This window comes from Muscardinus avellanarius (assembly GCF_963383645.1).
Source record: "Muscardinus avellanarius genome assembly, chromosome: 3".
Lineage (NCBI taxonomy): Eukaryota > Metazoa > Chordata > Mammalia > Rodentia > Gliridae > Muscardinus > Muscardinus avellanarius.
The window spans coordinates 61,909,668-62,053,846 of NC_137788.1; the positions used below are offsets into that span (position 1 = coordinate 61,909,668).

General features: G+C 37.2%; 2 protein-coding genes across 9 annotated transcripts; both read right to left on the reverse strand.

Annotated features, from left to right (window-relative positions):
* Positions 1–20,262: 20,262 nt before the first annotated feature.
* PTGER3 (prostaglandin E receptor 3) lies at positions 20,263–99,010 on the reverse strand (the record flags this gene model as incomplete). Its single annotated transcript, XM_080690702.1, has 3 exons — positions 20,263–20,358; positions 59,467–59,646; positions 98,126–99,010. The coding sequence occupies 3 exons, from the start codon at positions 99,008–99,010 to the stop codon at positions 20,263–20,265; spliced, it is 1,161 nt and encodes a 386-aa protein (XP_080546828.1).
* A 14,263-nt stretch (positions 99,011–113,273) lies between these two features.
* On the reverse strand, positions 113,274–129,101 carry ZRANB2 (zinc finger RANBP2-type containing 2; the record flags this gene model as incomplete). 8 transcript variants are annotated; one of them, XM_080690830.1, is made up of 10 exons in its annotated part: positions 113,274–113,337; positions 114,917–115,075; positions 116,939–117,025; positions 118,396–118,517; positions 122,339–122,473; positions 122,702–122,778; positions 126,199–126,281; positions 127,347–127,455; positions 127,543–127,595; positions 129,046–129,101. In XM_080690830.1, the coding sequence occupies 10 exons, from the start codon at positions 129,099–129,101 to the stop codon at positions 113,274–113,276; spliced, it is 945 nt and encodes a 314-aa protein (XP_080546956.1). The 8 variants fall into 8 exon arrangements, with proteins under 8 accessions (XP_080546956.1, XP_080546954.1, XP_080546953.1 ...); XM_080690828.1 differs by having other exon boundaries at positions 118,354–118,517; XM_080690827.1 differs by having other exon boundaries at positions 118,354–118,517; positions 127,543–127,616.
* Positions 129,102–144,179: the final 15,078 nt, after the last annotated feature.

Genomic DNA, 144,179 nt, shown 5'->3' on the forward strand with positions numbered 1-144,179 from the left:
TGTTTTGAAGCAGTGTCTTACTGAGTTGCAAAAGGCCTCACTAAGTAGTAGCTGAGGCTGTCCTTGAACCACAATCTTCTTATCTCAGCCTCCCAAATGCTGGGAATAACAAGCGTGCACCACCATGCCTGGCTGCAAATTTTAGTAACTTTTTTTTTTTTTACCTGAGCCATATCAGGTTGTATTAAGTTTGGGGGCCCCACCCCAACTGTATGAAGGGAGCTGTTTTTTGTCTTCTATCTACCTTCACTTAAAATAAAATTTTATATTTTTTAAAATGGAAAAAATAAATGATCAGGGCCATTTAATCTGAACTGTAAATAATTCTCAATTGGATCTACCTCCTTAGCTTGATGAAGATAAGTCTTTGGTAAAATACCTGAAAATTACAGTGATTTTTTTTTTTTTTGAGGGTCTGGGGATGGAACCCAGGGACATTCTACCTCTGAGCTACACCCCCTGCTCTATTTTTTGTTTTTTATTTTGAAACCGGATCTCACTGAGTTGCAGAGGACCTCCGTAAGTAGCTGAGGCTGTCTGTGAACCGCGATCCTCCAGGTCTCAGCCTTCCGAATGCTGGGATTACAAGTGTGCGCCACCACGCCCGGCTGATTTTTTTTTTTTTTTCTTAGTCAAATTGGGACCTATCAAACAGAATGGATGAAATATTTGTCACAGTGATTACATCTTCAAAATGATGTTGCAACTGTAGAGATATTTTAAAAATCTCATAAATTTTCTAATTATTTTTTATTAAACAGCTATATATATATATACATATATATATATATCAGGTTCTACTTTGAAGTCTTGCATAAAAATGTTTAAAGAGCTTCTAGTATTTTTTGTCACAAAATAAACATGCTTCTTGCCGAACTCTCTATCCTTAGTCCCTACTTTTCAATTGTAGACTCAGAAAGACCAAAAAAATGCAGTGAAGAAACTATGAAGGTGAGGTGCTAGCCACTGTTTCATTTAAATACATGAGTCTAAGATATAATTTTAATTTCTTTTAAGTATCACCAATGATGTGTACCTTAACTCTTTGGCATTCTTTGTTAAAACAGCCTGGTTTCTCTAAATGCTACTAACCAGAAAGGAGTGAGGTGTGGCCCTAAAAAAAAGACCTGTACTGCTCCTGACAATTCCACGCTTGGTATTGGTGGGTTTTCTCTTCAAATGTCCCCTCTAGATAGATACCATAAGGGAAAAAAGGGGGTCAATTAGAACACGCTTCTCAGGGGGCATAGCTCCCTATGACCTATATTACTTTCTGGTGTTGAGTGATATAAATAGTTAAGCAATATTAAATAAACCCCACATCGCTAAGTTGTCCAAAGGGATTAAACAGCTTCTCTTAAAATGTCCCCAAACACCAGAGAACACTTGAGACATAGAAAGAAAATGGGAGACCATTCCAGACAAAAGAAATAGTAAGTTAAAAATTGGAGTCAAGAAATGTAAAGTGGTTCAGAAAAGCCAGTTAAAGGGAAAGAGGAATAATGAAGCCAGACATGATAAAGGTCATGGAGGATTTTTAAAGTCTTGTGAAAGAGTTTAGGAAACAGTGATATGCCTCATTAACTGAAAAAAAAATGTCAAGGACATTTGTACCAAGACCTACTAAAAAGTTTTTGTAAGCATAATGCATTCTAACATGGGCTGATGAAATTTGGGGCAGGTTGTCATCTGAAGAGAGAGAGAGACACTGGTGGCATAGATAGTGAAAGTCTAGACACTCCAGAGGAACATTGTTCAGTATAACTTTCTATGTTGTCTAATATGGTAGCCACTAGTCATCAGTGGCTATTGCGACTTGAAATGTGGCTAGTTCAATTAGGACAGTAATGTATTAAAGGTAGTAGATAAAGAAGGAAAAGAGAAATATGTTTGTTAGGGATTGAGAACATGGGCAGAACTCCAAAACTCCTGCAAATACAGAGCAACATTAAGAACATGGCCAACTTCAGCCACTGTAGGACATTGCAAATCTAAAGAGTGAATTGCCAAAATCTAGAGGCAAATTCTACCAGGAACTGGCAGGACTTAAGAAGCAAGGGCAGGCACATAGAGGACTGAGAAAAAAATCTTTTGGACTTGATTCATTAGAGTTGTTTCAGAAGGTACACGGTGTGGCCCCAATGTGTTGGCTTTGGTTTTAAAAGGATTAGAGATAGAAGCGAAAACCCCATTGCCTATGGAGGAAGTAACTAAGCAGGAAGAAAACCAGGCAGAAGATACCTTAAGGGTTTTTCTTCCTGTTTATCTATTACTGTTGATATCTTCTAGGTAATACTTCTTACTGTGAACTAGACACAATTTATGGGGATGAATTTTTGTGTAGAACTATGTGGAATTTAAAAAAAAATAAACACTCTTTCCTGCACCCACAGATTTAGGTACAGGAAATAATTCAGGTAATTGATCAAAAAGAATTGATCAGGGCTTTAGGACTAATTCCATCACCTCTCTGAATAACAAGTTATTTATAATTAAATGGATGAAGTAGGTTTTTCCACCTTTTGGGTGGGGGGAGGAACATGTTCTATTAGTGAATCAATACTTTCAAACAGAATCAAACTAAAAACAAATAAGAAAGTAAAATGTGAAAAAGAGAACATATTTTAAAGTGGGATTCTGTTCCATGGAGAGATAAAACTGAATTTCATAATTATGTATCACCTTTAGATATAGTATTTGATGATAAATACTAATAATTGATAATTAATTAACAATTCTAAATTCTTTACATTTATTTTTGTAAATTATACCACTATTTAGTTTAATTCTGATGTGTCCAATAGAAACTAAATGTTAGACATCTCATTGCAAGCTTAATTATTTTAAATTATGTCTTAATTACATTGATCTTTTCTTGACTTTTTATCACTAGACTCTGAATTTTATATCTTTTTTGTATGGTCATTTTGTGTGTGTGTGTGGGGGGGGGTCTGGGAATGGAACCCAAGGCCATTCAACCTCCGAGCTACACCCCCTGCCCTATTTTTTATTCTTTATTTTGAAATAGGGTCTCACTAAGTTGTGGAGGCCCCTCACTAAGTACCTGAGGCTATCTGCGAACTGCAATCCTCCAGTCTCAGCTTCCCGAATGCTGAAATTACAAGTGTGTGCCACCATCCCCGGCTTTCTGGTCATTTTTAATTATTCAAGACAAACTTAGAGATACTGAATATCCAAAGGTTTGTTAACTGGTTATAGAAATCCAAGTTTGGTTTTGAAAGTCATGTAAGGGTGTGAGTGTATAAGTCACAAAACCATAGTTATATTGGAATATATATATATATATATATATATATATATATATATATTTTTTTTTTTTTTCAGGAGAAAGCTCTTCTATTACCTTTTATTATCTGTTGTCTTTTAGTTTAGTTTATTAGGATGTTTGCTTGTGAGGGGAAACCTGCTATTATATCTTAAACAGAGGAATGTGTGGGTTAGAAGAAATAGAGACTGATTGGGTATCAGTGTGAAATAAAAGGGAAAGAATACTAATATTTACCAACCACCACCTAGTACTAAAAGATGCACTCAATTGATTCATTTTTACAACTCTTTTACTACTACACAAATACTTCTTAATGTGCCAGGCACTGTGAAATATAAATACAAGAGTAGACAAGTAAAAGCAAATCCCTGACTTCATGAAACTAATATTCTAGTTCAAAACACAGAGACATAGGCATATGACCAAAAACAAATTACAAATCAGAATAGGCATCATGAAGGAAACGAATGAGCTCATCTACAAATGATAGGAGGAGCATACACTACAAGTAGAAAATCAAAAAAGACTGTCTTGATCAAGCTTTTACACTGTTAACCAAAGGAAGAAACAGATCCATAGCATGTAGGATACAGAGGAAAGAGGAATCATAGGGCAGCAGCTGCAAAAGGCGTGCCATGGGGGAAAGATCTCTCTCTGCCTGTTGAGTAATGAATGGGGAGGTGAAAGTAGAAGTCTTAGGAGTCTTGGTGGTGATCTAGCAAAGAGATGAGTTGTGCATGAATTAGAATGTTAGAGATGAAAAGAAGTGAGCAGTATCAAGGCACATTTTGGAACTACAGTGGACAAAACTTGCCACATTCACTTAACAAAATCCTTAAATAACAGATGATACCTAGTCTGAAAGACATTAAGAAATGAACCGAAAGTCTTGGAGTAACTTCAAGATAAAGTTATGAACTCCACCTTTCTTAAAGCTCTTGCTATATCACAATCTCTTATTAATTCAATTAATATTAATGTAGGTTTTCTAAAGTCCTGGAAGCACAAATTTTTTCCAGTCTAATGCTTTTTGAACTAGTGTATGTATTAATAACCTAAACAACACATAGGTTTCCAGTTCACAAGCTCATAGCCTCATTTTATTGAGGGGACGCCAAATCCCACAAGAATATGAGATGCTTTTCTTCTACATCAAATGTCAAAATCCTCTTGCATTTCCTCTAGAAATGGCTGCATAACTGTCTTGCACACAGAAAGTTTCCCTATTGACGAAAGCAGCAGTTTTAGTAATTCTGAGCCATTTGCTGCTCCAGCCATAAATCTAAATTGGGTAGTTCAAGTGACCAACCAGTTTTTTCAGCTTTGCTAAAAATATGCCTGTTTCTGCTCATATTTAAAATGACCCTAGTTGCTGATAATTTCCCACCTTGCCAAGTCAGTCACTTCTGCATTTTTATTCTATCTTTACTACTGAGAGTCTGGTAATAAAGATTAGTACCACTTATCAGCATCCATTTCTCCTCTTTCTCGAAATGTAATGGGATTTTGCTTCCTCACAGTGTACCTTCTCTTCCAGTTAGCATGGCAACAGTGATCACTCTGTAAGTACTTGACCTGCTAGACAATTATCTTTCCCCAGCTGTAGAGTCTAATGACCACTGGAACCTCTTGTAGACTGAATCTCTGTGAGGATGGTGTGTAGCAGAATCATCCCCGCCTGTGCCCAACAGACAAGGGCCAGGAAGGCAAAAGAACGTTTGTCATTTAAAAATACTGAGATTTTTTTTTCATATTGTTGTTGTGCTTGTTTTTGCTGCTGCTGCTATATAACCTGATCTTCTTGCCTGGTACAGATTCCTTCAGTCTGGATATGAAGGATAACACAGAATTCCAAATTAGAGAAACATAACAAACCATATAGATGGCAGAAAGTGAGGAGGTTAGCATTCAAATGTATTTTCTGTTACTGTTTTAGGTATTGGGAACTTAATCCAGGGGCATTCTACCTCCAAGCTATACCCCTATTTTTATTTTATATTAATTTAATAATTAATTGTTTTTGTGGTGCTGGAGATAGAACCTGGGGGCATTCTACCTTCAAGCTATAACTTTATAACTTCAGCCATATTTAATTTTTTGTTCGGAAACAGGGTCTCACTAAGTTGCTGAGAACCTCACTGAGTGCTGAGGCTGGCTTCAAACCTGGGATCCTCCTGTCTCAGCTTCCCAAGTACTGGGATTATAGGCATGTGCCATCCTGCCTGGCCTGCACCTGGTTTTAATATGGTGTTCGTACCTCACTTGTTCCTGAGGCATTATTTTCTCATCTGTAAAAGTTTTTAGGTAGCCGGGTGTGGTGGCACACACACTTGGAAGGTGGAGAGAGGAGGACTGTGCTGGTTCGAAGCCAGCAAAGAGACTCTGTTTCCAAATAAAATATAAAATAGGTCTGGGAGTGTAGCCCGGAGGTGGAAGGGTTCCATCCCCAGTACCAACAAAAAAAGAAAAAAATAAAGTTTGTTGGGTACACTAAGCTGGGTAGGTCTCCAGGGCAGTCTTGAATGAAGATTTTTATGAACTTTCCATTAATGAGGCTGGCTGAGTCTGCTGCAAAAAGAACCATGATATTGTGGCAGGGTGTTCCAGGCCAAGGGGTGCGGACCGGCAGTACTAGTGCTGTGTGGCTGCATCACTCTTAAATTTGCAAAGGAAAACACACAAGTGCTGTGCGCATGTGTATTTATATCTCACTGAACCCTATTGTGATGGATAATTACAATGCATCAATAAAAAATATTTTAAGTGAATATAAATGTAACATTTATTTATTATTTATTTATTTATTATTTACTCTTGAAATTATCCTGCCATTGTTTTTTTTTTCCCGGCAGAGATAAGAAAGATAAATATTTTATACTTTTGATAATATCAGTAGTAATTAGTAATTAGTTCTAAAAGTAAAATTTCTTGCTTGAAAAATTGAAGCCCTGCTTGTTTTCATTACTTATTCAAACAAGAGATTGGTATAGAAACATATTTTGGAAGCAGTAATCGTTTTATTATTTATTTATTTTTTACTATGAAACAGTGTCTCACTAAACTACCATGCACTGCTAGCCTTGAACCTGCACTCCTTCTGTCTCAGCCTCCTGAATCCTGGGATTACAAGTGTGTACCACCACACCTGACTAGGACCACTAATATTATAACTATGCTATACATTTGTTTTTTAAGATAACTGACCAGATGTCTACTGTAAATCTGAGATACAAAAGAATTTCCCAATGTTCAGTCTAGGATTGTTCTTAATTTAAACTTTTGCTGTTTATGATGTCTCCAATATCTATTTCCATACACACTGGGCCTTTCTAAAGGCTTGGAAACGACCTTCACTAAGGGAAAGGATTGATTTCTTATATGTTTTTGAAGTCTGAGTAAAGTGTAAAGTTATTCCAAGACACAGTGGATGCTGTTAAGTGGCTCATACCAGTGCATTCCCTCTATTTTCTACAATTGTTAGTGTGTAGAAATATACTTTAAGTAACTGTAGGCATTTCTAATTAGGCATTATTGGGAAACTACTTCAAGAAAATTATTTTTTCTGATTTGTACCAAATACATCAGCTGGGTGTTAGGCAAATATCACTATAATTGGGAAAACATAGCAAGAACTGTTGAAACAAAAAACTATTTTAGAAACATGCTTAAAGTTTCACATTTTTCCAAAAATAGTTGCATAAATTCCTAGAACACAATTACATGTCTTTCCAATCACAACTTTTCCTTTTTCAACAATGAGGATGGGGAGGTACATAAATAGAGTGATGAAATAAAAAAGTACAGTCAGTGAAATTTTATTGGCACAACATGCATGTCAAGATCAGATTAATCATATCTGCACTAGAAATAAACATTGGATGATGTTCTGTGTGATTGCGAATAGCCTTCAGAGGTCTCTGGTGAACCAACATAAATTGATGCCAAAGAGATGGACTTTGAAAACAGAGGGACTAGAACAGGCAATTGACCCAGAATTCAAGATGAAAATTTTATTTGTGGATAAAAAAGAAATAGAATTGTTATGCTCCTTTGAAAGTTTGTCTGTGAGCTGAATTTTACCAGATTTTTTTCTCATTTTTGGTGGCACTGTGGATTAAAACCTGGGAGAGAAATCTACCATTGAGCTGCATCTCCCTGAATTGTATCAGATCTTTAAAGAATAACTAATATCAATGTTCCTTAAATTAATTCATGAAATGGAAATGGAGGGAACACTTCCAATCTCATTTTACAAAAACAGTATCACCCTGATACCAAAACTATATAAGGACTCATCAAGGAAAGAAAATTACAAACCGATATCCTTGATGGGCATAGATGAAAAAATTTCTAATAAAACACTAGACAACCGAGTTCAACAACACATTAAAAATATCATACAGCATGATCAAGTTGTTTTCATTCCGAAAATACAAGGATGGTTCACTATATGCAAATTGATAAATGTAATACACTACATAAATTAAATAAACTATTGATGAAAATCATATGATCATGTCAATAGATGAAGGAAAAAGTCATTGAAAAAAATTCAACATCTCTTTATGATAAATACTCTGAAAAAAACAAGGGGCAGAAGGAATTTACCTCAACATAATAAAGGCTATATGTGACAAACCTAAAGCCAAAATCATATGGAATAGGGAAAATGAAAAGCATTTTCTCTAAAATCAGGAACAAAACAAGGATGCCCATTTTCATCATTCAACCTAATATAGCAATGAAATTTTAGCCAGAGCAATAAGGCAAAATAAATAAATAAATAAATGGGATACAAATAGGAAAGGGAGAAGTTAAAGCATCTCTATTTGCAGATAAAATGATAATATACATAGATGATCCTAAAGATTCTATTGTAAGACTTCAAGATCTAATCCATCAAAGTAACAGGATACAAAATCAATATAAAATAGCTTTCATGTATGTCAATAATAAATCCACAGAAAAGCTAGGCATGGTAGCACATGCTTGTATCCCAGCATTCGGGTGGCTGAGACCTGAGGATCGTGGTTCATGGACAGTCTCAGCTAATTAGTGAGGCCCTCTGCAACTCAGTGAGAACTTGTTTGGAAATAAATAATAAAAAAATAGGGCAGGGGGTGTAGCTCAGAGGTCAAATGCCCCTGGGTTCCATCCCCACACCCACTAAATAAATAAATAAATAAATAAATAAATAAATAAATAAGTAAATCCACTAGAAAAAATAGAAAAAAGATTTCTATTCACAGTAGCCTCAAAAAATAAACTGAAAAACAAAAAAATTTAGAAATAAATCTATCCAAGAAGGTGAGAGATCTCTACAATGAAAATTATAAACATAAAGAAGATACTAGAAGATGAAAAACTTCTAATATTCATTGATAGGCAGAATTCCTATTATTAAAATTGCCAGAAACAATCTACAGATTCAATGTATTCCTCATAAAAATACAAAAAATAATTCTTCAAAGGACTAAGAAAAACAATCCTAAAATTTGTATTGAAGAACCGAAGACCAAGAATAGCCCAAAAAATCCTGAACAAAAAGAATAGTGCTAGAGCATCACAATGTCTGATTTAAAATTATAATAGATATTTTAACAAAAATAGCCTGGTACTGGGGTAAAAACCGATCATAGATTAATGAGATTAAATAGAAAACACAAAAATAATTCACACATCTAGTCATCTAGTTCTTGACAAAAGTGCTAAAAAATATGTTGAAGGAAAGACTACCTCTTTAATAATGGTGCTGGGAAAACTGAATATCTCTATGTAGAAGAATTAAATCATATCCCTATCTCTCACTATGTACAAAAGTCAACTCAAAATGGATCAAGTTCCAAGGATAAGACCAGAAACTGTTTTGCAACTGTTAAAATAAGAAACAGAGAAAGATTTCAGCATAATGGCAGAGGCAAAGACTTCCCGAACAGAATTCCTATATATAGTTCAGGAAATAAGAGCAAGAATCAACAAAGGAATGACATCAAATTAAAAATCTCTGCACAGCAAAGGGATCAATTAACAGAGTGAAGAGACAGCCTAAAATATGAAAGAAAATTGTTACCACCTATGAGAGGATTAGTATGTACAATATATAAAGAACTAAAGAAACTCAACACTAAAAAAATAAATAACCAAATCAATAAGTAGGCAACTGAACTGAACAGACACTTCACAAAAGATGAAGTACAAAAGGCCAATAATTGTATAAGAACATTTTCAATATCTTTACCCATTAGGGAAATGTGAGTAAAAACTACACTGAGATTCTATCTTATTCCATAGAGAATAGCAATCATTAATAGAAATAAGCCAGGTGTGGTAGCGCACGCTTGTAATTCCCGCGCTTGGGAGGCTGAGACAAGAGGATCGCACGGGTTCGAAGCCAGCCTCAGCTACTTAGTGAGGCTCTCAGCAACTTAGTGAGACCCTGTTTCAAAATAAAATATAAAAAAGGTCTGGGAGTATAGCCTGGAGGTAGAAAGCCTCTGGGTTCCACCCCCACTACCACCAAAAAAAAAAAAAAAATAGAAATAACAAGTCAGTCACACGCACACAAAAAAACTACTCTCCCTAATATGTGGAAGCTAGGGAGAAAAGGGGTCATAGGAGGAACTCCAGATGAAGAAGGAGATTCTATAGATGAGAAAATAAGGTGACCTAACTGAGGGGATGGGAGGAGGGAAGAGGGAAATCCTCCAATGCATATGATGTCCTTTAACAAACATATCAATGTCGATCACTAAGCCAAACATGGGAAGGAGGGAGGCGGAGGAAATGGGGTGGGAATTGGGTAAGGGCTAATCGGATGATGCGTACATGTATGTCTCCACTATCTTGTATTCCATTAAGATGTATGACTACAATGCACCAATAAAAAAAAGTACAATAAAAAAAGAAGTCACAAGAAGTGGTGATGAGGATGTAGGTAAAAGGAACTCTTATACACTATTGGTGGGAATATAAATTAGTGAAGTCATTATGGAAATCAGTGTGGAGTTTCCTCTAAAAGCTATAAATAGTACTACCATTTGATCTAGCTGTACTACAGTTTGATTTTTATCTAAAATAATCACAATAAGCATAATTTAGTGACACATGCATACCCATGACTATCATAGCACAATTCTCAATAGCAAAGTTATATAATCAGCCTAGGCGTCTGTCAACAGATAGACAAATAAAGAAAATGTGCAATGTATACACAATGGAGTTTTACTCAGCTTGAAGAAAATGAAATTATGTCATTTTCAGAATACTGGATGAAACTAAAAAATAGATTGAACAAAATAAGTCAGATTCAGAGAAAAGTATAATGTTTTTTCTCATAAGTCAATGGTGGGAGGAAACAAAAACAAGAGGCATCATAAAAGTAGAAGGAAAAAAGAAAGTCATTAGGTCATTAAGGTAGAGGAGATGTGGTAGGGGAGGTAAGGGGAATTACTATGGAGTGAAATTGACCAAATAATATTTATGCATGTACCAACATACCACAGTGAAACCCACCATTCTATATAATTAATATGTATCATTTAAAAAGAAAGTTTGTTTGAACAGGTATAGAATTATAAATTAAAATCTCAAATAAGCTAATCTGACTCAAGAAGGTAAATGTGTGACCATCATTACCCATTGTGTACTAGAGAGAAATCTGTTTAAAGCAGTGAAATTAACCCAAATTGAGAACCCAATTATAGGAATTTCTAAACTCTCCCATCCTTCCCAACATAGAGTAATTTGACTTTACTCTAATTTGGTCATTTGAAATATGATATATATGATATAAATATCTTCTCTACTACATGCTTTATAAATTTGCACTAATTTTTATCGGAAAAACTTTCAACTATTCTAGAGTCAGAAATACAATCACTTTTGAATTATTTTTCCTAATTGCAGCTAGGACCAGGATGCGTCATTGAGATTTTTTCTTTTCAATTTCTGAACCCAATAAATCCCACAAGCAACACCATTTTGGGTCTTTTGATTTGTGAGTTTATATTTGGCTTCTTACCTAAACCAACAAATCCTTTACTTGTGATCTGGGTTTTCCCTAAAAATTCTTATGCTGAAGTCCTACCTCCCAGTACCTCAAGTTGTGACCTTATTTGGAAATAAGGTCATTGTAGATGTAATTATTTGAGATGAAATAGAGTAGGCCCAAATTCAATATGACCTATGTCCTTATGAAAAGGGGAAATTTAGACAAAGACACATATTTTGGGAGAACACTGTGCGAACATGAAGCCAGAGACAGGATGGTATGTGTATGAGCCAAAGAACTCCACAGTTTTCCCACAGACCATCAGAGGCTATGAGAGAACCTTTCTCACAGCCCATAAGAGAAGACAACCCTGCCAACCTCTTCTTTTGTTCTTAGACTTCTAGCCTTCAAAACTGTGAAACGGTAAGTTTTTGTTGTTTAAACAACCTAGTAATGCCGGGAGTGGTGGTACACGCTTGTAATCCCCACACTTGGGAGGCTGAGACAAGAGGATCACACGGGTTCGAAGTCAGCCTCAGCTACTTAGTGAAGCTCTCAGCAACGTAGTGAGACCCTGTTTCCAAATAAAATATAAAAAAGGTCTGGGAGTATAGCCCGGAGGTAGAAAGCCTCTGGGTTCCACCCCCAGTACCACCAAAAATAAATAAATAAATAAATAAATAAATAACCTAGTATGTGATATGTTGCTATAGCAACCATAGGAAACTAATACTAAAACATTTTTGTAATCTTTTTTACTATTATGTCAGAAAACATCCTCACTGGATGATTAGAGTTTCCCTTTTTAGCTTTACTCCCTTTTTAGCTTTACTCCTATATACTAAATGAGAATATTTGCATGTTAGTGAGCCCAGGTATTCGCATTCAAAATGATGGCCATTTTTAAAGTGGACAATATTTTTAAGCATTTTCTTGGCCTTCCGATAGATGAAAAAGGATGGAACTTTGTGAAGAGGATGAGGCAGCTTGTCCTGTGGTAAAAAATCCATTGTAGCAGATTTCTGATGTTAGCCTCAATCATAAATAATTTGAGTGGGAATTCAGCCAGTCTCTTTAAGGAAGAGGTTAAAGAGCAGGAGGAAACAGGCAAGAAAATAAACAACAAAGTCTTGTGATTGTCAGGAAAAGAAAGGGGAATGGAACTTGAACTGAAAAGTGGGTTGAGGTCAGTCATATGGTAAAAAGGGAAAAGGGAGTATATAGTGTAGAAGGAAAAGTGTGTGCAAAGCACAGAGGCATGAGATGGCAGCTTGGCAGTGCTAGTGTTTCAGTCAGTATTCTCACTGCTTTTATCCAAAACACCTGATGACAACAATTTAGAGAAAGGGAGATTTATTTGCTCACAGTTTTGGAGATTTCAGGGATTCAGTCCATATTAGAGTGGGTGAATTTTATAGAGCTCAGAGAATGGTAAAAGGAGCAGAGAGAGCATTTGCAAGGGCTCTGCTCTCACATCATGGAGAAAGGAAGTAAAAGAGAAAGAGCAAAGAGAAGAGGGAACCATTCCTCAGCAACCAGGCCTTGCTTCTAACATGGCTACCTTGTTTCCGTAAAGTCTAGGAGGACATTCTAAGTCCAAACTATAGCATTTAGAAAACAAGATCAAGGTGAAAGAGATCAGAGGCGTAACAGAGATCAGATTGTAGAGGTTTTATGGACAGGATTTTTCCCCCTTCAGTGCATAAAAATATAGCAGGTATTAAGAAGAAAAATAACAAATAAATGTTTGTTTTAGTAAAACTTATTGCTCTACAGCAGGTGTAGGTGATCCTGGTGCCCAAAATCAAAAGCAGGACACTTGTTATTGAGGTAATTCACATGGGAAATGATGAAAGTTTAGATTTATATTTATACCCAAGAAGTAAATATGAAGGGAATTGAGAGAAATTTGTAGAATTAAATATATCCAGATACATAAAAAAGAGATATTCTATTTGTGTATACTTTCCCCCACCTTTTAATGAATATATTACTAATTTTTCCCTTTCCCTTCATATTTTATTAATAGTATGACATTTACCTAATTTTGCTTGAAAAACTCTCTTACTCTTTACTGCCAATCTCTTAAATTTAGTATTGCCTGCTCTCTTACCTATCCCAGTTTTAAGGTATTAGCAGGGGTTGGCATGTCTTTTTCATCACCCAGGTGGCACCTCTTTGGGGAGCACCACCGCTGGCTTTTGCTTATTTGTTCTCTTTCATGTTGGGCAGTGGGAGTGTTGAGTAGAAGCAGTGGGGCTGCAATATGATGAAGGTTGGAGTACGCTGGAGTTCTTTTCTTTCAGTGCAAGATCATAGGTCTAAAATCATACAGAATACATTACACATATGCATAGTCAGGAGCCATCTCTACATAGCCCACTTATAAAGTATAGCAGTGTTACATAATTGTTTTGCCTGTGTGTCTCATAGACCTTAACAGTAGTTCCTATAATTATATTAAAATGTTGAATCAACCACCATTTTTCTTATGTAACATTTTTTGGGGCAGAGTTCCTAAGGAAATTATTTTGAGAATAAGTTCTATTCTCATTATAACATTACTACATAATGATGATAATCTGTGTTTACTAAAAATAATAATGAAGATGCAGATGAAGGCACTTATAAAGAACCAGTATGTGTGTTGCTGCTGAATTGTGACTTGGAATATTTGAGTTCATGTATAACAAAACTCATTTGAAGGTGAAGTTAGTGTGCACCAGATATATTTCTTCAAATTACAAACAAAAGTATTCTTTTGTACTTCCATTTAATTTTGCCTTGAACTTAAAACTGCTTTAAACATAAATTCTAAAAATAGAATTTTAGGATAAAATCCTTAAAAAAAGCATTAGGAGTATTTTATACTGGCATATACTTTTTATACATCTGACTTTAAACTAATTGGACAAAGATCATTCTAATGTATGCGGAATATCTGCCAACTCATCATTATTTTAAAAATTTTTTCAATTATTATATTACTTATTACTTTATACAAAAAGCTTTAGTAAACATTATTATATTTAATTTAATGTTACTTTTCTGCTGGGATGTAAACATTTCTAAGTCAGGAAAGTTTAACATGAAATTTCCCAAGTTGTAAAAAATATGGAAAGAGCCTTCTATCATATTCATTTGAATTTTAAACTGTTAATTTTGTATATAAATGTTACCTTTGCTAATAATTTTCTAAGTAAATAGCATCTTTCTAGATGCCAAACACTATACTAGTGCTGAGATATCTATAGAGAAAATATAAAAAATTAGTCTCTAATCCACATGACTTAGAATTTTGTCAAGGGTAAAGATGTGACAGGTGAAATAATTAAGGAATAATACAATAATCATCCATGAGTACTATGTAACTTCAGAGTTACTGAAATTGTTCAAATCTTAAGAACAAAGTAAGATTTGAACATGTGGGGTGTGGGTAAATTTTGCATTGGCAAAAATAATCATGGGGTATTATAAACAAGAATAGTTATCTAGGGATTTGAAGTAGAATCTGCCCATGTCATTTAAACCTACACAGTCAGGAAGCCAGTCTTTAGTTGAAGCTGAGAACTCATTAAACAGTTGGAGATAAGTCTAGATAAATAGTTAATCATGGTTAATACTTAACTGAGTATCTATTGTGTTACATGTACTTTATATACATTATCACAATAACCCTAGAGATAAGTATTATTATCTTCAATTCATGGATTAGTTGACTAAAACTCAGTGAGAATAATCAACTTTCTCAAGGTCACAGAGTTTGAGTGGCGTAACCAAGTTTAAACCCAAGTTTGATTCCCAAACCAAACTTCTACTGTCACATCACATTGTCTTATAAACAGGATAGCTTTGTAAAAAATTTTATATCCCACTGTGCTGTAGAAATTATAGTATCCCTGGAATTTAAAAATCTAAACCTGAATCTGAATTTTTATATTAGTTACATAATACCAGGTAAGCATTCTATTAACTGTATCATTTTTATAAAAATAAAATAATAATAGATGACAGCCAAATAATCACATAGATGGATAATGAAACAATAGAAGTAAGAGAAATGTTACATGGGTTGGATCTTAAATGTCCCCCAAAGGCCTGTGTGTTGAAGGCACAGTCACTAGACTGTGACACTGTTGAGAAGTTAGGAGATGGGGCCAATAGAATGTCTTTAGGTTATTGGGGTCATTCCCTTGAATACATTATTAGGGCCCTGGCCCCCTTTTCTCACACATTTTGCTTCCTGACCACTACAAGATGACGAGCTTTGCTCCATCCTCCATTTCCCACCATGCTGTTCTGCTTTGGAACAGGCCAAAAGCAGCGGGCCAAGTGATCATGGACTGAAACCTTTGAAACCATGAGCCAAAATAAACTTTTTTCCCTGTAAGTTGACTTTCTCAGGTAGCATGTAAGGGCACATCAGCTGAAAGCTATTAGATCACTCAAAGTGCTTTTAAAAACTCCACATAATTTTGGCTATTACGAATTGTGCTGCTATGAACATGGGTATGCATTTGTTACTGTAGTTCTCTGATTTCAAGCCCTTTGGAAAGATACCCAGGAGTGGTATAGATGAATCAATCATATGGTGGATCTATTCCTAGTTTTCTAAGGAATCTCCACACTGATCTCCATAGCAGCTGGACTAGTTTGCACTCCCACCAACAGTGTACAAGAGTTCCTCTTTCCCCACATCCTCGCCAGAATTTGTTGTTATTTGATTTCTTTATGCTTGCCACTCTGATTGAAGTTGGATGGAATCTTAGCGTAGTTTTGATTTGCATCTCCCTGATGGCTAGTGATGGTGAACATTTTTTTCATGTATCTATTGGCCATTTGTATCTCTTCTTTTGTGAAGTGTCTATTCAGTTCAGTTGCCCATTTCTTGATTGGGTTATGCAAAATTATGGGAAATACACACAGTGGAATTCTATTTAGCTATAAAGAAAAATAAAATCATAGCATTCACAAGATGATGGAAAGACCTGGTGAGCATTATGTTAAGTGAGATTAATCAAGCACAGAAAGAGAAGGGACATATGTTTTCTTTAATATGTCCAAACTAGGGAGCATTAGGGATACCAGAGGGACTCCAGATGATGGAGGGGAAATCCCAGCAAAACTAGAATGGAAGGATAGGAGAGGAAGAAGGCTGAGGCTGATTAATGGAGGAGCTACATCCAAATATGTGTAAAAGTATGAATATAGCATGGTTAACCTGGAGACTCATTGTTGGGAGGGGCGAAAGGGAACCGAGGGAGGGGAGAGGGTACCAAACACAGTCTAAATATATACCATTTTCAATGTTCCACATATAAATAAAATATGAAAAAAAACTCCACATATTTTTATTTCAATACAGACCAGACAGATCTTTTTACTGCCACTTATTAATTTTGTCTTTTTAAATGCTGTCTGAGAAGAAACAACAAGAAATCTTGAGAGTGATTCAAAAATAAGAAATAATTAGGCGGCTGCATCTGAATGTTTTTATTGCTGTAACTGAATAATTAATCAACTGGCCTCATATTTGTTCATGACACTTCAAGAGTGTCCTTAGCTGCCTCATTCTTTTGTCTTTACAAAGCAAAGAAATAACAATTGAGCATATTCCTTAATTACCAAATGACCCATAACCAGAAATCAAACTTAAAAACTTTTATTTCCAAACTTAGTCCAGAGAGATACAACACTCCTCATTAATCACACATTTGGCATAATTATCCTCATACCATTCTGCCTTCATCAGGCATGTTTTCTGTTTCAGTGAATTCATGTCCTTTCATTGAATTCTTGCTCTCATTGTGTTGATTCTTCCCTGTCAAAAACTTAGAATGATTTTCAAGTCCATATTGTAAAATCAAAACTATTGTAAAATGTAAAATGGTCCACACTGATGAAGATTCAGGTAAGGTTTGAAGTTGAGGAAACTCCTAGAACATGAGTCTTTCTTTGGCTCATTTTTCCCACTGATCCTCAGCTGTGGAATCCTGCCCAGCTTCTTAAATATGTATCCAGAATCTTCAAAAAAGCCAATCCAATGTTTGGAGGTTTAGATTATAATAAAACTGGTCATGGTGTATATTACTATTAAAAAAACATTATCGTAAAAAGTAAGACAAAAAATATCCAGTCCAAAACATGTAAAATTCTTCTTCTTAGCTGGGAAGAAATACACAAACTCAGGGAAGCAGGAACTGCAACAAAAAGTCAAGCTCCATTTTTTTCATTATCTGTTAGGATAAAGAGAGAAAGATGCAATAAGCACTGAGAAGGATATATATATATATATGTATATATATATCCAAATATATATATACACACATATATATATCCAAATATATATATATATATTAATTTTGTGTATAGTATGAGATATAGATATAAGTAAGAAATATATAGCCAAAACATTCTTGTTTAAAGTAATTATGTACATTTTATAAATGAAAGCAATTACAGGTATATCAAATGGGCAAATCATTTTGTCAAAAATTAAGTTTTATAGTCTAAAAACATATATGGAAATGTATCAAGTGAAGAAGCCATAAAGTGCAATCTTTCTCCTATCATTCCAATAAAGTATTTTGTTTTTTTTTTTAAGATAATACAGTTGGCAAGGGTGAAGGAAAGTAGAAATTTTCATACATTGTAATGAAATTTCACATCTCTGTAATTCTTTTGGAAAACAATCTGATTCCATGGATCTTTAAGGAACATTAAAAATTCCATATTAATAGCAAGGTATGGTGGCGCAGGCTTGTAATACCAGCATTCGGGAGACGGAAACCAGAGCATTGCAGTTCACAGACATGGAAGAGACACTGAGTGAGGCGCTTCGCAACTCAGACCCTATAGAGGAGCAAATAAGTCAATCTAACTGAGGGGATTGGGGGCGGGGAGAAGGAAGCTCTAAAGCACAGGACGTACTTATTCATATTGTAGTCAACCACTAAGCCAAGCATGGGAGGGAGGGATGGGGAAGGAGTGGGGTGGGATTGGGTAGGGGCTAAGTGTGTGATGTGTGCATGAATGTCTACACAAGTTTTTTTTACTCCATTATGATGTATAAATACAATGCACCAAAATTTTTTTAAAAAAAGAATAAAAAGACTAAAAAATAGAGCTGAGGGTATAGCTCAGAGGTACAGTGCCTCTGGGCTTCATCCTCAGTACCTCAAAAAAATTCATTATTATTTATTTCTTAAATTGTTTTTGTAGCAAAAAACCTCACAGATATTAAGAAAATCCTTGCATTTTAGTTTTTGGGTAGTTGTATAGTACTATTTATCATAGTGTCAGTTGTGACCACAGATTATGGCTAGGTAAAATATACTATTTTGATAGACATATTAATATTAAATAACTTTACAAATATTTAAAAATAGTCTGAGGAATGTTTATTTTATATTAAATGAAATAATAAAATTCAAAATATATATAATATCACATGTATGTAAAATAAAATCAAGAAAAGTACAGGCCAAAAGAATAAAAAAAATAACATGATAGGTTTTTCCTGAGTAGTAGAACTAAAGTTTAGTAAGCTGCATTTCTTTCTATTTATTTTTTCAATTTTTTAACATTTCTATATACAGCATGCCTTTTTTAAAATAATGGGTAAAGTGCAACAAGATTCACTTTTAAAACAGCATTAAAATGAATCTACCAAAACAACAACAACAAAAAGATACAGGAACAAGGTATCTCTTTTTTTTTTCTTCACTCCCCTCCCCTGAGAATCTATGCATTTATTTATTTATATTTTTATTTATTTATTTTTGCGGTCCTGGGGATGGAACCCAGGGGCCTTCTACCTCTGAGCTACACCCCCAGCCCTATTTTTTATTATTTATTTTGAAACCGGGTATCACTGAGTTGCAAGGGGGCCTCACTAAGTAGCTGAGACTGGCCGCGAACCGTGATCCTCCGGTCTCAGCTTCCCAAATTCTGGAATTACAAGTGTGTGCCCCTACACCCAGCTCTGTTATATGTATTTATATCTCACAGTTATTTAAAGAAGTGTACAGTATTATAAAGGTCCACTGAGTAGAAACTGTAGTGGCCTCATGATGTTTAATCTATTTTCCAAAATTTACCAGCTTATTTTTATCTTGTAGGCAAGATATCTTCATTGAAAAACACATTCAGTTCTTCTGAAAAACAGAGTTATTGTATCTCCGTTACCTCAACTGTGGGAGGACAAATGTTCAAAGGAATTAAGCCGATTGAATGTCCACATTCATAATAACAGCTTGAACTGAATACAGGAGTTATTATACCTGACAATAATCAGAAAATAAAATGTGTTGACTTTCCAGTAAAATGAAGATATCAACTTATTTGATGAATCATGTTTACTATTTTTGAAAAAATAAATGTTTTAATTCACATTCTTTCTTAAAATAATAGATCACATTTAGTAGATTTTTTTATTCAATTACCTTTATATCCCTGTAGTCCTTAACAAAAATATTGGAAATAGGTATTCAACTAATGATTGAAATTTAATGTAGCCCATCATGTTTCCTCACACTTTGGCATTAAGTTCTGCTTTCTAAAGTGTCCATTCATTGAAATACACATTTTATAGAAAATAAACCTAATCAGAAAGTCAACCAGAGTGTGCTAGCCATATGTTGAGCACATTGGATTCAGATGTCTAATCAATAAAGTAGTTTAGCCTTAAAATTCTCCTGGAGACTGTCTTTGTTATGAAAACCCAGTGACATGCAGGCTCTTTCAGGGGAGGAGAATTGATTTTCTAGGAAACCAGACTAGATCCTATCGCAGAGAGCTCTGTGATGGAGGAAATTTAAGTGGAGTTTAAAAAAAAATAGCTCCTCGAAGAAATCTGGTACTCCTTAATTACATGTGTATGCTCAAATTTACATTTTAATTCTTAGAGATATTCTGCTTCGTAGCAAGAACTCAGAGGAAGATGGGAGTAGGTGACACAGTAGATGCTGGCAGCTTCTAAAGCTCACCTTTCCAAATGGTCACTCCACATCAAGGTTGAGGAACACTGGTGGGGTAGGGAGGTGGAGCTGGATGCATAGTTGTTTGTGTGGTACCTGATCTGTGAACAGACAGAAGGTTTTGAGGGACAGAATTATTGATCATGAATCCTTTAGTCAGATGACACTTACTTGATTATTTTAAAGAAAACCAAAACTCACATGTTTACTCACATTGGTTAGGCAGGTGTAAATAAAGGTGCTTTAGTTTTTATCTTCCAAAGGCCATCTCATTCCCACCTCCGTGTTTTGACTCACGCTCTCAATCCTCATACACTTCCACATTAACAACTGAGAATAGGGAACGTCTCGGATAAGACTCCTTAAGTTTCCAGAGTAGTTATCTCAGCACTTGTTAAATACTGAATACAAATTCATTGAGTCTAAATGATTTTTTGTAGGTGAATCCGATTCTACCACTCTCCAAATTACTATTTTCCACAGCTTCCTATATTGTTCATGGGGTAAAGACCAGAATCTTAACTTGACCTCAAAGGCCCCGTTTGATCTGGCCTCTAACTGAAACCTTAGCCTCATTTCAAACTTTTTGCCCTTTTGGTCTTGTGGGTTCAGACCACACTAACCATCCTTGTACATTATAAAGTATCGGTCTCCTTTCTGCCTCAGGGCCATTGCAGTGGCAATTTCTCCTGCCTGGAGTGCTGTTTTATTCCTTCATTATCTGGCTAACTCTGACTCATCTTTCATATTTTAAATTTTAAAACTCACCTCTTCAAAGAACATCTTGATGACTAGCACAGGTTCCCCAGGATATGATACTTGCTATTTTCTTCTTAGAAACGGAATGTAGTTTCAATCTAGGTATGTTTTGATTATTTGCTTAATGTTTGTCATTATATCTTGGCTATAACTTCATGAGATCAGGAACCATGGCGTGGCTGATTATGCTTACCACTGTCTCCTGCAGCAGACACAGAACCTGGTGCATAGGTCATGGCCAATACATATTTGTGGCATGAATAAGTGATGCTGAAATTGGTCCTGCAGCCAGCTCTCAGCAGCATTCTCTAAATTATAGCTTAAATTTATTTGATGCAATAGATAAGTTCTAAGAAAACATTTTGTCATAACCAAAAATATTCGATTTATATATTTCTCAGTAATTCTCTTATAAGAAAAAAATACCTGAATGAAATGAACTTTTTCTTTTGCGGTACTGGGGATGAAATCCAGGGGCATTCTACCTCTGAACTATATCCCCAACCCTATTTTTATTATTCTTTATTTTAAAATAGGGTGTCAATGAGTTGCAAAGGGCCTCACTAAGTTGCTGAGGCTGTCCACGAATCGCGATCCTCCTGTCACAGCTTTCTGAATGCTGGGATTACAAGTATGCACCACTATGCCCAGCTTGAAATGAAATTCTTATAAGAAATTGTTACAAGCCGTGCATGGTGGCGCACGCTTGTAATCCCAGCATTTAGGAGGCTGAGACCAGAGGATCATGGTTCGCAGACAGCCTCAGCTACTTAGTGAGGCCCTCTGCAACTCAGTGAGACCCGGTTTCAAAATAAAGAACAAAAATAGGGCAGGAGGTGTGGCTCGGAGGTCGAATCTCCCTGGGTTCCATCCCCAGACCCGCAAAAGAAAGAAAGAAATTGTTACAAGAAAGAAATGACCACCAATATTTCCTCATCAGTATTTTTATTGGCTTCCTGGAGTGTTTTTCTTTCAAATATGTTGTTAAGATAGTTTTATTATTTATTTATTCATTTTTGTGTGTGTGGTACTGGGATGGAACCCAGGGGCATTCTACCTCTGAGATACACCCCCAGCCCTATTTTTCATTCTTTATTCTGAAACAGGGTCTCACTCAGTTGCAAAGGGCCTCACTAAGTGGTAGCTGAGGTTGTCCAGGAACCACGCCCCTCCAACCTCAGCCTTCCAAATACTGGGATTACAAACATGCACCACCACGCCTGGTAAAAATGTAATAAAGATAGTTTTAGATCACATACCTATTCTAATTGGGATGACATTACATAAATTGTCTAAATAGATGTTGTGTGTGTGTGTGGGGGGGTGTAGTATTGGGGATTTAACTACTCAGGGGAATTCTACTTCTGAGCTAAACTTCAAGTCTTTTTTTGAAGCAGGGTCTTGCTAAGTTGCTGCAAGTTTCACTAAGTTTCCAAGGCTGGCCTTGAATCTGTGATCCTTCTGACTCAGCCTTTCAAGTATTGGGATTACAGGCGTATGCCATCAAGCCCCACTATAGTTTTTCAACTTTTGAGTGTGTTACACAAATGGATGGTTTCTGTTTTAGGAAGGTAGTGTTTGAAAAGTCATAAAATGATATGTCTTCTTTGCAGCAAAAATTGTGTTTATCCAAAGTCTATTTCAGAGCAAATAGAAAATGTTTAGCACTTTTCACTAAAATATTATGGCTCTGGGAAAATGATCTGACTTGAGGGAGAAAAATAACAGGTTTTCTGTTACTGTTTCTTTGCTTTGCTCAGTAAGACAATTAGAGCCCCTTTTGGACTCCTATGTGAAAAGACTCTCCATATACCACAGAATAATCTGAATAGCAGAGGTTTCTGCCTTAGCTGGCCAGTAAATTTCTCCCCCAGCTAATATACTCTTGGTTCTTTTTTAGAGGCCTGTTTAACTAAGCAAACACACTTGATGTATTTGTCAGATGTATTTTAGTAGTAGATGCAACTTCAGAAATTTAGATATCGTATGCCTGTCCAATGTCAAATAGTGGAAAACAAATACAGCAAGGAGGGGCTGTAAGGTTATTTGAGAGGGTGCAGGGGCTCTGAAGCAGTGTGCTTCCCTGTTGCAAGAGTGCACTGCTCCTCCAGTGGATCTAATTTCCCTTAAGGACCCTCCCCACCATTCTCAACAGAAACCTTCACTTTGCTGTCACACTCCCTTCTGCAGCCACAGCTGGCAATTATTCATTTCAGGCTGTCAAGTTTTCGTTTTTTTGTTTTGTTTGTTTGCTTAACTCTTTCATTCAAATCCTTTTTTATTAATCTTTGTGCCACTCTTCAGAGTCTCACTCTCATTCTTGGCTAGAGTTACCAGCTTGAACCATATGAAATTGTTAATTTTTGCTGGGTCAAAACTATCTGGGAGCCGGGCGTGGTGGCACATGCTTGTAATCCCAGCATTCGGGAGGCTGAGACTGAAGGATCGTGGTTCGCAGACAGCCTCAGCTACTTAGTGAGGCCCTCCGCAACTCAGTGAGACCCTGTTTCAAAATAAAGAATAAAAAATCGGGCAGGGGCTGTAGCTAGGAGATCAAATGCCTCTGGGTTCCAGCCCCAGACCCACAAAAAACAAACAAAAATACTACCTGGGGAGTTTTATTGCCCCTGAAGACTATTTGTGCTCTACAGCCCCTGAAAGCCATCTGAGTTCTATGTACAGAAACTACATTGTGTGATATGAAGGATACCTGTCATTATACATTTCTTAGAATTCACAGCATGGATAACACCAAGAGTGAACCTGCTGTAATCTGTGGCCTCTGGGTGATGATGTGTGAGTGGAGGTTTAACAGTCATAACAAATGCACCACTCAGGTGGAGGATACTGAAAAGGAAGGAGGCTATGTATGTGTGGGGGTAGGAATCATACAGGGGATTCCTGTGCCTCCCATTTTATTCTGCTGTGAACTACTCTAACAATAAATTATATTATGCCAGGTATGGTGGCACATGCCTATAATCACAGTACTTGGAAGGCTGAGACAGGAGGATCAAGGTTCAAGGACAGTCTCAGCAACTTGGCAAGCTTCTATTGCAAAATAAAAATTTAAAAGAGCCAGGTGTGTAGCTCGGAGGTAGAATGCCCCTGGGTTTAAGTCCCAGTATATTCATACATACATACATACATACAGGAAGCAAGATTGTGTATCAGAAACTGTATATGATTTAACCTAATAATAGACTTCTGACTACTATTTCCAAAACAACCTTCTCTTTTCTTAAACACATTCTTCATATTGTTTCCAAGAGAAATGCCAGTAAATCCTAAGTATCTTGGAAAATTTCCCATTGTTACAGGATAAACCCCTGAGTTACGTACGGTTTGCCGCTGAGTGGCTCAGCCTATGGCCCTGGATTGGTCTGCTGCTCATCTCCATGCACACCCTGCTTCAGTCCCTAAGGCGTTCACTTTTCCAGAGCACTGTCACTGCTCTTTCACACCTAACCCCTATGGACTGTGCCATTCTCTATTTCCAAAATGCCTCTTTCCACCTCCCTCCAGAATTAATTTTACTTATTCTGCAAGGCCCAGCTTTCCATATTTTTAGAAAGGTACTATTCTTTCTATTATATTTCCACAGCCTTTTATATATTACTCAAGGTGTACTTATCATTTTGTATCTATTTCATCTATACAACAGTTTCTCATACTCTGGTTAATAAGTATTGACTCAAATAGAATTCTAGACAATTTATTGACTCTTCCTCAATGGCTAACATCATGAGGTCAAGGACTGACCTACTGTATCTATGGTATGATGGCATTATCCGGCTTTAAAAGTATCCTTTAGCTCTAAAGTGTGTAGTCGCTTGGGAGCATGAATGATACGTCAACATTTGTGTTATTCCAGAGAAGGGGTCTGGGCTTTTCTTCTCCCACATCCATCAATTATTCATGCTTTGGGTGAAAAAAACAAAACAAAACTAAGTCTTCTAGCTGTACGGAGTGGTGGGCCTCTGAAGGTCACAAGGAGAGCAATTAGCAGTGAAGTAAGTGGAGATTGGCTGTGGGCACACAGATCTAGTATACAGATGCCGAGGGGCTCTAGGAAGGAGTCTGACAGTGCAGGACACACCATCTGACAGGTGTAGCTGGAAGAAGTGTGAGGCGGGGGGCTCTGGGAGGAGTACCCTGCTGAAGATCATCTCCTCCCTTGCACTACTGATATCTGTGAGCCCTTTGCCAGAGGTTAAAACTTTTAACACATGTGGAGAAGCAGTATTGAAAAAGTGTGTGAGTGGAAAGCTGACAGGCAGAAACATTTATTTTGAAACCTACCATATGCCAGGTGAAAGTAAACTCTTGCTTTTAATCGCATTTAATGTTTATGCCTTCCCATCACTCTTCTTTTTTTCCCTAGCCCCCTGAGTACTGGGGATAGAACTCAGGGCAATCTGCCTCTGAATTATACTCCAGGCCCTATTTTGATTTTATTATGAAATAGGGTCTTGCTAAGTTGCTGATGCTCTTGCTGAGCTTCTGAGGCTGTTCTCAAACCTGAGAAAGGCTGGGATCACAGGCATGCAATGCCTTACCCCTTAACACATTGATTTTTTTTTTTCCCGGTACTAGGGATGGAACTCAGGGGCATTCTACCCCTGAGCTACACCCCCAGCCCTATTTTTTATTCTTTATTCTGAAACAGGGTCTCATCTCACTGAGCTGCAAAGGGCTTCACTAAGTAGCTGAGGCTGTTCTTGAACCGTGATCCTCCTGTCTCAGCCTCCCAAATGCTGGAATTACAAGCGTGCGCCACCAGACTTTCATCCACTGCAAAGTACGGGCCTGTCCTGAGAACTTAGGCAAGCAGCTGCTAACGGGCCTCACATAGACACCTTCGCTCTTGCCTACATGAAGATTTGCCTTTATGCTGCCCAAGGTCTTCCTGCCTAAATAAACCCCCATTCCTCTTGTTTCAGGTAAGCGCATAGATTTGCTCACAGATTGCCAAATGTATATGATATACAACTTGGCAGCAAAACTGCTCTTCTGTCTGGACTATGAGAGTCCAAGAATTTTAGTTAAAACAGTGTTATTACTAAGGTATATTACAGGACAGTTTTTAAAGACTTCAGTTATGGTACTACAAAGAAAAGAAGAGGGAAGAGGAGGAAGAGGAAGAGGAGACTGACTCTTGGATGAATTCTTTTTATGTGGAAATTATGGTAAAAGGGTTGACATATGAGTGGTCCCTCACAGATACCTGAACACAGCCCAGGTTTTGGTGTTCTGCCAGGGATAATTTGCAGGCCCTGTGGCTATTGGTGTTTTGGCTGACAATGCCTAGTGCCTGTGTTCACAGAGGCTCTGTGTGTTCAACGCTGTGTTAGTCTGTCTGCAAGTTTTATTCGAGGGTGACATAGCTTTACCACAGGGCTCTGGTTTCTTTACAGAATGTCATTAGAAAATCCCCTCGGCTTGCCCACATCAGCTCACTCATTTATCCCCACCCACTCCCTGATCCTGGATAGCGCAGGGCTAAGACAGTCTGCACTATCACCTTCTGAATTTTTATGTCAGGTTTTTAGCATACTATAAAGACCAGCTTAATTTTTTTTTTTTTTTTTTTTGCAGTAATGGAGATGGAACCCAGGGACCTTTTACCTTTAGCCACACCTCCAGCCCTATTTTTTATTCTTTATTTTGAAACAAGTTCTCACTGAGTTGCAAAGGGCCTCACTAAGTAGCTGAGGCTGGCTTTGAACCTATGAAATTCTCCTGTCTTAGCCTCCCAAATGCTGGGATTACAAGTGTGCGCCACCATGCCCGGATGACCAGCTTGATTTTTATGAAAAGCATAGAAAAAGCTACTCTAGAGTTCTCTCCTGTCACCTCTAAACTCCTGTGTCCTTGTCACAGATCTCCGTGTTCTCACAGCTGTCCCTGCCCTCCTCTGTCTTCCTGGCCACTCAGCCTTTCCCATCCACTTTCAAATACACACTGGCTTTCCTTATCTTGGGAAACCAAATACACATGAACACCTGTGCTTGAGTGTTTGCCTCTCCCCCTTCCTGCAAGCACAGTCCAATTTCCCATTCCCTTTACCACAGGTTCCTGTAAGCAATCTGCTTCCTTCCCATCTGCTTTCCCTTCGACTCTCTCCTAAGCAGTCTGCTGAAATTATAAACCATGTTCTCTGTCAGGCACTGTTCTAAATGGTTTTCTAATATTAATTCATTTAATTGTTATCATCTGTATTTGACATATGAGGAAACTGAGATCCAAAGAAGTAACTTGTCCAGGTCACCCATGGCTAAGAAGCAGCTGGGGTTAATCTCCTATAATTCAGTTGCATCCAAATGCTAATAAAACTAGTCACCTGATAATGTTTGGCATTTTCCATCATTTCTTGTACTGTAGCACGCAAGTTAGACTTGTACTGTACATTAAGTGCTAATATTTGCAGACTCATCTCTTTCTTTTTAATGTAAGTATAATGAAACCTTATTAATCTGATATGCACATGTCATTGTGATGAGGGATAAACTAAATTTTATATTTTGATGATATATAAAAAGGAAACAATTAAATTAACTAATTGATCAATTAATAAATAAAACATATAAGTTCATAAGTACAGAATTGGACCTATTTGAGGAAAAAACATTTAGATAATTTTAGAATGTTGAAATGCAAATCCAAGCTTCTCATTGCAAGTGGGTTTTTCCCAATTCAGACAATAAAGTGTATAATTATGTCTTCATTTTTTTCTTGAAGAATGTATAATCTAGTAGGGAATATTGAAATAACAAGAAATAATAGAAAATGGCACATGATCATGGGCTAGAGTGAAGTCTGGTGATGTTTGTCTTCATCTGATTTGTTGGAATTTGCAAAGCTGATCAGTTCATTTTAGGCACTATGCCAGCTACCCCTGAGAGAGGGTGGCCATCCCTGTGGGAGAAAACAAAACTGAACATTTTAATGCTAAAAGGAGACTTGGAGATCCTATAACCCAACTGTCTTATTTACAGATGAAGATATGAAGCCAAGTAGTTTTTGCAGTCAAAAAGCTAGTTTTCGGAAAAGTCCATCTGGGACAAGCTTCCTTTTTCTGTTTTATCACCAGGTTCAACAATAGATTTTTAGATTTGGTCCACTTATAAACACCCTAGAGCATGTGTTATTCAGCAATTGCTTGTTCCATGACTGATGGAAAGAAGGAAGAAAGGAAGAAAAGAAAAAAGAAAGGAGAGAAAGGAAGAGAAAAAAGAGACGGAAAAGCCCAGGTCTGGTGGCACACACCACTATTTGAAAGGTGGAGACAGGTAGATTGCAGGTTCAAGGCCAACCTGGCCAACTTAGCAAGACTGTTTCAAGTATGTAAATAAATAAATAAAAACATAAAAAGGGCTGGAGATAGCTTAGAGATGGAGTGAGAGAGAGAAGAAGAAGAAGGAGAAGGAGAAGAAGAAGGAGAAGAAGAAGAAGAAGAAGAAGAAGAAGAAGAAGAAGAAGAAGGAGGAGGAGGAGGAGGAGGAGGAGGAGGAGGAGGAGGAGGAGGAGGAAGAGGAGGAAGAGGAGGAGGAGGAGGAGGAGGAGGAGGAGGAGGGGAAGGGAAGGGAGGGGAGGGGAGAGGAGAAGAAAGCAAGAAAGCAGAGGTGAGGAGAGGAGGGGAGGGGAAGGGAGAGAAAGAAGAAAGAAGAAAATGGGAGCAGAATACAAACAGAAAGGTGTGACCTGGCCAAATATGCTATACTTTGAGCCCCACAGGGGCAGAGATTTTTATCTTTTTCTTTGACATCCCCAGAGTGACTAGACCGGAGGCTGTCATGGTGCCACTTAATTTCTGTGGGGTGTTTGAATGAAAAGATTTCAAGTGTTTCTTTATGTGGTATTTGTAAGTGGGTAATATTATTTCTGCTTCATAGATGGGAAAAAAAAAACACCTAAAGCTTAATGCAGTTTAGCTACATGCTTAAGTATAGATCTGGATGAAGTAAAACTATTGCTTTTTTTTTAAAAATGAATTAGTGAATTATTTGGAGAGGGGGTAAAGAAAGATATGTAGCTTCAACAAAACTCTCAGGAAATGTGTGCAGTGGACACATTATCTTCCATCAGTATTCATTTGCTGGTCTTTTGAGGGAGGCATTATTTCTACTCTGGTCTTCTATATCACACAAACAGCAAGAAGAAACCATTTCCCTTCCTTGGTTTCCAAATTTCCTTCCATTCTTATCTCTCTTCCAGAGTTCAAACTGCCTAGAGAAACAGAAGGGATGGGAAGGGCCTCTCCTGAGGTACTCCTCATGGCTCTCTGGGAGACTTGAAGTAGCTTTAGCTATATTAAGGCTCTCACATCTGACAATCTTCTTTTCACCCTAAATACAAATATCCGTGGGGCTTAAAGCCTCACCTCACTGTCCAAAAAAATTTACTGTTACTAGGCTTTGTGGCATCCAGTCATTTGTTTGAATCTTGATCTTTTAAAGGAGATTTTTCCCCTCTTCTAAAACACTAAAATACATTAGACTTTAAGCACAATAGACTTTAAGTACAGTTCTGTTAGTTTCTTCAAATAGTACAGATTTATGGTGCCTCAAGAATTCAGGGAAAGAGGAAATGGGAAAGCAATTCAGGGAGTTTGAGTTTTTATAAGGAGGTATAGGATATGAAAAGAAGAACTGGGAAAATGAGGAGGAAGGCTAACCAAAAAAAGGGATCTGAATGAGCAAGAGTCAAAGGAAGTGAGCAAGTACAGCCAGCAACACAGATGCTTTATTTTTGGACCCAGATTGGGTAGGGATGTGCAGCAGTTGGAGAAGCGGAACTGCTACCCAAGTGTAAGACCTTGACATAATTTTTGAGGATTAGACATGTTGGTTGAGTGTCAAAACCTAATGCAAGAAAAAAGGACAGATTTTTTTTTAAATCCCCTTGTCTGAGGGGTCTCCTGGACTTCTCAAGCGGAAATGCTCACACTTCAGGGTCTCATGACACTACTGTCTGCATCTCTCCCATCTCTGTGACAGTGCCTGGTACATCTGCTCTCAAGCCTGGTTCCTTGTGAGATTATTAGAAACATGCCTGTCAATAGTGAAGATGAATTTCATCCCAGGAATGTTTTGTTTCATACTACTAAGTAAGGGGTATCTCTTCTTCCTTTAAACACTCTGCATCTTTTTCAGCTCCTGCTTTATTATCTCCCCACTGTGTGGATACAACTTCCTTTAGAAAGTGACTTTTCTGCATCTGGTGTATGCTATCATCCATTCATCATGAAATCCCACATCTGGCCACATGGCACAGAAGTCAATGGACTCTAGAACTTCTATCTAACTAAAAACCCGACTCTTGTCGGGCGTGGTGGCACATGCTTGTGATCCTCGGAGACAGGAGGATCGCGCAGGTTCAAAGCCAGCCATGCTGGCTTAAGAGACCCTGTTTCCAAATAAAAGTATAAAAATAGGTCTGGGAGTGTAGCCCAGAAGTAGAAGGGTTTCCAGGAACCCCAGTACCATCAAAAAAATAAAATAAAATAAGAACCTGACTCTACTATTGATGTGATCTTGAGTAAGTTTCCTGAACTTGATGGGCCTCAGTTTTTTCCTCAGTAAAATAGAAATAATGGAGACAATGCTTCATAATTCATAATATAATGTTGATAGAATTAAAAGAGCTAATGTACATGAAGTGCTTAGAACAAAACCTGACACTGTGACATAAAGTAAGCACTCAAGAAGTATTACATATTCCTACGTTAGCCACATTAGACATGATATGTATTATGTCAGCCTCTCCTACAGGTACTTGTAAAGGGAAAGTGCCTGGCTCACAACCTCTGCTGAAGGACAATCATAGGCCTCCATATTTTGTACAAAGATTCTGTATAACCCAGGCATACTTGATTGTACATGGTATGCAAACCCAAGCCACAGATGGCCATAGGTGCGACACTGACCTATGCCCTTGCAGTCAAGAAACAATGAACAAACAAGGCAGAGAGATGTAGTCTCTTGAGAATTTGACTTTGGAAATATGGGGGAAATGAAAATGGACAAAAGCTATAAAGGAACAGACTATGAAGTGAAAGAATTTTGTTGAAAATAAAGAGAAAGAACATGCAGTTGGTAATGGAAGACCTATTAAACAGGTAGAAAACAGTTTTGTCCAATAATAGATGGCAGGCATAACATTTCATTGAGTCCATTTATTGGTTCTTGGGAGTCCATTTGACCTTCCTGCTTCAGCCTATGTACTCCAAGCTATGATGTCCTATTGGTTTGAACTAACCCAAGTGGTGGTCTATTTCTTACATCCTAAGGAACCTAACTGACTAAACAATGCAAGCACTTCAATGATGTGTTGGAAACTCTAATTCTTTCTGCAGTGACCCTAGTGTTCATCTGTCAATCCACCTGCTATCCTCCCATGTACCTATACATGCTCCCCACAGTTATCCTATCTGGAACAAGAGCCTATTTCTTTAGGCATATGCAAAGTCTAATTTTCTTGCAAGAGCTACTTCAAAACCCATGTTCTCCATGAATATCTGATTACCATGCAAGACAGAGGTGGGTGCAGATTTTGTGGGATCAGAAACCTATGCATCCTTCTTTAATAAAAGAAATATAAAACCAGGTCCTGGGCCCAAAAAGCCCTGTGAAAGTGAAGGATTTTGAAACTTGAGCTTCAGCAGCTTTACTGTGTACCTGCCTCCATGAAGATATTCTACCAGGTACACTTACAGCAGTGTCTATAATTGCATGTACCGACTATATGATTCATCTCAGTCTTGCACTTGCTGCCTCCCTTTTGGGAGCATCATTTACAATTGGACTGTGGGATTCCTCCCTCCTGGGGCCTTGGGAAGGAATTTCTGATGTTTGACACTTGTACATTAGGGCGGGAAGTCATCGGCACATACCACTGCTCCTGTTCATTCAGTATCTGGTATGTGCCACCTGATATTGTTAACTGAGCCATTCTCTACATAGTTGTCTTTAAAGAAAACCTGATCATTATACATATATGTACACAAACACCCCCACATAAATTTTTTCATAAAATTTCTCCTTACTTTTCTATTATCCTTAGAATAAAACCCCAAATCTTATGACACACGAAGCTCCTATCCCTTTATCCAACCTTACTCTCCCCTCACCATATATCAGCAGAGCTCATAGAGATATTGTCCATTAGTGGCCATCTATGAAAGGCAACAGTCAATAAACGAGGAGTAGTTATCTCTGGTTTTAAAGTCCACTCTGTTTACTTCCTCCTTCCTATTCAAGCTTGCCCCAGGTGTTCCTCAGTAAAGAGTTATAGGGAGAGGTGGTGGGCTTGTTGCTCAGCTTGCTTTAATCATTCCAACAAGTAAACAGACATGATAACATCAGTATATAATATATACAATTATTATTTGTGAATTGAAAATAAAATACTTTTTAATTAGAAAATAAATAAGGCAGTTTAGTTGCTGGAAACTTGGCTAGAGAAGACAGAGGCCCGCAGGCAGGCCAGGGATCAGAATCCCTGAGGGAAACAAGCAGACAGTATCTAGAGACACAGGCCAGAGTGTGGCAGAGTGAAGGCCAAGTGAGACCTGCTAAGTGACAGAGAGGCATCAATAACTCTTTGGAATCATTAGAGGATCCAAGAGGGATAGAATTTCCTAAAGTAACCCGGGATGTTCTTGAATTCTTTTATTCAGTCTTTCAGGAAAAGAACTCCTTACAGCTAGAGTTGGAGAATATTTGGCAACAGCCAGAGTCGCTTACCGAGTAACAATATTACCTGACTATAAGTTCCATGGAGGTGGTATTCATATCTATCTTTTTTCTGCCCTATGCTACACATCATGGTGCCTGACACAAAATTTGCTTCAATATGTAGTTGATGAATAAAAGAATGAATGACTTTTCAACAGAACTCTAGCTCTTTGAAATCTGGGATTGAGTTGTGAATATCCTATTAATCCAATGAACCCAGCATGACATAGAGTGACACTAGTTACTCATAAGTTGGGTCCCTCCTGCACGTGATCTCAGCAGCGGAAACAGAAGGCGGAACCCCAGAAGCCAGAAGCAGAGATATTGTGAGAATCCAGGTGCCTCAAGACTCCAAACATCGAGAGACTACAGATGTCATGAGAGAATCAGCATGCCTATAAAACATTGGTGCCTTTGATCCGCCATGTGACTCAGCCGGCCGATCAGGACTATGCGCAACTCTCCAGAGGCATGGCCCATTGGTCCCTTCCCCCATGGCCGGCTGACTCCTCGGAGGGTACTGGGGTTGGAGCCAAATAAAGCAGCAGTCTCTGATGACCCAGTTGGTGTTTATACCTCCCTCCTAAATTTCTTAACTCTATTTTCAACCTTTCAGTTACTATTTGCTAGCTGGATTTAGAATAAGCTTTATGTAGAGAAGGAATTTTTTTTCTTTAACCACACACACCTGGTCACATTCACATCCTGCCTTATCTTTTAAGTGCTCTCCAGCTCTGTGAAGGTAAGTCATGCAAAAAGAACCATTACTGGTAGCAACAGCACAAGACTCCAGAGATCAGCTCCATCTCTTTCAATCTGCAATTCATCTAACTTGGTTGATTTGTTCTACAGTTGGACTTTCTTGTTGCTCAAAACCAGGGGGATGCATCCACATCCTAGAAAGTAGACTTTTAATCACAACTGGTTTCTGAAAGATTCTAGGCCCCCGGATTTATTGTCATGAAAAAAAAAAAAAAAGTAAGCTGTCCGGAGACCTGCTAGTGCATATAATCATTGGGTTGAGTACTAAAAATTGCCATTACAAGATATGCAACGTTGTATGGTTAGCTATTTTAATGATCTGTTGTATTGCCAATTGATTTAAATAAAGAAATTATAAATTATAATAAAATTATTAACTTCACAATAGCTGGATCAATAAAACAATAGAGGACTCTAAGGAACTCATGTCCTAGTTATCAACTTAAAGAAAAATGTAAGAAAAAATGTGTTTTGTTTTTTTTAAAAGACAGTTAAGAATGAAGTTATGCAGTTTGGAAAATTCAGAAAGGTATCCTCGTATTCTCACTGAAAATTTTTCTGGGATTGGCAATAATCCTGTTCTTGTGCTTCCTCTCCCTCAATGAAACCCTCCTATGTGTATCACCACATAAGAGCCTGCACGCCCACAGGTATACAGGAGGACACCTTTCCCTGGAGCAGCTTTTGCAGGCAAAATTCCTTCTCAATCTAGGACGAGGGGATGATGTCATAAAAGAAGCAGAAGATGATGTCCTTAGTTCTCTAGCACAACTGCTTTGGCATCAAACCCCAGGAGTGGGGGAAGAATAGAAACCCCAACTAGAAAGAAGGAATGGCCACAAACAATCAAGGAACCAGCCACATGAGAGGGATGGACACGAGAGGGATGGCCTGAGATGATTCCTTGCACCCCCTTCAGCCTCCCTGAACTCCCTCTCCCCACCCCCAGTACAGGAAGGGACTGGGGAGCTTAAGGCTAGAGCAGCCACCACAGAGCTGCTTTGGTTGGGGAGGGTAAGGCTGCCGTCCTGGCAGAGAGAGCGCAGTTCCTATAGGGTGAAAGGTCCAAGGAAGTGTTTCAAGGAAGGAAGAGGTTGAGCCAGGGAATCTTCTGTGCCAGAGAGAAGGCCAAGTCAAAGGGCTCTCAACAAGGCCCGACGATGGGGCTCAAATTGTCTGAGGGCATTTATCTCAAAGACACCAAGTTAAACACAAACTAGACAAAAAGAAATGGACAAACTACCTTTATCTGCAAAGACGAAACTCTACCCTGCTACTTTCTACGCCCTAGGCCCTGGAAGCCGAGAACAATGATTTGTGATTATGTTCTGTATAAAAAAATTTTTAAATACATAAAATTGCATTATTTTACAACTTATTTTTTGTAGTAATATTATAGCCCAAGTTGCACCTAGCTGTTAACAAAAGTAGAGACTCTAAGGGCCAAACAGATACCAGTAACACTAATATGGTGATTATAGATTCCCCTTCATAAATCTGTGATTAAGAGCCTTTTCTTTTTTAGATTTGATGCATTAGAAAGATGATCAGGAAGGAAAATGAAAAAGTGCCCAAGGTGACTAATTTTTTAAAAGGCCCTCCTAATTTCAAACAAGTTAGGAGTATATGTCTAAAAACAAATCAAGTCTGACAAAAAGGTGTTCTATGTTCTTTGTATAACTTGTAATAAAAGAGAAACTTTCATTCATAAATTTCACTACAATATTATCTACAATTTTTACAAGGAAAATCACAGGAAATATACATCAGATAAAGAAACCAACCAAATGTACTCTTAGAGTATATTACTAAATCAATAGTTGAGAAGTATTAAATAAGATTAAAAGCTCTTATAAATATGGAAACTGTAGTGGGTGATGGATTCCACTAAAAAATCAATCCTTCTTCTCTAGGTCAGAGCTGAGTTGATTCCTTTCTATGCATTTCTGTATTCTGGAGGATTTTCCAGTGTCACTGTTTAGGACAAAACACTTACATGGTTGAGAAATGATTCCCTGTGGCCCCCACTATGCATAGCAACAACCCACAATCATTCAATAGAATCAAACGAAAGCGGAGCCAGGATAACACTGTCCTGAGAATAATGACTGCATGCTAACAGAAGCTATCAAGGGTCTTTTCTGTATCAGGCAAATAAATTGAACTTAGTAGTGAAGATTAATTTAGCATTCATTGGTTACATATATTTTATGAATAAGATACTCCCTTTAGGCATTAAAGTGAAATCTCTACTTGAAAGCAATAAAAACATTGTAAACTGTAGATGATTAAAAGTACTCATTATGTGGCATGAGTTATATGCATTTAATGGTTAGGATGAGTCTAAATTCTCAGTGCATTCTCCTTTCTCTAAATGATGAGAGTATCCAAAGGAAAAAAAAATCACCAAAGCTCCATTAGTTACAATATAGCTATTTGGAATCTAGATCTTACATAAGAAAAGAAGTTAAAGAGCAGATGGTTAACTTCAAATACAAAACAATACAGTAGATTATTTATTACCCGGCATCACTTGTTTATAAAAGAATTAAGCAGAACCTTGATAGACTCACTGCTATAAAATAACTCATGCAGAAGAAACACATTATAAAACACTAATGCAACACACATAAAATAAATAAGGAACCATTCTTTGACTGTGGTTGAGAATACCAGTTGCTTTCTAATATCCACTTTCCTCTTCTTTATATCAAAGCCCTGATTATTAAGTACCAACTAAGACATTGTGTTTCCAACATTCTCCCAGTTAGATGTGGTCATGTGACCACATTCTGGCCAGTAATCTGTAAGCAGAAGTGATGAGACTTCCAGGAAGTCTTAAAGGGAAGAGGCACACCCTTCTTTTTTTTTCCCTTCTTCTTGCTGCTGACTAAAAGTAGGCTAATGGCTGGAGCTTAAGCATCTGTATTGGATCATGGAGTACTACTATAAGAATAACAGCTAGAAACAGCTTTAATCTCATATGATCTGGAAGTAGCTAGAACAGCCCTGAACAGCCTACATTCAGAATCTATATATCTATATATAGCAGTGAAATACCCTTCTATATCCTTTGAGCCACTGTTATTTTGGTTTTCTCTGAAGCTAAAGCCTAACACACTGATAAAGCCATCTCATCAATCAAAATAAATTTCAAGTGGTTGTCAAGAAAAAAAAACTAAAATAATGCAAAGAGAAACTACATTAATAAAATTAAACTAACAGTTTTCATTCTATCTAGCCTAAAATGAAGTAAGTTACTTCAAATGAGCTGTCCTCCAGGCTTAAAGAACTGAAAGATGTGTCATGCCCAGAAGTTCAAAGATGATTTCAAACTGTCTGCATGTAATTTTTCCAAAGTTTGTATATTTTCTCATTTTTAAAAAGGACAGTTGGCACAACCCCATACCACTAAGTGGTATAAATATTACCTCCACATATTGGGTTTATAATGCATATGGTCGTAAATTAAAATCAGAAAACTAAATTTGAATCTGAACTCACTTGGAATCTTGCTTACATCTCATGAAGCTTGGTTTCCTTATCTATAAAATTCAGATGAGTTGACATCAGCCCCATTTCCCTTTGAGGGAAGGTAGAATTATCAAATAATATAATGTCTGTCAAAGAATTATCATTGCTATTAAAATCATGTGGTGTTCATTTATACTTCACTGGAAAAGCCACTTTATTTTGGAGGGATAATTTCTTTTGAAAAGTTATTCTTTTTGCCTACACTAACTTCTTATGGCTCCCTTCCCACTTTTATTTTATTTATTATTTATTTATTTAGGTGGTACTTGGGTTCCTGGAAGCCCTTCTAACTCCGCGCTACACTCCCAGACCTATTTTTATACTTTTTATTTGGAAACAGGTTCTCTTAAGCCACTGCGGCTGACTTCGAACCTGCACCATCCTCCTGTCTGGCCTCCCAAGTGCGGGGATTACAAGCGTGCGCCACCACGCTCGGCTCCCTTCCCACTTTTATTTTTCTATAGAAGTGTTTTGTTTTTACAGTGAATGAATTTTTATGAGCTATGTGTATGTAAATGTTTTGGCTAAAAGAATATTATTGGGAATAGGTGTTTAACTCACAACTGTTTGTTTTGAAATTAGAACATAAGAAACATCTGGACAGACCCTGAAAACAAAAAATAAATGATTACCTGGTTAAAGAAGACTGCTCAGTACTAGATATGGTGATGCATGCCTGTAATCCCAGTATTTGGGAGGCTGAGATAAGAAGAGTGCAGTTCTGAGGCCAGTCTCAGCAACCTATCGAGAGCCTCAGCAACTTAGTGAGACCCTGTTTCAAAATAAAAAATAAAATAGAGCTAGGGCCATACCTCAGAGGTAGAGTGCCTGTGGGTTCAATCCCTAGTACACACACACACACACACACACACACACACACACACACACACACACTATTCAGTTCATGTCTTCTATTGATTGGAATTTTTTATACTATGTGCAGAAAATTCTTTTTAATCCAAAGTTAAATATCCAAATACGTCATGTATGTAGCAGAGTTGATTTTCATGGTATTGAATAATAATCATAAAAATAATCCTAGATCAACAGAACATTATGTTATGAATTATCAAAGAAATATTACCCAATGGGACCAAAATATTTGATTGATGTGTACCACTCTGCAATTATATTTAAAACAGGGAAATTAATAACAAAAACACACTAGATTTTCTCTGAACAGAATAAAAAATGTTACAATTTCTTTTCACAGAGAGTAAAGGTAAAGCTAAAATTCTTACTCAAAAGGAAATTGGTTATTTAAATTTCATTGTTGAAAGCTGCCTCCTGAATTGTCATTCACTTGATAGGCTCCTTTCCAACATGGGTCTAAGGGACCTGGAGCTCCCATTTTATTAACTGACCCTAAACTCTACTCTATCCCCTTATACCCCCAAACACATGTGCTTACCATTAGAAATTCTTTCTTCCATACTACCTAGAAAAATGAAACATTCTACAAGGACATGAATTCATAATTCCCATACATAAGGCTCAGTTGAACACAATTGAAATCTTCTTAACACAGTGATCTCTGCCACCTCTTCTAACCCTAGGAGTCTATGTATCCAAAAGTATAGGCACACCCAGCTGTAAAATCTCAAAATGTGCCCTTCTCTCTACCATGTACTTAAGTGGAAACAGCCCAGTGTTAGTCAGAAAAGAGAAACACCTGAGCAAGGAAGGAACTTGCTCTATTACTGCACTCGATTTCCTTTAGGGCTCAATTATACAGAAAGAATAATTTAAAGGCCCACCCTACGCTATGACTGTTAGAGCAACAAGGACAAGAAATTCAAGTTCTAAGCACTTAGCATAGTAACCAGCATCTAAGAAGCACGTAATAAATGATCATCAGTGCTGACTTGAATGCTAGAACAAAATCATGTCTAAGATACACAACATAAATAACCACAATACTATTCTTAGCAGAACTCTTTGAGATTAATTCCATCTAATATTTGAAAAGAAGTTCCATTAGCCTTATTTTTTCATAATTTAATTAAATATGTGCTCTCTCAATATTTAATTCCTCTTCTAACACTGAATGTAGATATTAGATCTGGATGTACTTACTTTTTTCCAACACTAAATATTCTCTCAAGCACCCTTTCTGCATAGTGGAAAACATTCATCTTCAATTCATCTGTTTTTCAGAATCTTTGCGTTACCTTTGTTATGTCCCCATCCCCCAAACAGCAGGACACAGTTAATGTCCCTGTTGAATGGAAAACTCCAAGACAGAACAAGAAAACCTCCGGTCTTCTGATCCTAAGAAAAGTGTATGTATACACAAGAAATTCTGATGAATACGACTCTGTAATGGGGACTTAGGCACTTAAGAACCATGAGGATCTTGTGCTGTACTTATTTTAAGAGAAATTCACAAAGCCAAAAAGTGAACTAATCTTCACAGAAATTCAAACTTTGTGCAGTTAAGCTAAGATTTCTCTCCATGTTACACTCCCCTGTGGCTGCAGTCCGTTTGTAAACTTGAGATGCAGTTAAGAAGTAGTGGGAGAAAGCTCAGTCGTTTTTGAAGGGCTCAGAGGAGAAACTTTCAGGCTTCTCAGGTGTATTGGCTTTTTTTCAGTCTCTGAGATGTGTTACTGGCATGTTTTGCACCTCAAGAGAAATCTATAACCTTGCAGGAGCCCACCATAGTCCTAGGCAGACCACAGAAGCTGAATGAATACAAATTAGCTAAATGAGTGAAGGAAAGACTGAGTGAGTGATAACTAGAATTAATAAGGAAACTGGAGTCTAGTGATACGGGCACAAGACAAGTAGCAGAAAAGAGTTCCCAAGTATTGGAGGTCTGCCTCTGTTTGCATTCTTGCACATTAAAAGGAGGTGGTGAGAGTTTGTGTCTCTTTAGAAGCTCTTCGTTCTTGGAAGGAAAGTGTTTTTTCGCTCTCACCTCTGACTTCATAGCTCTGTTGCTGAATGGGCTGAGCGCAAGAATGTGGGATCTAGAACTTGGTCAGTTTAGACGCGTGGCCAAATGCTGCTCTGCCCCTTCTTGGCTCTGCCCTTGTTACCATAGCTGTCCTGGTCTCTCCTAGAGAGGACAATCACCCTTCAGCCTGAGTATTCCTTAGCTAAGGCCATTGCATGAATACCTGAGCCAATGCAAATAGTTTTTCCTTCACATTTCAGAATGTTAGAAATTGTTGTAATCACTGAGACTAGGGTCCATTCAATTTAATACTCGTTGATGATGGCACCAAGAGAGCTTTTCTGAGAACACAGAGAAGGCATTCTGAGTGATACCCATGTAAACATTTGATGTCATCATCTCTAATATCAGTTCCTAATTGTCATGTTATGGAAACACAAACCATATATCTACCTAGCACTGTAGTCAGGTCAATAAACTTTATTTCCACTAGAACTCTTTTTGGACACCCTTGCACTTTTTGATGCATACTACTTTGTGTGGTTATTTAATTCCATTTAAAAAGTATTTCTCTGCCTACGAAGTGTCTATACCTCAAAGTCTACACTGACTTGGAGGCTGGAGGTCTGGAGAGGAGAGGAAATGAAACAGGCCAGAGCAGGAAGACTAAAAAGATGTAGTTTCTCATTCAAAGAGCCAACAGTCCAATGGGGAGCTAGAAGCATGCACAGCTGACTATAATACATGTGGAACAGTGAGAAGCAATTATGGAGGGAGAAATGAGCCAAGATGGGTGCATAAAGGAAGGAGTCATTAATTCTGAATCAGGCATAAGGAAAAATTCCCGTGGTAACAGTAAGGCCTTAATAAATTGGTAAAATGTTCTTATTAAGAGGAACATTTAAGAAAAAAAAACACACACACAAAAAAACAAGGAACAGAGTTGTGAAAGTGCATCATGTGCTCAAGGAAGAGTCAAGAAAGGCCGGAATCAGTGTTGCTAGACACACCTGGAATGGTAGATTGGGATCAGCCTCCAGAAAGCTTCAAATGAGTTAAAGCATTCTGGTTTTGTATAGTGGGCACTGGGAAAATAGTTTTTAAAAAGTGTTTTTTTGAGGATAGTAATATTATCTCCACTCTCCAAATGAGAAAACTGAGGCTTAGGAGGGATAAGAAACTTATTATAAAGAAAATATGGAGAAGGTATTTGACCTAAAGTCTTCCTCTAGAACCTTAACACTAAGCCTAATCTTGGACTTTATATTTCTTTTTAGTTAGTTTTTTGGACAATAATTTTAGACATTTATGGTGTGTAACATGATGTTTTGATATACTAGTCTTAGTCTTAATTTAGTCATTTATAAAAGTGGCAGTAATAATGATGCTCCCTGTCTACCTAAAATGTTTCATTAGATAAAAGTAAAGATGTAAAATTTTTTTAGACACTATGAAAGAGTTCTATGAATTTCAGTTATTAGAACACTATGATTTTACGCCGGGCGTGGTGGCGCACGCTTGTAATCCCCGCGCTTGGGAGGCGGAGACAGGAGGATCGCGGAGGTTCGAAGCCAGCCGCGCTGGCGTAAGAGACCCTGTTTCAAAAATATAAAATAGGTCTGGGAGCGTAGCCCGGAGGTAGAAGGGCTTCCAGGAACCCCAGTACCACAAAAAAATAATAAATAAATAAATAAATAAATAAATAAATAAATAAATAAATATAAAAAAATAAAAATGTTAGAACACTATGATTTTATTGTTATCACAGCTAAAATTAATATTACTCCTGAAGTTACCATCAATATGTTTCTGCAAAGGCTATTGGGATTATTTAATGTTAATACTGACTGTAGATGATTGAGATCCTACCATGCTTTGTATGTATATTATATCATTTCCTTTCAGCACCTTGTGAGGTATTATTATCTCCAATTTATAGACAAATAAACAAAGGTTGAAAGAGATAAAAAAAATCACCCTGTCACATAGCTTGTAAGTAAAAAAAACTAGGTTTCAAAAATTTTTTTCTAGCCCTTTCCATAATGTCATAATCTCTTAGGTTGCAGTGGCACATTGAGATGATGTCTTTAGGGAACAATAGTGATGCCAGAAGTGTCAACAGTTCCAAGGTGGATGTCATATCTGATTCTGTGCTTTAAAGAGATGCAACTGTTTCTAACCCTGCTAAGGAACATGTCTTTAGGCTTGCTTAGCTGGAAACCATGAACCATTTTTGTCCCAATCTTGAGATAATAATGTCTTCATGATTTTTTAATATTCTTATAGGAAATATATTTCATATATTTTCATATTACTGATAAAAAGACAAAAAATTTTCTACTTATGTAAAGATATTGGCTCCTTATAATTATTTCAAACTTTAAGAGCTTCACTGCATATCTACAGAATGATTTTTTTCTATATTTTAAAGTATATATCTGTTTTCTCTTATTTATGAAACCTAAAAAATACACTAAGTAGACTTTAAAAAACACTAAGTAGCCAAAAATTTGGTGAATGACATTCTTCTGATATGTTTTTTAAAATAGTTTAAAAATGATCAGAGTAGATATCTGAGTATGCTGAATTTGACGGAATTCATAATTTTGGTAGCCTTTCAGATTTAGTGGAAAGAATCAGATAATCCAACTGTAACTGAAACTAATACCAGATCTTTTAACTACTTGAAAACAATTTTCATGGCTATTTTCTTTAAGTTACATTTTTTGCTGTTTTTATGAGCAAAGTTTTCAAAGTTGTAAAGTGGTACAATGAACACAGAAACCTTGAAAGGCCAGCATTGAAATCAGGCGTAACCAGAGTTACTCTCTTTTGGAGGCCCCTCCCCCCTGTGCATTAGGAGCTTTGCTGTTTTCTATCTCTCTTGGCTTAAAAATAAATTTTCATACTCTCCTCCCCAAAAAATAGAAAATAAATGATGCCCAACCAGAATGCACTTAGTGTCACAGAAGGCAGAATACAAGCCGCATGAGAAGTTTGAAGTAGTGCACTAAGCTAAACAGCTAAATTCTGACAAATCTTTTTCTCTCACATCAATTCAAATTTGTGGCCATCTTATGATTAGTGCACAGAATGATGGAGTACCAATTGAAAGCTTTAAAGGAGATGTGTATTCCTTCCTTCTATGGCCAACTCCCTAGTGGTTTCCTAGTGAACCTTGGTAATTCGGTGATAATTTTGCATATGAAATTATGGTCATGACATTTATGATGATGATAAGTATTGTATGAAGAACCTGGCATGTATACTAGATGGCATATCTATATTTTAGTTTCAAATATTTACAGTCTCCCTATAAACTAGAAATTATTAATACAATAGCCCTTCACAGATTAGGAAATTGAGATAATAGGCACACATTACACTGGTCTATATTTGATAGTGGTGAGAAAACATTATTCAGTGTGATTAGATCACATTTATGTGCTTTTCTGGCAGGAACTGACATGCAGGGATTTGTAGCTTTCCCCATATGCTTACTACTTAAATTTTCTCAAGTTCCACTTAAGGAAAAATTTACAGGGATATTTCATTTTATTGAAAATGCTTTTATCGGTGCATTATTGTCTCACATAATTACAGAAATTTTTCAAAATACCTCTTTTATGCTACTAAAACCATTTCCTTATTTCACAAAACAGGTAAAAAACAAATTTATTTTGATCTTTCTATACTATTTCTTTGACTTTTTATGGGGTTCATCAATCTCTTTACTTTCTTATTTTAAGCCATAAGAATATTGGATTAAATTGTATGCTTATTAAAATCTTAAGCCTCAGATGGAAACTGAGCAATTTGTGTCTTCTGGGCTTGAATTGAATATTAATAAATTGTGAAAGCATAATAATAATAATAATCACTTATTGAATGCTCACTATGGGCCAGGCACTGGATAAGCATCTGGATGTATAATGTCATTGGATGACTACAATAAATGTGTTATTAGGTAAAATTATTATCTTCATCACAGCTAAAATCTGGGGTTTTCAATAGATTAAGATAACTTGACTAAGGTTAGTCAACTCATAAATTAACAAAACTAGAATGTGTCATCAAATTTAGTCTGATTTTAGGTTTACATCTCATACCCTCACACACAATGTCTTATGTTTAGGACTCCCAAAGTGTGTGTGTGTGGGGCTGGGTATTAAATCCAGGGTCATTCTACCTCCAAGCTACAACCCCAGAATTATTTATTTTTTTATTTTGAAACAGAGTCTTTCTAAATTGCTAAGGCTGACCTCCAACCTGCAATCCTCCTGGCCTAGCCTCTCAAGAACTGGATTTATAAGCATGCACCATTATGCCTGGCCCGGAAATAATATTGAGGAATGAATACAGGGTTCAAATGTCGTAAACTGGGCGTGGTGGCGCACGCTCGTAATCCCCGCGCTTGGGAGGCTGAGACAGGAGGATCGCATAGGTTCAAAGCCAGCCTCAGCTACTTAGTGAGGCTCTCAGCAACTTAGTGAGACCCTGTTTCCAAATAAAATATAAAATAGGTCTGGGAGTATAGCCCGGAAAAAGCCTCTGGGTTCCACCTCCAGTACCACCAAAACAAACAAACAAACAAATGTCTTTTACCACACTACCAATATGGTTTATGGATTCTTTGAGTAATTATTATTGCTGTTGCAGCTACTTTTACCATTACTAATGCAACCACAACAAGAACAATGCTTCCTCCATATTTATTATACCCATAACTCTTCTGAAAGATTTACATATATTCTTTCATCTAATTCTCAGAGTTACCCTTTAAGGTAACAAAATCCAATTCCTTATATAAGGATGAAAATATCTTAGAATATTTAATAGTTTCAAGTTCCACAGCTATTAACCCAAAGTTGGATTCCAGATATGAGTTCAAAATACAGACGCTTATGGCCCCGACCATAACATTTCTTATACAAAAATAAATCTTACATATCTAGCTGGCATCCTAGTTGCCTTTCTCCAAGGACATCCCTCCTTCTTTTTCAAATAATTGTATTTGGCAAATAAGAACAATCTCTGTGGTTGGGTGGACCAATGAGAATGGTGAAGAATAGAGAATGGTTTTTCCCACTAAGAAATTTTAGGCAATGTAACCATTCGTTGCTATTTTAACCCACTCTTTTATTAAAACCTCCTCTCACAAAATGAAGTCCATAGATTGCTATATTGTTTTTAAATTATAATGTTATTAATAAGAGACCACTGTGGAAATTTGCAGTCTACATATCTAAAGCAAATTAAATAAAAGTTGGAAGGGAGAAGGGAATCTATTCCTCAATTACTTTCCCTAAGCAATGATTCATTTGATTTGATTTAATTAAACTCTGAGCTAGTAAATTTTCTAAAAAATAAAGATTTATAGGAGCCAGGTGTTGTGGCTTACTTTTGTAATCCCAGTACTTGGGAGGCTAAGACAGTAGGATTGCAGGTTTGTGGCCAGCCTCAGGTACTGAGTGAGGCCCTCTGCAACTTAGTGAGACTCTGTTTCAAAAGAAAAATAATAAAAAATGGGGCTGGGAGTGTATCTCAGAGGTAGAAAGCCCCTAGGTTCAATTCCCAGATCTTCCAAAAAAATTATAGATAATCAAGTTGAATAATTTCTGAATAAATGTCCATTGACTCCTGAGATGTTTGAGAACTTTTGATTAATATTGCATTTATATTGAAATAGTCAAATGATAATGTATAAAATTAAAACCAAGATAAATTCCAATATATATCGAATTTTCAAGCAAATAAAGCCATGAGTGGATTGCCTTTGGAAATCATTTAGAAGTACAATAGAATTTGAGTTTGGGAGGTGTTGTGATTTTATTTCCTTGAGAAAAAGTTCTTGACTGTTCTACTCAGTCTAACTATTGGAAATCAGAGAGCAGCTTGTTGAAGAGAAAACCAGGGAGTGACTAAAATCTTAAATGCACCAAAGAGATTTTTCCTGTTAGCAACAAGAAAAAAGAAGATGGAAGCAGAAGGCGGCAGGAGTTCTTTCTCTTTCTCAAAGGTGAAATATGCTTCACTAAACTGCGTGTTGCAGAAAGAAGATAGAGCAAATTTCAAAATTAAGCAGACCAAAAAAAAGAACAATTTCATTGCCAACAAAGGGCCTGTTTTCCTCTCTCCTGTCCTAAATTTTACAAATTTCTGTGATTAGGAAGCACATGTACCCTTTACTTTTCAGCTTTTCAGCAAGACTGTTCCTGGTTACAAGTAAGAGAGGCGATGTAAAAAGAAACAAAAATAAAAAAGACTAGAAGAGATGTAATCTTTAGTAATCAAAATTGCAAGCTCTTAGCTTCCTCAAAACCTGCAGGCCGGGCAGGAAGTGGAAATGTAGATTTTCTACTCAACCATCTGCTTCCAGGAAGCCAGTATTGTCTCTGCCATAGAAGTGGTTCTGCATCTAACAAGGAAGGGCCTGAATGTTTGCAATAGAGTACATGTGCACAGATTGGACATATGGACATTCACATTTTTGCTGAGAATCTTGTTTGCTGAATCTAATCAGTACTGTTGGAAAAGCTGACTCTCTCCTGCTGCCCAGGATGGTTTCCGGCTTATGAAACTGCCCAGGCATCAGTCACAGAGCTCAGAGGAGCCTTACGAGATACTCTCGAAGCTCCAGAGAATAATCACAGTAATTTTTGTTCAGGGACAGCATAATTATATTTAACTGGAAATCAGGCATGAATCCCAGCTTCAATTCTCACTATCTCTGAGCAATTCACCCTGCATAAGCCTCAGTTTCTTCAAATGGAAAATACCAACAACAAGATCTATTCTCTGGCATTGGCATAAGAATTTCATAACAAATATTAATAAAGTTTGTCATGAAATGATGTCTGCCACTATTACTCTCATTGGTATTGTCATTTTTCATTCTTATTTGAAAGCATTCTATTTCTGTTTTATGTTAAGTTAAATTCTAAAGCAAGTATGGAGAAAATGAGGGACTAATTTAAGAAATAGGAAGATATGGGATCTAGAGACTAGGATATCCAATTAATGAGAGATAAAGGGACATGTTCTAAATACAGTGGGAAAATGAGTGAGGAGAAAGCTAAGTTCAGCAAAATAGAAAATCAACATATAACGTCTAAAGTTGATGAAGCAAGAGACAGCAGCATAACTATATTATGTATAAATAAGGTGATATATGCCAGAAGAAAGGTTAAAATAAAAGAAGTTGAGAGTGGAGTCTCTGAAGAGCAGAGCGGTAGGGTAGGGTCAGAATGAGGAGTGTGGGCTTTATAATAATAAATATTTTAGCACTGTTTTGTTTTTTTTTTAAGGAGACATACATGTTTTACTAAAATCTTAAGAAAACTTAGTTTAGAAAAAATATAGACTTGAAATGCAACAGTATTTATACACCCTTTGTGCACGCGTGTGCGTGCACACACACACACACACACATACACACACACACATACACACTACTAACTTCAAGTTTATCAAAATTCCCATGGCCTAATCTTTGTAGCAATATTTCCTGAATAATAAATAAATAGGCCTCATCATCTAACAACTGAAAATGCAGGACTGGGTAGCCTGGATGTGGAGTAAAGAGAAAGCATCTTGTGATTTGATTGAGAAAAAGATAAATTCTTTTTTTTTTTTTTTTTTTTTTGCGAGTCTGGGGGTGGAACCCAGGGGCATTCGACCTCCAAGCTACACCCCCCTGCCCTATTTTTTATTCTTTTTTATTTTGAAACCAGGTCTCACTGAGTTGCAGAGGGCCTCACTAAGCAGCTGAGGCTGGCCGCGAACCGTGATCCTCTGGTCTCAGCCTCCTGAATGCTGAGATTATAAGCATGTGCTACCACGCCTGGCATAGAAATTCTTTTAGAAAAAAACAATAAAAACCAAAAAGAACAAAAACTTTACATGAACCTTGCTGTCTTTATCTTCTAGAGGTTTCCTGTGATCTATTTTCTAAGACTCAGGAGAAGCAGCCTGTCTGTGTTAAGATGGCAAGACAAGCTTTGTGACATTTACAGAGAGACAGGAGAAGCATGAGTTTTCAGTTAGAGAATGTCACATAGAAATATCATTCCATTTATATATATAGCAATTAATATCAATACAATATAATATTGATAATATATGAATAATAGAATATATAAATATCATTTATTTAATAGTATAATATATTTATAATAATATAAATATCAATCCATATATATGTATATCAATAAGCCTCCAAGAAGCTAAGTATCTTTCCCAAGTTCACATGACTGGTCTGGAACCCGAATCATTTTAATTAATTATTTTAATTAATTAATTTATGTTTTTATTTATTTATTTATTTATTTTGTAGTACTGGGGATTGATCCCAAGTACACTCTACTTTCAAACTACATCCTCAGCCCTTTTTAGGTTGCTGAGAGTCTTGCTATTGATGAGGCTGGTCTCGAAACTGCCAACTTCCTGTTTTAGGGCCCCAAGTACTGGGATTATAGGCTTGTACCACCGTACCCAGCTCAGAACCCCGGTTGTGCATTCTGGAGAATGTGTGATTGTCCAATACAGAATTAGGAAGGTGATACTAAACCTGTTTGATATGAGAACACTCACAATTGGTTTTCTAATGTTGTTCCATTAATGAAATATGGATAATAAAATATTAACCACTTATATAGCATTTTCATAATGTCTTTAAGCTGAGCGTGGTGGCACACACTTGTAATCCCAGAATTCAGGAGGCTGAGACAGGAAGATCATGGTTTGAGGACAGCCTCCCTCAGCTACTTACATTCGCAACTCAGTAAGACCCTGTTTCAAAATAAAGAAGAAAAATTAGGGCTGGGGGTATAGCCCAGCATTAGAATGCCCCTGAGTTTCATCCCCAGCACTGCAAAAAAAAAAGTGTCTTTAACTTATTATCCCATTTAATCCTAATAATATTATGCTGATGAGAAAATTCCAGTTCAGAGAGGTTTATTGAATTGTCAAGTGCAAATAACCAGTGAATTGGAAATCAGATAATTGAACCTAGATATTCTAACTCCTTTTCCATTGTGGAAATTTCTCTCTTCCATTTTTACACAAAAACTTGGAAAGCATTTTGGCAAAATGACTTTACTTAAAAAATGCTTTAAACCAGGCATGGTGGCACATGCTTGTAGTCTCAATACTTGGGAGGCTAAGACAGGAGGATGGTGAGTTTGTGGCCAGCCTCAGCTATTTAGTGAGGCTCCCCAACTTAGTGAGACCCTATTTCATAATTAGGAATTTTTTAAATGCCTTAAATTTACAATTTTTAGTAGTGGTAAAAGTGAATGGATTATTTCAGTATTAAATTGTTAATTACCTGGATGGAAATGGCCATAATAAGAGAAAATCTGGGATAAGAGCCATCTGTAGCTAATGTTACACAACATTGAAGGCAGTGGTTTCTGTTGGCAATATAATTTGTAAAAATTACTTTTGTCATTAAAATTCTTTGTAAGGATGTTAGGCAAAAGAAATTAAAGGAGCAAGAAAGAATGGAAATAGACAAAATCCAGTTTATTTTCTCTATAATGGACTTTCAGGGATCTTCTTAGAAGAGTCAAAACCTATGACTAATGAAAATCAACTTGTGATGTCAGCATCATGCACACCCGTCTACAGCAGTCCATCCATGCACACAGATCCAGAATGCAAGATTCTTTGCTACCAGAGAGCTCGTTTCTTTCCTTCTCTCTCTCTCTCTCTCTCTCTCTCTCTCTCTCTCTCTCTCTCTCTCTCTCTCTTTCCTTCTCTTTCTTTCTCTTTCTTTCTTTCCTTCTTTCTTTCTTGTACTGGGGATGGAACGGAACCCAGGGGCATTTTACCTCTGAGCACACCCCCAGCTCTATTTTTTATTCTTTGATTTTGGAACATGGTCTTACTGAGTTGCACTGGGCCTCACTAAGTAGCTGAGACTGTCCATGAACCATGATCCTCCTGTCTCAGCCTCCCAAATGTGGAGATTACAAGCGTGCACCACCACACCTGGCTCAGGAGTTATTTCTAATTGACAAATACTTGGATGCTCTAAGATCTCACTTCTAATCTTCCTCAACAAAAAACGAGAAATGTGAAGATAAATGTCATTAATTGTTCTACACTTTTCCCTATAGAAAAACAGAAACTATAAACAGCAGTTCAGCATTCTACTAATAGTTTTAAAAGATTGTGTGTACATGTATATCTCCATCTTTTTTTTTTTTTTTTTTTGGTGGTACTGGAGTTCCTGGAAACCCTTTTACCTCCAGGCTACACTCCCAGACCTGTTTTATACTTTTTTTATTTGGAAACAGGGTCTCTTAAGCCAGCGCGGCTGGCTTCGAACTTGTGCGATCCTCCTGCTCCACCTCCCAAGCACGGGGATTACAAGCGTGCACCACCATGCCCAGCATTATCTCCATCTTTTATCCCATTAAGATGTATGACTACAATGCACCAATAAAAAATTATAAAAAACGGTTGGCTTAAAACATTATTAACTTTACATTTGTAAGAAGGTCTGTGGATGTATGCCTTACATTCCTATTCAAATGTTCCATCATTAAAGTCATTCTTGCTGTTTTTATCCTAAATAGCAATTTACAGATGGCATGCGTACAGAAGTATAATTAGAAATGTGTCTATATACATATTCTAGTAACATGAACTTATATTCTAACCAGGTGGTTTGTTTGTGTACAAACTGTATTTTTCAGGGAAGGTATTAAATTTTGAATAACAACATTTTGAATTATTTTTGTTAGGCCAGGACAAGGCAAAACTAAAACAAGCTCTTTGCTGTAATGCAAATGAGTCATTGAATAACTTGTAATTTTTTTTTTTTGGTATGTGTTTGTGGTACTGGGGATTGAACTTAGAGATATTCGACTTCTAAGATACTGAGGAATACCTTTAGCCCTATTTAAATTTTGCTTTTGACACAGGTTCTCACTAGGTTGCCGAGAGTCTTAATTGTCAAAGCTGTTTTTAAGCATGTGATCTTCCTGTCTCAGCCTCCCAAGTCCTGGAATAATATGCAAGCACCACCAAGTCCAGCTAACTTGTAATTTTTTTTAACAAAAATAATCCTTTTACTTTTCAACTTGTTTGGGTGTGAGGAATGTGTATTTCTCCTCTTTTCAATTGTGTTGTTTCCTACCAACACATGATGCTAATTTTTAAAAATTATTGCAATGACTTGTCATGATCCTACTCATGGTTATGTTGATTTACTGTTATATATATATTGTAAGATGTCAAGGAACTTTGGCATTTACAGGGAATAGTTATATTGCCTTGGTTCCAGTTTTAGTTTTCAACTTTCTGACCAAAAATGGAAACTAATTTGGGTCCTTGGATCATAAAGATTCTCACAGTGAGAGTTCTTGTGTCCATAAATTCCCAAGAGGTCTGCGGACAGACTTCTGGAGGTCTGCACAACTTGAGACACTGTACAAAATCCCCTGCATTCTCTGTGGGGAGAGAGTCCAAATCTTTTCTCTTGGGTTTCATAGGGGCCTCTGATGCCCAAGTAATTAAAAACCAGTGAGATATAGGACTCTTTAAATTAAAAAAAAATCTCAGCTGTTCATAATTTAAAAATCAATTCAATCCAGTGTTCAAAATCAGATCCAAATAATTTGTATGTTATATTCAAAGGCTTCATTTTTAAAAATTGCAAAAATGTATTAACATTGCTTATTTATAGTATTTTCTTAGTTGGCCTCAGAAATTTATAGTTGACTAATGAGTGCTCTTGTTCTAATTATATTATTTTGGTTATATTGGGGGATTAAGTTTTTTAGACAAGTTCTTCTTCCCATTTTACACAAACAAGAGGTTTAAATAGTGTCAGTTACTGAGCTTACAACTTGAACTCTGTTATCAAAATGCAGGCTAATGACTCTGTAGCCAAGGAATCACAGACTGGCATGAACTCAGAAAGGCACAGGCTCACCAAGAGATATGTGCCTAATATTTCATCACCCTTTGATAAAAATCATCTTTTAGATGAAATGAAGCTTCTACAGTATTATCACATAATCATAATATGCGAAGCCCAGTTAAGAAAGAGTTTGATAAACTAGCTCTCTGCTACTAAGGCAATTGCCTGGAAATGAGTACTTAATAACAGACAATTATCATAGAGTGTTAAAAGTCCTGTGAGAAACGGACTCGTTTTAGATATCCCTTGGAGAGACATACAACCCCTAGGGCCTCTTATCGAAAATAGAATAGGGATTGGAGGCATCAATAGAAAGAGGATACTTTCTGAGAAACTGTACCTGCTGGTCTGTGAATAGGTTTATGTGATTACGGAAGTGGATCAGGGACTGTGCTGATTTGGGCATTGTTGTAGTGGTATTGCCACATTTTTGTGCAGTCAGACCCAAATTGGTATTCTAGTGCCTCTACTTCAAGAAATATCATAGTAGCGCCTGTCAGGACCAAGGTCCCTCAGACGGCTGCATCCTGAAAACCCTCTAGTACACAGCACCAAGTTGGTGGCATGCCTTTTGCTCTAAGGCAGAGGTTCCAACTGGGGCCAAGTGCATCTCCCATGGCAATGTCTGGAGACATTTTTTGTTGTAACAATTAGGAACTTATTACTGGCATCTAGTGAACAGAAGCCAGAGATGTTGCTAAACAACCTACAGTGTGTCAGACACTCCAACAAAGAGCTATGTGGTCCACTGTGTCTGTAGTGCCCGGGTTGGGAAGCCTGGCCTAAGGCCTGGCCACTTTCCCCTACCCTGCCTTTTCCTCAGACCCACACTTCTCATGGTCCTGTGAGAAGTTAGTCCATTTAAACACTTTGGAAATTTTAAGGCTTTATAGGGAATGAAATAAAATTTATCCTAAAATGTCCTTCCCTTTCAGGTCAACAGCTCCTCCTTTCTTTAAATGTAGATTAAATGCCTCCTTCTGCAGAAGACCGTTTCCCTTGTCAGAATGATAGCCTTCACGTCCTCTCAGAACCACAGGCTTACACTAACCGTAGCTCTGAATAAATGATCTCCTCTTCCCCTCCTACACTATAAACGTGTGGAAAGCTTGAAGTTTCTATTAATCCTTGTGTTTTAGCACCTACCAGAACTTGAAAAATAACAGGTACACAAAAATACACACTGATGGGAAGAACAAACCTGAGGAACATCCAGACTGGATTTACCAGGAATCAGCTCATCAATACCTACTTATTGTCTGCTAAAGGATCTATGAGCAAGGATCGTGCATTTCTTGGCTGCCTGTAGCTTAGGAATCCACAAGAAAGAACAACTAAGTTTAGAATAATTTACAATGTGCTTTCGTGTCAAATGCAAGAATCTGGGAATTGTACCATGAAGACTTATCAAGTTGAAATTCTGAACATTTTAGATCTGTGGAAAATTAATGATACCTTATTCTGTACATGATTATGGAAAATAAAACAAAATAATCTAATTATGGCAGGTGACAGGGGGATGTTGCATTACATTGTGTTTTTATTTGACAAAGCATGTCAAATAGGATTTCAGCAAAAAAAAATTAATACAGTTGGAAGTAAAATATTCTTGACGTAAGTGGGCATCAGGAAGAAAAGACAGGGACGTTTTAGAACATTCAACTTTATTTTCCATTGACAAACACAACATAAATAATATATATTTATTAAATATACAAACTAGCTATGACTCAAATGACATAAAAATTCTAATGTACTTTTCAGTCTCTTTTTTCTTTATCTCAGCAATATTGAAGACCTGTCTTTAAAATACACTGGAAAGTATGCTTAAATATACTGAAAGTAACTACCTGAAATATTTACATAGAGGTGACAAAATATACCTTCCCCATTAACAAAGTATGAGGGGATGGCCTGCTGGGGAAGAGAGGTAGAGAACCAAGTACTGAGCTTTACAGCAGGGATTAAATGATTTCAGTTCCAATGATTTCAGCTTTTTATGCACACTGTGTGAACAGTACTTACATCCACGCCTTGTGGACAGGTCGAGATAATCAATGTCTATTTTTAATTTACTTAAATAACCTAATGATGTTACTAGTACAAAAATGTACAGTAAAAGAAGAAGGACTAGTAGTGTGTTTTCTCTCTCACCCCCAACCCCAGTGGGAAGAAAGATTGTTTAGCAGGCAATCATTACTTTAGTGAACTTAATCTTTTTTTTTTTTTAACAGAAAAGAGCCGTGGTATCACTTCACTTTGTCTTACTGATGTGCAAGGGTTCAAAGACAAATGATGTCCCTTCCTCTCTGTTTCTTGGGCCTGGCCTAAAAGGATGGAGAAGATTAATACGTTGGAAGTGGGCAGGTTTTCCACTTTATGTTCTCTACCCCGCTCCCTCTCTGTCACCCACATGAGTATCCTTTCAAAAGTAGAAAGAATATTAAAGTATAACAGGAACTCACATGCATTTTATCTTGCTTACTAATATAGATTTGATTTCTCCAGAAAATGAAAACTATATAAGGAAACTATTTTCAGGTTACTATTACTATTAAAATTTGATTGGCTAGATTTTGGCCAGGTGTCTAATTCACTTTAACTAAAGGATGATAATACTCTAATTCTTTAAAAAATGTGACAGCAGAATTTACGTATTTGAAAATAAGTTTGGATGTCAGATCATCTCCAAAATGCCCCCAAAGAACGAAGAGGTTGGTCTGTTCCTAGGTCGATCTCTTTCTTTTCTTCCTCTCTTTGCTTCAAGAATAAAATTTCCCCATCAAGCCAAAGGTATCACAGGATAGACTGAAATTTGTTCACATATCAGGGCACTTATATATGAGAAACATGAAAGTGTTCCCTTTCCCCTTAGTTTAATCCCAGCCTTACTTTCTCTTTGTGAAAGAATTGACAGGCAGGTTAGAAGAAAGAGGGGTAGAAAGAAACAAACTAGTTCCCAATGAAGAAATGTGCAATCCAGTAGGTACTTGCACAGCTTACTATATGAAACACACTGAAGCAAAGCTTCTGGAAATAAAATAATTGTCATTCTCAATAAAATAATTCTATATAAATAAATATAGTATATATCATTGAATTATATTTCCAGAGACTTATAAAGTACTTTGCTTGTGGTATTCTCATGTAATGATATATAATAGACTCTTCATTTCAGGAATTATTAAACAGAATATATACAACAAAATATTTCCCAAATTCTCTGATTTCGTGTTTCATATGTGATCTCCACCTGAGAGTTTTCTTATAATACTTAACTTATGTCAGCTTCTTAATAAATGTGTGTGACCTTGAGCTAACTTTTAAGTTTCATAAATTGCTCCATCGTAAGCTATGGCAAAAAAACATCACAGACACGGCTCTTCTCTCATCTGCATGTTATCACAACTCAGAAAACAGTCCTAGGAACTTGGCCACAGCTTCACAATTTTGTCCATTTATTTATGATTCGATTTAACATATCTTGAGACACACAAAAGCACAAAACAAGTAATAAATAAGTATCTGTAAAAATCTGTCACGGTTTATGGCCTAAAATTTTAAAAGATAAAACAGAAATTTAATTATTCTAATTAAGTTTTTAATGTGTTTATTGTGACAATTAGTGTGCAATCTCACAATGTCACGTGTCTCCTCACACCTGGTATATTTTAAGAGAAGCCTTTGAGGTTAACTTAGAAAAAAAAGTAGGTAACATACATGCCACAAGTTTCAAAGAACAATTTTTTTTTCTATTTTCTGTTTCTGATTTGAGTTCCACCCAAAAGTACTATTGAATGTTTGGGAAAGGATGAAAGTGGATCAAATAAGTATGAAAAAATACTGAATAAATAAAATACCTGATCCAATTGAAAATTTCATATTGGAATATGGCCACAAAATAACCACCTTATTACAATACTGTTGGTAAAAGGTTTTCATTTCTCCATTATTCAATGTCACTGTGGTCAGGGGATCTTTCAGAGTTAGCATACATGAGCTTCTACAATCTGATTCTGTAACATGGTCAAAAAATCTGTATGTGTGTGGTACTGGGGATTAAACTTGGGGCTTTCTACATCCAAGCTATACCCTCCAGAGATATTTTATTTTTTATTTTGGAAAAGGGTCTTTCTAGGTTGCTGAGGTTGGTCTGGAACCTGTGATCCTCTCCTCAGCCTCCCAAGTATTGGGATTACAGATATGCATCACCATGCCCACCTGGTCAAGAAATCTTTTATAAACATAAAACAATATTAAGTAGAAATTATGTGCACCTCTTAACGTTTAAATCTGTTCTCATTAAACATATTTACTTAAAATATCCTTGTATACAGCATTATGGAAATTTGGTAAATCTTGAAATAGCACATTATGTTTTACAACTGGAAATATTTTCAAGACACTCATAAACCTATTTTGTTTGAAAAGCAAGCTGCTCTTATTTGGTAATATATCATTCTTTTCTATGACATAGTAAAATACATCCAAGTGTTTGAAACATCGTAGATACTTTCTGACTGTACATACATTTCTACATTCCATTCACTCACGTTTTTCATGTGGTTTTCTGGGTCTTTGATTGTTTTAAAATCAGTACTTTAAAGTTTAAGAATAGTTTATGCATTTTTTCTTGTCCAGATATATATTGAAAAACTAAGTATTGAAGTAGGAAATAGAAGGCCAGCAAACTTAACCTTAGAATTAGACAAGATCTTCTGCAATGACGATAGATGTCCACCTTCTAACAACATAAAGAACCTCTTTACAACATACTAAAATCTAACCATGACCATCATCAACAGATGAAATCATTTTGGATATTTATTTTTTTATCATGTTTTCTCTGGACTAGCAGATGGTTGCCTACATAGCAAAACTCACATGCTAATTATACAATTTCTTGTTTCCAAGCTTGTTCAAAACTGGCCACTCATCCATTCCTACAGCATATCCCCTAGGCAGGAATTTATTTTGTAGTTAAGAATAAATTTCAGGCTCTTTTTCTATATTTTTGTGGTCAAATGAAAAATGACATTCTTTTGACATTAACCTCCATTATCTTTTGGAAATATGTCACCTAAGTTATTAATACATATAAAGCACTTTGTCTTACAACAATGTGACACTACACCTTGAATGATAAATGTGTGTATATAATAACTTAGCAGAAATTGTTCACTTTATTGCTTAATGGATTTATAATGGCTTGAAGCACTTCAAGATTATGGCATGTGCCTCACCAATGAGGAAGCAGTTTGGGGATACTTGACCATTCATTCAGTGCACAAGTGTTTATTGGACAATTTCTGTATTCTAGATATTAGTTGCTAGATTGAATAATTTAACTCTGCTCACACCACTCAAATCCACACTTGCATGTATCTATTCGATTATCTCTGAGGGTTAGAGATCACATGTGAGGTAAAGTCTCTTTATAATCAGGTCATTTAAGTGCACATTTTTCCTGGAAAAAATAAAGTAGTTTTGTCCTCTACTGCCTGCAGTGAACTATGGGATAATCAAATTCTGTAGCACAGAGAGATGTTTATAATGGGGTTTGATTACAGTTTTTTCTCATGTTTTTTAAATATTAGTGATTAGTTAAGCCATCCTGAATTACATGAGCACTTCCAGTATATTTGTTGTCCTTTGACTCAATGTGGCAGGCTTATTTAAACTGGTTATTCCTGATTGATCAGGCTGGTATATATATACATATATATATATGTATATATACATATATGTATATATATACATATATATGTATATATATATAAAGAACTGATATATATGTATATATAATATATATTTACCAATTAAAATTAATTCTTCCCTGAAAAAATGGAAAATAATAAAATAAATGTAAGTTAAATCCTTACAAGAAAATATTAATGAATTTACAAAATTAATGTACCAAAAAGTAAGAAAAGTATTTTTTTTTTGCAGTATTAACTAATAGGATCACTCTTGGGAAACTTTTAAAAAAATACAATTCCCAAAATTTAATGTAGTAATTTGTAGTAATTTGTGGCACAAAGATTTTTAAGCCTTGCTATAAAAGTTTGTATTTGTGAGGGCTGTAGGAAAAAAATTAATAAATATTTAGAGAGATATACTTTGAAGAAAGAGCTGAGAGAGGTCAATATTAATTTTCTTATCCTGTAAATAGGCTAAACTATGGAAATTCTATTAAATTTTATAAATTTTTTTCTTTTGCGGTATTGGGGATTGAGCCCAGGAGCATTCTACTTCCAAGCTACACTCTCAGCCCTATTTTTATTCTTTATTTTGAAAGGGTCTCACTAAGTTGCAGAGGGCCTCACTAAGTAGTTGAGGCTTGCAAATCTGTGATCTTCCTGTATCATCCTCTCAACTACTGGGGTTACAAGCATGCACCACCACGCCCAGCTAAATATTTATTTATATTTTTTAGAATAAGAGTTGTTTGTAATCCTAGCATTTGGGAGGCTGAGACAGGAGAATCTCGGTTTGCAGATAGCCAGCTACTTAGGCCTTTTGCAACTCAATGAGACCCAGTTTCAAAATAAAGAATAAAATACAGGGCTGGGGTGGGGGTAGCTCAGAGGTAGAATGCCCCTGGGTCCCATCCTAGTACCATACCAAAAAAAAATAAAAACTGATATTTAAAGATTCAAATACTGGAGAATTATTCAGATGGAAAACTCAAGGAAAAACATACTAGTGTTCAAATTGTCCTAAATAGTGTTCTAAAAATATTACTAACTTTCATAGATCAGTTTCACAAATCTCCAGCGTTGTAAGAATACAAAATGTGTTAAAAAGAAAGAACATTTAACAATTGAGACCAGCCAAACTCTGCCATATGTGAAGTAAGTGAAATTTGTTCTTATTCAGATAAGAAGTAAGCCTACATACCAACCGAAACAAAACTTAAATTTGCTAAGGTAGGACCTAATTCGATATGTTGAACAATACTCACATAACATCAACACCAATGTATAGTACAGATACATTATACATTTTTTTTCCTAATTAAACTTTTTTCAGTGAAAGTGAGAAAAAGTGGCAGAGGAACAGCAAGAAAATGAAAGAGAACACAGGAGACCAATATCCTTAAGCAAAAACAAATTGCTATCCCCTCGTCTTCAATGACATACAGGGTTAAAATCTCCATGTACTTAACATGCTGGAGTGCTAGTTATTCTTATCTCCCCAATAGACCATGATCATTTATAATAGATGTTTTCATCACATAAATAATCACATATTCAGCTGCAAGTGGCAGAGATCCAAAAAACACTAGACTGTTATTAATATATTTTCCTTTGTTTATGTTTCAGTACTTTTGGCACATGAGAAATTATCTATGCTTCTCAGACCACTAAGCTTTCTATCAAAAATTCCATTTTAATTCATAAACAGTGGCATGCCAGAGCTGCCTACATTCACAAAGGTTAGAAATATTTGTTGGCAAAAGCTGTGAACATGCAAGTTGGTTAAGTGTTCTCTTTCATGCTCCTGTCTGGATTACTTCATTAGATAATGAGATGGGTTGCCCTTTCTGCCCATCACTAGAGCAGCTGGAGACAGCATTTGCTACCTGGCAAAACTTTCGAAGAAGGATCTTTCTTAGCAGCAGATAAACCCAGGGATCCAAGATTTGGTTCAGCGAAGCCAGGCGAACAGCTATTAAGAAGAAGTTGCATTCTTTCTGCTTTTCCATCTGTGTTTTGCAGTGCTCAACTGAGGTCTGATTGAAGATCATTCTCAACATCATTATCTAAGGAAGAAGGACAAAAAATTGTTCCAAAGATCAGTAAGGTCATATGTATCTCCATCTACGCACATGGGGTTTTTAATAAATTGATAGTGGGATTAATTAAAACAGTTTAGGCAGTCACAAAACATAGCCCCCAAAATATAAAAAATTCCTAAGTATTTTCCTTGTTTTGGATGATTAAACATGTTTCACATGATTTCAGGCTCTTGGTCCTTAGAATTTAAGAAGCTTGACACTAACACATCTTGAAATTAGCCAAATTCATCTGTCTTGTTGCAACACCCACCCGTAGGTTGACACTCAATTGGGACCCAAATTTTCCACAGTAATCAAAACATGTTTAAACTTTAACTTCAGTGGTTTTAACTAAAACCAAATTACTGAAACAAAAAGCAGAGGCCAGAAAAGGGGAAATAGTAATAATGTTACTAATAATTATTGCCATTAACATTTTCTGCTTTTCTAGTTTGCCAGACATCATGTCAAGTTGTTCACATGCATTTAGTTAAGAATATAAGAGCGCCAGGTATGGTGGCGCACAAAGAGACCCTGATTCCAAATAAAAATATAAAAAATAGGTCTGGGAGTGTAGCCCAGAGGTAGAAGGGTTTCCAGGTACCCCAGTACCACACACACACAAAAAGAATATAAGAGAGATACTATTATTAACCTCTTTTTGCAGTTGCAGAAACTAAGAATCAATTATGTGATATGGCTGAGCCAAACTTAAATCTAAGTTCACTAACACTCATGACATAAGGTATCTTACTTTTTTCTCTCCCTCCACATACTAGACTATAAACTGCATGATGATAGGGATTTGGGGCTATTTTTCCCCTTACTGGAATATTTTCAGTGCTTAGACCAATATTTAATTGGTAGTATGTGCTCAGTAATTTTTTTTTTTTTTTTGGTGGTACTGGGGATGGAACCCAGGGGCTTTCTACCTCCGGGCTACACTCTCAGACCTATTTTATGTTTTATTTGGAAACAGGGTCTCTTAAGCCAGCTGAGGCTGGCTTCGAACCTGCGCGATCCTCCTGTCTCAGCCTCCCAAGCGCGGGGATTACAAGCGTGCACCACCACGCCCGGCTCCTCAGTAAATATTTTTAAATGAACAAAGATTTATATTTGAAGGAATATGTTATATGATATATATGAATATAAGATTATGTGACATTCATAAATCTATATATTTGAATTAATATTCATGGATAAATGTAATTTTACCAAAGAAAAAATAAAGATTGATATAGATGTAAAAAGATGTTCATATTATTAATCATAAGAAAATGCAAATTATAAAATTATGACAGATAAATATATATATTTGTAAAGATATATACATTTATTTGTAGATAGGTAGACAGAGAAACCATAGCAGGAAGCAATATAATATCCTTCAAAAACTTGGACCTAAGTGGAAGAAAAGGGTGTCCCCTTAAGAGTTTAAGTGAATGTAATACCAAGTTCAATGGCACATGCCTGTAATACCAGCTACTTGAGAGGCTAAGGCAGAAGAATTACAAGTTTCCTGGGCAACTTGTGACCCTGTCTCAAGATAACATAAAAAGGACTGAGGGTATAGCTCAATATGAGTCCCTGAGTTCAATGTGTAAGCCCCTGAATTCAATTCCTAGAGCACAAAAATAATAAATAAGTAGATAAATACAATAAATAAGTAAATAGTAAAGATAACATCAGTACCTGGCTCTAAAGTTAATGAGCTTGGCTGTAAGAAAATGAACGCAGTGTTGACATATCTGAATCTATTTTGTGGTAAAATCACTGGTTTTGATCATGTTCTGCTCTTGTTGGCAAAATGGGCCCTTACTGTAATATTAAAGAATGCAATCGGATGTATTAGCTGGATATTAGTGAACTTTTGACTCTTAATTCTCCATGGTTTGTGTCTTTTGACACTCAGCTGATAATTGTTGGTCCCAAGATTGATAAATCAACAGAAAAAGAGTACTGGGTCATAGGATTTCTAATATTGCAAATTCTTCCAGACAGATAAGAGACAGGGGGGGGGAGAAACTCTGAAATCTTACAATTTGTCAATATTGACCTCTGGAAATTTCCTTTTTCATTTATGAAATCACAGGTTATTCTTGAAATGATCACTAACGAAGGTAGTGGTTAACTTCCAGGTTTGGCTTAAAAAACCAATAATGCACTGGGACATGACATATGGTCCTTAGCCAGATTGTCATCCAATATGCAAATAAAATCATTGTTCTAGCAATAAATAAGAAGAGGGAATGGGTAAACAGCCAGTAGATAGCAATATATTCTGACTCTGTAATTTCATTCATAAGAGTTTTTCCAAGGGATTTTCTCAGTAGAACCAAAAATTACTATAAAATTTTAAAAGTTCAGAGAAGAAACTCTATTTTGGTAAGAAACTGTAAATACATCTCTAACATCAGATGTAAAGCTTACTAAAGTAAAACAGATTCATGTAATACCTTATACACATGATTTTTAAGTGAATAGAATACATGATAGTATCATGTATATAGTTTCATTTTTATTATAATTATATTATATAAAATAAATAGACTGGAAAGCAATGAAATTTTTACTATTAAACAATATTATTAAGCAATACTTATTAAATTAATTATACTTTTTATGTACATAAAACATTCAACTAATTGAAGAATATCTTTTACTTAAAGAAAGTCAAAACTCATTACTTTTATTAATTAATATGCATTATTATACACCACATTTACTTAAATATATTTTCTTTTTTATTGGTGCATTGTAGTCATTCATCTTCATGGGGTATAAGATGCATACATCACTCATACATACATGCACACACCACTCATTTAGCCCTTACCCAGTTCCCTCCCCAGTTCCTTCTCCCTCCCTCCTCATGTTTGTTTTAGTGATTGATTTTAATATGTTTATGAATGTATGTCATATGAATGTATGTACATTAGGGAATTAATATTTTGTGATGCTGATGCATGTTCCTGTAAACTGAATACTATTTCCCATAGTAGTATGCAAGAAGGCAAAATAGTACCACCTCAAGTATAGAACCATTTGTCAGTGTCTGGAGGCTTTGAATACATTACCACACATGGTTAAAAAAATAAAAAGACTTTTTCTGGATGTGGTGGTGCATACCTAATAGTTGAGAGGTTGAGACAGGAGAATGACAGTTTCAAGGCCTCCTTAGCAACCTATTAAGACTCTCAGCAACTTAGCAAAATTGTGTGTGAAAAAATAAAAATAAAAAAGAGCTGGAAGTGTAGCTCAGAGGTAGAGGGTGTCTGGGTTCAATCCCCAGTACTGAAACAAACAAACAAAAAAATGAACAAACAAGATTTGGAAAATATGAATAAGGGTTAAAATCATGAGACAGGGACATTATCCTGGGTATCTGTGTGGGTCCAACATGTCCATTTCTAAAGAAACTTCTTTTCCCAGCAATGGTCAGAGGTAGACGTGACCAGAGAAAGATGGTCAGAGAGAGGTAATGTTACCAGCTTTAAAGATAAAGGAAGGGAGCCAGGAGTTAAGGAATATAGGTGGAATCTTCTAGAAACTGAGAAAAAGCAAGAGAAGTTTTCCTTTAAAACCTCCAGAAAGTAAGGAGCCCTATAAAACTCATGGCACTTAGATTCCAGCCCAGTGAGACCCACAGCAGACTTCTACACACAGAACCATATGCCTTACCAAGTCGTGTGCTTTTTAAGTTACCAAATTTGTAGTAATTTCTTTCAGCAGCAGTAGAAAACAAATACACCCACACAATGAGCTCTAACAACTGTTTTAAGGGGAATGAGCTTGAAAATGATTTGTTCTCTCTCACACATTAAACATCTGAAGGAAATTGTCTACTTTCTTCACTTTTATAGGAAAATCTTCAAAATTCTGAATAAATTGAAAGTAAATGTCTCATCCTAACTCCTGTATAAATGATTTCAATTTCTAAATTGGTAGTTTACAAAAATCAATTTCTATTATACCAGTGGCATTCAGTGTGATTTTAATGTGTTTAACTAAAAAATAAAAAATTGCTATTTTCAACTCAGTTACCTTTATGACAAGACATATGATCATACATCCCTCTATTCCCTTTTTTTTATAAACTATTACAAAAGTGTTGTCTATCTCGCTTAGCCCCTCAATAAATTTGTAGTCAATACATTCCAATATATCTGACTATTTTCCATCTTGAGGAAGCAGTTTAAAACTGGTCTAGAATTATCTAAAAACTCCCTTAGAATTATATTTTCATTTTATTTTACATGAAAGTGTTAAATTTAACTTTTATGATCAGAAAAATTCACAAAAGTACTTATTAAAATGAGATTTCAGTCATTTTATGTAGTCCTTGAGTATTTTAAAATTAATTTTATGAGATTAATAATTTAAAATTATTTTCATGAGGCTAATACAGGTTTCATATGCCCTACATTGCTTAGTCCACTGTAATTTCCTGTGATTTACTATTGACAATGCAATGATTATGAAATTATGAAACTAAGCCCTGCAAGCAATAGCTGGCACATGAGTAGAGACACTCTAGCTTTTCCCAGAAATCATGAGATGTGCAATACGGAGATAATTGGAATTAGAAGCAGTGAGCATGATATTGCCATTTCCAAATAGTGGTAGAGATGGAAGCAAGGCTCCAATTTCTTGTCTAATTCTAAACAAATACAAACTGGCATCTATCTTTTGACTTCCCTATACTTAGAGAGCTAAAGAGTGAATGCAATTTTGGACTGTGTGTGTGTTAATACCATAGACTATTCAGACTTTAAGAGAAACTCTTTTGCATGAATATGTAGATTTCGGGTAGAGTTTATTGTTCATATTAGTGCAAGCCTATTCCTTATCCTGGGGAGGAGAGACAAAGAAATAGCTGAATATTCAACTAGTTCAGAGGCTCCCGAGCAGCCCATATAACCAAGTATCAGGTTGAAGTAGTGGTGAGATCAGTGCTGACTAAGCAGAGGTGCAGTTCTTCTGCCAGCATCTTCCCCAGGCTCCAAGTGGCTCCCCAACCCTCTCCTTTCACTCTCCCTGGTTACCAGCTGGGTCCATACTGCAGCTATCCAGGAACACAACTGTCAGGGACCTGAAAATCTCCATCCCTGCTACCATCAAGCACAACTGTCTTGCTTGTGCTTGTGTTTGTCTTGCTTGTGCTTGACACAAGCAAGCACAATTGTCTTGCTTGACACAAGCAGGCACAATTGTCTTGCTTGTGCTTGGGTCCATTCTAAAGGGAAAAAAGTGAGTTGCCCCTTCCCTAGAGATAAATGTGCAAAAATATTAATGGACAGTGCTGTGTGTGTGTGTGTGTGTGTGTGTGTGTGTGTGTGTGTATGTGTGTGTGTGTGTTACTGGGGTGGAACCCAGGGGCCTTCTAACTCCGGGGTACTCCCAGCCTTATTTCATTATTATTTTTTTAAATTTGGAAACAGGGTCTTACTAAGTTGCTGTGAACCTTAGTTGCTGGGGCTGACTTCAAACCTATGATCTTCCTATCTCAGCCTCCAAAGTGTGGGGTTCCAAGTGTGCCCCACCACAGCCGGCTTAAGTGGTTTTAATATTCCACATGTAGATTTTATTTTATTTTACTGTATCAGGATTTATAATTACATATTTAAAATCTTTAGTACTTCATTTCTTAGTTCAAAAGTGCCTTGGATTGCAGGCCACACATATCTTTTGAAGATGATAAATGAGTAAAGCCATAAAAATTAATTGGTGAGGGAGAAAACAAAATTTGTTAGCTGCCCTTAGATTCCGTTCTGGGATGTTTACACATTCCAGTTTATTCCTAATGTAATTCTTCAAGGAAAATTTCTCACAAGCCAATGTTTATCTATGATGTTTTGTTTTCTATACTTCTCAGTCGTTAGTCTATGGAAGAATAACCTGCTCTACTGGAAATTCCTCCCTATCATTTGATAAGTGTGCTTCATTATAATACACTGAAACAAGTCTGGGCCCTTTAAATGACTTAATTGCATAATTTGAAGGCTTTTCATGAGAAGAAGCCTCACCATGGATTGAAAAACAATTGTCCAATCTGGTTGCAACTCTGTTCTTCAGCTGTCAAGTCATCTCTGCATCCCAAACTACCTTCAGAAGCTCCCCTTGCCTTGTCTCAATCCTTTGCACATAAACAGCTCATAAAACATTTAAAAAATGACTAGTAGCTGTGTTTTGTCTTTATTACTATGTAATTCTATAAAGATTTTTAAAAGAACAATGGATTAGAAATCAGGAAGTTAGGCTGGGCGTGGTGGCGCACACTTGTAATTCACACACTTGGGAGATGGAGACAGGAGGATCTCGCTGGTTCAAAGCCAGCCTTGCTGGCTCAAGAGACCCTGTTTCCAAATTTAAAAAAATATATAAGATAGGTCTGGGAGTGTATCCCGGAGGTAGAAGAGTTCCATCCCCAGTACCAGCCAAAAAAAAAAAAAAAAAAAGAAAGAAATCAGAAAGTTGAATATCTGTGCTGGTTCTAGAACCATGTATGACTTTAGGAACATCATTTACTCTCTGAGCTTTATTAAATTTACTAGTAAGCAACAAGGCTGCCCTGGATGGCCTCTGTATATACTTGCATGGTTAAGTTTTTTTTCCTAAAAAATTCTAGGGCAATGAATAAAAATTTATTTTGAAACGAGAAAAGAAAAGAAACCTAAAGGAAAACAGGGTGGGATGAAAACTGAAATTCCTCTTCAAGAAACCCCCCAAATGTGTCTTTTGGTTAGGGGCAAATGGAAAAAAGGAAAATTATAATCTTTGAAAGTAAATACTGTATGAAAACCAGGAATCAGATTTATGAAGTTTCGAGGGGAGATTTATTTTTTAAAAGAAGTGGCAAACTTGGGCAAAAACATTAAACAAGAGTTAAAGGCCTTTCGTAAATCTCATTGTTCTGTTTTTAGTTTGAAGACCAGTTACCTAACTCCGGATCTTCATTTTTCTCCTCTCTAAAGCATAAATAATACATGCTTACTGCTTATCTTCTCCATCTAGTGTAAAGCTGCAAAGATTAAAATAAGATAACAATAATGAACACCTTCAACTTCCACAGTATACCTCTTTCCACCCTCCAGGCACTATGACGTGATTGCCTGTGCATCTACAACAGAACACTTTGACATCCAGAGACAGGAGAATAGTGGCTGCTCTGGGGAACACTTCAAGGAACTGAATGTGTCATCAATATGGTGATATTTCTTAAATTTTGCCTAAAATAAAGTTGTTTTAAAACACAGACACACATACGCACACATACACACACACGCTTCAAATCTGCAGTTCAAAACTCTTTATTTGGTAGTGCAAAATCAATATTCATTCAACACACAGCAGAGTTCAAAATTGTACAGAGCCAGTAGCCAGATACAGTTCTATTTGCCACATGTGAATTTCCCCCTCAATTAGTATAAACTGTAAATACTGAGTGATTAAGCATAGTTTGATAAGAATATTAGGTCTAGACAAATGTTTGTATACCTATTAGAAGAATCACAAAATGCCAGTAACCAGGAAGGTTTCAAATTCTGGCTGAAAGTTTGGGAGGCAACGTTTACTCAATAAAGTACTCATTCTCTGGAGTATAGAATAAGCTTTGTGATACACAAGTAGAACAGCGGTATCTGTTATATTTCTAACACATTTCTTAGGTTTTGAAAGAAAATCTAGATAATGTATCTTCAACTAACTTTAAAAACCAGTGATCTTTGAAAAATGTATTGAAGATAGTTTTTCTCCTCAAGTATATTTTTATTTAAACCTAAAATCTTCAGTCCTACTATTACCTACTGGAAGAATCACAGTATCAGTGGCAATGTTTTCTCTCATATTTGGTAACTAGGGAGAAATTAGGACACAGAAGCAACTCCAGTCAAAGGAGGAGAAACCCTAGTGAAGTTATGGCGGGAACTTAAGAGCGGCAGGAGGGGGGAGAGAGATCAAATGAGGGAAACACTTCAATGGACATGATGTATTACACAAATGTATTAACGCCAATCACAATGTCATGCACGGAGAGGATGAGGGAGTGAGGTGGGCCCTGGGGGAGGGCTCACCAAGTGCTGTGTTTATGTCTGCCTTGGTCTCTCTGAACTTCATCATGGTATATGCTTACAATGCACCAATTTTTTCAAAAAGTAGTTCAGTGCTTAAAGGAAAGAATCAGAAAGGTAGGTTAGTTTTGTGTAGAGGGAAATTTACCTCAGCATAAAAAGAGAAAACTAGCCAGATATGGTGGCACACGTTTGTGATCCCAGCATTTGGGAGGCTGAGACCAGAGGATCATGGTTCGCAGACCCTCTCAGCTACTTAGTGAGGCCCTCCGCAACGTAGTGAGACCCTGTTTCAAAATAAAGAATAAGAAACAGGGCAGGGGGTATAGCTTGGAGGTCAAATGCCCCTGGGTTCCACCCTCAGACCCGAAAAATAAATAAATAAATAAATAAATAAATAAATAAATAAAAACAAAAATAGAAAACTAGAAAAGTCTAAGAGGCAAATAATAGGGCACTGTTTAAATTATGGAAATGCACTATATGCATATTGTATGCATATTTACTACTGCTATTAAAATTATGTTTGTTTATTTATTTATTCGTTTATTTATTTTTTGTGGGTCTGGGGATGGAACCCAAGGGTATTAGACCTCCAAGCTATGCCCCCCACCTGCCCTATTTTTTATTCTTTATTTTGAAACCGGGTCTCATCAAGTTGCAAGGGGCCTCACTAAGTAGCTGAGGCTGTCCACGAACCACGATCCTCTGGTCTCAGCCTCCTGAATGTTGGGATGACAAGTGTGTGTCACCAGGCCCGGCTTAAAATTATGTTTTAGAATATTATTTAATAACATTAAGAAGCGTTCAGAATGTGAAGAGTGAAAACAAATGATTACTGCATAGTATCATCTAATTAAAAGATTACTAGATGCAGTAAAATGTGAGTAAGAATTAGGATGATTTCAACTTTCTTTTTGGTATTCTCGTTTCCCAAATTCCCCACAATAATCATGCTAATTTTGTACTTCAAAAAGAAGAATTCATATGAGTAATGGGAGACTTAGCTATATCCAATACTCTATTAATTTATTGGTAAAATGTTAGTGCTGATTAACCTGTTTTTTTTAATCTACAACTCTTATCTTTTTTTAATTTTATTTTTTATTGGTGCGCTGTATTCATACATCATAGTGGGATACAAACTTTTGTAGACATACATGCACACATCGCCCAGTCAGCCCCGATCCCCACCCCATTCTCTCCCCATCCCTCCCTCCCATGCTTGGCTTAGTGGTTGACATCTAGTACTATAGCAATTTATCCAAAATTAAAAATGATAATCTCACATAACAGTTTCATTTGTCTGATACCAAGCTTTTGATGACTTAAAGATAACATTTCAATATTTCTTTTTACTTTCTTTCTTACCAGAGAATATTTTTTTTCTATTTTTTAGGTGACACTATCATATATTTATATATTTATTTTTCAGAAAAAAAAATCTATCCTAATATGGAATATGGACTCTAGATACCCAAAACGATCTTGAAAAAGAACAAAGCTAGAAGATATATATTTTCTGATTTCAAACCATATAAAGCTACAATAATTGAAACAGTGTAGTACTATTCTAAATGCAGATATATAAACCATTGGAGTTAAATAAAAGCCTAGAGCTAAATTCTTCCCTATATTGTCAAGTTATTTTTGACAAGGTTTCCACGAACATTTGGTGGTAGAAATAATAATCTTTTAACTAAATATTGTTGAAACATAATAATTACATGGAAAAGAATAAAGTTGGACCCTTACCTAATCCCATATACAAATATTAACTCAAAATAGATAAAAGACCTAAATATAAATCTTAAGACTATAAACTTTTAGGAGAAAATCTGGGTCATAAAACCTCACAACATTGAAATTGACAGTGATTTCTTGGATATGATTTCAATGGCACAGGCAACAGAAGAGTATAAAAACTCCCTAAAAAATAAAAAAAAATATTGTATATCCAAAGACAATGTAAACAGAGTTAACAGTTACTAATAGAATGGGATAAAATATTTCCAAATGCTATATCTGAAGGTATATTAATATTCCAACTAGAAATCCTAAAAAATAACAACAATAAAGGCAAACAATACCATTTAGAGATAGGTAAAAGACTAACATAAGTAATGAATCTCCAGATAACCAATCTTAGTTGTCTGTTGGATGGAAACTCTTGTTTCTCTGGTTCTGGTGTGTGTTACCTATTTCTTCTTTGTAGTTAATCTCTTTGAGTATTTTCTCTAGTGCTGGTTTTGAAGACATAAATTCCTTCAGTTTCTGTTTGTCATGGAAACTTCTTATTTCTCCATCTAATTTGATAGAAAGTTTTGCTGGGTAGGAAATTTTTGGCTGGAAGTTGTTTTCTTTCAGAGTTTGGAATATGTTACTCCAAGCCCTTCTGGCTTTCATGACTTGGTTTGGGAAGTCTGGAGTGATTCTAATTGGTTTGCCTCTGAATGTCACTTGGCCCTTTGTTTTTGTTGCCTTTAAGATTCTCTGCTTGGCTTCCACATTGGTCATTTTGACAATTATGTGGCGTGGGGATCCTCTTCTCCGATCCTGTCTAAGGGGAGTTCTATAAGTTTCCTGGACCTGTGTATCAACCTCTTGCTCTATGTTTGGAAAATTTTCTGCTATTACTTCCTTGAAGAGATTGTTGATCCCTTTGGTTTCACTTTCTTTTCCCTCCTCTATTTCAATTATTCTTAGGTTAGCTCTCTTAAAATGGGCCCATATTTCTTCAATATCAGATTCCTGCTGTCGGATATTTTTTTCTATATTAGAAACTATGAGTTCATTTTTGGAATTATCATCTTCTAAGAGCGAGATTCTGTTCTCCGTGTGGTCTAATCGGTTGTTTGTACTTTGAATTGAGGCCTTTACTTCATTAATTGCATCCTTTATCTCTTTTTGGCTCTCTCTGAGTTCTTTTCGAAGCACCGCTATTATTTCTACAGTTATTTTCCTGATTTGATCTTCTAGAAATCTCTGATTTTCTGTTTTATCGGGTTCTGATGTTGTGGGGTTGTGGGCCTTCATTGCTCCAGTGTTATTCCTCTTTCCCATGATTTTGGAAGTTTGTGCCTTCTCTGGGTTCTTCCCTTGGGTCACTATGACTTTACTTAAGGTGTTCTGGATCTCGAGTCAGTAGTATCTCAGACCCCACTACTCCTTTACTGGGTTGTATCACAGAGTCTCCGACCCAGAGAGTCGATAGAGGCTGCTTTAGACTGTGGGGGGTGCCAGGTTGCACATTCTCCTATGGTGTGATATCTCTGCCACCGCCCCTCCCCCACTGGGTCAAGTCCCAGGGAGTACAGTACTGAGATTTCTCCTCTGTGGCCCACAATTTGACTCACTGTTCTTGAGTACGCAGATGTAGCTGTACTGGATTCGGTGAATTCTCTGCTGCTGCCGCCGGTGGTAATATGGCGTCGCTGCTACGCCCTCGGCCGTTAGGCTGGCGTATTTCTTCTTGGTTTTGTTTTCGACTCTGAATCCCTGCAGCTTGTGCTGAGCTCAGCCACTGGGAGCTTTAGATTTTACCTGCGGCGAGAAATCCCGCCTGGCTGTTCCGCAGCGGCTCACGGCTTGCTGTAGCCGTTCGGGGAAGTTGCCGCTGCCGCCGGCAGTATGGCGCTGCTGCCGCGTCCTCAGGCGTGAGGCCAGTGTATCTCCTCTGTGGCTCTGAGCTCTGTTCTCAGTCCGCTTTCTCTCTGGAGCCTGGTGATTTTTTTGTTTCTCTGGTGATGGTGTTTTCTGGCTATGAAAGGCGCTGATTTTGTGGTAATGGAGATTGTTTGTTAGCGGGGCTCTTAAGCCCTGCTTTTCTCAGTCGCCATCTTTCCGGAAGTCATTACAACTCTTATCTTCACTCCCAGTTGACCTTAAACCAGCCCAACTTCCCCTTTTTTTCAGAATATACCATCGTCTATTATATAACTTGTCATCCTCCATTCTAGAACTTCCATGCTCCTACTTACAAAAAATGCTTAAAAATTTTTTTTGATGATCTTATTCCACTTTAAACAGCTTTTCATTTAAACTCATTGCCCTAAGTAATGCCAGGGCCCAGAAAATAGTCCCCGGAGTGAAGGTCTCAAAGGCAGCCTCAGGAGCAGTTTCTCTCTGCCCTTCTGCCCTCTATTCTCCTGCTCTTCTTTCTCTCCCACCCCTTCTGGCAAACCATAAAAACTAGAATTTCTCTTTCCCCAAAAGAGCAGAATCTCTTTTACCCAAAGCAAGTTATAGAGCATAAAATATTACTCTATTCCAAACCACCCTTTTGTCTTGGAGCTGGCCTTTTTTTTTTGTGTGTGTGTGGTACTGGGGTTCCTGGAAGCCCTTCTTCCTTCAGGCTACACTCCCAGACCTATTTTATATTTTTGAAACAGGGTCTCTTACGCCAGCGCGGCTGGCTTCGAACCTGCGCGATCCTCCTGTCTCTGCCTCCCAAGAGCGGGGATTACAAGCGTGCGCCACCACACCCGGCAGGAGCTGGCCTTTAAGAAAGTCTCTGACCTACTACATCTGATAGCAGAACATAAGACCCTCATTTCAGAAGGAGTCCTACCCCACACTTGGGGAAAGGAAATGCTGTACAGAAAAGCCAAGAAGAATCTGAACAGCCATGCCTCCCTGGGTTTCCCTGATGAGCCAGCATTAGATACCATAACACTTAAGCATGAAAATGGATGGTTCATTTTAGATCCTTGAGTCTTCGATTTGAAGATCCTATGTTATGTTAGGTGATGGTCAAATAAATTTGCTACCCATTTCTCTTGTTAACACATCTTTTGGTTAACATGACCCTTTATGATAAGCAGGAAGTGGATTGCTTCCCTTTTTGCCCCTACAGTATAAACCCAAACGCTTGGCTTCCAGGTGCCCGGCCATCTGGGCCTGTTGTGGTCTATAGTCTGAACCTCTGTTTCTCACCCACATATGTAGTCCAGTCATCTTGTACTTCTTTTAGTTTTTTAAAGCACCAGTTCTTTCTTGTTTTTGAATGTTTACAAATATGAATCTCTGGATCTTAAAATTCTCATTCCCCTTTTCTGGAATAATTCTGATAATTTTGATTTTTTTTTTGGAGTGGTCTTGAAACATGAATTTGTCCCTTGCTAAAAGCAAGATTTTTTATGCTCTGAACATAGTTTAAAATGGATTCCATAATTTTCTACTTCCTTTACCACCCCTAAACATGTTATAGCTTTTTTTTGGTGGTGGTGGTACTGGGGGATGGAACCCAGAGGCTTTCTACATCCGGGCTATACTCCCAGACCCATTTTATATTTTATTTGGAAACAGGGTCTCACTAAGTTGCTGAGAACCTCACTAAGTAGCTGAGGCTGGCTTCAAACCTGTGTGATCCTCCTATCTCAGCCTCCCAAAGGTGGGGATTATAAGCATGCGCTACCACACCCAGCTATTATTGCTTATTTTAATTTTCAGTCTCAGTATATCTGAAAATTGCTGTTAGGATAGGGATCAAATCTTCCTTTTTTGCTATATCAGGGCAAAAGCTTGACTTAGAATGTAATGAATTGTAGAGCAACAGATATTTTTGAATTAACATGTGAATGAATGATAGTAAGGGTACAATGTAACCTACCTACTTAGGAGTAGCAGATTCTATAAATTTCATCTAATGACTAAACCCACCAATATTAATTCCTATTTAAGACTCTGAGCCAGCCTGCCAGGTTGCTTGCCTTTCTTCCTTTCCCTTCCTTTCCTTCTTTCCCACCTTTCCTTACTCCCTCTCTCCTTTTTTCCCTCCCTCTTTCCAGGATGACAGCTTCAGTCTAGGTACTGATGAGCTATAGACACATATTCATTTCACTCATAATTTTTAACTAGAATGTTCAAATCACAACTACGGTATAATCCTGAAGCTGGTAAGTTGGGGCTAGAGAATCAATGGGAGAAGTGAATATTTAAAATAAATCATATTTAATTTGTAAAAAAAAACCCTAATGTCTATTAAATAATATTTTTTTCAAAAATATAGCCCAAGAAAAATAATATATTATACCTATCAGCACAGTCTTTAATAAAGATAATTGTTATTGATTTTAATATATAGTATTGAAAGTCCTTTTATTGCCATAAAAATATTACACATTATTCTAGTAGAACTTGCTTACAGAATTCTTGTCCAAAAATGAGATCATATCTTACACTTAAAATAAATATTTGAAATACCACACAAAGTCTAAGAAATAACACATTGTCTTAGTCCGGTTTTTGCTGCTATAACAAAATACCACAGACTGAATAATTTATAAACAATAGAAGTTTATTGGCTCTTGGTTTTGGAGGCTGGGAAGTTCAAGAGTCTGATGAGCGCCTCTATCCTGTGTGACAGATGGCAGAAGGGCAAGTGAACATGGGAAGCCTCAGAGAGGAAGTGGGGCCCAACCATTCTTTTTATCAGGAACTCACCCAGTGATAACTAATGCCCTGAGAATAGTATCAATTCATTCTTGAGGGTAGAGCCCTTAGGACCCAATCACCTCTCAAAGTTCCCACCTCTCAATACTGTTACAATAGCAATTAAATTTCATTTTTTTTATTTTTGGTGGTACTGGGATTTCTGGAAGCCCTATTACCTCCAGGCTACACTCCAAGACCTATTTTTATTTTTGGAAACAGGGTCTCTTATGCCAGTGCAGCTGGCTTCGAACCTGCACGATCCTCCTGTCTCCACCTCCCAAGCGTGGAGATTACAAGGGTGCGCCACCACGCCCGGCTAGCAATTAAATTTCAATGTGACTATTGGAGAGGACTTTCAAACCATGGTATACATCAACAATAAGTGTAATTCATTTGCAAAATTTCCTGCCAGTGTAAGACAGGAAACAGCATCGGTATCAGGAACTTCTAGACAGTGTATTAATTTATTTTCTTTCTCCCAGCTGAAAACATTTCCTCATGAAACTTACCAGCTTTCTTTATAGTTAGCTCTTCTTCTGCTGACTGTAAACAGAGGCTGAGTAATCCTGTGATGCTTGATCCACAAGTGGCTTAATGTCACAAAGTATAATAGTTTTCCTTGTAGTACTAAAAATTGAGTCCAAGTCCTAGCACATGCTAGACAAACCAAGCTACAACCCTGGCCCTTTCTACTTTATTTTAAGACAGGGTGTCACAAAATGTCAAGGCCAGCCTCTCACTCACAATCCTTCTGCTTAGGCCTCCAAAGTAGCTGGGACTACAGGTATGTGCACCTGGCACCTGACATTTTTTCTTTGATTTAAAAAATAATCTGGGATTCTATCCATGACTGGCAGCTCAGCTTCCGAAGCCTCAACTTTTGTAACAAAAGATATCTTAACTTGGGTTTAACATGTGTTTTTACTGCTTGGTTTTTTGGTGGGGGGCTGCTAGCACACATTTCTGATGGCCTCTCTCTTTGGGGGAAACACCAGGTGGCATGACTGAAAACACTCATTCTGCAACCCCCTCACTTCACAGGCACAAGGCATTTTGTCAACTGTCAAATACTCAAAGTCCCTGTCACACAGTAAATACATCATAAGAATTAGCTCTTGTTTATAATGATAGTTACTCAGATATTAAGTTTAATAAAGGAAATATAAAGGATTTCTTCACTGTCACCTCCAAAGCATATGAATTCAAAGTAGGAGGAATGTGGCTATAATGTCCACAGAATGGTGACTTGCTATGCCCAACACGGGCATGGGTCGCTCTAACCCTACCACCCACGAAGGTATGTAGCAGTATGGCAAGATATCTTCACAGTCACTCTCCTTCCATTCGGTACATATGTGAATGGGGAAGACAAGCAAGTGTCAGGCAATACTTAGATTATCATAAGCTCCATTTTTTCAGAATACCCTCACGGAATATCCTAGTTTCCTTTTATAGGTAATCAGACTTTAAAACATCACTTAAATGATTGTTAGTACTGGCGACTTTATATCAAACTTCAGGGACATTTGAAGATTAAATTTTTATTATCTTTCATTCAGGAAGATGGAGATTTTAACCTGTTCATTTTCTATATTTACCCCCTTTGGGGTGGGTTTTCCTCATGTATGGATTTATTTTGTTTGATATCATTTGGCCCGACAGCAAAGTAAATAATTGGAACAAGAAGGAAGCAAACACAAGGAAGAAACCCATTTTCCCCGAGATTCTAATGTCTAATTCCTCTGAATTATCTTTTCACAGGTTTCTGTCAAAAGATAAACAGAGTCCATTGCCTGAATCCATTAGTTCCCTCTTAAAGTGTGAGCAATTTTTACCATACCACTTTGTTTCCTAATTATAAAATTATTCATACCGTTATCTTAAGTGAAACACTTTAGATGAATTCATTTGAAAGCTTATATTTGATGTAGGTACTTTTAAGAATGGTTGATGGATAAATGCTAGTGGGAGTTGGAAATATCCAGTTACTCATCCATTTAACCAGAATATTTCTGTTTTTACCTGTTTCCCAAAGGGATTTATCGAAATAGCTTCCTCAGCTTAAAAAAAAAAAATAGAAAATTATTGGTCTAATGCAGTATTATCTCATAGAACTACAATTCCAATACACAAGTGTGAACTACATGTATGCTTTTGAGTTTTTTAGTAGCTGTATTAAAAAGGTAAAAAGAAACATGTAAAATGAATCTTAATATTGTATTTTAACATACCCAATATATCTGAAGTACTAATTTCAACATGCACCAATAGAAGAAATATTAACAAGATTTTCTATTCTGCATTTATGTATTTACTCTTCAAACTCTGGTGTATACTAATGCTTACAGTATATTTCATTTTGGAATAATTACATTTCAAGTGTCTAATGCCCACATATGGTTACTATATCAGACAGTGCAGTTTAATGCTGTACATTTTTTGAGGGCTTCTAGCATATATTATCTCAATTAAACCACATTTATATCCTCACTGGGGGTCCACCATTGGTTGCCTAGCCAACAGCTATTCCCTCACCTTCCTTTCTCATTAACGCATCTATTTTCATTGGAGCCTATGCGCATCAGGGCTGACCCTGCTCGCTACAGGAACCAACCTGAGTCAGAGATGAGCATGTGCCCCCTACTAACCAATGACATCCAAAAGGAAGTACCCTAAGGAAATCTGGGGAAATTTTTATTTTATTTATAGGAGAGCCACAGAAAAAACACAGCTTTTTTTTTCTCCTGCTAGAGTTAACTATGAGAGGTGTACTCACAATCATCCAACCACTGGAAGGAAGGAGCCACAGAATGAAGTTAAGATTGAACTGCAGAAGGGATGGGGCAAGCCTTAGTCCTTGATACTAACTAGGCAGCCTGTCTTAACTCGGGACTTGGTTCTAGCCTTTTATTCTGAAACCGTTGTCTTGTATAACATCTCTAGTAATCCATGAAGACCGCATAAATATAGTGAGATTCTGGAGAATCTTTTGAAGAAGTCTGTTTTTCTCTGTCTTGTTTTAATTGTTTCCTTATTGTTGCTAAAATGCCTCACTGTGTAATTGTTACCCCTGAGGCAACTCCTCCAACATCCTTTTCATTCTTTTCTTTTTTGGACATCAGTATTAGAACAGCTGTTTTCTATTGCACCCATCCATTGCTTCTAATTAAGTGCTCTCTTCCATTACAAAAACAAGTTGTTTCTCCATTCTTGTCTATCATAAAAAGTACTTTTTAATCTTCTTAAGGATTTTTACCACTAACAAGGAAGTTGAAACAAGAAATTTATGAACATAGGAAAAAGGTATAATATTCTTTTAAATGCTCACAAATTTTACTATATTAATAGGATCCACTACTTAATAAATACAATTTGGATTAGTGGCTTGGGAATAAAAAAAAAATAGGATTTAGTTTGCCCATTTATCGGCTGTGGGTTTTAAAGCACGTAAAAGGATTACTCTCACCTCTGTTGCAATACTGACGTGAAGACTGAAAACCATCTACTATGAGCCGGGTGTGGTGGCTCACGCTTGTAATCCCAGCATTCAGGACGCTGAGACTGGAGGATCCGCGGTTCTCGGACAGCCTCAGCTACTTAGTGAGGCCCTCCACAACTTAGTGAAAATCTGTTTCAAATGTAAAAATAAAAACTAGTGCAGGGGGTGTAGCTTGGAGGTCGACTGCCCCTGGGTTCCATCCCCAGAACCGCAATAAATAAATAAATAAATAAATAAATGTGACAACTATCTACTATGTAAAATTCTTGAGGCCAAGATTTATACCATAATCTTCTGGTTCCAAATCTAGTCTACTCTTTGCTATACTACAACACCCTTTCATTAGTCACTTCCACAATCATTTGTTGGATGGCTGCTATGGGCCACATAGATTTATTGACAAATAAGGCAAGATCTTTGCTCTGAAGCCATTTATAATCTACAGTGAATCCGATAAATACAAAGCTATTAACAAGATGGAGGCCATATAGCTTAGTGGTTAATTACATAGGCGATAAAATCAGATTAACCTAGATTTGAATACCAGTTCCACTTTTTATTAGATCACGACCCTGAGAAAGTTATTTGCTTTCATGAAAGTTATTTGTTTCATGACAGTATCTTCTTAAGTATCTCAGTAAAGTGAAATGAGATTTTGTCTATGAAATGAAACTGTGTGTACTCTGTAATGTGAGCATATGCCTACTGTGGGGGAATCCTCCACACTATCATAAATGTAAATACAACTGTGTATAACTCAGTAATGGAGATATGTGTGTGTAGGCACTGTAGAGTACATGGAGCATGTAAGTCAGTCTCTGGGTTCTGAGAAGCACTGCTCCCACCCTTCTTCCCTCACTGTTAACAGTGGATGCTTTGGAGAATTTCAAAAGATGAAGTTTAAGCCAGGCGTGGTGGTGCACGCTTGTAATCCCAGAATTTGGGAGGCTAAGGCAGGAGGATCGCAGTTCAAGGACAGCGTCAGCTACTGATGAAGCCTTTGCAAGTCAGTGAGACCCTGTTTCAAAATAAAGAATAAAAAATAGGATTGGGGGTATAGCTCGGAGGTAAAACACCCCTGTGTTCCATCTCCAATACCGCACACACACACAAAAAGATGAAGTTTACACTTCTGAGTGTGAAATTGTATGAATCATCCTAAGAACTGAAAAACTGATTATGACTGAAGGTAAGAATACTGGGGTTGGGATAGAAATGACGCTAGACTGGTGTGTGAGGCGAGTCCAAGATATGAGGGATTAAACTAAGGAACCCAAAACCTTTTAACATGGACAAGAGGGTGCTAGATGATAATATGCCAGGATTCCATGGTCATGGTGGTCACACCGAGCTTCCTGAAGATTTGTTTTCCTCTCCATAAGTATCAGAAAAAAAGAAGAAAGCAGGTTTGCAAGAATCCCAATTGCACTGCATCATGCTGGAAGTTTTAAAACTGTCAAAACAAATTTTCTAATTTTGACTGTAGTCAAACACTTTCCCACTAAGCAGAGAGAACTCAATAAACAGTTTTATTTGTTTTATAAATAGTTTAGTGAAAAGAATAATATTTGTGAGCCGTACCAGCTAAAAATGTTTGCCTAGTAAAACTTTACTACTATATGAGTGTTCCAAGCCTGACCCAGAATTGGGTGAAATTGATGCCATAGCCATACATGAAACACCTCCTAAATTGCAGGTTTCAGAGTAAAATGAGAATACTCTGAATTTTGGACAAGTGAAATTTCTAGTCACTTTTTATGGGGATTTTCAGAATATGTTCCCTACCTGAGCTTCCAAGACCAATCATCAAAGATTCATTTGATATTCTACCGGGAATCTCTAGTCATTATGGTTAGCTGGCTGGTACAGATGTATTGTGATGTGTTTTTTTTTTTCTTTTTTACTTTTCTCAATCAACCTGTTCTTTTCTGTCTAATATTATCAATCAAGTAATTTTATATGCTTTAGTAAAAAAAAGAACCAGTGCAGGAGTGCTATACTGTATACTGTATAAAAGCCTAGAGTCCACCAATTATTATTAGTGTGTGTGTGTGTGTGTGTGTGTGTGTGTGTGTGTGTGTGTCTGTGTGGTACTAGGGATGGAACTCAGGGGCATTCTGCCTCTGAGCTATACCCCAACCCTATTTTTTATTCTTTATTTTGAAACAGTGCCTAAGTTGCAAAGGGCCTCACTAAGTAGCTGAGGCTATTCTTGAACCAAGATCCTCCTATCTCAGACCTCCCAAATGCTGGGATTACGAGCGTGTGCCACCACACCTGGCTGAGCCCACCAATTATTAGTTGAAAGAACAAGTTGTAAAAACTTTTGAATCTTCAGTGTGCAACTGAAAAGATGGAAATGAAAAATACCATCTCATGAATTTTGTAAGTATTAAATTGTATAATATATTAAATGGTAACTCCCAAGTTCCTGCACATATCTGGCATTTAATAAATAGTTTTTTTTATTATTTTTGACTCTCTTAATTTCCCTCTTTACAAGCCTCACTGCTACTCCATCTCCCCCATAGATACATGTCAGGGAAACATACCCTGTGCACACATGCACACATGCACACACATCTACATGCACACACATATATGTACCCAAACACAGTTTCAAAGACACATTACTGTTATGTCTAAGAATAAATTAGATGGTAAAAAAGGAATCCCTACCTTTTATTATTAATATCTCAATTTAGAGACTCCTTTCTCTCTATTTATACAGGGTGGGAGAAAAGTCCCAGCACCATTTTTCACTATCACCTCTCCCATTTCAAAACCTAGATGCTAGAGGAGGCTGGTCCTCGGCTGATCCCTTGATACAGCCGGTGGGTTAGCAGCCATGGCTAGTGAGCCAGGCTTGCGTTAGTTGAGAGACTAACACAAAAAGAAATGCAGATTTTCAATGCTGGATGCATCACAGCAGCATGAAGAAAGCATTTCTGCAAAAAGACTTCAGCCGTGAAGCTCAAAACTCAATATCCAGAATATTCCAGATCCCGTCTGTGTTCTAAATATGGCTGCCAGCTTTCTATGAGTGCCAAGAGCCCCCAGTACATGCCCTTTGTTCTTGGAGTCAGTTACTATTGTTTGCTACCCAGAACCACGTTCTGGGAGGAGACTCGAGCTCTGAAGTAGGAAGATTATTTCCATGCCTCCTGATACTGATCTATAACATAATTAAAATAGATCCTAGAAGAAAGAATTTCAAAATTTTCCCTGATGTGTTTTATAGAAGCACAGCTAGTATTAAGAAACTTGCTTTAGGATCCAAACAAATCCTTAGTCTATGCTTGGAATAAATTACTACCATTAAATAAAGTCAAAACTCTGCCACCCAGCATGTTGGCCATTAGCACAGCCACTGATTTACAAAGAGAAAGTCAGTTGCCAGATTAACATCAAACCCAGACTATAACTCACCCTTTATGGAAAAATCCAGAAAGAACTTGTTTTTTCTTCTCTGGTTACTTCGCTATGATGCTTATGGACTATTTGTGAGCTTTTAGAGCCTTATACAGCCACCTCTGTTCCACTATAAACATCTCACTGTGCTCTTAACTCATTTCTCAAAAATTCTCTGAACCTGAATCTTTACTTGTAGCTTAGTAAAATTCACAGTCATCTTTGAAGATGAAACAGGGTACTGAGTCTCTGTGTCATCTACAGCTGTTTCTTCTGTTAGCAAAACAAAACAAATACAGAAAAGAAAGAAAGAAATATCACCAATGTTTCGACAGAGATTCAGTGTGACAGATACACTGAAATATTGTATTGCTATAAAAGTAAACGTAAAGCCCCACGTGCACACAGTAAATATAAACTTATCAACTTGATGCTTGAAAAAAAAGAGCACTGAGCTCAGCCAAGGAACCGAGAAGCTACTTCTTCCATTTATTCCTTAGAAGCAGGGCCTGAATAGAGGATTCTGACATGTGGCCAGTAGATAAACTTAGAGACCGGGAGAGTCCTGGCCTGAGTCTTCCATAGGCCCCTCCAACTCTTGACACCCCAGTAAACTATGTGAATTAAGCAAATGATCTCGCCCCATTTTTCCTTTTCTGATTAAGCTGGTTGCTGGTTTGCATCAGGTTTCTGTAGTTCGTGTCAAACAATCCTCATTTTTTTTTTTTTTTTGGTAGTACTGGGGTTCCTGGAAGCACTTCTACCTCCGGGCTACACTCCCAGACCTATTTTATACTTTTTTATATTTGGAAACAGGGTCTCTTAAGCCAGCGCGGCTGGCTTCGAACCTGCCCGATCCAATCCTCCTGTCTCCGCCTCCCAAGCGCGGGGATTACAAGCGTGCACCACCACGCCCGGCTCAATCCTGATTTTAAATATAGGAAATATTAATTTGGGAACTGCTACCAGATTAGGAGAAGACAATAACAAGAGCTAGTTTAGTAACAACAGCAATAAACAATTTCTTTTGAGACATGACCTGGACGTTAGCTGAGTCTGGCTCTTTTTCTGGGGCTCTTGCTTTTTAGGATATTTTATTATTTTATAAGCAAATTTTGCTAACTTCTTGTCTCTGTGTGACTGTCTTGATTCATGTCTCAGAAGAAAACTAAAACCAAAAAGAAAGCAGCCACGAGACAGAGCTTACATCCTGACTCTGCCCTTTACTCCGTGTGTCAGCTCAGAGCAGTCACCTTCTGGGGGAACTGAATGCAGAGGCATTTGTGGGCCGCTGGTCACCTCACTGCCAGAGGCCAAGGAGGAAAAGAGAGCCCTTGTTGATGTCTGAGTCAGAGTCACAGGGCAGAGATTTGAAGAGAGGGTCTGGTAAAGTCTGTCTCTAACCTTGTGGCTATGGCCATTTCTCCACTCCATCCCCGCTTCTATCATGACTCACCTGGATAATGTCAACAGCCTTCTAACTGGTCGCTGCTCCTACACAGCTGACAGAAGGGCCTTTTAAAAATACAAATCCAATAATGTTTCTCCACTGCTTTGAACCTCCCAGAGCTTCTCACTAAATATCAAAACTCCTTAGTATAACCTCACACCACCAAGTCCCACAGCTCTGACCTCAACTTACAGCACTGCCCCTATTCCCTTCATTTCTCTTTGATCACACTGCCTTTGTCATATCTCTTGAGCACACCAGGAGATAGCGTGTTCCTTCTGCTCTATTTCCTCTACCTGGATGTTTTTTCAATAGATGGTTTATACTCCGCTCTTTTCTTTCTTGCAGGTCTCAGCTTAAATGTTACCACTCATGACATTTTGCGCTGGCAGTCTACAGAAGGCCCCCGGCCTCCCTCTATCATATAATGCTGATTTATTTTCTAAATACCACTATATGACTTCTAGTTTGTATATTGGTTTATTATTTCTCTTCTTCTACCAAAATGCAAATTCCCCGAGAGCATGACATTAGTCTAATTCACTACTCTATTTCTAGCACTAGACCTGTGACTGACACACAGTATGCACAGTAAGCAACAGTGGAATGCAGGAACAGATTGGTGAATTCTAAACAGTTCTCTGCTTGGTTCCTTTATTGAAAAGTGCAGTAGAAAAGAACATTGCTCTTTTGAGTCACAACCTCAAGTATCTCTGGGGAATTGTGGTGTAGACAACACATTCCTTGAGAATAAGGGCCATGTTGTTGTTCTCTGTGACTAGAGCACAATACCTCACATATGACCAGTGGCCCATAAATGTCTGTTAAATTAATTACTGGAACATGGCTTCTGTCCTTGCTATTGTCAAGGTAATTTCAAGTTATTTTCTGGCTCATAAACTTAGTAGAACTCCTCAATACTCAAAACAGAGTTACAGTCTTATACAGCTTTCAGAATAAAAGATGTCTCTAATTAAATTTAACATCCTTCTGATGGGCCCGTCAATGCCAACCAGGAAGACAGAGATGTTGGCTTTGTGAGTCCAGGCCACTGTCCAGGCTGTGGGCAAGAAGGAAGCTGCAGCTCACCCAGACTGTCCTCGCCTCACCAGCTCAGCATTAAACAGGATGAGACAACTTCTTTAAGATAAGCTTGAGGGTAGAGGCATGAAAATGTCTCAACCAGAGCTTGTAAGGGCCTTTCTTGTACTCTAAAATATGAAAAGACAAAAGGAGATCTCAATGAAGACATTGTTCAAGATGGAGACATGGAGACAGACTGGTCATCAGAAAGAAAGCAAACTATTTTTATGTTAATATATATTTTGTTCTTTTGTAATACTTTTTTTTTTTTTGGTGGCACGGTAGATGGAACCCAGGGACCTTCTACCTCTGGGCTACACTCCCATACCTATTTTATATTTTATTTGGAAACAGGGTCTCACTAAGCTGCTGAGAACCTCACTAAGTAGCTGAGGCTGGCTTCGAACCTATGCGATCCTCCTGTCTCAGTCTCCCAAGTACTGGGATTACAAGCATGCGCCACCATGCCCTGCTCTTTTTTAATACTTTTATTGGTGCATTGTAATTATATATCATATGATAGTCATAGTGATGCAAATGTTCATGAACACAACACTTAGTTTATTTCCTTCTTTTTTGTTTTTTGGTATTCCTTCTCACTTTTAAAGCCAGAAATGAAGACAAAAACCAGATATCAAAGGAACTTATTCAATAGCCCAAACATCAAAGGAACTTGGTGCTATGGAGAAAGCTTTTCTATCTGAAATCTCAGGACTCTTCTGGCTCTTAGCTCCAAGGAATCCTGCAGAGCAATAGGCCTGTCTGAAGAAATCACGTGACTGTCATGTGCTTAAGGTTTACAATGTGTGGTGGCCCTGTGAGGAGAATGAAGTGAAAATAAAGCCGGCATGTCAGATTCTAGAAGGAGTGATATTTGCATTCTTTGTAGAAGACAGAAAGAAGAGGCCATCACTCCTTTGGATTCCTTTTCTACTTTGTAAATGGAAAAATCCAACCCTGCATTTAACTCTCTTGCAACCGTTCTGTTAGAACCAGTTTTGTTAAAGTCGCCTTCCTGAGAGGAGTTTTGGAAACAGAAAATTAGGTGTGCTCTCCTGTGATCTCTATTGAATGTGCATCTCCCTCACAATGTTTACAGCTAGACTGACAACTCTTAAGAGTCAAAGGCATGAAGAGTTGACTTCTGGGAGTAAGATGGAGGTGTTTGTCTACCTCAAATTGGCATAGTCTTTTTACACTTTTATTTTAAAAAATCCATTGTCAAATGCTTCACTTACTGACCCTTTAACGGTGTCAGCCATTAGCTGAAAGACTCAGGCAAAGATTTCCTTGAGCTGTAGTGCAGAATAATTCCAAAGATGTTATCAAAAGGGGAAAAATTCTTCACCCACCTGTGTCTTTAACCCAGTTCTATTGCCACCCTAAATGTCTTCTCAAAGATGAGATCTCAGTCTACCTTGGATTCTTTTAGCTAAAAGCCTCTCAAAAGCCATGAAACCCACTCTCTCAGTCTTACACCTGAGAAGGAAAACCTCTGGGAATGCCCAAAGGCTTTTCCTCCCTCTGCAAACGGAGGGATGAGTCTCTCTCCATTACTGGTCTCCTCGTAGGTGGCATTCGGGCTCCACACTCTGAAGCAGTCAGTGGAGGCAAACAGTGGTCTGGATTCCTTATCAGGTCAACACTTAGATTTTTTGTGTAACTCAATGGAGACCATACTAGTTTTATTTTATTTTGAGAGGAAAAGTATTTCATTTTAAAACCCGCTTACATGCGCCGGGCATGGTGGTGCACGCTTGTAATCCCCGCACTTGGGAGGCGGAGACAGGAGGATTGAAGCCAACCACGCTGGATTAAGAGACCCTGTTTCCAAATAAAAGGTATAAAATAGGCCTGGAAGTGTAGCCCGGAGGTTGAAGGGCTTCCAGGAAACCCAGTCCACAACAAAAAACCCCACTTACATGAATTATCATCTTATATGAACTATCATCTAGTTTCTTGAGAACTATGAAACAATGGTTTGTCCTAGCGGTGAAGACATTGCCACAACCCAGCATCATTCTTTTGGAATGCAGTAGAAATTGTGAAGCAGAACATCTTTTTTATTTAAATCCCTTCTATTTGTATACCTCATAGTTCTTAAGATCAACTGTTAAACACTTTAAACCTGATGTTTTTTGCTTCATAATTTTATCACCAACTTTTTTTTTGAGGTTCCTTTTATCATTCTGTTGTTTACTTGGGATTTTATTAGATGCCTTTTATTGAAAATTGATTCTTATGAACTGAAATATTTGAGTTCCTTCATGTTTGCCTGAGAACCTGGTTCAAAATGCATCAAAACCTAGAGCAGTAGTATATATGCAAATGCAAATGCTCAATAGTTTGCATTGGTAATGCAATTGCTGATCCACTGATAACTTGTGAAATGCTGTATGCATGCAGAGATGAAATTGCCAACTTAAAAATGTGACCACTTTGTAATAACAAAACAACAGTAATAAAATAAAAATAAGTATTGTTCTTTATAGTGTTAGCACTAAAGGGTGGATGCAAAAAGAAGAGAGATTCTGACTCAATCAACATAAGGGAAATTAAACTTTTTAGTAGATGGCACAATGTACAATGAATTGGATGAATTGGGATGCCCTGAGGAAGGAGCCTGGCTTCATCCCAGCTTGACCAATCACTAAGCTCTGTTACTGTGGACCAGTTACTCAGCCTCTTTCAGCTTTAAGCTCTGTTACTGTGGGTCAGTTACTCAGCCTCTTTCAGGTTTAGCACTCGCTTTCTCTCTATCTCTCTTTCTTTTCTTTCTCCTCCACCTCCTCCTCCTCCTCCTCCTCCTCTTCCTCCTCCTCCTCCTCCTCTTCCTCTTCTGCCTCCTTCTCCTCCTCCTTCTTCCTTCTCACTCTTTCCCCCTGGGGGAATGGCATTCTACCTCTGAGCTACACACCCAGTTCTATTTTTTCTTATTTTGAAACAGGGTCTAACAGGGTCTCATTAAGTTGCAGAGGGCCTCACTATGTTGCTGAGGCTGACCATGAACCTGGGTTCCTCCTGTGTCAGCCTCTCAAGTACTGGGATTACAGGAGTGTGTTACCACACCCAGCTTAGGTTTTACATTCTATGTAAGTTGAATATAATAAGGCCCACTACCCAGGGTTAAGACATCAGGAAAATAATACACTATAAATAATCTGACACAATATGTGGCTTTAACAAACTTCACTGTGTCCCTTGAAGAGCAATATATTTCCTCTTTGTAAAGGCATTCAAAGTTTTATTTTCACCAAGAATATTCTAGGAAGAGATCAAACATAAATCATTCTATTAACTGACCTTTGTGAGTTCAGTTTATAATGTGAGCCTTCTTATTTTACAGGTTTGTAACCCAAGTATAGAAAAGCCCAAGATGAAATACAGATTCTCAATCCTAATCTTCAAGGCACTCTGCCAATGCGCTCCTTCTCGCACCCTTCAATCCCTATTTGACTCATCCTATTTCTCAGCATTCTCAATTGTCCTTCAACAAAAACAGACTTGCTTGCCATTCCCACTAGTGCCTGGTTTAGGTTTTGCCTCTGTGCTTTGCACAGACCACATGTGCGCGTACCTGCATACACACACACACACACACACACACACACACACACACACACACACCAATTCTATACCAAGATGCCTCCCTTTCTCTTTAAAGCAACAGGTTTCAGACCAGGCATGGTGGTGCATGACTATAATCCCAGTACTTGGGCTTATAGTCTCCTAAGACAGGAGGATCAAAGGTTTGAGGCCAGCTTCAGCAAAATAGTGAGACTCAGCAATCTAGTGAGACTCTATTTCAAAACAAAATATTAAAAGGGCTGGGGGTGTAGCCTGGAGGTAGAATGTCCCTGAGTTCAGTACCCAGCACCACAAAAAATAAACAAATAAATGGCTTTCTTAATGAAACACCTCAAGAAAAAGCTTTCCCTCTTTGGTAAATATAGAATGAATAGATTTAGATAGTAGAAATCTGTGTATAATAATAACCTGTGTGGAAAAGGCACACAGTGCTTTTGGGAAGAGAGAGATACTGCTTAGGGGGCTCAGGGTCTTCTGGATAAGAAGAGACCAAGGAACTTAATCTGTTCTCCCCTGATTTGAAGCCTAGAGAGTTGGAGCAGAGTGGCGCTGGACATACTCACTAGAGGGGAAAGACATGGAAAACCTTAAAAGAAAAGTCATTGAAAGGGAAAAACAGACTTGCCAGGCAGTGATGTGAATTCAGCCTGGAGCAGAAGGACCCAAGATGGAAGGGTGGTCCTGGCGCAGCCTGTGTCTTGAGGCCAGCAGGCTTCTGGCTCCTCTAGCATGGCGCTGTGCTCTGTGGAATTACAGCCCAGCCTGATGGCCAGGGTTCTGGGTGTGAATTAAGGAGCTCTCTGTGATGGAGTCCAAGCACACAGGGCTGCAGCATGGGCAGGGGCAATTTTTATCCGGAGCATCGAGGCAGTGCCTTCAGCCTGCATCAGGCTAATCTGCAGCAGGGGCACCATGTGGCAGTAGGAGCAACCATAGTAAATCATATTAGACTGGTTAAATTTGTCTACTGAAATGATTATGTCTGTCTACCCCAGTACACCAAAAGCTTCATGAAGGAAGATGGCATGTCTGTTTGGTTTACTATAAGGGGTTCCATGATAAGATGTACAGGTTGCACACTGTGCAACTCCAAAGAGTATCATTCACATAGACTATAATATAATTAGTGCCCTCTGGAGCTATGTAACTGCTTAACCCTTAAAGCCCTGGCCACCACTGTATCACCAGGGTGATGAGAGTGGTAGGAACAGAGCAAACACTCAATGAACTCTTATAGAGTGGGTAAAAGAATTGTAGGCCCATTTGCATACATTCTTCTGCTTCTTCCTAAGAGTCTTTAAGTGTTTTCCCTAATACATCTAATGCAGTATTTACAGTAGAGGTCATTCTTATCTATTTTGAGTCACAGGAAGCCAAAACTGAAAGAATGATTGGCTAATTATTTTATCATATTTATAAGAGAAGAAAATATCAGCAAGATAAACTGACTTCCACCTTGTGACACAGGCAAGACCAGGCGCAGACCCGCCAGCCAGTGCCTTCTTCTCTGTGGTCTCTCCTGTTCTTCCATGCCTCTCTTTGGCTCTTCTCAGGAAATGGAGAGGAAAGCGAATAGTCAGGGTCACTGACTCGCACTGTGGCTTAGGAGCTGCCACACCTCTGTTCAGGGAACCAAGGTGTGTGTGATCTGCAAATGCTCTGACTCAAGTAGGTATTTAGCAGCAAGAAGTTATTAGGGGCTTGGAGTGGTGGTAAACACCTGTAATCCCAGAATTCATGAGGCGGAGACAGGAGGACTGCAGGTTTTAGCAATTTAGCAAGACCCTCAGTAAGCAAAACCCTGCTTCAAAATAAAGGAAAAAAAAGGGCTGGTAGTGTAGCTTAAATGTATGCCACCCCTGGGTCCAATCCCCAATACAAAAAAAAAAAGTATTCAGGGAAATTCATATGCCAAGACAGCAATTAAAAGTTGGATGTTGCTGTCTTCTGAATTCCCCAGAATGTATCTTATCTTTTACACTCTCTCATTCATCATTTTCAACATCAATAATATCTTTCTTTTTACATCTTTATGAATCACATCAACAGAATAGTCTTAAGCACAGACAATGACATTTATGAAGTATTCAGAAAGAGAGAAAAAAGATAAGCAAATAAAAATATGCTTTCAGGAAATATCAAAAGAATTAGTGGAGGATATATTTTTTAATTATACTTGATTTTTTAATCAAGAATTACTTAAAATAAATGTGCTTCCAGCTCTAACATGACCTTTTATCTTCATATTATCTAGACTTTTTAAAAACTGTAAGGCTATTTGGTATTTATCCTGTACTTTTATTACATGACTTTTACCTAAATTAATAGCTAAATTTCTTTTGTTCTAACAGAATTAAGTTGTGAATCATTGAAAGTTCCTCCTTATGAATCTTGCCCTAGAGACTATCTAGGCAAGCCACTGAATGGAAAAATAGTCTTTGTGCTTTTTGTAGGCTGCAAATAATGTGATAATGTGTGGTCAGGGTCCAACTACGAGGCAGTGTACAACTCTTACGACTCTCACACTTTGGGCCCATTGAAGGCTCCTAACAAATTCAGTTCTGGGCTGTGAGTAGGTAGCAGAAATTCTGTTCTGCCCCAGCAATCTGATGAAGATAACAAGACACGGGCTCCAGCCCTGAGAAGTCTCCAGAACGACTTGACTAATGACAACGGTTTGCTGTCAAGTAAATTCAACTCACACAGGTCTGTGCGCCAAGAGAGCAGCCAGAAGACACTATGACCAAAGAAGCTCTGGCCACAGTGGGCTGGCGGTGGCAGCAGGGGAGGCCCACATCCACCTCCAACATGAGGAAGGACTGTGCAGCCGGGGAGAGGACAGCCGCTGCAGAAGACAAGCCCTCTCCCTCTGACAGGCCTAGGGCAGGAGGGCATTCTACACCTGAGAATGAATCTCTAGAGTACAAGGAAGTGGCTCCTGCTGTAGCTTTCAGGGAAAAGGAAATGGGGCCCAGGATATTTCAGATTTAGTGAGCTAACTGGCAGCTGCAAAGGGGACTGGATTCCAGAGCTGAGCAAATGTGGATGAGACATGGTGGTAGGGAGAAGGGAGGGGGGATGAAATACAACGCCTTATAAAAAGCTACCCCTGCATAATTTACCATTTCTTATTTTGGAAAAGTTACATTCTCCACTACATCTTTCTTTTAAATTTCTGAACTCTACGTAATCAAGTTGTGAAACACTACCTGGCACTTCTCCAGTATTTTTGAGGAAAGATCTATCTGAACACAAAATGTCAACTTTGTTATCCAGTAAAACATTATACTGGTATTCCTACCGTGCACGGGATATTCCCAACTTGCTAAAAGGACTCAGTAATAAAGCACCTTCATAGCACTGTACATCTCCCAATTATTTTCACATACATTTATCTTGTCTTCTGTTTCATTCTTGTGAAATGGGCTGGATAGGTATTTCTGTTCCTTTTTTACAGAAAGAAAATAAAATACTTCACAACAGGGATACCAAGTGATACCAAGGCCACACACCTATGTGCCTTTGTAAGTGTGGCCAGACCTGTTTTCAGATTCTGGTGCTCAGGTATTCAGTTAACAAGCAAGAACTGGGTATACCTGATATGGCAGGGAATTAAGAAAGTTCCTAGGAGAAGAATGATACATAAGACAGACACTGTGCTTGACCTCTAAAGACCTAAGAGAGCAGGAAGACAATTAACCAATATGTCAAAAGAAGTGTGACTCAAACTATGACAGGGAAATACAAGGTATTGTGGGACTAGGGTTGGGTGCATGCCACCAAATCTAGAGAATCAAGACAGCCTTCTGTAAGAAGTGACCTCTAACTAGAAACTTTAGCCAACCAAAGAGAGGGGCCTGTGTGGCAGCTCTTGTTGCCTGGCCGAGGGGTAAAATGACCAGTAGATAAATGGAGAGAGGTGTTCTACATAAAGACTCCAGTCTGCATGAAGTCAGAGAATTTACACTCCACAACACTTCTTCCTTGGGTGTGCTCTCATTAAAGAAGCCATACACTGTCTGTCACGTCTTTATAAGAATTATTATGTTTGCTACAAAATGTTAAACATGTAGGGGACAAGATGCAAGAAGAACCCCAAGAAAAGTTAATTTGGTTTCCATCTTTAACGTACTAATGTTGAATTTTCTGAAGAAAAAGTGAACATGGTGGTGCAAATTTGAAAAAAGGCTAAGACAGAATGATTACAGATTTGAACACAGCCTCAGTAACTTAGCAAGACTCTCAACAACCTAGTGAGACCCTGTTTTAAAATAAAAAATAGCTGGGGTTGCAGCTGAGAGTTAAAATGCCCCTAATTCAATCCCTAGCACCACAAAAACAAACTGTAGCTGGTGGAAACTGGAGTATAAACTTTCTACTCACCCCCATGATAAAGAAGTGCAGAAAATGAGGGAGGGGGGTTGACATGTTTCATTATAGAGTTCACAGTTGGGAGACATAAATAAAATAATTCAGAACAATGGTGGTACGGAAATGTAAATAGTTTGGGACCCCCCCCCCACACACTGCTTCCCAATAATGCTAGGCCAGAACAGAACCGGAAGTAGGGCTCATTTCCCACCCTCAGCACCCCTGATCAATCACAGTCTACTACCAATACTTGTAATAAATATTCCTGAGTGTTATCCCCAGAAAACTGAACTTGCAGAAACTTCTATAATTGAGCTATGAAACTCTACTGCATTTTCAAAAGAGAAAGGCTGAGTCCTAATTATGTTACAATTCTAAACCATCTGAATTTCTTCAAAGTTGAAGGCTGAAGATAAACCTCACATTTAAAAATCTTCATTTTTCTTTCTCGCTCTTTCTGATAAGCCTCAAATTAAAAAATTTGCATTTTTAAAGCTATGATGTATACCATTGATGTTCAAGTTATATTAGCTTCTAGATATATCATTCATATCATCCATCATTCCCTTAAATATACCGTGTCTCAGAGCCTCTCAGACTCCCATCTTTACACACTAACCAAACAGTTCCCCTTCCAAATTGTTCATTTGGTTCACTGAACCATGAATCTCCCAAATAAAAGAAATTGAGAATACTACAAATAGAGAAAAACCTCCGATGTCTAGTTAGTAGCCCTTTCTTTGTGTTCTGCAGATAAGAGGATATAATACTTAACCGGTGCTGCTTTTAGGACTAGAATTACTGGCATCTAAGCTAAACAAACAAACAACAAAAACTAAAGCTCAGAGTCAGATAACCTGAAGTATAAATTTGGTTCTAATATTCTGTGTGTGTGTGTGTGTGTGTGTGTGTGAGAGAGAGAGAGAGAGAGAGAGAGAGAGAGAGAGAGAGAGAGATATGGAGAACAGTACTGGGATTACTGGGATTAAGCCTGGGGGCATTCTACTTCTGAGCTATACCCCAGACCTATTTTATGTTTTGTTTTATTTTATTTATTTATTTATTTATTTATTTATTTATTTATTTATCTATTTATTTTTTGTGGGTCTGGGGATGGAACCCAGGGTCATTCTACCTCCAAGCTAAACCCCCTGCCCTATATTTTATTTTTTATTTTGAAACATGGTCTCACTAAGTTACAGAGGGCCTCACTAAGTAGCTGAGGCTGTCCACAAACCAGGATCCTCTGGTCTCAGCCTCCCAAATTCTGGGATTACAAGCGTGCGCCACCACGCCCGGCTTTTATGTTTTATTTTAAAACAGGGCTTCACTAACTTATTGAGGGTGGCTTCAATCCCATGATTCCCTTGTCTCTGCCTCCCCCAAATACTGGGGTTACAGGTGTGCTTCTAATATTCTTTATTCTCAAGCTCTTTATTTGAATAATGCAGCTAATAGTGACAGTCTTACAGGATACAAATAAATGAGGCAGTGTATGTAGAAAAAATTTTTACTATAGTTGACAAGTCATAGTAAATACTCAGGAAATGTTTGTTGAATTAGTCACTTCTAATATCAACCATTTAAAATAGTATATTTCTTACCTTTCCTTCAGTAATGGTTCTCTTCCCACTCTCTACCCTAAGGCCCTAATTGACCTCAAAAGCAAGTCATAACTGATCTCATGTTCTCAATTTCCTGCCCACGTCTATTCACACATTATAGTTCTGCCAATAAACTTTCTTTTTTTCCCCTAAAGTCCCCAATAGAGGTTCTATTGCCTACTGGCAAAAGAGCAAAATCCTCATTCTGTCTTCCAGAGACTAAATACTTAAATCTGGGTCTATGAACATTTGCAAATCATGGCTCTTGTTGTTCCAGTGTGCATGCTCAGTTCCCATTGGCTGGGTTCCTGGGCATGCTTAGAGTCTGCCACGGGGTCAAGTTATGCCATCCACTTCTTCCTGTATGCCTATCCTGGCAAGCTCAAAAAGACTTTCTTCTGGGAGCCAAAAGCATGAATTATATTCTGCATTGCATCACTGTTCCTTAATTATTTCACCCATGAATGTGGAAATTCTGCTTCTTTGTACAGATTATAACTCTTGATCAGATTTTTTCTTTTCTTTTTTTCTTTTTTTTTTTTTTGCAGGTCTGAGGGTGAAACCTAGGAGCATTCTACCTCAGAGCTACACCCTCTGCCCTATTTTTTATTCTTTTTTTTATTTCATTTTATTTTATTTATTTTATTGTGGTACTGGGTTTAGACCCAAGGGCTTTCTATCTCTGGGCTATACTCCCAGACCTATTTTTTTATTAATTTATTTTTTAAATTGGTGCATTGTAGTCATATATCATCACATTGGAGTACAAGACTTGAGAGGATATACAAGCACACATCATCCAATTAGCCCTCCTCCAGCCCCCATCCCATTCCCTCCCCCCCCCTCCATCCCACGCTTCTTTGGTGATTTACTTTGATACATTTGTTTATGTGTACCTCCTGCGTTTTAAAGAGGCTCCGTCCTCCAGTATTACATACCCTCTGATTGGTCACATTAGTTGCTTCACTATAGGGCCCTTTCTATAGCTCAACCTCTTCCTGTTGCCCTTTTCCTCCTAATTATTGCTGATTAAGAGAAGCGTCTGATTTATATTTTCTGCAATTTTTCTCTGTGCATGCTGCGTTGCAAGTACCGATCCCACTCTTGATGGTCCCAGTAGTGGCCTGGCTACTCAGTGGACTGATCCAGACCTCGCTGGCTCAAGCAGCGGCCTTGCCTCATGGGAGGCCCCAGTTCTGGTCTCGCTGGCCCCTGCACCGGTCTAACCCCTAAGCTGGCTTTGGTCCTGACCTTGGAGGCCGCAGGAGTGAACTTGCCTCACGCCAGGCTCCGATGCTGGCCATTGGCCCCAAACGGGGTCTCACTGAGTTGCAGTGCCTCACTAAGTAGCTGAGGCTGTCCGCGAACTGTGATCCTCTAGTTTCAGCCTCACAAATGCTGGAATTACAAGCGTGCACCACCACACCCAGCTTCTTGATCAGTTCTTAATAAGTATATTAAGCACTGGAGGTACAGCTCCGTGGTAGAGTGCCTACCTAGCATGCACAAGGCCTTGGGTTTGATTCCCAGCACTACATATATTTTAAAAAGTCAGAAAAAATAAGTCTATTTAGTAGTTCACTTTCAGTGTATTGTGGCAAAAATTGTACTAAAAATTGTAAGCAACTCTGAATCACCTCAATTTTCAAAACATAAATTATAGAAGATTTTTTCCTATAGCACAGATTCACATTAATCATTTTTTTTCTGACACAACATCCTAGTATGGCAGAAATTTGTCAGCAGAAATGATTAGGAATTGGACAATACTTTCATATACCCTAAAGTAACATTGTTTTTGTAAAATAATCTATCATATATGTCTACTACAAATGGCATATTAAGGGCAAACGTCACTTTAAATAAATCAGTGATTCATCAGCGTCTATAGAAAGAACAGCCATATCTTCTTGATCCCTATTTGTTTTTGTGGACACTGAGCAGGGGATTTGATGGTTCAATATTAAAAGCAAAAGCTTCCCAAGATTGCTTTTAACCCATTCCAAAGCTGAAGATGAGAAATCGTTCTTCCTATTTCACTTTTTACAGTGTTGATAGTTGGCTTTATTTTTACTTTTTTAAAGACAGGCATAGTATTAGCCACATTCTACTTGTTTAATGGTGTCAGACTATAAAAGTATAAAAATGTACTCATGGCTTCCTTTGAACAATATCCTATAATTTCCTACTTCTGGAAAGTTGACTATTATAATGTCAAATAACTAGACCATCTGGTGAGTACAGCTCATAAAAACAAAATAATAACAACAATAATAATTCAAAGAGCTTGAGTTGCTGAGTTAAGGGGGCTGATTCCAACCGGATGGTGGTTTGACATCTTACATAATCAGTGACTAAGAACTATATAGTTCACATCTCATGGTTCTACTGTTTCCACTTAAATTTATATCTTATATTCATATTTCATATCTCATGCCTTATCATTCCCACTTAATTTCACATTTCATATTGTAATTTGCAAAGTTTCTAGAAAAAAGAATAAGAAAAAAGAACTTTCATTTGCACTATACACAGACCTTCCACTTAAGTATTTATGTAGTGGGAACTTGTACCAGTTGGGATATTTTCTTATTATGGTATCGCTGCTCAACTAAGTTTTGCTGCAGTAACAAATGAGTATTATACTCATGATACTCTCCCAATATAAGATAGACTTAGGTATTGGTATCTTATAGATAACTCAACAAAAGCTAATAAAAAATCTCATTTTACCCATGGATAGAAAAAAAGTATAAAAATTGACTTCTCACTTTAACACCAATAACTTGAAAATTCAAGTTACTAGGTTCTAGTGCTTTTATTCTCATAATTCCAAAACCTATTAAGAAGGCAGTTTTGCCAGTTTCTTTCTTTGAAATGATTCCAACTGTGTATTGCAGATCTTTCTGAAGATATGTGGAGATTTAATTTCAGTGTGCACAAAGGAGATGATGAAACTATTCCTTTTAAAAAGCACTTGTTTTGAAACCATGCATTTCTCCTCTTTGATCTGATCACATGTTGATTTTACTTAATATTCATGAAAAATAAATTAATAAAGTATTTTATAAAATGCTACAAATTAATAAATATAATCTGCATGAAAATCCTAAATGAAATAAAATAAAACAAGTTTTAAATATAGTTTTTCTCTAAGGAATGAGCTTGGTTATCCTTAGTAACAAATTTCAGGATTGATTTATTCTTTTTGAGGCCACCATATTAATGGGATTTGAACCAAAGTTTCCAAATTAAAGGCACTACTCAGTTTCTCTTCTACTTAAAAACAAAAGAAATAAGCAAACAAAAAGTATAAGTTTGGCTAACTGTATGAGCAAGCATTTTATTCATATGACTTAATTGCATTTTTTAAGATACAAATTTACAGCAAACTTTAAAGTGTGGAGCTCAAATGACTTGTGAAATTTTCTTATACTGTATTTGCCTTTAAAGTTATGTCAGCTTCAGTTAAGTGTTTATTTTTTTTTAAGTGCCCTTTCTTCTCTCCAGTTTGGCCACCTACACACCCCATAGAAGTAAATATGTCTAAAATTGGTGTTAGTTTTGATAAGCCATGGTGATGACATCAGCTTGAGTTCCAGCTGCTGGGACACAGAACTGAGAGTGCGCAGTGACTTGTGGGCAGTTAAGTCTCAGTATAACTCTTCTGGTCACCACACGTCACCATGTGGTACCAAGGCTTGTGTTCAAATGTCCCACATCAATCACACAAGAATTCTCCATCTCCTTTGTCAAATGTAGGAAAGGAAATGTAGGAAAAGAGAAAGGAACTGCATTTCTATTGTAAAAGTCACGAATTTTAAAGCTCCTTACAGTACACAACAATGTCAATGCCTTTAATGTCACTGAACTGTACTTAAAAATTGTCCAGTTAATTACATGTTACTAATTTTTTACAATTAAAAAGCCCCTATATAGTGAGTTCTGAACATTGTGTCCATGTGTTTCAGAGGTTTTCCATGTTGTATAATGAATTTTCAGATCCAACATATCATAATCAAGTTATTCTTTCTTTAACAATTATTAAGCCAAGCCACCTGCATCCTACATAATCATCTATTTTTTCAGGAATTAGTAAACAGCAGTTACAGAATTTTCTAGCTAAAACTGTCACAGAAGAAAACCTCAAGCATACTAAGTAAAAGCAGGTGGAGCCAGCATGGGAAAGCATCATTGGCTCCCGAGTAGCCTGGCCCTGGTCAGCTGGTATGAGTTGCTGGGGAGTGGAGAAACTCTTACTTACTTCCTGTCCTCAGGCTTCACCACAACCCAGACTGCATGGGTGCTTGCTAGGAGGGCATCATTGAGCTGCCAGGTTCCACTTACAGATGGCCAGCCCAATTTCTTCCTAAAGGGTCAAGCACACTCCAAAGAACAATGGCAGCTAGCTGTTGCAGCAAGCTGCACCTTTTGCTCCCCTGCCTCCAGCCTGGCTGCTCAGCTAGGCCAGGGCTTATAGTGGGCTCAGAAGCTGCAAAAGGGCGGGGGTACTTTTGTCTGCTGTCGCAGGTAGGGTACTTTTGCAGGCAGAGAATTACTTATTGTGTGAGAAGTATTAGAAATAAAGAGAAGACACGTACCACGATATGGTCGTCATTACCATTCTCCCAGTGCACTCCAGGACAAATTACTATCCCTGCACACACATTGAAATCAGACCTGGGCATCTTCTACCCCGTCCACTATCACCTTCATTAGAACGTGAGCAGCCCTGTCATCTCCAGTTGTGCATATCAGCGCCCAGTGCGATGCCTGGCATTTGGATGGCGCTCAGTAAGTGAGGAGCTCGACTCACAGCCACAACTAGGGTAAAGCAGGATGGGAGGCTTCCCCACTGCTCTGAGTATGCACACACAACTTTGAGAGGACTGCCACTCCGAAGAGTCTCCATGTCCCGCCCACCCTGATCTTTTCACACCCTGGAACCACCTACCAAAAGCGGCGACCAGCAGACCGACAGCACGCACATGATCCCCATGAGCTGGATGGCCGTCTCGGTGGTGATCCGTCCCCACTGGGCACTGGACTGCGATGTCGCAGCTTTGGCCCGGCAGCGGGACACCAGGGCCTTAATGGTGGCCAAGTTGCAGGCGAAGGTGATGGTCAGAGCCAGGAGCCCCAGGAAGGCGAAGGTGGAGGCGAAGAAGAGATTGCCCCAGTTGTTCGATGCGCTCGTCCCGTTGCCCCCGCGCGCGGTGCTGATGAAGCACCACGTCCCCGGCCACTGGACGGTGTACTGGCCCACGCCCAGCACCGGCAGCAGCGCGAAGGCGAGCACCGCCAGCCACACTCCCAGCAGCACGGCGCGGGTGGCGCGCGTCTTCATGTGGCTCGCGTACCAGTGCGGCGCCCGAATGGCCAGCGCCCGCTCGACGGCCATGGCGCTGGCGATGAAAAGCGAGGAGAGCCCGAACACAGTCATGGTCAGACCGAAAAAAGTGCACAGCCTGCCCGACGGGTCGTGCTGCTCCCAGCGCTGCTTGGACAGGTACACGACGATGACCACCGGGCTGGTGAGCAGCTGCCCCACCAGGTCGGTGAGCGCCAGCCAGCCGATGCACAGCAGGAACGACTTCTTGCGCTTGCTCTCCCGGCGCCGGTAGCTGCGGGACACGAGCAGCATGGCCAGCGCGTTGCCCACGAAGCCCGTGATCAGCATGGTGATCGGGAAGGCCACGGACACCGACCCGCAGTCCTCCCCAGGCCCCGGGGGGCGCGTGAGGTTGCCCCGCGCCTCGGCGGGGCGCTCGGGCGCCCACATGCCCGGGTAGGAGTAGTTGAGGCGGGTGCAGAACGGGGCGCCCCGCGTCTCCTTCATGTTGGCTTCGAGGTGAGGAGGGGACGGCGCCCTGAGAGCAGCGGGGAGAGCTGGCGGGCGCGGCGCGGGCGGGCGCCGAGGTGGGCGGCCACCCAGGCTGGGGCCGGGCTGTCCTCCATGGTGGGGGCGCCGCCGCCGCCTTGCTCAGCCCTGCCCGGGCGCGGTGCTCGGGAAAGCCTTGGGCTCCCAGGGCACAGGGACGCCCGGCCCCGATATAAGGCCGAGGGGCGGGGCGCCGGCGGGCGTGGGCAGGAGCAAGGTGGGTGGGGGCGGAGACGCAGCCACTCTGCGTGGCCCCCGTCGCTCTGGACAGGACGCCCATTGGTCTTACTGCTCGGTCCCGAGCCTCCTGCACCTGCGAGTGTCTGCACCTGCCCAACCCAGGCGAGCTGCCAAGCGGGACTTGAGCCCGAACCTTCTCCTTAACTATCCAGAGACGCTCAAACTAGGACCAGATCCTTCTCCCGAAGCCCTTTTGTACCTCTTGCAAGTGGAAAGCACCTACCCTTTAATCATGCAAAAAGCCACAATCCTTTGCAAAATTGAGCTGAGTGTTGTTTTTTTTTTTTCCTTTTTTTCTTTAGGACTCTAGAATAATCCCGAAAAGGCCAAGCTGTCCTGCCCCCCTCCCCCCGGACGTCACTGAAACTATAAAATTAATAGACGGTGCCTGGAGATTTAAGGGGCTAGAAAAGGGCAAAAAAAAAAAAAAAAATCAGATGGTTGAACTTAAAGACAGCGAATCTCAACTACCATTCTTCACCCAGTTCGATCCTTTCTCTCACCCTTCCAGAAAAGAGTGAAAGGGGGGAGCAGCAGATGACTGATACTTACATATTTGAAGTAGTAAAAGATTTTTTTTTTTTTTTTCTGGTACTGGGGATGGAAATCAGGGGCATTTTCCTCTGAGTGACACTCCCAACCCTATTTTTTATTCTTTATTTTGAAACAGAGTCTCACTGAGTTGCAAGGGCTTAAGTAGCTGAGGCTGGCCGCCAACATCCTCCTGTCTCAAGCCTCCCAAATGCTGGGATTACAAGCGTGCACCACCACGCCCGGCTGTGAAAGGTCTATTTAAAAACTAGACCTAATCATATGGCACTACGAAGACCATTACTGAGAATGACTCAAATTACTTTCAGAACAAGGTCTGTTTCAAAGCTGGGTCTGCTTTTTGACCTTTCTTAGTTTTAAATATTCTGTTTGGGTGTAAATGAGTGTCAAGAGTTAAGAACGGGTTATGTCCCTTGGCATTCTTTCTGCACTGTTTTGACTTCATAAGATCTTGAAAAAATTAGGGTCCTATGGTGTTTAAAGAAGGAAAGGTGAAATGTAACTTAAAGTACATTTTTAACAACATGCATTAATGACACTAATTTCACTTTCTATCTTATTGGTATTTAAAATTTTTTTACACTTTTGAGGTTTTTAAAAATAAAGCATCATGTTTACGAGAACAACTAAGAAGGTAGAGTGATGTGGCTTAGTTTTTAAATTAATGCAAACTTTTTCTTCTTACTTCGTATTACTTTTCTTATTACTTCAAACTAATATTTGGAGAAGTGATTTTAAAAAATAATGGATTAATAGTAAAGTAATATTTACTGGCTGGGCATGCTGCCACATGCCTCTATTCCCAGAATTTGGGAGGCCGAGACAGGAAGATTGCAGGTACACAGTCAGCATCAGCAATAGCAATGCCCTTCCCAACTTGATGAGACACTGTTTCAAAATTAAAAACATAGCTGGGTGTGGTGGTGCAAATTTGTAATCCCCGCGCTTAGGAGGCGGAGACAGGAGGATTGTGCAGGTTCGAAGCCAGCCATGCTGGCTTAAGAGATCCTGTTTCCAGATAAAAAGTATAAAAATAGGTCTGGGAGTGTAGTCCGGAGGTAGAAGTGTTTCCAGGAACCCCAGTACCACCCCTCCCCCACAAAATAATCATAGTGTTGGGTGTAGCTCAGTGGTAAAATGCCCCTAGCTTCAATTCCCAGTGCCCCTCCCACACATACACGCAAAGTAATATTTGCTGTTATTCTTAAGACTATACATGAAAGTACATATCAAATGTCCAGCAATTGAATTCCAGTGTAATGATATATTTACAAACAAGAAAATTTTATGATACAGCAAAAAGTCTGTCTCCAGTTAAGGTGTATTTTAATTTATAAATAGCTAAGTTCCCTAAAACTATTACTTTTCCTATTGTGTTCCATGCTGTAATTAGTTGTACTTCATTAATAAGCATCAGGTCAGTATTCAAAAGAACTGTTAGCCTCTTACTCACCTCTCATTTTAGTGATGCATTTTCAGATCCTTCAAGTAACACTCATTTCTTTCAGCATTTTGTTTCATCATAGTCTAAGTTATCTGCTTTGTAGCTATTCACCTTGTAAACAAGTGACTTTGAGAATTTGAAGAGCTAGTAGTTGGATTCTGTTCCAGCACTCTTTGCTTAGTTACTACAGAGATAGTTCGTGTTGGGCTGGTCTGAGACAATATCACCCTCTAGTGACCTAAAATCCCATAACATGCAGTATGCTGTATTAAAGAGAATTTCAAAGGGACTAATGTATATATGTTAGGGAACACTTATTTTTTTCTTTAGTAATTTACTAATCAGTACATGTAAGTCTGCTCACTTTGTTTTCCTTTAAGTACACAAACTTGTATCTCTGATTATTAAATAAAATAGTGGAGGATTAAAGAAAGACCCCATGCTCAAATGTTTAAATTCTACCCTACAAATATTTTAATAGTTTTTAAATTATCTCTCCTGTATCTTAGTTTTACTAATATATACCAATATTTAGTTATTATTGGTTAGTTTTATATTGATTTCTAACAAAAATCTTAAACATGGACATAAAACATGATTTAATGAGATGGGGTTGTACCTCAGTGATAGGACACTTGTCAGCATACATGAGATTTTTGAGCCTCAACATCAATATCAAGCAAAAATCCCCCACAAGATTAATAAGTAGCTTCATGTAATCAAATCCATTATTGCTTCATTATGATGGAAAGTATCTGAACTTCATTCTTCATAGAGTCCATTGTTAATTGTAAGTATATTTTAAATCATCCATTCAATACTTATCAAACACTTACTTCATGGCCAGACACTGTCACAAGGAATGCAAAGACAACACATAAAAGTCTCTATGCCTATGGAGTTTATATGTCAGTATAAATCTCTTGATTTCTAATCTCAATTAACAGAAGAAAGAACACTGATCACAATATTGTCTTCTTGGAATGATATGCCTGGAGATGGGATCTTATATGAAACCCTTTACATGAAAAACTAGAAAGTTATGTAAATTTTTCATGATCAAGTGGAATGTAGACATAACATTCAAACATCATTGGTTTAACATTTGATATAATTACCTTATCAACAAAATAAAGGAGATACTTTGAAATCTTTGCTTAATCAACTATCTGGGTACACTAAAGTATCTTATACTCTATGTCTTTCTCCTATCTTGTTTCTTTACATGTTTAATAATCTCTTACTGAAAACAACATTGTAATCCCAGTTCCTAAAAAGAAAAAAAGGCTAAGACAGGGGAACTGCAGATTCACAGGCAGCCTCAAAAACTTAGCAAGGCCCTCCACAGCTTAGTGAGACCGTTTCAAGAGAATAGGGCTGGGGGTGTATATAGCTCAGAGGTAGACCACCAGTACCACCACCACGACAGAAATAAAATGACATTGTAGTTCATATATTGTAGTAATGCTAGGTTCTATTTTTTCCTTCTGAGGATTATTGTTCTGACAGTTTGGATTCAAACTGCCAATATTGTCTGTCACGTTGTATGCAGCAATTGTTATGTGTTCATTTTTGTTTTCTATGACTGCTCTTTTAGCTTGGATCCTTTGAAGCTTCTGTGGCTTTCTGTTCAATTTTATTTTTTAGGATCCTCCTCTAATTTCCAGGTGCTCTACTGGTATAGGACTGTGCCTTGACATTTTAAGCTTGAGAAGTTCTGGCTTCCAGTAACCCAATGTGTCACAGAAGAGAATGTATTCTTTTAGAAAAAGTATCAAGTTATATATCTTCCTGAATGAATTTACCCTTAAAGACTGGATTCCTGTCAGACCTTTGCTTGCTTTCCTCTGGCTCCAGACATGTACTTCACTTGGACAGTTAATTCTTCTGGGGTTCTCACTGAATTTACAGTGACTGTTCAAGCCTTAACTCCAGTCTCTTGCACTTTTTGCCAGTAAGGTTGTGATTTTTTCCCTCAACATATTCATGAACGTTGGGCATCTTCAGTCCAAAGCACCTCTTCAGATACAGGCATTAAAAAAAAAAAGATCTCTTCTTTAAATGTTTTTCACTAAATTCCACAGTTTAGTGGAATTTATAAAGTTTCAAAAATCTTAGCTGCAAGGCAGTGTGACTGATGTTGGTGTAAAGGGAGACACTTATGGTTCAAATGTGTCCCTTCAAAATCCAGGTGTCAATACTTAATGGCTATGTCTAATGTGCTGAGAACCCCAGCACTGGCTCATTAATCTCTGCCCCTCACAAGGCTGAGACAGGTGGACCACAAGTTTAAGGTCAGCCTGGGACACTTCGTAAAACTCTATCTCAAAGTAAAAATAAAATAAAAAATAGAGGGCTAGGAATGTAGTTCAGTGGTAGAGTGGCTCTGGGTTCAGTCAGAAGTATCCCGGGGTGGGAGGGGGGGATAATGGGCAATGTGATGGTAAGAGAGGTGAGGCCTTTTAGAGATAATTAGCTGCAAATCACCGTTAGTAACTACTCTGAGAATAGGATTCATTTCCCTTATTAAAGGATGTGGTAGAGGCAGCTGCTTTCTTATTTGCCCTTTTGCCTTCCACTATGAGGACCCAACAAGGCCTTCACCAGAAATCAGACACATGTACCTTGACATTAAACCTCCCAGTCTCCCCAACTGTGAGAAATAAACTTCTGTTCTTTATAAATTACTCAGCCTGGTATTGTATAGCTGCAAAGAATAGATGAGCAAATGGTTTAGAAAATGTGTGTATGATAGGTATACACATATCATATATATCCATACATGCAAATTTAGTGGACTTTTGTGAAAACTGTCGTAGATAAGTCTTTTGAGGAAATGGAACTGATAAAATTAGGGGTCTGTATGGAACTATAAATGAACATAAACCTTACTACACACAATGGATCAAAGACAAAAGTGCATTAAAATTATAATTTTTCTAGATTAAAACAAGGAATAACCTGGCAAACATGATTTTGACCAAGTGATAGTTAATATCATGAATGATGTTCTGGATATTAGGCCCCTTAATATGGAGTGATGAGAAAAGGTACTTCACCTCTGTAGTTAGTAGTCTTTTAGAAAATCCATCCCCCAACACATGGCAAACCCAGAATAGGCATCACTCTATAGGATACCTGACCTACAAGACCAGTCTTTATCATAAAGACTATCACAGACCAGAAAACAATTGAGAGAAATATCATCTGAATGCAATGCGGTACTCTTGATTGGGCCCTGGGATAGAAAGATGGATATAAGTGGAAAAATTGGTGAAATTCATGTAAAACTTAGCACTAATAGTATACAAACATTGGTTTTTTTTTTTTAGTTCTTACAAATGTACTATGGTAGTACAATAATATAGGAAAATGGATGAGGGTGTGAAGGTAGCTTTAGTCTTTTCAACTTTTCTGTATTAAATTACTTAAAGCCGGTTGTGGTGGCACATGCTTGGAATCCCAGCATTGGGGAGGCTGAAACGATCGTGGTTTGCAGACAGCCTCAGCTACTTAGGCCCTCAGCAACTTAGTGAGACCTTGTTTCAAAGAATTAAAAAAAAAAAAAAATAGGGCAGGGGTATAGCTCAAAGGTCGAATACCCCTGGTTTCCACTCTCAGACCCGCAATAAAAAATAATAAAATTACTTAAAAATAAGTTTTGAAAATTCATGTAGACCTGGGAGTCTTTCATGCATTTTCTTATTCTACTTCACTAAATTTGTATTTATAGGTGGGCACTATTATATATGGCATGCAATTGTACCAAACAGATTGGGTACAAATGTCCAGACGAATACATACAATCTTAGAAGGGTTCCTTGTGTTCCAACCTAGTCCATAGTTCCAACCTAGTCCATAGTCACCATGACCCAATAGGTAATCAATATTTTGATTTCTACAATAGCTGTTTTTGAACTTCATATAAATGAAAAAAATTACTTATACTCGTGTTAATAGTTCAAGTTCGTTGATGTGTTTTCCAAGTCTTCATTATTCACGACTTTCTACGCGATTATGTATTTGATGACAGGCACAATTTATAGTGGTGAATTTCTTTTCACAGCTGTCAACTTAGGCTCATATATTTTGAAGTTTAAGTAAGTGCCTAATATGATTGCTAGGCTTTTTTTTTTTTGGTGGTACTGGGGTTCCTGGAAGCCCTCCTTCCTCCAGGCTACACTCCCAGACCTATTTTATATTTTTGAAACAGGGTCTCTTACGCCAGCACAGCTGGCTTCGAACCTGCGCGATCCTCCTGTCTCCGCCTCCCAAGCGCGGGGATTACAAGCGTGCACCACCACGCCCGGCGATTGCTAGGTTTTTCCTAATCACTATGAAAAGACCTTCTCTATCCCTAAATTTTCTTTGCTCTCAAATCTATTTTTCCTGAAATACACACTACAGCTTGCTTTGTTTTGCTATCATGTTTCATCATTAATCTATTTTCAATGTGTTTGTTAAAAGCAAATAACTCTTGCTCCTTCCTTGCAATTGGGATATTTGATTACTTTTAGTGTAATAATTGACCATTTGGGCTCAAACCTACCATTCAATTATCTAGCTTTTCCTTTTCTGGCTCCTTTTGGATTGTTTTTATTCCATTCATGATCCTCTTTTATGGGCCTATTATGTATTGTTTAGAAATTAATTTGGAGCTTAGAGCATACACCTAAACTATCAGTTTACATTTAAGATTGTGTTGTATAACCTGACAACTGTATATTTTTCTCTCTTGGCTAATGTGCTATTATACTTGCAAGTCTCTACATACATTTGCTTTAAACAATTTCCTTTCAATAACTAAAATACTATAAATAAAATTAGTATTTCCTATGTTTTCACTGTGTAGAGTAACATTTCCATCCATTTTGTTATGCCAGTTTTTTTAGTATGAAAAATGAAATTTTATACCTTGACTTAATTTATATAGCTTTTGATTTTATGTACCTTCAGTTTACATTCCACCTTTACTCTAAAAACATACCATCTCCTGACTTACACTGCTTCTGACAAGTCAGTCATTCTTACCGTTTCTGTGTCTACCCCTGCCAGACTTTTAAGACTCACTATATAGCTGGCTTTCAGCAACTTAATTATGAATGACTTCCTTTTAACTGTCTTCCTGCTTTCTACGCTGAAACTGTTATCAGCTTCCTGCATTTGCTTCTTACAGACATTACTTAAGACTTGAAGAGGACCCTTCACAGACGTCCAGGCATTTGTAAACATCCTCCCAGGTACTCTCCCTATAAGCATTACTGTCCTTGAGCTTCCTGCCCCCACCATCTTACCTCAAGAATACAAGGCCTCCACTAAGCTAACGCCCTGAAATGTGCCCTAGAAATTTCCAAGGAGTAATATGGATGCATTAAAGGTTTGCCTGGTTTATCTTTGTCAGGCACCATAGACCTCCACAGGTTTATGGCTAGTGCACTAAAAAATGCAAAGTGTCATTTGAAATGGGCACTGTGATATATACTTGTAATATCAGTACCTGGAAAGCTGAGACAGATCGGAGGTTTGAGGCCAGGCTCAGCAACTTAGTGAGGCCTTGTTTCAAAATAAAATAGGGCTTGGATGCCCCTGGGTTCCATCTGCAGTACCACAAAAAAGCCATGTACTTTCTACACTTGATCTTAGCCAAAAGACCACTAAGCGATAAACCTTTACTTTCTAGTGCTACTGATTCTGTTCTGTCCTGTGATCAGAAGATATATTCTCTTGATAAAATCCTTTTGAGATAATTCAGGATTGCTTTAGGGGCCAACATTAGTATGTAAATGTTTCATGTACAATGGCTGAGTGGCAAAGTTGAACTGGTAATTCCAAATGTTTTTCAGCTTGTGAAGAACTGGCTTTATCAATTTTTAACAGGTTTCCTCTCTCAACACAAGTCCACTCACTGGTTTTTCATGGTGGCCTATCTTGTGAATGTAAATTCAAAATGAATTCAGTAAGCAAGTATTTACTGGGGGAAAAGTACAATTTATCAAAATCTCTTAAGAAAAAGGTATTAACTAATTCCACCAAATACTGAGCACTTGCTAAAAATTACTATAAGGGTAAAGGACACAGGGAAAGGATACCCTTTCAAGAATTTCACCTAACTCCTGTGGAAAATCAAGATGAGTAAAGGATGGTATCCTAGTGTTCCTAATTGAGGCCTAATAGTCTAGAGTAGGCTACCTGTAGTGTGCTCCTGTTGAAAACCTGCTACTTGGTAAGTATGAATGATGCATAGGTTCTATACCGCTAAGAAAGCTCACATTAGTAGGAGATTAAGTCTAGAAGGCATTGAAATGTTATAAGCAAATAAATTCTATGAACAGAAATGTTAACAAGACTTCTGAAGTCAGTGATGAAAAAATAACTGGTAAAGCACACTTATTTGGCAAATATTAATAGGAGACAGCATTTAGCAAATACTATTTAAAGGCTATTGCATATGAGAACTTTTAGGAGGTAACTTCAATTGCCTAGTCTATAAACCAGAGTAGTGGTATTTTAACACAACAGGATGGGTTTGAAGAATAAGGGGAATTCTCAATTCCAGGTAAATAGCCGTTTGAGTGGGAAGGCAAAGGGAAAATCTAAGAGGATTCTCAAATCACCCATTATGCTGTTTATTAATATGAAAAGTGATGTAACACACTAGAATGGTTTAACATCTAAAAGGAGATACATATGATACAGCTGGATATGTGGACCTACTGCTCTTTAAAGAAGTAGAAAATAACCATCTAAGAACTTTTTCTGTGTGTGTGTGTGTGTGTGGTGCTAGAAATTGAACCCAGGAGCATTCTACCCGAGCTTTTTATTTGGAAAAAGGATCTAATGATTTGCGGAGGCTGGCTTTGAACCTGCAATCTTCCTGTCTCATCCTCCCATGTACTGTGATTACAGGTGTGTGCCATGCTCAGTCACTCTCAAAGAATACAAATTTGGCTCTATTACTATGTAGTCCCACTCTCCTGATACTGTAACTGTCAAGGCTTTTAAGTACCTACTTCCACCACTACTATAGATCCTATTCCTTCCCTTACTTAATAGCACATACACACACACACACACGCGCACGGGTAGAGATGACCAAATATTATATATGTGACAGAAATAATTGCAAAAATTTATGAAATTTATTTTCTATAAGGCAGATCTTGTTATTTCCACTCCATAGATATGACACCACTATATGTAACATTCAATATCTCTTCACCCAGGCTCAGTTAGCTATATTGAACTAAATTCTAGTCAAGTACTCTGACTTCGGTGTAAAGAATTTTTTTTAAAAAAAATCAAGTATTACTAACATTGTATGACTGGATCACATCAAATAAGTTAAACTTTTTCTCATACTTCAGGTTGGACTGTTCAGCCTTTGTAATGACCTCACTGAATATGAGTCCAAAGATGTTTCATTTGGGGGGAGATTTAAAAAATTCTTTGTTCTGGGTTCACTTCAAATTATTACTGTTTTTAGTGTGTGTTCAATATGTTCCGGCTCAATTCAAAATGTATTACAAAGCTCCTTCTCCCCGAGGTTCTCCAGTCATTATTTTTGGTTCCCTAAAAACATGATCAAGTCCTGTTTTTCCAAAGAGAATTCACTTAGTTAACCTTAATCTATAAATGTGTCCTTCAAAATTTTTACCATTTCCCAAAGACTTTCTACTTTTACATTAGCATTTTATAAAAGGTTTTCCTCTCTAAATTAAGGCTAAGAGACTATTATACATTTTAAGCTTCAAATTGAGTTTTCATTTTCTTAAATAAAACTGCATAGCTTTCCTCAAATCTTTTTAGATGTAACTTTCAGAACAGTAAAATATTTAATATTTACCTACTTATTACAAATCCTTATCTTACTTAGTGCTTTTGTTAGACATTCATCAACTATTTATGTTTTTGTATCTGCCTGGTAACACTGAAGATCCTCTATGTTAAACTAAGCACCCAAGTACTTCAATGTTGCAAAGAAAAAACTTTTAAGTTGTTTACCAGTCACTCTCAAAGACTACAAATTTGGCTCTATTACTACATAGTCCCACTCTCCTGTTACTTTAACTGTCAAGGCTTTTAAGCACCTACTTACACCATTACAATAGATCCCATTCCCTCCCTCTCTCCATCACCTACTTTTCCTTCTACTAGAAAATGGAGGCATGCCAAAGGAGACAAGAGTCAATCAAAAAGAGCGTTCAATAGCCAAAGGTGGAACAATGAGTAACAAAATAGCAAATATAAAATAAATTTAAGCGAGTACATATCCAGACAATTCTAAATAGGTGTAACTACCCAACTTCAAAAGAGATGAAGCTTAATTCTTTCATTCTTACACTGGTGGGGTAGCACTTAGTAAAACTTACCTAAAAGTGGGTGAAAGAAAAGCCACTAACTACAATGGTGAGCCCAGGCAAATCCTACTTTATCCAAATCCCCAGGGACATTATACAGCTATGAAGTGTGTTTCACAGGTCTGGAAGGTACTTCCTTCCAAGCCTGTAGCTCTAATCTAATATTGAGAAAAATCACAGCCAGACCCAGAGAAGGGCAGGGCATTGGACAGGATACCTGACCAGTAATCCTCAAGACTGTCAAATTGTCAAAGGCAGATAAGGTCAAATAAAATCTTGAGTGTAATTAGTACACCAATGTTGGCTTCTTAGTTATTACTTTTTGTGGTACTGAGGATGAAACCCAGGGGCATTCTACCTCTGAGCTACAGCCCAGCCCTACTTTTTATTCTTTATTTTGAAACAGGGTTTCATTGAGTTGCAAAGGGCTTCACCAAGCAGCTGAGGCTGTCCACAAATCGCAATCCTGTCTCAGCCTCTTGAACGCTAGGATTTCAATCGTGCGCTACCACAGCCAGCTTGACTTAATTTTGACAAACATATATAGCAATATTAAGATGTTAATTACAATGGAAACTGGGAAGACACATGAGAATTGTGTAAATTCACAACATTTCTGTAAATGTAAAGTTATTACAAAAGAGTTTTATCAACCTCTTTATAACTTAAGCTAGTTTCTTTACCAATGTATTACATTACAAACATCTGAATAATTGCCTTAACAATCTCACACATTTGTGTTCTCAAATAGGTCATTTGGTTTTAAAGCAAAATTAAAATGTCATTAAACTTGGAGTAAATCCCACTTAGCTCTCCTGTGGTTCCCTTAGGCAAGTTTTTAACTTCCTTCCGTGCTAACCCTCCTATAAAACTGCCTAAAGTTAGGTGTGGTGGCACATACCTAAGATAGGAGGATTGCAGGTTAGGGGCCGGCTCCTGCCTCCTGCAATTTAGTGAGACCACTTCCAAACATTCAAAAGTAAAATATGGCTGACATATCTCACTATTACCACCCCAACACACACACACACACACACACACACACACACACACACACACACACACACACGGAGAAAAAAAATATTGTCTACTTTATTTTCCAGAAATACTATAATTTCTAAGAAAAACCATGAAGATATTTCTCCTTTAAAACCACTTAGCACTTGCTGGGTGTGATGGTGCACACTTGTAATCCCAGCATTAGGGAGGTGGAGACAGGAGGATCTCCTTTCTTGGACAATCTCAGCTACTTAGTGATGCCCTCCACAACTCAGTGAGACCCCGTTTCAAAATAAAATATAGGGGTGGGGTGTAGCTGAGAGGTAGAATGCCCCTGGGTTCCATCCCTCCATACCTCTTAAAAATAAAATCATTTAGCACTCAAGTCAAAGAAGGAAGTAGTGGAAAAATTCCTTTCTTACCAACATTATGAATATTACAGGAACAAGAGGAAATAAGATGGTAAAAAATGACCTAATTTGTCTTTTAATTCTACCTAGGGATGATCTTATATTTAAAGCCTGTTCTGCACTTGGATATTCATTAGCAGATACCATACAGTATTATTCAAATGAAAGGACCCCAAATAAAAACCTAACCCACAGGAAGAGTTAAACAGTTGTTGAATGTTATAAAGTGATAAAGAGTAACTAAGGAAATACACCATGATATTCTATTTTAGTACTGGGAATAAGGTGTGAAATATTCAGTATGAAGTACTCAATTTGAGAGCTTTAAAAGTCACAATTAGAAATTTTGAGTATTCAAGGTTTTAATGATCATGGCTTCTAAATGTTTTCCACCAAGCACTCATATGAAAAGTGAATAGATTTTTAAAACTGAAAAATTAAAGAGAGAAAAATGTAACTAGTTTAAAAATGAACAAACACCAAAGCTTAAAAATCTCTACTTTATTTCTAACAAACACCACTTGATGCTTGACTCACAGACTTTATTTACATTTTCTCTACAATATCATTTCCTTATGAAATGAACTAGTACAGTTCAATTAAACCAATGAAATCATAATCATCTGAATTGTCTGTAAACTTCTATTAGCTAAATTAATAACCTTGTATTTGCTTAGTACAGCCAGAGTTTTAAATATAGACAGCACAAGAATAAACCAAATGGCAACATGTAGAATCTAGAAGATCATCTGGGCAACTTAGAAAGGCAGACTTTCAAAAAGTCTGAGGCACACTTATAAGAGAGTAAAAGTTCTTGTGCAACCTACAGTACATGTAGCAGGAGAAATTATGACAAAAAACCACGGGAAAGTTGTAAAATATTATTAAAATATTTCCGCATAAGTTGTTTTCAATTTTAGACTTAACTGAAGGGGAAAACACTTTAAAATAAAAACAAATATAATTTTGTTTGGTATACTAAAATATCTTAAATGTTTTCGAATTTTATTTAAATTGCAGTAGGCAATAGTAAGGGGGAAAAGAAAGAAACTCAGTACCCCATAAAAAAAGTTCCCGAGCACAACTGTTGATTTCCTCTAATATACTTACCTTGTATTGTCACTGACGACACTGTTAAGAGAAACCTTTTTAAACCAGAAAACAAAACGGAACTCAGTGACCAAATTTTAATTGAGAAATAAAACTCTAAAAGCATTTTAAGCCATAAGTTACTTCAAGTGAACAACAACAAAAGATTCTTGCTTATATCATGCAGAAATAAGCATTCATCTGTTATTCAGAAGAAATTCTTATGCAATGTATTTAAACATTTCAAGGCATATGTGCACTTAAATTCACAATGTCACTATTGGCCTTTTGCCATTGAAGAAATACTTCAAAGCTTTCTTCAATTTGCTCATTAATTATGATTTAGCCTTTTCTACCCTATCATATTTAATAATTAGATTTTTAAAGGATATCACACAAAGCTTCTTAAACTTTTATTAAAGATAAACATTTGAAATAAGATTTTTCATTTTAAAAATCAGGCAACCATCTCAGTAGAAAAGGATGAACTGTTAAGACTTAACAGTCTTAACCCAAGTTATGGGTTAGAAAGGGCAATGAATGACACCTTTCTTCTCCTCCTGCAATTCAAAAGATTCTTTTGCACTAAATGGGGTAGTACAAAACGAGTTGGTGTAAAGCTGAATACACGAAAGATGATGATTCTAAGGCACCCTCAGTATAGGGAACTTAAAACAAAAAAACCTTCCAGTTGGCAGTTTAAAATTTAAGAATGACTCTGACAAAGGCTAATAACAGAAACAGGTTATTTCACCTGGTTCACCAGTCTTGCCTCTATGCCCAAAGTTCAGACAGGCCTAGTTCCACCAGACAGGATATATTTAGAAATGAGAAAAGTTCATTTAAATTAAGAAACAAAGTACTGTGTTATAGTTGAGATGGTTTTAAATGAAGCAAATGACTATAAATGATGAATGACAGACCATCTATTTTGGGGGCATTATGGCTTAAAATGCAATTTACTTTTCTTAATATCACAAATAAACACAGTTGTATTGTTCCGAAAAGCAATAAAGGCATGCACCTCTACTAGCAGGTTTAGCACTTCTGACCAAGTAAGACATCAACTTCTTAAGAAATATGCTTCATGCACTGTACTCAATTTTTTTAAGGATGTAAATTTTAATACATTATTTCTTTTTTGAACTTGAACGGGAACCAGAATGGGATGATCCGGAAGATGACCTGTGGTGCCTGTAAGACATAATGAAGAAAGCAGGCAATCTAGTAAGCTACAGCTGAATTTCAGTATTTGTTAAGACTGTAAAATATAAAAGATTATACACCTTGACGCTAGCAAAAGAAGTAATTAAAAACTAAGATATAAACTTATACACATAAAATTTTCTGGTGTATAGACTTTGGATGTGAGCCCAGTACTGGTTTAGTTATAATTTAAAAATACCATCTCATTTCAAAATATAGCCACCTCTCAATTATTTAAGGTAATGAAGGAAAGCCTTGTAAAACTGCATTAAGATAACAGATAATGTACAAAAAAGCATATAAACTTGGTAATGCAAGTGTGACTAAACCAATCTGTGATATACTATAGAAAATGTAATAAATCTATATGTAAAACATACAGCAAGGCTTCCAATTGTGTATGAGAAAATATATTCATAAATAATTAAAATTTGGAAATCTATGTCACACAAGATGATTGTACAAATAGATATAGTGTTATATTCATGCAGCTAATATGAATAAGTCAATATCAACCTGGGTAAAGTAGTGGTGTTCCGTAGGGGTTGGCCCTGGGCTCAGGGTTGTTTAGTGTTTTCACCAATCACCTGGCTTATGGAATAGAGAACATGTTCATTAAGTTTAGATGACAACAAACTAGGGGGATTATATGTGGCTAAGATAAAAATTTGCAGAAGTGGTAAGAAAACAACAGAATGAATTTCATTCAAGTACAGAGTAATTTTCTTACAAAGACAAATTCGCAGAAATGAGACTAATTGTGTGTAATCTTAGTATCTAAACTTCAAATGTGAAGCAAAACTAACCATTCTGTACAAGTAGGAATGAGATGATCCTACTTGAACCCAACTATTATCAAACGTTACATAATCCTTATTTTTACAAGCTAAGAGGATATAAAAAATCGCCAAAAATTACAAATGAAGCCAGTAAAATGATTATATAATTAGACATTGAGAGCCAAGAGAAAATGAAAGTGAATAATTAGCCTGTTGCAGAACAGGCTGACAGATGACAATTGTACTCATCAAATTTAAAGAATGTTTATAGAGATAATGTAACCTAGTAAAGATCCTTCTTTAAAAAATACAGATTTGGACTGTAAAATGAAAAATATATTAGCTATAAGGAATAATTTCCTTATAAAGGGCATAAAACAATTTGCTATAAAAATGCATTTATACATATTTAAATGGAACAGTACTTCTAATGATCTGAAAATTAATGTTTTATTAGATGTCCTATAATTTTTTTACCATTTCTAATACTCAATTTAACATAAATTAATAAACTTGCAAGTTTCTTCAACGTACAGCTTCTGAGTTGCAATCTTTAATACAGAAATAACCGAGAGTTGGCTATAATAATATACATGGAAATAAAACTTTAAACAATAAATGCTCAGAGAATGGTTTTATCTACAACTTTTGTAAACAACTTAATCAAAGCACAGGTCTAAAGTATGACTGAAAATTGCAACAAAGGAGAGAGAAATCTAAGTAAGAAGTCTAGTTATCTATTAAATACACTTAGGAACACCCATTCTTATTTCTACAGAAACCCAAACCTTTCAGGTGACCGTGATCTTGTTCGTCTTTTTTTTCGATCACCAGGTGAAGAAGATCTAGAAGGACTTCTCTTTCTGTTCCTCTCAGGAGAAGATGATGAACTTGAATAAGATCTTTTTCGTGGGGAAGAAGAGCCCCTGTGGGATCTGGAGCTGGATCTTCATTGATTGAGAAACAAATCAAACATTTCATTAAAAGAAGAAACGAAGGTAACTGTTTAGTTTCCAAAAATAAATAGGATTTTAACTAGGAAAATTTTATAAAAAGAAATACTTACTGCTTACTCAATAGAAGACTTCTGGATCAATCATGAAAATACTCTATTTAAATATTTGTTTTAATTATTTCTTTTTAAAAGCCTAAGTACTCATCACTTGGAATTGAAATCAACTTACTGTATGAATACAGAAATTAGTGTTTTCTCTTTGTTTTAGGATTTTCAGTTTAAAGTGTATAAATGGTAAAGTCATTTCACTCAATTGTGACTTATGTTTAGAAATTACATCCTTCCATTTGGGAAGAAAGCACGTATGCTACATATGGGTTCCTGAGGAGAAACATTAACAATTCCTTGTGGAATTAGGCAACTCATAAGTTAAGCTACTACAGAAAAATGAGGGATATGGTACAGAAATAAAAAAATATATATTATTTGTTAAATAGTATTAATATTTGCCACATATCAAAAAATAATTTTAAAATGACTTTTATTTATAACCCTTATTTTTATGAAATATCACTATTCATGAAGTATGAGTGTTGACATTCACATGTTTCAGGAAGAAGTAAATGTACTCTATTTAAATGAAAAATTTTCATTTACATATTTTAGTTGAAGGAATTTAGCTCAAACTTCCCAAAAAATTCACCTTTGGGCTTAAAATGAAACAGAAAGCCCAAAAGGAGAATTCTTTGGAAAGTTATAAGCAATAAAAAATGTTTGGGGAGAATATAAAGGTTGTTCTGTAAATCTTATAGTTTTTCCCAAAGGAAATATCAAGATATAAGAATTTCACCTAAAAAGCATTGGAATAAATGGACTAAAATATTAACATGTAATAGAAAACATATTTACTCTCTATTTTGTGTTGGCGTAATACAAATGTACACATCATTCTTTCATCCTTTCTCAAACTGCGTTTGCCCTGTACTCGATTTGGCTCAAATAAGCTAATAATTATTTAGTTCAAAAGAGCCACTGTTAAACTTCAGTGTGAATTTCTACAAGTGGAATTTTAGTAGTTTTCTTATTTATACTGAATGTCTATAGCAATCAGTACCTTTAAAACACAAGTAGCATTTCCTGATAAAGTACAGTAAAACTTTTCAAAAAAGCAGAAATCAATGTTTCACTTGCTTTACAAACTAGTTCCCCCTACAGGTTTGACTAACTACAACCTCAGAGTTTGTAACAACGCTTACTTGAAACAACAGCCTACCTAGATTAATTATACTAACTGATTTACTGTGCTAAGACAAATATCTGTTCTATCAACACTGTTTATAATATTGTTTAAAATTAGATAAATAAAAATAAGCACTCAATTGTTCCTGGAAACTTTATCTGATGTAAATGGCAATGGTAAAGTTGTTTCTGTGAATATTTGCCTTGCACAACAAATTCTGTTTTGAAGGGATTGTTTTTCTTTTAAATAGAATGTACTTTTTACTTGCATTTATAATTTTTAAACTCCAACTGCAAACACAATTTCATTACAGATCTAGTGATAAGAGTTATTTAGCTTAACCTTCCTACTTAACCACACTGTAGTAGCAAAATAACCTTGCAATAATGTAAACTACCTAAATTTGATCATGGGAATGTCTTGGCACACTGCTGGCAATGAAAACATTTCATGGTTAAAAAAAAAAAAAAAATTAAGCCGAGGCAAGTGCATTTAGTTTCCTAATGCTAAAATTGACAAGTAGAAGCAAAATAAGGCATAAAAAAGCAGCAACACCTTCTTCAGCCTTTAAATATTTTTTCTCTCTGCTTTACAGAGAGATGCTACCTCATTCACCTTGATTTCGACCCACGAGATCTCGAATGTTCTCTGGAACTGGAATGAGATCTTGACTGCGAACTGGAAGAGCTTCTTGAACGGGACCTGGAACAACATGGAAGTATTTTTTTTTCCCCAGGACTACTTAATTAAGCTTTGTGATATGAACACTGAAAGAAAGATATACATTAGAGTTCATTTTCACATAAAAAGATAAATAGGTATTTTAAGTCAAAATATTTTATCAAGGGCTATTATTTTAATAAAAAGGTAATTTAACAACCAACTATCCCTTTAAGTCTGATTAAATTACACTGAAATCACTAAATTGTACTCATGAAGCATTATCAGATTTATTAGAAAGACAAAGAAACTTTATGTTCAGAAATAATTCATTTTAAGCCACCCAGGACTACCACATTCAGAAAAATAGAATGTTGTAGTTTATATTTCTCTGGATTTTTCCTATCCCCCTTGTTTATAAAACTTTCATTTCCTTCTATATAGTTAGCATAAAACTTTAAATGTTGGCTTGTGTATATTTAGTCTCTGTTTTTCCATAAATTTAATACTCCATTACAGTAAGTATGACACAGGGAAAGATACAGCCCTTTTAAATCTAAAAATTACAAATACTCATTAATCTAATTCACATATTAAATTCCTGTAAGCAGATATATTTTTATTTCAAAATTACAAAATTACTAATTACTAAATAATCATTTTTGATGCTTTGCAAAATTCAATAAACATATATTATTAGCTCTAATACTTTATAAACTAATGTTTATAACCCCTTACATTACTTGTGAAAAAGATTTTTTAAGAGAATGTTGTTTAAGACACTGTTTTCAGCTCAACTTCTATTTTTTTAAACTATAAAATGAGGTACACTATGTATTTTATACCAGCAAACAAAAATACTCAAGGACTACATCAACTGGGTCCTCTATTTTATTTTATTCCTGAACATTCCAAAATTATGAGCATCAAGTCAATAGAGCTAATACAGCTGACTGTATTCTTTATTCCAAACAGACATTAAATTATTAAAAATTGTGTAACAAGCAATTTCAATAAGAAAGCTTTAATATATTGAATGAATCTCCACTTAATTTGTACATTTAAGCTACTTATTTAAATATAATTGTACACAATGATTTAACTGAATTTTAAGTCTATTTTAGTAAAAGGCATAGCATGAAGCTAAAATATCAGACTGAGGTAATTTCTATTAAGAATTACTTTTCCTGGAAGTATTGGACAATATCTAAATGGCAATGAGATAAAAAGTATTTTAAAGTTTACTTGAACAAATCATTAAAAAAATAGCTTATTTAGTAACAACAATAAAAAAGAAATTGGAATTTATAAATAAAGAAGTTAGATACTGACATTTTGACTGGTGTTACCCTTGACCTGTACCCGTTTACCTGGACCTAGACCTTGAACTTGAGGGGGAGGATGAGCGTGATGAAGATCGTGAAGATCGAGACTTTGAGCGACTTCGTCTATTAGATTTCTTTTTATTATTATCTTCTTCTTCACTGGCATCAAGATTATATTTTGAGAGATCAGCATCATCTTCATCCTCATCCTATTAAAAATTAAATTATATTTAGACATTTAGAAATTAATGTTATCTACCAGGGAAGAGAAATAGGCTTGTATACCGCACATCTCCATATAAATATAATCAGTAATACCCAAAAAACAAATTCATTTTCAATTCTGGAATTCACCTACTAAATGCCACCATCTATGCCAAACAGAATTAACTGTTTCAGGAAGTTCAGATGTAGACTCAGAAATCACACTCATTTACTGTCTTCCTGTCATGATGCACTATCAAGTTAACTGTTAGAAATTTTCAATTCTACTTCTTAGTTTGAAACTTCAAAATTTTCTTTCCTCTACTATATTACAACTCTTAGCTGTTTTCCCTAACTGGAAATACGATTCTCCAATATCTCAGTATGATATTCATCACCCCAAAGAACAGGGAAAATAGATGTAACTTATTTGTTTCTTAAACATTTGCATTCCAGGGCCTCTTATGGTCTGACTCCAAAGTACCCCAAATCATCCACAGAGCCAGACTATAAAACGTTAACATCTGGCCCCACAGAACAACTATCACTGAAGTGGGTGCTGTCTTATTACCGTCTCTACTCTAACAATAGTGTCCTATGTAATGATTTTTTAATATGGCTAGCTTGTTTCCTACTCAGAGATACCATACTTTTTTTGCTGGAATGTACTCATCCCCATATCTTTTTTTTTTTGGCTGGCTCCTTCCTCCTTCCTATAATTCAAGTCTCAGCTTAAATGTTACCTTCTCAGAAATTATCCACCGAAACCAAAGTAGCTCTTTTAATTACTTGCTAATCATAAACACAATCATGTGTTTTCACAACATTATAACTATCTACATTTATATTATATCTGCCCTTTAGAAGTGACTAAGGATGTTTTGCTTTAGTCATTATTATGTATTAAAAATAAAATCTGAACTTCTGGGAAGATGGCAACCAAGAAAAGCAGCGTTTACTAGTCCTGCTAAAACTCGATCTCTGTTGCCACAAAATCAGTGCTTTTCATAGCCAGAAAACACCACCAACAGAGAAATAAAAAATGTAAGCACAAGGGAAAGAGAAAAAAAAGACTCGAAGAACAACCAGAGACCAGAAATGAAGCCTGCAATGCGGCAGTGAAGCCACACTGGTGCCATCCTCCCTCACAGCACCAGGCTCCAGAGAGAAAAGGCAAGCAAGGAGCTGAAGTGAGCAGCTGTGGATCATTTGGGTGTAATTCAGCAGTTCTTCCAGCACAAAGAAAGTCTAAAATTCCCAGTGGCCAAGCTCATCACGCCTTCCAGGGACTCAGAAGGGAGCTCAAAACCAGAAAAGAAATACGCCAGCCTTATGGCTGAAGGGATGGCAGCGGCGCCATATTGCCAGCAGTGCCAGCCTCACGGCCGAGGATGTGGCTGCAGCGCCATATTGCCAGCAGTGCCAGCCTCACGGCCGAGGATGTGGCTGCAGCGCCATATTGCCAGCAGTGACAGCGAGTTCACCACGCCCTGCCACAGCTCCAGATGTGTGCATACAATTAACCTCCAACCCAGTGAAGGAGAAGCAGTGGCAAAGATACCATACCCTAGTCGTAGCTCCCTGTGGGAAAACGCCCAGCCTGGCATCTCCACGGTCTCAGGCAGCCTCGATTAACTTCCTGGGTATAAGAATTTGTGAAACAACCCAGTAAAGGAGTACTGGCAGCTGGGATTACCACAGACTCAAGATACAGAGCACCCTAAGTGAAGTCATAGTGACCCAGGGAAGGCACAAACTTCTAAAATCATGGGAAAGAGGAACAACAATAGAGCAATGAATGCCCACAACTGCATATTGTCAGAACCTGATAACACAGAAATTCAGATATCTCCAGAAGATCAAATCAGGAATATAACTGTAGAAATAATACAGGACTTTCGAAAAGAATTTAGAGAGTCTAAAAGAAATAAAGGAAGCAATCATTGAGGTAAAGGCCTCAATTCAAAGTATAAACAATCAATTAGACCACAAGGAGAATAGAATCTCACTCCTAGAAGATGATCACTCCAAAAACGAACGCATAATTTATAACTTAGAAAAAAAAAATCAGACAGCAGGAATCTGACATTGAAGAAATATGGGCCCATTTTAAGAGAGCTAACCTATGAATAATTGGAATAGAGGGAAAAGAAGGTGAAACCAAAGGGATCAATAATCTCTTCAAGGAAGTAAAGCAGAAAATTTTCCAAACATAGAGCAAGAGGTCGATACACAGGTCCAGGAAACTTATAGAACTCCCTTTAGACAGGATCAGAGAAGAGGATCCCCACGCCACATAACTGTCAAAATGACCAATGTGGAAGCCAAGCAGAGAATCTTAAAGGCAACAAAAACAAAAGGCCAAGTGACATTCAGAGGCAAACCAATTAGAATCACTCCAGACTTCCCAAACCAAGTCATGAAAGCCAGAAGGGCTTGGAGTAACAATCCAAACTCTGAAAGAAAACAACTTCCAGCCAAAAATTTCCTACCCAGCAAAACTATCTATCAAATTAGATGGGGAAATAAGAAGCTTCCATGACAAACAGAAACTCAAGGAATGTATGTTATACCGTTCTATCAGTAGCTTTTAACTCTGTTTACATTGTCTTAGGATGTACAATATTCTTCTATTTTTTAGGAAGTTTTTTTTATTCTTTTGTTGCCTGTGCCTTTGAAATCATATCCAAGAAATTCTGCCAATTTTATTGTTTTGAAGTGTTATGACCCAGGTTTTCGTCTAAAAGTTTATAGTCTTAAGATTTACATTTAGATCTTTTATCTAGTTTGAGTTAATATTTGTATATGGTGTTAGGTAAGGGTCCAATTTAATTCTTTTCCATGTAATTATTACTTTTTAACAATATTTAGTGAAAAGATTATTATTTCCTTCACCAAATGTTTTTGGAAACTTTGTCAAAAATAACTTGACCATATATGGAAGAATTTATTTCTAGTCTTTTTATTTTACTCCACTGGTTTATATATCTGCCTTTATAGCAGTACTACACTGTTTAAATTATTGTAGCTCTATAAGGTTTGAAATCAGAAAATGTACATCTTCTAGCTTTGTTCTTTTTCAAGATTGTTTTGGGTATTTAGAGTTCATATTTCATATTAGGGTATATTTTTTTCTGGGAAAAAAAAAGTACAATTGTTTTAACTTAAAAAAAAAAAAAGAAAAATATCCTCAGGTAAGAAAGAAAGCAAAAAGAAATACTGAAATGTTATATCTAAGTGATCAAAAGTTTGATATCAGACAAATGAATATGTTATGTAAGATTATCATTGTTAATTTTGGATAAATTGCTATAATATTAGATGTCAACCACTAAGCCAAGCATGGGAAAGAGGGATGGGGAGGGAAGGGTGTGGGGACTGGGTAGGGGCTAACTGGGCAATGTGTGCGTGTATATCTATACAAGTTTTTATCCCATTATGATGTATGAATACAGTGCACCAATAAAATAATTAAAAATATAAAATCCGTAGCTGGGTGTGGTGACACATGCCTATAATTTTAGTAATTCAGAAGCTGAGACAGGAGGATCACAGGTTCACATCCTAGCAACTTAGACATTGTTTTAAAAAAAAAAAAAAAAAAAGATAAAAGAAAGCTAGGAGTGTAGTTAAGAGGTAGAATGCCCGTGGGTTTGGGTTCAATCCCCAAATACAAGACCACCACCAAAAAATCCCCAACAACAAAATCTGTACTCAGCAGAGTGGAAGCTCAAAACCTTTATCTTGACTAAAGTTCCACGTTTGACAATAGCACTCACGTTAGTTAAATGAGACAAAGGGGACCTAGAATATGAAAAGTGTTTACCTCATCTAATTTATATTTAGAAAGATCTTCATCCTCATCCTCTTCTTCTCCCTCTGATTCTTTATCTTCAACTTCCTTTAATATAGATGCAGGACCAACAGCCTTCCCTCTATATTTTTTCTTCTTACGTCCAAACTGGGGAAAAACAGTTTCAAAATATTTCTGTAAGCTGGAAGTGCATTAAAATTGTCTTCTAAAAATTTATTTTATAGATTTCAGTCAGTTAAAATGTAAAGTTGCCCAAAAACTCTCAAATTGTAATTACAAAAACAAAGAGACATAAAAAATTTCCTCTGCAATGAAGACAATTTCTAACATGGTTTCCTAATTTGTACTCAATCTATACACTCACATGTAGCCTACCTCATCATATTCTCCATCAGATTCTTCTCTTTCTATATACTCAACATTTTCTCTCTCATTAAAACCACCTCCATATCCTAAAAGAAAACACACGCACAAAAAGAGCCATGCATTGTTATAATTCATTCCAGTAACAAAAAACGTCATGCTCATACATCACTTCTGAACAAAATAAAGAAAATCTAATCAACGACAGCTGCCTAGCCATCTAACAAATTATTAGCCTTGCTATCTTAGTTGGGAAAGCCGTATAGATTTAATACCTATAGCCCTTCTCAATTTCAAAATGTCCAATATGCCAAGTAACTTATGGAATATGTGCATGAAAAAATCTCCCTAAACTTCTGCTAAAATTAAGTCCAATAAGAATCACCAAATTTTGTGGTTACCAGTTAAGTCTGAAATCTTCTGATAAACAAATGTTGCTGAGCTAAAACATAAGGGGCCACTAACTAAAGCTTGAAAAAAAATCCTAATTATACAGAAAAATATACTAAAATAATAAAGGCCATCATTTGGCCTTCATTTTGTTTTAGTGTAACTTGTTTTTAGTATACATTTACTTGGGTTTTCTAAAATGACCAGTAAACCTTCAAACTAAAAACATTAATTTTTAATGTAGTTAAAATGAATGAACTTCTACTGACTGGTAGGTCTTTAACATGAACCTAGGAGAAATCAGAATAACGAAGGAAATGAGCCAGTTTTTAAAAAAGTGAGATGAAAGATGAGTAGTTTTCCTAATGAGAATTAAAACGTCCTTACTTTTCATTATTTTTGTAGCAGTGAAAATTTTAAAGTCTTTACAAATAGAATGTATAATAAATTTGGTGCCATGGCATAATTGTCTTTAGCGCAGAAAAGTACTTGCTAAACTGAACAGTATAGTTAAAAAAGAGGTAACATGTAAGTACACAAAATTATTAAAACAATCCCATTTAAAAATAAGTTTTTGTAGGGTTCTTTGCTCACACTTAGTAACTTGCAATTAAAAATAATAATGGCAAAGGCTGGGAATGGTGGCGCACACTTGTAATCCCAGTATTTGGGAGGCTGAGACCAGAGGATTGTGGTTCGGGGCCAGCCTCAGCAAATTAGTGAGAACCGGTTTCAAATAAAGAATAAAAAATAGGGCTGGGGGCATAGCTCAGAGGTAGAATGCCACTGGGTTCTATTGCCAGTACAGCAAAAAAAAAAAAAAAAAAAAAGTAAATAAAAATAATATCGCAAATATAAAGAGAAATAAATTACAGTAAGATTAGTCTAGCACATGTGGGTAATTTCACAAAAACAAGGAGATGATCATTAAAGTTTGTTGTATGAACTTATACAACAAATCTGAATCATGAACTCTTTTTCCTCTATCCATGAAAAACACAGCAGCTTCGTATCACCAAAAATCCTAGGTATTTCACTTACACAAAATAGGAAGCGTTAGAAGAATGGTATAGGTTTGTTTTCTTCATTCTATTGGTTTAACACTACAAACAATACTGAAAAAAATTTTTCCTTCTATTTTTGTGACACCTCTACCACAGTTCTATGTATTAGCAGTCATGACACAGATCAGATAAAAAAGAATTTGAATAGAAAATTGAGATTATAATTTTTCAGCCTGTTAAAAAGATTTTGTACTTTAATCTTAAAAATAATCAAAAAATTTAAAATAGGTTTTAAATTCGGAAAACAAAAAAGTCTCTGGCTGCAACTGGGCAGAAAAGAAATACATGAGACTAGTCAGATGGCTAAAATTCCATGGCAAGGCATAATAGAATCTTACCTAAAGTGATGGAAAAGACTTTTTTGAAAGGCAGAGTGAGAAGTAGCAGCTATCTAGGCTAAGAAGTACATCTAGGTTTCTGGTTTATATAACAAGTGTACGGTAGATGGTACTAATCATTAGATTATTAAAAGAAGGCCAGGTCCTAGGAGAAAAATCACAAATAGGATATAATGAATTTGACATTTACATAGCGATATTGGATAGGCAGCTGAATACACTGACAAAAATGCCTGAACTGGAGACATAAATTTGGTCACCAATGGTGTGCCAACTGTTACTTAAAATTTCAGGATTACAAGAAAATACACAGAAAATAGTGGAAAGAAGGCCTAGAGATGTGGCCTTGAAGAATCCCACATTCAGGGCCAAGGCAGAAAACAGAAGAGAATGAACCTAGAAGGAGACAATAACCAGAAGTGTGAGGAAGAATAACTATATCTAAGAGATTTAAATAAAAGGGAGGCTCTTATATAACGGCCTTAATCTATGCAATCAATACAAAGGCAAAACTCACGTAACTCAGGTTTGAGAAAGAAAAAAAATCTAGGATATTAGGTTATAAAGTTCTCACATGCGAGAATATAAATTTTAAAAAAATGAGGGTAGTCAAGCATGGTGGTGCATGTGTGTAATCTCAGTACTTGGGAAGCTACAACAGGCAGACTACAGGTTCAAAGTCAACCCCAGCAACTTGGCAAAGTCCTGTTTCAAAATTAAAAGGGTTTGGGGGTATTGCTTGGAGATACAATGTCCCTGGGTCAATCCCAATACCAGAAAACAAAACAAAACAACAACAACAAGGAAATAAAAATAAAGTTTATTGTAGACTATAAGAGCTAGGTCCAAAAGACTAATCCCTGAACCTCTGACCCCAAGAAACTAAACTAACAGTGGAAGTAAAATTAGGGAGAAAAAAAAAAAAAAAAAACCCCAAAAAACAAAGTTTTGAGTTTACCAACTCAAACTTTAACAGGATAATTTATACATACATACATACATACATACACATGCATATGCACTAATTACATACATAATACAAAATGTATATATAAAATATATATACACATATGTATACTTTTCAAATTATGTGATACATAAGTTGAGTGATAAAATCAGATTTTAAGTATACCAATATGTAGCTGAGCTGATTTGCTGACTTTGGAAAAACCATATCCTATTAGATATATAGCTTCATTTCACTACTGACCATATAGCCAATTGTAATCTATTATTTAAGTCAATTATTGTCAAACACACCACCCTCATAACCTACAGCCTTTGAGCCCTGAAGAATTTAAGTTAACCCATCTGCAAAGAACTTTTGAGTTGTTTTTGAAATCTGAAAAATTTCTGATATTTTTTCTAACATATAGCTAAGTTTAAGAATTATTGTCTAACCTTCAGAGGAAGACTTTAAGGTTCCTCTTTGCTATTTTTGTTGCACTAGAATATTAAATAAGTGAAAAAAATGGGATTACAGATCATTATCAATTTACAAACATCTAAACCAGTAAAATAAAAGATAAGCAATTTCTAAAACTATCTTAATATTCCTACTTGTTAGGATAGGGGTCCCTATCTCTGTACTTTATAAACTGTGAGACTAAAAACCTTATGTACGCAAGGGGTGGGAACATAATGACAGACTAGACAGGTACAATTAATTTAACTTTTAGCTCTATTAGAAAACATTTAAAGTATTAGTATATCTTACCTGTTCTTTCTTCTAATTTAGCATACTTTGGAGTATTACACATGTTACACTCTGATCTTCTGGCCCAATTCACATTACTACAACTATAAAAATAAATATCAAATTATAAGACTATATTATTTTAAAAAATCGAATTACTAGACATTCTATTATTTCAAATTAAAAACTAGAATGAGAAAGCCATAATACTATGTTTATTAAAAGATAATGTAAATAAAGAAAACGTGTTCAAGAGAATGTGGGTGCCAATAATAAACTCAACTATTCAGAAAAAGAACAAAATCTGAGTGCCTTTATGATTCTGAGAAATAAACAACAAATTTTAACTATAGAGATTCTATTATTTAGGAAAAAAATACCACCACAAAGGTTCTACTAATTCCTCAGTCTCTGAATTCATTTTAATGAGTAAGCTCCCTCCCACCAGAAGCCAGTTAGTACTGAATTCCACAGCATATCAAAGTAAGTGACTTTAATATGTTATGAGAAGACTCCATTTTAAGATCTATAGGACTAGAAATTTATGTAAGACCCTTTTCTAACTCAATCTATTTTTATATACGTAGGATCTGTATAGCAAAAAAGATGAAAACTGGGGAAATCCACACTAAGAAAATCTATCTAATTATAATTTTTTAAGCAGATAATTTATGATTCACAAATTATGAACAAATAAATTGAATTGTGTTCCATTTCACGTTCATTATAGAGGCTAAAGACTTTCAATTTTTTTTTTTTTTTTTTTAAGCAGGTCTGGGGATAGAAACCAGGGGAATTCTACCTCTGAGCTACCCCTGCCCTGGTTTTTATTCATTTTGAAACAGGGTTTCACTAATTTGGGGAGGGCCTCACTAAGTAGCCAAGGCTGTCCTCTAACTGCAATCCTCTGGTCTCAGCCTTCCCGAATGCTGAGATTACAAGCATGTGCCACCACGCCTGGCTAAACTTTTGATTTTTAAAAAATAATAAGTAGGCTTTAGTCCTTTTAATCTCTCACCTATTTGGTTATTAGCTCACCTTTGATAACTACTGACATGTATAATCATAATAACTAATATTACCTTTTGAAAATAAAAGAATTAGAAATTTTTTACTGTATTAACTACATCATTGGAAGAAAGAGTGGACAATAAATTTCAATCACATACGTTTTACACTGCCAGTCATTAGCACTAAACAGGCCTCGGCTCTTTTCTGCAAGTGTCTTTCCTATTTCAGTGCCTCCAGCTTTCATCATCTTGGCCTCAGTTGTTTTCTCTGAAACAGATCACAATATGAATCTGGGGGAAAAAAAAAAAAATGACCTCTCTATATAGAAAAATAGAATCTTCCTTAAGTACTTACCTCGTCCACACCGATTACAGCTGGTTCTTCTAGCAAAGTTTACATTTCCACATCTGAAAATGAAATAAAACACACTTATAAATATCTTTTCAATGTGAAATGTTTATGTTTTAATGTGTCCTCACCCCATTATCTGAAATCCAGAACTTCTAACCCATCTAAGTCATGATACTGTTAACTACAACAAATTTCTCAGTTTTGTGGAAAAGGGAAAAAAATAAGAAATTTAATAGGAAGAAAATGACTTAAGAGTCACAAATTCCCCATCTTCTACTTACTAGTTATGTGACTTTTTAAGTCACATAGGCTGAGTCTTGATACCCTAATATTAGCATACATCATTAATTACAATGAAGTCCCCTTGCAAAAAGTGAGATTTGACTTCAATTAATTACTGACAAGGGTTAGGGAGATAAAAAACAAAACAAAGTAACTCTCAGTGCAGGAAATAAGATAGATACAAACATTGAAGTTAGACTTGAGTTTCTTCAGGTCTTAATATTAGCTACCAACCAGTGAGTTTAAGGTAGATTTCAATGCTCTATTCACACCATCCAGCTTATTTCAAGGGTTCTTTACAAGGGAGCTGTTCTATACTTTACATGGTCTATAGCTAAACTGTTATTACACCCAGGTCTGCCCATCAGTTTTTTAGCTTTACTACCATCAACTATATACGTAGGGACCAAAAAAAAAAAAAAAAAAAAAAAAGTTTTATGTGACCATGAGTTGAACCTTTTTTGGAAAATTATTTCCAAATAAGAAAACCTGTGTTTCCTTTAGTAGGATCTGACTAATAACTCAGTGGAGCACTTTGGCTTTAGCAACAATGTCAAAAGCAGTCACCCACACACGTGCTCAGGCATCTTTAAGGCTGAGCAAGCAAAAAATACAAGCTTCTTGCTTTTGACTTTATGGAAGCACAATGTATAATTCCTGTAAAGAAAGTAAAGGTCAATGAAGAAAAAGTTAGCACTTCCCAAACCAAAGGAGCTACGAGAAAAGGAATGAGTAATGCAACAGAAAAGCCTGGGTTAAAAATACAAAACAAGGAGAACTGTAAATATCCAATGAAAGAGTGCGAGGCACCAACGCTTCCCGCGAACAAGAATAAAATTCTGCAGGAAAAAGTCACGTGGGGAGACCCAACCCCCGGGCTGGCCCGGGCGGGGGGGGCGGGAGAATTTCCTTATCACTGAAACCTGGCCGGGGCGGGGGTGGGGTGTGGAGGCAAAGGACCCGGCGCTCCCGCACTCGACCCGAGAGGCTGGCTACCTTGGGAAAAGAATGTCCTGGAAAAGCTGTCGACAAAGCCAAAACAAAGGTCCCCCGGTAGACCTTTCTCCCCGGGAGCCCCAGAGCCTCCTTCCCGCCCCGGAGCCGCCGCCTAAACCCGGCTTAAGACACGGAAGGAGATCGTGGAAACGAAAAAAGCCGTACCGACCGGAGAAAGCCCCCTCTCATGCTTTCCCACCATCAATTGGGGCCCCTTCCCAGACTCACTTTTTGTCAGGGCAAATCCAGTCCCCGTCACTGACTCGGAAATTCTTGGTCGACATCTTGGACGCCACCACCACAGCTACCCGCAGCTACGTCTTCACCGAAGGAAGCGGGCCGGGGGCTTTCGGCACCTCGGGGCTGTCCGCACGGCGCCTGACTCCTGCCCACCACTGTGACAGGCTCTCAAAATGCGGGCGCGAGGCCCGGGTTGAGTTTGAACGCTACTGTTGAGAATAAAGCGCTCGTGCGATTGCTTCCTGGCCGAAAAATTACAACGCAAATATCTTTTCTAGGTGTAAACTGGCAGGCGCCGTTGGGACAGCCCAGGGCAGAAGGCCTTCGTGGCACTGGAAGCTTCGGAGAGCCCCCTACAGGCGGGAGGACCCAAGAGACAAGAACTTCCGCTTAGGTGGGCGAGGCTAACTAAAACGGAAGTGACGTTCTGGGCTTGCGACGGTGCGTTACCTTGTCTATGTTTGGGGGTGAGGTGGCCTCTTAAGGTGTTCGGAGGTTATTTTAATAAAAGACAACTACATTTTTACCTTATGCGTAGAGGATGTCGTCTAGAAACCCACTTCGTTGATAAGCAAGTGTAACATAAGCAGTATACACAAGGAAACCAAGTACTAATTTTACAGCTGGGATCTTGCCAATATTATTAAAATTACCAGCGTCTTTTCAGATGTCTTTCCATTACCTTTTTCCAGATACTGCACTGTCCTGTATCTTGGGATCATTATCTTTTCAAAAATTAGTTTATGTACATGTATGCTTGTTAAACGAGCTGCTTAAGGATAATTTGTGATTTTTTTTTTATGTTTAACATCACGTTTCTAAATTCATCCTAGGTAGTTGCATGCAGTTGTATTTGTAGCTGTAACTCCTTTATTTCACTTTTGTGTACTTGTAATACTCCTTTTTTGTAGCATTTCATCCCTTTTCTCAGATTTTGCCATTTCAAACAACGCTAGTGTGAACATACTTATGCATGGATTCTGGCATATAAATGGAAGTCTTCAAGAATTTTATATCCAGGAAAGAAGTTGTTAAACTGTTTCTTTGGTTTTAATATTTGCTTTAACATCTTTGGAAATTGTAATGTCTTCGTCAATTGGCAGATATTGATATTTTCTGGTGAGATACTGTCACATTTTTTTCTAGTTTTGTTTTTTATACAATGTAATTGTGGATTTTGTCCCAGACCTTACTTTTTTTTTTTTTTTTTTTTTTTTCAGTACTGGAGATGTAACCCAGGGTACTGTACTTCCGAGCTACACACCCAGCCCTATTTTTCAGTCCTTTTAAAATGTTTGAAACAGGGTCCCACTGAGTTTCAAATGGCCTCACTAAATAGCTGGGGCTGTCTGTGAACCTCAATCATCCAGTCTCAGCCTCCCGAATGCTCGAATTACAAGTGTGCAGTCACCACGCCTGGCTATCCCAGACATTTTTTTTTTTTTTTTTGGTGTGTGTATGGGGGTGTATCAGGGATTGAACCTAGAGGTATTCTACCTCCAAGCTACCCCCTACCCAATTTTATTTTTTTGGAAATAGGGCCTCATTAGGTTCCTGAGAGCCTCCCTATGTTGCTGAGGCTGTCTATGAACCTTTGATCTTCCTGTCTCAGACTCCCAAGTACTGAGATTACAAGCATGTGCCTCCAACCTCGACATATCCTATGCATTTTGAATATTATGCTGCATAGCCCTATGTCCTGTTAAAAACCTTTGAATAATATTAATTTTTGTTTGATTTGTTTAATAGGCAACTAATCCAATTTTGTTCAGATCACAAGTTTAATCTCACTTTCTATGAGTTCTGGTTCCATGTCATTTGGCTTTCAAAGCCTTTAACTGTCCTGCTTTAAATGTATACTATTTCTATAACACTGGGGGATAATTTGAGTACATTGACTAATTCTACTTTGAAGTACAGATCTTTTGCTGTGATGCTTTGTCCTACATATGCTCAGTTCATGTGTGAGCAAAGAACTTGTGTGGATTTACATATAGAATTAATGGATCCTGCTTCTCCAGCTCTGTCTTTTCTTCTTCCTGGTCCTTTTTCTAGAACTATGAGGAGTTTTAGCTTTCTATCATAACTATAGCAGTTGACAAGACCCTAATCTGGGGCCAGTTGTTGAGAGAAAAGAGAGAAATGTGTGGGATTTCCTCTACATCTCTTAGACCATGGGCTCTTCTTTTCCCAGTTTTTTTGTTTAGAAATACAGTTTTGCTCACTGTTGTATGTATCCAAGCCAGTACTCTAACCCTTGGATGAAAGCCTAGATTGGAAAAAAGAAAAGAAAAAAGTGGGGGTGAGGGAATGCTAAGTATTATACCAAAAACTTCCATCTCATAGAAATCTCTCCCATCCATCTGGCTAGAAAAATGAGTTTTTTCTGAGTCATTGCTGCCTGTGTTGCCAGTACAGATTCACAGGGTACCAGACCTCAGGTTATAGCTATAGAAAACAGGAAAATAAAGCACAAAAATAATTTCTTTATGTTTTACTTCTCAGTCCTCATGTAGCATTGGGTGTTTTATTCTGAGTTTTTTCATTGTAATCAGTGGGAAAGACAGGCTATAGTGAACTTACTCCATGTTGGCTGGCACTGCAAGTCAGGGAAATGCAAATTAAAACTATAATGTGATGCCACTATGCTTTCACCAAAATAAGTTAATGAAAATTTCAGACAATACCGAGTGTTGGAGTAGGTGTCAAGCAACTGGAATTTCAACTGCTGGTGGAAGTGTCAGTTGATGCATGTATAGTTGGTCCCCTATGATATGTTTTGGCTTTGATTTTTGATTTTATGATGGTGTGAAAATTATACATATTCAGTAGAAACTATACTTCATATTTTGAATTTTGATCTTTCCCCCAGTCTAGTTCTGTTTCATATATATTCTTTTGCTATTCTGGGTAGTAGCAAGGAGCCATAACTCTGGTCAGTCATGGGACCATGACAGTAAAAAACTGACATTAGGTGTACTGTGTTGCTAAGCTATGGTGTTCAGTAAAGTGCATTAAATGCTTTTTTTCTTTATAGTATTTTCAATTTAAAGATGTGTTTGTCTTATAGTATTTTCAATTTACTATGTTTACATACCTCATTGTAAGTAAAGGAGCATTTGTACTTTGGAAAATATTTGTCAGAATCTATTAAGGTCTAAACATGTACATACACTATGACCTTGAAATTCTATACTAAGTATACTCCTTAAGAAGCACATATATATTCATTAAAGATATGTTTATCAGTGTTCGTATCTACAGTACTCATAATATTGCCAGACAGAAGCTTCTAATTGCTTATCAATGGTAGCCTGAACAAATAAGTTGTCAAATATTCACTCAGTACAATACTGTATACCACAATAAGAATAATAAATTGCAACCATAGCGAACAGCATGGGTGTCACAATATTGACTTGAAAAAGTTAGATACAAAATGGCACATGCTATATGATTCTATTTACATGAAGTTTAAAACCAGCAAAGTCACTAGGTTAGTGATTGCAATTAGGACTGGGAAGGAGATAGTAACTGGAGAGGGATAAGAGGGGTAATAAATACTAGAAATAGTAAATGACATGCAGTTACTATAACAAAACTACAGTTAATAAAACTTTTCAGGAAAAGTTGTATGTCGATAGAAAAATCCTGTAAATAAGTCTATGATAATGTGAACAAAATGTAAGAATATATCTGGGAATAACCAGAATAGATTATTTGAGTTCAAGAACTACAGCCAAATTTACAAAAGAACTATCCCTTTAGTAGATAGGGAATTTCTTTCTACTATTCTAACATGAAAGAAAAACCCATCAAGGCTGGCCATTTTTTTATTCTAATTACATGTTCACCAAACAATCCTCTGATTGTTATTTTGTCTCCTCTCTTGAGTATGCTTAACTCACTATGGTAAAATACTCAGAGTGAATTATCCATACATGTTATTCTTCTACATTGTTTTCTTTATAACTTGACAAATTATCATAGAGATACATGTGTCAGTTTTTTGTATGTCATCTTTAATATGCTGTTTCCTCTGGTAGAGATGACAAGGCCAAGGTTCTGAATTTACACAGCCAAGAGTCTAGCTCTGGATCTTTTTTTTTCAGGACTGTCTCTACTTGCAGGTAACAAAAATGAAAATAAAATGACAATGCCCCCCAAAAGTGGGAGAGTAGAAGGAGACATATTGTGAAGAGAAGGTGTTTGATGGAATGAAAGTCAAGAGGGCTTTTCCAATTCAAGAAGAAAGCAAAAAGAAGCCAATATGCACCCCAGCTGCTCATGTTCTCAGTCTCTTGTCTGACATGCTCTGTGTACACATCATTTTTTTGGTCATAACAGTTTTCCCTGCTCCCCTGCTCACAAGGCAGAAACAATACAGTCCTTAGACCTGAGTGGCCTAATCCTGCCTGTGCTTCAGAGAATTATCCTCCTAGTGTTCTCAGTCCCCTTGGGTTTTAGGACCACTTGGAAGGACACCTGGAGTCCAAACCTAGTCCTGTGTGAGTCCTGGACAGCGGTAACCCCGACATATTCTATCCCCAACTGTTGGTGAGAACTAGCCAGATAAGCAGGATCTTCTGGGTTGGATACCATAACCCTAGACTGGATTTTACTGGCCTCAGTCCCTGTTTCTCCTCTTTAGGGTCCTTCTGATCATACCGATCTTCTACTGCGTGTGGGGCTCCATCAGATCCCCAAGACCTCTGGGATTAGCATGTGTGGGATGGCATAGGGATACATGCTGTATCCGTTTCTAGAGGATGGCTGGCCTAGCCAAAGTTCCTGCTATCCAGAGCAGAATTTATTTTATTGGCCCATAAGTTTGGGCCACCACAATGATACTGATCTCTGGATTTGAAGGTCATTTTTACTAACATAGTGTGAATTCAGGACTTTGGGCTGCCCAGTGTGCACTGCTTATCTTTGGGCTGGAGCCATAGCTGTGAGCCCTGTCTTGTTTAAACCAAGAGCTGTTCTGGTAGAGCACACCATAGGCAGAGAGGCATGAGTAGCTATAGGTATCCTTGATTCTGGAGTACACTCCCTACCTCTACTCTTTGATGGCCCCCAGAGTGGTCATACACCTCTAAAAGTTCTATGTGGAATGTAAGTCCTTTCTGTGGCAACTCTTATTCCCTCCCAGGATTTTTTCTATTTGTAGCAATGAAAAATCAATGCATCTTTTGATGGATGCCATTTCTTGATTTTAATCAACATGGTGGCATCCTGCTCTCCTGGGTTGCTCTAAAGGCGTGTGCAAAAAAATACATTGCTATGAGTTTGCTCTTCTTGACTTGCAAAATAAGGCTGTTTTTCTTGCTCAAGGACCCTTGCCCATCTGTGCTACTGGTAATATGAGTGGAAGGTAGGACTACAGTCAACATTAAATGAGTCCTATTTTAGGGATACTGTGATTAAGGCCTAGAAGGTTCAAGAGAAGATGTGGTTGGGAGACATTTTCTTACTGCTATAAAATCTATAAATAAATTTCATAGGATCCAAAAGATAAGTTGAACATGACTATAGAGCTAGTTATTATTTACATTTTCCTGAATTCTTTGGATAAAACTTTGTGGCTATCATATGGAAAATATACAAAGAACATTTGAGGATCATCAGAAGCCAGTATTCATAGATAGCATAATAGATGTTATAATAATATGAATAATAATATGATCTGTGTGAAATAAATGGCATTAAGGAATGGCAGGGGCAAAAAGATCTACACTATTTCAATTAAAAGATCATTCAAAGAACTATGACCTTGTTAATAATAGTGTTGTTATATTTTCCTTTCAGTGGGAGATATGAAATTAGCCAGGAATGGTGTCTTTGACAATAAAGAGACACTCAGGTGGTTCCTGGAAATTAGGAAAAGTCTTCATGTTCACCAATTGGACCATAAACAAATATGTTAGTGCTTTTCCATACCCTGAATCTTTATCAGTAATTTATCTCACATATGCCTATGACTTTTATAATTACTTTTTAATAATAAAATTATTACTATTCCCTTTTACCTCCCCTTTCTTCATATATTTCCCCAGGGCTTTGAATGACCTGAGAGCAGACTGTATATGTGATAGTGTTGCTAAAGTGTACAAATTTCCCTCTTCCTTCAAGTGATTCCAAACTGGAATCACTTATCTTTCATTTGAGATTTCTAGTTAAAGACTCTAATTGCCCTGGTTTGAGTCAGGTGTGTGTATCTGATCCCATCGCCATGTTGGGTGTTCAGGGGATATGGAGTAATGTCAAAACATTACTAGACGAGAGGGGAGAAACCATAAATGAGCAAATAAGGAGACCTAACTGGGGGTGACAGGAGGAGGAAGAGGGACATTCCTGATGTACTTGATTCACAAATATCACATATCAAAGTCAATCACTAAGCCAAACATGAGAAGGAGAGAGGAGGGGAAGAAAAGGGGTGATAATTGGGGAAGGGCTAAAAGAGTGATGTGTGCATGTATGCTTCTAACATCTTGTATCCCATTAATATATATGACTCTAATGCACCAATAAAAAATTAAAAATAAATATTTTGGTTCCCCAAAAATAAAGATGATTGCTGAAGGATACCCCTTGGGAAAAAGGAAAAGAAAAATCACTTGGATCTATATTGGTTTTCTAATGCTGTATAAGAAAACAGCACAAATACTGCAGCTTAAAACAACACAATTTTAAAATTATCACTCAGTTTCTGTGAGTGATAAGTCTGGGCACGGCTTAGTTATATTCTCTGCTTACTGTCTCACCAACCAGCAATAAAGGTATGGTCTGAGGCTGCAACCTCATCTGAAGCTATGAATCTCCTTCCATGCTTACTCAGGTTGTTGATAGAATTCAGTTCTTTGAAGCTATAGTACTGAGATCTCCATTTTTTTTTTTTAGGTGTTGGTTAGGGGTTTCTCTCAGATCTTAGAGATGGAACTCAAATCCTAATTATATGTCCCTCTCAAAAGAGGAGAATTTCTGTATAGTCTGCTGCTGTTGTTGCTGCTACCATCACTAATACTTACTAATATTATTGCTACATAGTCTTATATTTGATATAATGATATCATAAGAGAAATTATCCTTCTACCTTTGCTATATAACATAACCTAATCAAAGGAGTGACATCCCATCATATTCATAGATCCTATATACTCTCAAGAGCTGGTATAGCCCAGAGCATGTATATACCATGTTATCAAATCTTGGGAACCATCTTAAAATTTGCCAATTTTTGCCAGGTGTGGTGACGCACGCTTGTAATCCTAGCATTTGGGAGGCTGAGACCAGAGAATCGTGGTTTGCAGACAGTGTCAGCTACTTAATGAGGCCCTTTGCAACTCAGTGAGACCCTATTTCAAAATAAAGAATAAAAAATAGCACTAGGGTGTAGCTTGGAGGAAGAATGCCCATGGGTTCCATCCCCAGTAATGCAAAAAATAAAAAAATGCCAATTATGACTCTTAAGCAGGTAAATACTCTAAATTAGACCAGTACAATTGTTACTCTCTCAAGGCATTAAGAAATCCTTCTTAAATTTATTGTCCACCATTTTTTTACTTTCTTTTAAGAAAAGGATATGAGTTTATTTGCATGCTTGTTATATGTGTCAATATTCGTTGACATTCAAGTCTCACATACCCCAAATATATATCTTTGAGAATATTTTATTACATAGATTTTTTTCTACAATTTAAAATAAGTACACTGAAAGAAGTGACAAGAAATTATTAAACTGTGTTTACTAGTACATTTTACAATTTGATGTCCTTGAAATTCTGAGGATAAAAGATATGAATACACATATATACGCATATACACTTCACAACTCTCCTTCAACTTAAATGCCCTTTTATTCTGTAGAAATCATTGATAAGGAATTTTTTCCAGCTGGTGTTTCAGAGTCCTTTATAAATTAATTATAGTACTCACTAGCTGTGTGGGAGTAGAGACGTCTAATTAGGTCAAGGAGGTTGGCCTTTTATACAAAGCATGTGGTGCTTTCTTGAAAACATATGTCTAAAGTATCTGGTACTATACAATGATTACATGCAAATTTGTGAGAAAAATTCTTTCATAATTAAAATAAAAATTTGTTGAAGCTTGCCATCAATATATGGCAAAAAGGACTTCACAGGTATCCCATGCCACAGGAAGAATGGCATGCTTGATGCTAATAACAATTTATTCATTCATTTATGCATTCATTCATTTAATAGGTACAGGGCTAAATGTGTCTACTAAGAAGAGAGTTATGTTGCCATTTCTTTAAGGAGCATATAGAGTACTGGCAAATACATATGTGTGTAAATAGTTAGAAAACAGTGCTGTAAGTATAGTATTGGCATGCTCAGAGGATATTATGAAGTTCCCAGGAGGCAGCTCCCTGAACACATAGGTGGGAAGGGAAATGCAATTAGTTGTTTCATCACAAGTAACAGAAGCCAAGACCCCAGTGAAACTTTATCCTTCAAAGTTGGGACACTAGTGAGGAAAACTAGATACTAGATATGTTGTATATGAAATTGAAGGAAGTTGTCCCTTTCAGGTGCTAAGTCTGGAAGTGTCATCAGAGACTGAGAGCCTCCTTAAATGTGAGGAGAGGTAGTAGGGAGAGACCCAAATGGAAGCACACAATGAGTGCTGTATGCATGCATGTTTCTATCTCTCTGAACCTCACTATGATATATGATTACAGTGCTGCAATTTAAAAAAACGTTGAACCCTAGGCATCTGTCTTATCCATGTCCCCATCCTATTATTTCCTTCACTATTACCCATTCTTCAAAAATGTTTTCTTTTTTGCCTGTTTTCCCAATTAAAAATAGCTGAAAATTTATTTATACCAATGTAAATAACCAAAAAGAGCTTAAAATTACATTCTTAAAAAGGAATTGTAAGTTTGGCAGAAATCAAGTCTTAAAATCATGAGTCAAAAGCTCAGAGGTGTACAGAGCCAGGCAGCAATGTAAATGAATAATGCAAGCCTGGGTAAGACAATAAGGTATGAGGAAGACTGTGAGGAGCTATTCACAGACATTCAAATTCAGCCTAAATACAAATCTGTTTTGGTTTAAGAAAAAGTGCCAGCTGGAATTTGAGGTCAGTAGGATAGAATAATTGTTTGTACTCTTTGCTTGTTAAAACAATTCAGTGGCTATGTTAGAATTTCAAATTGCTTAGACAAACGCATGTGAGGACATGAGACCAGGATGGAACACACTTATTTCAAATATTCTTTCTCTGTCTAAAGGTTCCTTGGGGAGCATGGTTAATAATTTTTCTTTGACTTGCTTTCCTACAGACCTTAAGATTTGGCTTAGTTGTTCCCATTCTTACTGCCACTTTTTTTTTCTATAATCAAAGAAGAGTTTTTCACATATAAGAACTAAAGAGATATATACAAAACTTGGGAACAGGAAAGTTATACATCATTAGAACTCTTGGTCTCTTATTTGAACAAGAATTGAGTACCAAACAAGTCACAGTTTATGTATGGTCAGTGTGCTTTGCTCTTTAAATCAGAGTGCTTCCTTAATTCCAAGCATAGTTTGGGATTCTTCAGGTTGTCCAATAAGAATGTCCAGTCTCCTGATGAGGAAAAGGAAGTAAAATGACCAATCTGTGGAACAATCACTTACTTTTCTAGAGGAATACCATTAGGGGAAAGAAAAGAAAGCAGGCCACCTGGTCTAATCCCCTTCTCAACTTGACATCCAAGTAAATAAAATAGTGATTTTGGACAGGAGGAAAAGACTTTTTTTTTTTTTTTTCAGAAAGCCCTTGGAATGACCTCCCTGTTCAAGGGTTACTTCTAGTTAATAAATCTGAAACATATTGATTTATGATGCATAGCTTTCCTGAAGAATGTCATGTCATTTTATAACACTTTTAGGTATAAAATGGAGATGTTCTATAACTATAGAGTCCTAATCTGCAAGAGAATAATTTGTAAAACTTCTATAGAAACCTCATCTATAATCCTGGGTCAGTGGATGGGAAATAACTGGCCAGCCACAGAATGTCTTAGGCCTCTCTGTTCTTGTTTTCTTGATCGCAACCTGTTCTCTTGAAATGATTAGTAAAATTTGATGCTTTATTTATTTGTTTGTTTATTTATTTATTTATTTTGCGGGACTGGGGGATGGAACCCAAGGGCATTCTACCTCTGAGCCCTATTTTTTATTCTTTTTATTTTGAAACAGGGTCTCACTGAGTTGCAAAGGGCCTTGCTATGTAGTAGCTGAGGCTGTCTTCAAGCCACAATCCTCCTCTTTCAGACTCCAAATGCTGGGATTATAAGCAGGCACCACCACACCCAGCTCCTAATTTTTATAGGTCTGATTTGATAAGCCCATCCTGTGCATTAGCTCACCTGGTTATGATTATTGGCCGAAGGCAGAATCATGAAATACTAACCAGAATAGTGCATTCCCTAGGATTCACTTAGGAACATTGGGAGAAAAAATTATCTCTTTATTAGAGATACTAAGTTAGTATATGTGAATATGAGATTCAGTATGTACAAGGAGAGAGATTATCCAGAGAAAAAAAGTCAAACAACACAATAAGACTGATATATGGAGAAAAAGAGGAAGAGAGAGGAAGATTAAAGTATAGGGAGAGATCAGACCTTTTAAAAAATATTTTAAAACCAAACTTTGAATATAGCATTCAAATCTTTAAATTTGTCTATTCCCTGGATTTACTAATCATGTAAGCCAAGTAAACTCATTCTCTTTTTGCATAAGTTAGATTTCTTTCATTTCTAATCAAGAATTTTGATTAATAAAATACCTGGAATTTTTTGCCGGGTGTGGTGGCGCACGCTTGTAATCCCCGCACTTGGGAGGCGGAGACAGGAGGATCGCTCAGGTTCGAAGCCAGCCTCGCTGGCTTAAGAGACCCTGTTTCCAAAAATAAAAATAAAATATAGGTTTGGGAGTGTAGCCCGGATATAGAAGTGCTTCCAGGAACCCCAGTACCACACACAATAATAATAATAATAATAATAATAATAATAATAATAATAACAATAATAATAATATACCTGGAATTTTTTTAAAAATACACTTTTATTGGTGCATTGCTATTATAATGAAGCCCAGAGCAATAGAAACACACATGCACAGAGCACCTGGTGTGCTCCCCTTCAGATCCCACCCTACTTCCTCCCCTTTCCCCATACATTGTTAACTTCATATATGGATTTAGTGTCACAGGAATCACAATTCCATGTACAGTCTGGCAGAGTTGTCAGGCTTGGAGAGGGGGAAGTCACATCATGATTTTTGGGATCCTTGGCTTCTGTCTCAGAAAAGAATTTCAGCACACATGGATCAGAGACAAAGAGGTTTATTTGGAAAAGTGGGGGTTTCTTTAGGAAGAGGTTTTCTTTAGGATACATAGGGCCATCTGAAGAGTTAGAGAGAGGCACATTTGGGATCTCACAGCTCTTCTTTGACAGGAGACTCCCCTCCTGTGAGGGGTTGGGTAGGGACACACAGTTGGGATGGAAGTCCAGTTTTACTTAGAATCTTCAGGTTTCTGTCATCTGATCTTTGAGTGACCAGGTGGCTGGATGGCATCTGGGCTTGGCCAAATGTCAGGCCTTCCTTATGGATCTTTTGTTTACAAACATCTTTTGGTGGAGAGATAGGCCTTTAGGATTAAAGGTGAGCTTATTTTGGGGATGTTTGCCAAAAGAAAACATACCCTGTAGGGTTAATATAAAGATTATCATGGATTTTTTTAGATTTAAAGCTACAGTCTTCCTTTCTTCCTTGTCTCCTTTCTACATATTAATCTTATTTCTCACACTGTACCTCACTTAGCATTATGTGAACTGTTTTCTTATTCAAGTCTTCCCACTTAGCTTCTCAGATCCCCTTCCAATATTCTAGTGGTCTCTAATTTATCTGGACTCCCTTCTGTTTCTCAGTTTCTTTCTAGTTTTCTTTATCAGAGTAAAACATAATGTCCTCCACTTTCTGAGACTGGCTCAGTATCATATTCTCTAGTTCCATTTTCCTGAAAATGATAAAATATAATTTTCTTCTTTATGACTGAGTAAATTTCCATCGTGTGTATATACCAGAGTTTTGTAATCCATTGATCTGTTGATGGATACCTAAGCTGGTTCCATACTGGAAGGCACTGGGGACTCAGAACCAGGCTAGCCAACTCTGAAGGAGTCGTTCTCAGAGATTGAATGTCTCTGTGATACAAGAAATATATATATTACAAAACTTTTTGAAAGAAGGAATATACATATCAAAGCTCTTTTGAACTTCCAACTCTGGTTTACACATAAGTGTCAATGGAATTTTAAATAATATTGCAACTATTTTAGCAATATTTTAAGCACATTATTTCATGTATTAATGAAAGAATAGCATGGCTTCTTATTCTTCTGCTAGCTTTACCCTGAATGTGACTACTTCTGGGACTGTGGCCGGATAACATAGTAAGTGCCATGTAAGTGTTTGTCAATTTGGATTTGAGTTAGGAAGCAAAACGCTATTTTAGCAATTATCCCTTTATGTTTTAATTACCTATTTATATTTACATATATCCAATTCTTCACAGATAGAGAATGAATCTTATTTCTATAACCTCAGCACCTGGAACATAGTGCTCAATGTTTGTAGAACAAACAAAGAGAAGAATTTTATTTTTACCATCATTGAGACTACACAAACCTGACTAATATGTAATTGTACAGGTTTATTCCCTCCCACTCTACAAAATGTAGATAATTATTTTAGTTGGTATGCAACAAAATGGTTGATTGTGATGAGTGCTATTATAGTCAAGGCAGGTTTTAAGCATTTGCTGCAATAAACAAGAAATGACTACTTTAAATTTTCCACAGTTTAGAGTGGTGGTTAAAATCATAGGCCTTTGGAACTAGAATTCCTGCTCTGCTTCTTGCTTGCCTTGCTACTTTAGTCAAGGTATGACCTTTCAGTTTTCTAATATGTCTAATAGAAATAACAGTACATCATATCATTGTCATCAGTATCAAGTACTTTGTTTATAACTGTTTGCATGAAGACTATCTAGCACAGAGTAAGTGCCATGCAAATTTTAATTGTCATTTTTGCTATTGTTATTCCCCAAACCTTGCTATTTTTGTATGTGGAACTGGGGATTGAACCCAGGAATATCACACCTCTGAACTATACACCCAGCCCCACCTCCCCTTTTTTTTTGGTGGTACTGGGGTTCCTGAAAACTTCTATCTCTGGTCTACACTCCCGGACCTATTTTATATATTTTTTTGAAACAGGGTCTCTTAAGCCAGCAAGGCTGGCTTCAAATAAGCACAATCCTCCTGTCTCCGGCTCCCAAGCATGGGGATTACAAGGGTGCACCACCACGCCTGGCCCCAGCCCTTTATATTTTTAGTTTGTAGCAAGGTCTTGTTAAGTTAGTCCATGATGGCCTTGAATCTGCAATCTTCCTGTCTCAGCCTCTGAAATACTGGTATTATAGGTATGCAAAACGCACCTGGCTACAAACCTCGCTTTTATCAAAGTACAATGGGAAACTGGGAATGGTATGCACCCTTATGATTCCAGTATTTGGGAAGAGGCTGTAACAGGAGGATAACAGCCAGCCTCAGCTACTAGTGAGCCCTCTGCAATTTAGTGAGACAATTTCAAAATGAAGAACAAAAAATAGGGGTGAGGATATAGCTTAGAGGTAGAATGTCCTGGATTCAATCTCCAGTACCACCCCCAAAAAGTACAATGGGAACATTATAAATGTGTGTGCTATAAAATGAGATAGTGCAGGTAAACTGCCTTACAGAATATATACAATGATCAGTTTTCAAAAACAAAAGAATAATGTAACACATTTAACCAAAGCACACACACACATATACTCAAAAATATTATAATAAATACTATAAAGTTAGGGTTAACAGGTACAATCATTGAAACCAGTTTGACTGGGTACAAAACATGTTGTTTGTGTGATCTTTTTTATTTATATATTATTTATTTATTTATAAGACTAAATATCAGCGAGTTATAGAAAGGCAACCAACTATATCACAAAGGTTAAAAATTGTAATTATATATTTTTTTCTTTTAAACCTTCTTTCTAAATTTTTTATTGGTGCATTATATTCATACATCATATTGGGGTAAAAAAGCTTGTGGGGACATACATGTACACATCGCCCATTTAGCCCCTACCCAGTTCCCATCCCATTCCCTCCTCATCTCTCCTTCTCATGCTTGGCTTAGTGGTTGACTTCGATATGTTTAAGTACATTGTATATTTTAGAGAATTTCCTTCCTCCCCCCCTCCCATCCCCTCATTTGGGTTGTCTTGTTTGATCCTCTATAGGATTTCCCTTTTCATCTAGAGTTCCTCTTATGACCCGTTTCTCCTTAGCTTTCACATATTAGGGAAAGCATCTGATTTCTTTTTTTTGTGACTGACTAATCTCACTTAGCATAATGTCCTCAGTTCCATCCATTTCCCTGAAAATGATGTAATTGAGTTTTTTTTAATGGTTGAGTAAAATTCCATTGTGTACATATCCCACAGTTTTGTAATCCATTAATCTGTTGATAGAAATCTTGGCTGGTTCTATAGTTTGGCTATGGTGAATTGTGCAGCTATGAACATAGATACACATGCATTAGTTTGGTATTTTGGTTTCCATTCTTTTGGGTAGATACCCAGAAGTGGTATTACTGGATCAAATGCTAAGTTTGTTCCCTTTTTTCTGAGGATCCTCCATACTGTTTTCCAAAGTAGTTGTACTAATTTGCAATCCCACCAACAATGTTTTAGAGTTCCCACTTCTCCACGTCCTCACTAGCATTTGCTGTTGTTTGTGTTTTGAATGATTGCCATTCTAGTTGGAGTTAGATGAAATCTCAGGGTAGTTTTGATTTTAATCTCTCTGATTGCCAATGATGTTGAGCATTTTTCATGCATTTATTGGCTATTTGAATTTCTTCTTTCGTGAAGTGTCTATTTAGTTCGCTTGCCCATTTTTTATTGGATTATTTGTTTTTTAAATGTTGAGTTTCTTGAATTCTCTGTATATTCTAGATATTAGTCTTCTATCAGAGGTATAGGTGGCAAAAATC